This window comes from Glycine max, chromosome 19, assembly GCF_000004515.6.
Source record: "Glycine max cultivar Williams 82 chromosome 19, Glycine_max_v4.0, whole genome shotgun sequence".
Classification (NCBI taxonomy): domain Eukaryota; kingdom Viridiplantae; phylum Streptophyta; class Magnoliopsida; order Fabales; family Fabaceae; genus Glycine; species Glycine max.
The window spans coordinates 51,092,484-51,236,662 of record NC_038255.2 but is presented as its reverse complement, the minus strand read 5'-3'; the positions used below and the strand labels follow the sequence as shown (position 1 = coordinate 51,236,662).

The window sequence follows — 144,179 nt, the reverse complement described above, 5'->3', positions numbered from 1 at the left end:
GAAGTTTACGGATTAAAAATCCGTAAATATCATACGAATTGTCAATCCATACGAGCTTATGCAATCCATACGAGCTTATGGAAAATCTGTAAGTCTCGTATTAATTGCCAATTTATATGAATTATACGTAAATGTATTTTTGGTTTTTCCCTCTCAGCCGGGTGTATTGGAAAAATGGTAGGTGCAAAAACAAAATCGCAAGAATCATTCAACTCCCCCATTGCAGGTTAGGACTTCTGTCACGTTATAATTATTTTTATTATTACTGGGAGAAGAGAGGCACCATGTGTCTTTTTATATTTTGCAAATTAAAAAGAAAAAGAAAAAGATAATGAAGATCAAAAAGTAGTAGCTAGTGGGTAGTTTGCATAGTACAATTGAAAGTTGTGAGTGGTTTGGACTTTGGAGAGTGTAATGTGATTCATGGAGAAGTAGAGCAAAATTAAATAAAAATTAAATAATGAAAGAGAAATAGTTCTTTACGAAAAATATTTTAAATAATAAATTGTATAATTTATTGATTAATTTTTTATATTTATTTAATAAAACTATTATTTTTAATAAAATATTAATTTTTATCATACTTTTTCTAAACTCATGTATAAGTAAAAAAATTGTTTTTATATCTTAGACTTAAATATAAATAAATCTAACTAATTTTACCTTTATTTATTTAATGATATCATTCTTAAAACATCTTTCATTTAATTATAAGTCTATTTTTAATAACTCTATTTAAATTTTAATGATATACATTTTTAGAATAAATTTATTTATTTTACTTGAAACTAGTAAAATTATTCAACTAACGTTCATAATCAATGTTTTTTGTTTATATATGTGTCCACAAAAAATATATAATATGGTATTTATATTATGATTCACCTAAGTTCAACCAGTTAGTTAGTGATCTATGTAGTGAACGAAAAGGTGAAAAATATATGTTGAAATCTTTCCTTGATTACTTTTACAATTTTATAAATTATAAATTTTCTTCAAAGACTAAAATCATGTAATTAAAAACAAAGGACTCAAATCCTTAATTAAGTATTATCTGGATAAAAAAATAATAATTTAATCTAAATATTAATTGCTACATAATTTATTTAATATCATATCATTGCTTACGTTATAATTTTAGTGGTAACCAACAATAATTAATGGCCGGACTAAAATGATGTATTTTACATTATTGAAAGACTAAGTATGTAGAATTATTTCATTAGTATTTTTATCTGATTCGAACATGATTATTTCTTGTAGGGAGGATATATGAGGTTTAGACAAAAAAAAAATTGTAAAATTAAAAATTAACATAAAAATTATAAATTAAGAATTATAAAGATATTAAAGTGCAATTTAGTTAAATAAATATAGAAACCAAAATAGATTATTCATTTATTATTGTTATAAATTATTAGGCGACTTCTTTGCACCTTCACGATTCCTTCTTTAGGTCTTATAACTACAAATATAAAGTGAAAAGTGAAAGGGAATCACTGATCAGGGGATGTTCCTATATCAAACAGATTTGGGGGGGTTGCGAGAGAAGGGGATAGTAAATCTTTCTGGTCTTTCATTCTCATAACTTTCTCGGGACACTAAGCTGAGTGGCATATAAAGTTATAATTATATGGTTGATTTTGTATATCATTTTTGAATTATAACTAATTAGTCAATGGTGTCTTAACATTCTAGAAGTAACTATCCTTTTCTTCCCACGAGAAAAAGACGGAGCTAATTACTAATCTAGAACTTGCATAAGTCAATAAAAGACAGTTTTAAGAACCGACACAAGACCCTTCAAAGAAATCAATATATATAGTAATAACAACATAATTACATTGCATTGTTATCGTGGGCTATTCCCTTTGATTGTAAGTTGTAACAATGATTTGCGACAAACATGTAACTAGTATGGGCGCATTACCCGTTTATTAACGCTTTTAGAATAACTGCTAGTAGATAGATTAAGAAAATTAGTTAGGTGTGTATAAAAAAATATTCACGAAAGTGAGAGATTTTACCTCTTAGATAAGTTTGGATTGAAATCCGGATTTCTTTTTTAAAATTTTATAGAGATGAGTGTAAAATATGGATTCTTTATTATTCAATTTGCATCATACCTACATGTTATTTAATAGTATAAAATTTATATAAAAATAAACATTACACTTATAATCTTACAGTTTTATGATCAGAACTCACAAATCGTATCTTAATGAAAATGAGAAATTATTATTACTCTTTATTGTCAACTTTGTTGACATTTTCGAGACAGTGGCTCATTATTGTTATGAATTCGTACTTTAAGTTTATTGGTCGAGAAATATTGTTAGTCTATTGTATAATTAAGAGCTTCATTTTTTTTATAATCAGACCATGAAACCAAAGGGAATTAGATATAGGGAAAGGAATTAATCTTATATGAGAAATCAAGGTTTAAATCTCTTAATTATGAGAAAATATTTAGTGTGTGATAATATCCCTAATAAAATTTCTTTTAGAGGAAGATACCTGTAGAGATTTAAAAAAAATAGAATATGAAATACTAATTTTGTTTAATCAAAATGTGAATAATGAGTCTAATTAAGTATGGATATTACATACCTAAAACTAAAATTGTTACTTATCTAAGTATAATTTCGAGAAAAGATATTTTTTTAAAAATATATAGAAACGGGTAGTTATTAAAAAATTTAATCAAATTCTGTAAAAAAAACAAAATCAAATAAAGCACGTAGTATTATTTTTGTTATTTTCATTCACAAGTTTCAACACCTTGACCCCTTTCAGATCATATAGTGAGTTTCAAGTACCCAAAATTCAATGCGTCAATTATCAAAGATATCATCTAAGCTGCTGGCATGGGTTGACCCTTCAAATGTTGCTTTCGTCCCCAACTTCACCTCAATTATCGCATGAAGTTTTGCTACTCAACAATTGCAACAATTAATGTTCCCTATTCAGCATAAAATATAGTACGAAGATATTTTGTTCTTCGTTTTCTCTTCTCAGCACTAGCACCAACATCATTATCATTATACAAAGAAGTCCAAAATCTAGAGACAGGATCTGGTCTAAGTTTAAGACGTTTACTTTTATTATCAGAATGTTACAATAAAGTCCAAATTTTGGAAGAAGCCAAAGCTAAATATATAGCTCATATCATTGATCATTAGAAAGTTTTGTGTGTGGCTTTCCTAATTGTAGTGGAATAATATTTTAATTTAAAACTAAATCAGATTACTAAGTACAGAAAAGCGGCACTTCTAATCTATTAATCGTTTTCTTGCTCTCCAAAAAGAAAATATTTTCTAATATTTTGAGACATGTTTTAAACATACCTATCATGTTTAATATGTTTACTTTCGAATCATTATGTTACTGAGAAATTTAGCGTGTTTTCTGAGACACACAAAGCAACTGGCAGAGTGATGAGAAACGCGAATATCTTTGAAGCAAAACTCTACTAAAATTATAGGACAACTGATTTAAGTTTTCGTTTGTTTATTCTTTGTTATGAAAAGTTATATTGTATTTGAGCTTTACTATATATTCACTCATTGAGTGTTATTGAATACTTGTATTCATTCAAACAAGTGTTTGTGAAAGACATGAATGATTTAGTGTTAAACAATACTTGTATAACCATAAATAATAGGTCAGAATACTTATTTTATAATCAAGTTTTAATTAGTAGAACTCTTTAAAGGAGAACTGCACGTATCTCGGGTTTAGTGAATTAGTAAAAATCGAGTTATTTTAATTCCTATAAAAAAAACCATAAATTAGAGGTAACGTGTTATTTCCTTGCAAATATTCAATATAAAATCATTCATGAATAGCAACTAACAACGATCAAGCTTGGCCTTATTAAAACTTGTTTTCTTTTCCGTAAACGACTTACCATACATATACATATCAATCTATATATGTGTTAAAAGTTTTAAAATTTTATTATCTTTGATTAACACACTATTCAACTCCATTTTTAGTGTGATTGTTGTTATTTCAATTTCTATTGTGCATATATAAAAAAAATGCATAACATGTACACTCCTATTACATGATGCATTATGTTGTAATGTCGTTTTGTCTCTAAGATAGAAAGAAAATGATAGCTTGTACCAGGGCTTAGGAATGTAAACGGGCAGAGTTGAGCATTGGAAATTTGGGTTTGACAGGTGAAAAAAGAATGGTTCAAACTTGATTCATTTATTGAAATGAGCCTAACTAGAAGTTTGGGCTTGAATTATTTTAAAAGAGACTAGAAGTTTAGCTTGTCTTGGTTAACCCAATTATAACTTAATTATTCTTTTTTTTGAAAATTTTTCTTAATTTTTTTAACTTTATCAATTTAGTATTTAACAAAATATTTTAATATTGTACTAACAAGTTATTAATATGAGTGGAATTGAATTCGATTTCTTTAAATAAGGTCTCAGATTTTAGTCTTGTAGATAAAAAAATATGATTTGGAATAAAGATCCTACTAAAGGTGGTTAACTAGATTCTTTAATAAAAATTAGTGGATACTCTGCATCAATTTTAGGATGACCCAAAAACTATAATAATTTACAAATAGATGGAATTTTGTGCTAAAACATATGATATGATATTGTTAAATCTATTAATTATACAAAATTAAAATGGAAAACTTAAATTTAAATGCTTAAGAATATATATATAGAGAGAGAGGGGGGGGGGGGGGTTGTATGCGTGCCAACATGTGTAATTGATTAATTTTTACATAACTCGTAATTATGTTAGTTTATAAAAAAATTAATAATGTATCATATAAAAATTGGTTTATGCCACATGATTTCATATTATTTTAAATCATGTAATAATGGGTCCATTTGTTAAATTTATTTGTTGAAAAAAGTGTTTATTTTAATAAAATAAGTAATTATATATTTTTTAATGTATTTGTCTAAAATATTTTTACTTAAAAAAAATAATTTTCTACTTATTTTAAGAAATAAATTATATCTGGTTATTAAAAGAATGATCGAGTTTTTAAAAAAATGCTAATTTTTTTTTATAATTTTAAACAAGGTGACACAATTTCTCTCTGGAAAGAGAGGAATAAAAAGAAAGAATAGCTTTAAAAAATATGTATAATTAATGCATGTGATGATTTTTTTTATGAAGGTCGGGGCTTAAAAGCCCAGACTTATGCATGTGATGAATGATATAATAACAAAATAAAAAAAATTAAATTTATAATAACCCTTCCATAAAATAAAATAGCATTTTCACACTTGATATTTAATTATTGTTGAGAATTTTTTTTTTATCATAACTTAGAACTTAATCAAACACCCAACAACAACCTGGACACAAGAAACTCAAACACAGATTTCATTGGGTAAAAGCAATGCCGGTAAATGGCACCCAAATAATGCACTTCATCAACAATAACTTTCTTTTTTGTTTACCTTATAAAGTTAATTTGCGAAGTCCAAAATTTGTTGGCACATTTTGGCAAAGCATACAGCACCTCACAACAAGGACACCACCCCAAAACGTAAAAACCTTTACATTCTGGTTAAGTCTACAACTTTTGACAGTTGAAATGAAAAACGAAACCCTAGCTATTACTCTATTTGCTGCTGCGTAGTGCACTTCCTGAAAAAGTCAATGCGGCGTTCTCCAAGCTTCATAGAATAGGTGACTTTCTTGTATTCAGCCCAAGTGAATGGCTTGAAGAGGAGGGAGGGCCTCTTGGATGTAACCATAACTGGGGGAGCAACAATGCATGCATCAAGTGGTGGACCACCAAAATATGCCACCGACATTCTAGACTTGTGTGAGTTGGTCATGGCCCTGTGTCTCACGCTCAAAAATCTCCCATTTGTCATAACCTTAATTTGGAGGACAACAACAATAATTAATAAATCAATATCACTTCCATTTTTGTACCATCTCTTACACACATCATTGAAAGCCAATTCGTCACCAAGCCTTAATTGTCCAACCTAGCTTATATCCCAAATGCTCCGCTATTCATTTTCATTCCCATCCAATTCTTAAGATGTTTGTTCATAACATGTTGGTTTGTCCTGTGTAACATGTCATATGTCTGTCTATGTTTTTCTTAATTTTTTTAAATAAATAAAATTTATCTCAAGAAAAAGTGAGATATTCACATCCATTACAACTTAGCACCAACTATTTTTTTTTTCACTTGTATCTTTTCTTAAAGACAATTATATATAAGAGAGGGTCAGAGATTAAATATAAATACTTATATTTGATGAACTTTGGTTTGCCACCTTGCAAGCAAGAAAGGATCTAGCTTATGAGTAATGGGAACAGTTGCCCTCACTAAATTTTAATTTTTCTTAATATAATATATATAGTTATAATTTGAAACATAATTAAAATATAATAATATATAACATAAATACTGCTCCCACTAATTTATATATAAGTATTGTTCCCATAATTTAATATATTTTTGAATCCGTCACTCTTGCCTGAACTAATTTTTTCCACTAGACTCAAATCCAAGTTGGTGGCGTGTACTATTATATGTTTTTTTTTTTGTGTGTGTGTGTATGTGTATACATCTATGCAAAACCTACCACAACCCCAGTTCAATATTTATCTGGTGGCTCTGGATGGATCTTGAGATAAATAAATCTTCAAGATATTGAATACAAAAATTGCTGTCACTTTGTAGCGATTGTTATTCCCATGTCATTTCACTTTTTCTTATCAACTTGAACATTAAGCTTTTTCTTTCAAGATATGTATGTGGGAGGTATTATTAGACCCAACCCAAACCCAAGCAAACACAGACCCAGCCCCCCCTTCCCTACCCTGACTGCACTGTTGTGTTGTGCTCAGGAAAATGAAAGGCAAATTTACCAAGGGGGTCTTATTTTACAAACTATTTACGTATAAGGGTTTGTTTTAAAACTAATGACGGAGGGGGTTGGTTTTTAGGCGGAAAACGCCATTGCCACTGGCGGCAAGGCTCAACCCGCCATTGCCAGTGGCGGCAAAGCAGGAGAGAGGGGTGTATCGCCCCTGCTAGTGGCGACATAGGCCACGTAGGAGTGAGAAGTGGGACTCGCCCATCGCAATGGCGAGATAGGGCTACAGGCTTGCCGCCAGAAGGGCTGGCGGGATTGGCAGTGCAGTGGGTCTCGCCCAGGGTGCTGGCGAGACAGCCATGTCAGTGCAGGACTCGCCCAAGGTGCTGGCGAGACAGCCATGTCACGTGAACTTTTCAGGCTTGCAGGGCTTGTTTCTGCTCTCCATTGTATAGGGATGCAGCATAGGGTTTAGGGATACAGAGAGCTTTTGACCATTGTATACGCTTTTTTCCTATAAAATAAGTTGAACGTAAACTTTGGATTCACATTTCTTTTCTTCTACTACCTTTCTTTTCTCCATTCTTGAGTGTTCTGCGTGCTTGCTGTTGGTGCTTGCTCTTGCTGAGTTTTTTTCTTCCATAGTTCATAATTTCTAATTGGCTGGTAAGTGATTTTCTTAAATAACAGGTTAGCTAGATAAGTGATTTATATATTCTGTTTGTTAATATTTTTAAAATAATAGGTTAGCTAGATAAGTATTGTAAGTTTAGGTTAATTAAGATTAATAGGTATTGTAAGGTTAGGTTAGTTAGTATTATTAATAAATTAATAAGTATGCTGTTATTTGTTATTAATTTTTATGTAGTAACAGATATTTGAAGAGTAGGTTAGGTTAGTTAGTATAAAAATATTATTTAGTTTGTAGTATATATTTTTAGATTTGTAATATATATTTGAAGATTAGTTTGTATAAAAATAAGTATGCTGTTATTAGTTTGTAGTATATATTTGAAGGTTAGTTTGTAGTATATATATGATATTTTAGTAAGCCACAGCCAAACGTTCCGACACACTTAATATTAGCCTTAGAAATATTAGGCACACACTTAATATTAGATAAGGTAGAAATATTATGTATAAATTAATATTAGCATACATATTTATAAATTTTAGGTAGACATAAATTTTTAGTTTTTATAATATTAAGCATGTTACACGTAAATAAATAATTCTAATATTAGAGATGCGTAAATTTGTTTTATTAGTGTTATATTTTTGTGTCTTATATATTTTTGTATGTTATATATAGATAGTATAGTTTTAAATAAATGAATTAATAAGTTAATATTGTTTGAGTTAATAATTTTTAGTTTTTAGATTTTAGTTATATATATATATATATGATCACTGTTAGTTTTAGTTTGTAGGTTAATATTAATTGTTTTAGAAAATTTATGTTATTAAATATATGATAGATTGTACATTATTATAATTTTTGTATATATATTTTTAAATAATTTTTTGCATTTCAATATTTGTTTGTATTATAAATAATTTGTTAGTCCATATTTTATTAAATTATTTTTTTTAATTGTAGAAAAAAAATTATTTATTTAAAGTTTTGTTCACATGTATTTTAATTTATGTATAGAATATATTAAAAATTGGCGAGTTTGATTTTTTTCAAATTTATTGTTAGATATTTAATAATGTTTTTATAAATGTGTGTAGTTTAATTTAATTTATATTATCTACAAATAATGTATTATATTTTTTTTTTGTAGTAGCAATGGCATCTTCATCATCATCTTCATCACATGTTAACATTAAGTCTGGTCCCATCGATGCTGATGTATTATGGATGCAACCTAAACATGTTTCAGAACATGTTTGGAATGGGGAAGAAGATAGGAAATTACATATCAGACGAGCTGTCCCCACGTATCAAGGGGAAGAACAAATTCCTGAGCAAATTTTTCCTTTTCTTCTACAATCTGGTTTCGCCTGGATTATCAAGATGGGGTACTTAAAAATAAATGCCTCATTAATTAGTGCTCTGATTGAAAGATGGAGGCCAGAAACACATACCTTTCACATGAGATGCGGAGAATGTACTATTACTCTCCAAGACGTCTCTGTATTGTTAGGTATAAGTGTGGATGGTTTACCATTAATCGGTCCAACAAATCTTGATTGGGCTGATTTATGTGAGGAATTATTGGGAGTCAGACCACAAGAAGATGAAATTAGAGGTAGTGTGGTTAAATTAAGTTGGCTGGCTCACCATTTTGCCCAAATAAATAATGACGACGACGAAGAACAAGTACGAAGGTTTGCCCGTGCATGGATATTGAGATTCATTGGAGGTGTCTTGTTCGTTGATAAAAGCAGTAACAAAGTTTCGCTAAGATACCTTCAATTTTTACGTGACTTTGAAGAATGTGGCAGATATGCATGGGGAGCTGCCGTACTTGGTTTTCTATACAGAGAGATGTGCAATGCCACCGATTATAAAACTAAATCAATCGGAGGTATGTGCATCTTACTACAAATGTGGGCATGGGAACGATGTCCAACCTTGGCTCCAAAGAGGACTCCTTCCCAAGTAGAAAATACACCACTGGGGCATAGGTTAGTAATTTTTAGCAGCGTCTTTCATTTCAATAGAATAAATGGTTTTAGCATATATTAAATTTTAATCTTTGTAGGTGGCTGCGACGTGGAAACCAACATATCGGCAATGATGATGTGAGAGTTTTTCGTCGCAAGTTAGATATTATGAAACGTCATGAGGTAAGAAGATGTTATTCTATTTGTAAAATAAAAAATTATATGTGTTATTTTACTAAAATGTTCATAACTATGTTGTTATATGCAGTTTGTGTGGGAGCCGTACCCATCAACCGTAATATCACTGTTGCCTCCCGTTTGTTTAGTCGGAAGTCTCGCGTGGTACGCGGTGGTGCCACTAATTTGTTTCCAAGTTATTGAGTGGCACCAACCGGACAGAGTATTGAGACAATTTGGGATGCAACAGCCAATTCCAGAGTCTCCTTCACAACCCTTAAACATTCATGGCATAACATTGAAAGGGAAACATGACGAAAATTGGGGGCAATTGTTCGCCCCAATGATTGATCAGTGGAATAATCGCCATGCATTTAGGGTCGACGCTTATCCCCGACAAGAAGGCCTATTGAGTTTTAACTCGGACTACATGGTCTGGTATAGGCGAAAGACAAAGATGTTTGTTGACCCAGCAAATGCAAAGACGGCTACATTGGTATTTTTAAATTTTTTTCAAATTTTAACTTGAACTTTTATTTAATGATGGCCATTAATTTTCTTACCCTTATAAATGCAGGGTGAAGTTGCGGAGGCATTACAATACATGGTGTCTCCTCAAGGGAGGAATACATGCACATTTGATGATCTCGTGCCTTATGTGGAAAAAATTACAATTTTATCCGAAGAGCAAGAGAGAGTCACTGAGCCAGTGTCACATGGTCCCGCATCAGAGCGTCAATTTCCTGCACAACAGTTTCACATGCTTCAGTCAAGTATTGAAACTCAGGGGATAGACAGAAGAAGGGACATTGTTGAAGCGGAAGAATATTCCCAACAAATGGCGGAGCGTGGCCATGGAATGTATTACACGCCACAAACATTTGTTGAGTATCCGACCCAGATGTATCAATATCCTTTTCAGGGTCATCACACTGATACTTCTGCAAGCCAGCAATCGTTCGGTGGTGTTGCGGAAACACAAGCTCATTTTTCATGGCCCACAATGACCCCTTCACAGCAATATCATGGCCCAATTCCAACACCTAATGCCCCGTTAGGAACACAATGGAATGTACCGGGACCAATACCTAATACGGGTGACTTATTCGGTGTTGATTTGCGGCACGCATTTTCTGCGGAGGCTGACGAAGAAGAAGCGGGGAGGCATCGGGGCAGAAGAAATCCTGATCGCCAAGCACGAAGATGGGATCGACCATGTGGCACATCCTCACGACATCACGGACACCAAAATGAATGATTTGCATGTCTTCGTTTATTAAGCCTTTGTTGTATATTTGTAATTTGACATTCATGGCGTAATGTATGATATTCAGTTTATTAAGGCTTACTTATGGATAATATTTATGTCGCGTATCAAACTATAATAATCAATGAACCGTAAACCAAATAAAACTCAAAAACTAACCCCTAAAATAAAAAAACCTAACCCTAACCCTAAAAAATAAGAACTAACCCTAACCCCTAAAGTAAAAAACTAACCCTAACCCCTAACATGTTCAGAACTAAACCCTAACCCTAAAATAACAAACCTAACCCTAACAGTAAAAAATAAGATCTAACCCTAACCCCTAAAATAAAAATATAACCCTAACCCCTAACATGTTCAAAACTAAACCCTAACCCTAAAATAAAAAACCTAACCCTAACCCTAAACCCTAAAATAAAAAACCTAACCCTAACCCTAAAAAATAAGATCTAACCCTAACCCCTAAAATAAAAATATAACCCTAACCCCTAACATGTTCAGAACTAAACCCTAACCCTAAAATAAAAAACATAGCCATATATCCCTAACAAATAAGAACTAACCCTAACCCGTGTATAATGGAAATTAATTACTCTATTAATGTATCATTTATAAATATTAACCGATTATTAATGGTTGAAAAACTTAAGATGTGATACTTAATTAAAAGATTAAAATATATTTTTCTTATATATATCCAAAGTTTGTTGTTTGTTCTTGTAAAAAATTTCATTTGTTTTGTTTTTGTATAAAATTATAACATTGCTCCTTTTTTTATCTGAAGTTAGATTTGTTGGACATTTAACCTGAAAATATATTTAAAGGGAAAAACAATTTATAATTCTTAATAAATACCTTAATTTTATGTTTTCTATAATTTATTTATTTTTATTTTTTTCTACAATAAAACAAAAATTTTATTGTGGTCCTATACACTTTTTTTTAGTTCCTTATAAACTAACAAATTTTATTTTTACTTTCTAGTAAAAGAAATTCATTTGTTATTATTTTTTTTTAAAAAAAAATTAATAATAAATGAAAAAATTATCAAAAAATAAACACAAAATTTAATAATTTATTACGAGTTAAAAAATGTCAAAGAAAAAAATATATTATTTGATTAAAGACACAACAAAAAAAATTATTATAAAACAAATAAAAAATTAAATATTCATTGAGATCGAAAATATATTTTAGTAATTTTTCTTTAATGCCAATACATTGTAATGGCGGAAGTATAATAGTATGAACGTTTCGAATTCTCTTCCTCGTACTTCGCGAATCCAGTTTTACCTCCTGTTTTCACATTTCAGTACTCCACTTTATCCTTCTCCTTTTCTCCAGACACTTCCTTTTGCATTTTCATGCACAGATTCCTCATTCAACCCTCTATCCTTCCCTTCCTTCAGCAACTACTCTACAATGGAGTCATCAGAGGACCCCATCATCCAAGTCAAAGATGAACAACTCATGGTTTCACCATTATCCGGTGAAAACCCAGTTCACAGAACTGCTTATTTCATCAAACCTTGCGTGGAAGACTCGGCAACTCTTCCTCATTCCATGTTCTCTTCTGGAAGAACAGCCACTGTCAATTCGGACCACGCGAAGTTGCTTGAAGTAAGATACAAAGGGTGGCATTACCCAAGTGCAGAATGGAATACATGGGTCCAACAAATGCAACACAAGTATGAATGTGTGTGGATGAAAGCTGGGATAGACCAGGCAATCAAAGCTTCAACTTTTCAAATCCGTAGGAATGATGAGTTGATCATTGAGCTTGCACAAAGATGGTGTTCTAAGACCAACACGTTTGTGTTTCCTTGGGGAGAAGCAACGATAACATTGAAGCAACGACTCTTCCCAATCGCCATATTCAATTGCAATCGCCTTTTGTTTGGCCATCCATGCTTTTCTGTATGAAACCTTATAGGAAAATTCACTATTTATCCTTTCTTGAATCAAAGAAATTTTTATTGATGGATCTTCTCTGATCATGCCTGTAATTCAAATAAGTAAATAAAATTACAAATTAAAATAACAAATAACACAAAAGTAGGATACTATGAACATAAAAAACGTACCTACTACGCAAGTCGCAATTAAATTTGAATCAAGCTTCTCATGGTCTTGTGTCATAGTCATATTTAGACATGTGTGCGGTCCACCCCATTGTGTCACTTTCCATGCATCAGTTTTTTTGGATAAAATTGCCCTCATATAAAAAGGGCAAGGAGACTCTTCGGTGTTGTTGGGGCAACAAACGATATATTTGTGTGATTTCGTTTCAACAACCTTAAAACTTTGATGCACCTTCATCACATATTGTTTGAGTGCATTTTTGACTGCATCTTTACTGTCAAAATCCATGCCAACATATAATTCTTGTCCAACATTAAAAGTCGTTGGCATGTCTAGACCACAAATGTCCTCCTCGTCCGGATGACTCCAGTTGATATTATTATAATGGCTAGCATCATTCCAAAATGGATTTTGAATTTCTGGTACACCTAATAATTTATAAAATAAAATCACGTCAACAAACTACTCCTATTTAATTACCATTAAATACAATTCTCATAAAAAGATAGATGTATTCAACTAATTTTGTATTTCACAAACATTTACCTTCGCTTGGGTGAACAATTGAAACTGGTTCAACGATGTCAGTGACTTCATCGTCTGTATGAGATATTCCATCATCACTATCATCTTCATCGAAAGACTCTTCAACGTATGAGTTAGATGCAAGATAATCATCATCATCATCATCATCATCTTCATCAACATGTAAATTGCTTATATTTTTTGGCAGTTCCGACTCATAATGAGATACATTACGTCCACATGACGTAACAGAATTTGCAGCATGAAACATAGAACCACCAGCAACATCCTTTTCTACGTACAACTCTAGAACTGACATTTGTTGTTGTTGTTGAAAACTTTCGATCATAGTTTCAACATCTTCGTCATCACAAATTTGCAACGCAACATATTTTCCTGAAACTAAAAATCTACAACTTATAGTAGAAATAATTTCATTATTTTCTAACTTTACCTTATCTCCAATTTTTTTTTTCAAAGCATTGAAACTAATTCCGCGTTTAATCTGAATGGCCTTTTTACTGCCTTCAAATATTACACCATCATTGTCTTCAAATACTCTTCCGTTGAAATACAACACTGTAATAATTGAATTCATGATATACCTACATCAACAAAATTCAAAATAAATAATCATAACAACAGTCTTTTTAAAATAAATAAGTGTATCTGCTTGCTGCATCTACTAAACTTAAACTTGGGATACAAATTAAAATAAGTAAACATTATTAAAAAATTACTTCAACGTAAAAAACCTAATTACAAATTGGCTTAAACTTCACGTGTTAAAATTTGTTTCTAAATAAAACAATTATTACTTCAATTAACTATTTTGTGAATCATAAAAATAAAAAAATTTATTTGCTTCTTCTAGTAAACTTAAATAAACATTGAGACGTCATTCTAACAAAAAAAAAAACAAAATTACTCATACGTCAAATTAAATAATTCAAAAAAAATTCCTTCAAAAACTTAAAGACTCACATATAATATTTATAACCGGAAGGGTCACAAGTCAAATTTCTTCTAAGCCACAAAAACCATGAACAAAGAGGATTACAAATAATTAGTCATACTAATTTTTAAAAAAAAATTCTAATTAAAAAAAATTCACTTAAACTTTACCTTCAAATTTTAGTCTAACAAATCAAATTATTATTTCAATTAAATATTTGTCAATGATACAAATATAAACTATTTATTTGCTTGCTCTATTAAACTTAAACTACACATTCATACTTTATTCTAAAAAAAATTAATCTAATTAAATAATTTATGAAAAATTCTTCAACTTTACCAAAAATTTCAGACACAAAATAAAAGGATTATAAATGAAAGGATTACACTTAAAAAAATTTTAGACGGAACATAATTAAAATTACAATTTTTTACACGGAACATAATTAAAATTACAAATTTTTTATTAACTTATACTATATTTTATAATTAAAATTACAATTTTTTTGTTGTTAACTTATACTATATTTTATCACAAGTAAAATGAAACTTCGTTTTTAACTCTAAACAAACCAGAAAATAGTTAAGAAATAGCATCTAATTAGTTTTTGTCTTAAATTAAATTATATTTCAAATAATACCAAAACAATTCTATATGTCAAATACGGAAATTAAATTCATTCACAAAAACAGTTAAAAAAAGGCTTACAAATAATTACTGCTAATAATTTCTAAATTAAAAATCTAATTTACAAAATTAATGCAATTTGACCTCCAAATTTTATTACTTCAAAATAAAAAATTTATACATGACAAATAAACAAAACTAAATAAGACTTATTTAAATAAATATAAAATACTTACTATACAATCAGCAAATTTCAAACTTCAAACGAACCTCTTTCTTCCTCTCTTCAGTTTCTTACTCTCTTTCAGTATGAAATTTTGCAAGTATTCAATGTCATTGCAAGTGTTCTATTTAAACAAAATTTACAAGAAGAAAGCTGAAGCTATCTCTTAATTTACACGCCATTAAACTGTATGCATGTGAATATGGTGTAGCATCTCTGAACCCCTAACCTGTGAACATTTACAGCTAGTTATAAGCCCTATTTCAGACCTTATGTTTAGTCTCATCATGAACAAGGAGAGCATGCGCAACCTACAGCTAGCTTTGAACCCTATTTCAGACCTTATGTTTAGTCTCATCATGAACAAGAAGAGCATCTGCAACTTCATACGTTGAGTATCATGCAACTGCTTTATTTAAACAAAATTTACAACAACAAAGCAATGCATGTGCCTCTTAATGAACAGCGCCAATCCCGCCAGAAGGGCTAGCGGCACCAGTCAACAGGGAGCATCTCGCCAATGCTAACGGCGAGATTGCCCTTGCCCTATCTCGCCATCACGGTCAGCGAGCCTCTCTCCACCTATATCGCCACTACCAGTAACGATACCAGCCTCTCTCCACCTTTGCCGCCATTGGCAATGGCGGGTTACACCCAAGAACAGACCCCCTCCGTCATTAGTTTTAAAACAAACCCCAATCCGTAAATAGTTTTTAAAATAAGCCCCCTTACGTAAATTTGCCTGTTCTTGCTATACGGTATAACACGGTTGGAGAGAATTCAACTCCAACAAGACTTAGATTAAAATATTTTTTAAATTTAAACTATTTTAGATCAAGAATGTATGTATCTATATTTTCTCATTTTATACTTATGAGTTAAATATGTTTTATTTTATAGTGTGAGTGTTGTTGTAAATATCTTTTATTTATGTTTAATTAAATTGGAAAAAAGTTCTCTCTTCTCCTCTTTCTCACAGCGGGTGTTGAATAATAATTTCATTTTCCTATATCTCAATATCCTGCATATATTATTTTCATTCGCAAGCATAGACGTTTGTTTATGACTTATGAGAGGCAATTGACATTTGCTCACCTAAATGGTAGGCTAAAACCAAAGATTGAATTGTACTGAATTAAAAAGTGAAGTAGCCTGAATTGGAATGGAATATAAGGGCGAAGAGTTAGGCCTTTCAACACTTTGAAATGAGTATGACCCTATATAATATATCGAAATATTAGGTTAATTAGATTTGTATCATTAAATTTTGGATAATGTAGGCTCATATTTATGTAAATGATTCAATTTTTGTTTTCGAGTTGAATACAGGTCATCTGGAGAACACACGCTTTATTATATGTTGGTTTAGGAAGTTTTTAAAAGGTTGAAGTTTTTCTATGATTCTTTAACTTTTTCGAGAGGCCTACAAAATTAACAAGTATATAGCATAGGGGACTTTTTTAATAAAAAAAATCAAATTCATAATTTAAATGAATGTTGCACATTTGAACCCTCTTGTATGGTTTACAACTTTTACCTTAGACAATTACTTTACTTCAAGACATACAATAATACAATCTTGTAGCATTTTAGATGAAACTAGGTATTATTAGTAACACCAGCTGTGGTGCACTGGTCACTCCTATTTTTACTCAAATTCAAAACACACTTATTTATAAAAGTAAAATTTTACATTGAAACAATTTTAATTAGTTATCTAGGTTTTCAAAAATAAAGAGAAAATCATTTAACAATTTATTTACATAATTTAATATATGAAAATATATATTACTATTTCTGTAACGTCTTATTTAACTATAGCGAAAATGTTAAATTGTTGGTCTTTTACTATTTTAAGCTTAAATATTAATTATTTACATGAGCAAAAGATATTTATGCATAAAAGAGATATTACTACCCAAGACAAAAAACAGGTACAAAATCGAAAAGACCATACATTCTATAGATAAAAAAAAAATACTCTGTATATAAATTGGTTACGAAACTACCACATATTTTATGTATACATATTAATACTTTTACTTCGATTAAATATTAATTATTTTAAACTTAAATATTAATTATTTATATGAGCAAAATATATTTATACATAAAAGAGAAATTACTACCCAAGAAGACAAAAAACAAGTACAAAACCGAAAAAGGACTATATATATTCTATAGATAAAAAGAAAATAAATACTGTGTATATAAATTGATTACAAAACTACCACATATTTTATGTACACACATTAATACTTTTACTTTGATTAAATTTTTCAAAATTTTCAATGTATTACTGTTTTTATACATTTTATAATTTTAAATTTATTTTGAAAATATTAAAAATAAGATAATTCATTGAATAAAATCTTATTGACTCAAATATAAAATATTAATGTCCAAATATAATGAATATTATTTAATACTAAATGCGTTTAAAATGTATATTTTTACTATGATATAAATTCATTTTTATTTTGTATTATATTATTTTTTTCTACGTTTTAAAATAAATACAAAAAAAAAACCAACATGGCTCGGTTAGGAAGCTAGTAAATAAGAAAAAAAATCTGAATGATGTGTTTACCAACCTGCTATACTCAAGTAGGATTGTAGCAACCAAACTTGTCAAATATCCAAAATCCCAAGTTCCTAGCCTAAAACATATTTACTAGGATTGCCTAAGTTACACACTTACACTTCTTCCAAATATAACTTAAAGGCCAGTATCCAAAATTGCCTATAAATATGTTTTTATATAACAAGTACTAATGTCTAATGTCAATGCCACAGATTCCCTACAACAAGGAAGTACTCATGGGATTGGCGAAGAAATGCTCTCGGCATATCAACTTCGGTTGACTGGATTTGCTTCCGATAAGTTCCGGAAGTAAGGAGGGTCCCCCATCTAACATATTTTGAAGCATCTTCTTCACAATTAGGTGTTTATCCAGAACCATCAATTCCAAGAGAGTTCTACAGTTCTGTCAGAAACTTGAATCAGCATATAAGTTCAAAACCACCATACAAACAGAGTAATAAAGGCAGTGACAGCATTAAGAAAATCATATCAACGTTTAGGCTCACAATCACCAGATGAAAAAAAATAATAGTATAAAGCCTTGCATAAAACCAATGACCTTTCCTATTATACTTATATAGTTTTATCTGATAAATGATATTGAAATAAATTGGAGTTAGACATTGAGAAACTTATAGGCTTGCAAAATTCTAGGCTTGAATCTTCTCTAGTTTCATAATATACATAGATCATCCCTTATCAGCTTCTTTTCACCTTGTATGGAAGAATAAAATCTGTGATTGCAAACAACACAAGCATGGGCACACACAGAGAGTAAGTGTAGGAATAGATTTTGCCAACCATTGGAGGTTTATTGCATAATTTTAAACTAGAGGGTGGAGGCATATTTCAATAATACCTCAGGAAAAGGATCATTGACTCAATTTTATCTTTAAAAGATTCTTTAAGAAAAAAACAAATGGAGATAATAGTCCAGAAATTTCAGAATAGAAGTCAGCACATGACTAAACTAGTAACTAGCAATTTCATAACAAAAGTGCAGAATTTTGAAAATTTGATAAAATACCTGTGGATTCAACACGTGCATATGATGTAGAATATCATCCTAACACATACAAAATGAAATCGTAAGTGGATTTTTCCATTTCCTAATGAAGGATTAAAAATTGTAAAACTTGATTTACACTAAACCTCAAGTTATAATGCTGCAAAAGGAGATTTTGCCAGATTTTACTTGAAATTCACACACATAAAGAAAGGTGAGGCAAACTACAACTCTTAAAGGTTAGTGGTTATAACTAACTATTCTAGCCTATATATACCAAACTGTAACACAATGTTCAGTGGCTTAATATCATTTTTCACTTCTTGCTTCCCAAGTTCCCTCTCTCTCTCAAAATATCCTTCTTATCTTCTTTTATTATTCTGTTAGAAATCTGTTAAGTAAGGTTGTAAACAAGGATAGGATAAAAGCAAATCCTTTTTCATTATTCCTTTAGGCCCTCTTGATATTAATATGCAGCATCACTCAGAGGTAATCCCATTTAAAAGTTCTATGAAATTTCAAATATATTAAATAAAGAAGTATTATAGAGTTTGCATACCTCCAATATCCCAGGGTTTTGCATCACTATTCCAAGAACACGACGTCTGAGTCCCCTGTAAACAATGCTGTTGATGGTCCCATCTCCATTGACCCATGGCAATATTGGCACACATGATTCACCAGAAGAAAATTCGAGAGTTTCTTTCTTATGATTGACTCTGGATAACCCAAGTCTGTTTTGCTTACAGCCTTCATTCCTATCACAAGCTTGATTTTCAGGATCCACATCCCCATGTGGAAGATTGAGAATTGTCAATTTGTGCACGCTATCAATAGCGGTGTTTCTTTCCCTCGAAGTATCAACAGAAGTAGTATCCCTTTCCTCCGATTCATAAAGCTCACATGTATGATCACTTTTCTCGATGTTTTTTGTTGAGGAAGGTTGTACAACACGAAGATGAAAATCAGACATAGGTGTCAAAAAGTACTTGTGACGGTATAAGACATCAACAACACGGACAGTATCATAAGCATTGACCTGATCCAAAAATAACAAGTTATGTAAAATCATGGTTTGGTACTTGGGTTGTGTTTGAACATGATTTTGGGTCTCAAGCCATGGTATGTGTAGAAGAAGGGAAAAAACTTGCTTTCTGTTGGGTCAAACCATTAGTTGCAAACAAACACATGCTATAAACTATTGAAACAAGGAAAAGGGGGGAGGAACCTTTAAGGCTTGCCCAAATGCTTGAAGAGCATCAACAATCAAGACATCTACCTCTGCTCCTGGAAGACAAAGCCAAAGAAAAATAAACATTTTCAAAGTATAAATAATTGAAAACCTTTATAAATATTAATCGATTTCAAGTCAATTTTATACTTGGTTAAATCTCAGAATCTATACCTGGCAAGTTTATAACCTGGGAAATTTCTCCCATGCTTAATCCTTGGTCACCAGCCTTTTGGATGGCAGCATAAACAACCCTGAAGACCTCAGCACAAATGGCATATGCATGTTTTTTATTGGAATATTCAGACAACAAATGTCGTGCATAGCCTGCCATAGCTTCCCAGGGTGATTCACTATGATTTTCTTCTAGAGGTACAGGGTCAGAAGATTTAGTGATTTCCAAGATATGGTCAGGAAGTGAATAATTACTGCTTTGGCCAATGTTTAATTGGAAATCTCCCTCAAAAGGTTGGCCATAGTTATCATTATCCTTGAACAAATTTAAAATATCAGCTCTTGAAATTGTTGTTCGGTGTGCAGAAATGATGATACCAGGAAAACCTTTTTCCCGACGAGAAATAATTTCACCTTCTACTCCAAAGAAGGATTTTGACTTTTTGGCTTTATCACTATATGAAGACTCGGTAGTATCAGATTTACGCTTTGCACTTCTCAAGTCCTCAGCCTCTCCAACACCATTATCTGGTAGGAATGGAGAAATTGAAAGTTCACCTGAAGAGACTAAAGCAAACAAATGAAAAATGTCCCCACATTGTAGATCTTCAGCAAGATTAGTGCCCACTTCTGTGAGGTCTTTGCCTCTTTCCTCCAACCATGCAGAAAATTTAACAGCTTGCTTTCCAGTATTAAATGGAAATGGTGACTTGGAAACACTCTGCAAGAACTGTTGTGATAGTTCGAAACGTTCATTGCCAGTGCCCCCAACCTGTCAAATGTCGATGCAATTAGAATTTGTATAAAAGCATGCATGGGCACACACACACATGCACATATTCAGGTTGTCTATATAAAACAGTAACTAATGAGAAAAAGGAGAAAGGAAGAGAAAAATAAATCAGGTAGTAAAATAAATCTTAAAGTGGAGAGTCAAATTAAAATAAATGGAAACAGTACCAGAAACTATCTTAAGGTGGGCACACACACACGTTCAGGTTGCTCGTCATAGTTTTAACCTCTTCAGAAATCTAAGGCAACATCCATGAAGTCTTTTAAGGTCAAAGGAAAATGTCCATTATAGTTAGTAACGAGTTATCAGTTAAATTGAGTCTTAGTAAACCTGAGAATTAAGAACAACACTATAGTGACCCTGATTACTTTTATCTTATTTGGAATTTAATAGTGTGTGTATTGGGAAAACTCAAAGTCTCACATCGGCTAAAGATAGTGCCAAGATAGAATATATAAGTGGAAGACAATCCTCGCCCCATGAGCTAGTTTTTGGGATTGAGTTAGGCTCAAACTCACGTTCCAAGAGTGTGTGGCTACCAATGACTTTGAAGTGAATTTCATAGCTTAAATAGGTATTAGGTATTTTTCCAAATACACAAGGATGTACAACCTATATTGGGGGGACATGTAGGAACTTTTATGTATATTTTAATCCATACTCTATATTCTTGTAAACCCTTGTACATGTAACATGCGGATAGAATTTGGCGAATTAAGCGACTAATCAGTCTACACATGTATATTTATAATCTGTACAGCATTCAATAAAATGGAATCTGATGCTAATTCTAAGGGCTAACATACCGGAATTAATTACTCAATCGGCTAAAAATCAGTAACAGCTAATCTGAGTTATGCACATGCTTATCTCTTGTTTACATGTGCTTAATTCTAATACTGACAACATGAATATAGACATTTTATCACCAAATTAAGTCAATTTTGACATAATATTCTCTTAGCAACTGCCTTCAAATATATAACCATGTTGCATATCGTTTTCCTCATGTTAAGCTACAACTCTCCTATAAGATAAATATTACTTCATTTAAAACAGGCTTTACGGTTTAGAAATGAGTCTACACACCCACACACAAGTGAAAACGTAATCTGGCTCATACATAGTAAATAATATGCTTTATAAAATTATGAGGCATGTTACTATTTCACATGATGATCAATATAAAGATGACCACAGCAATCAACAGCACAGGGTCAATTTAAGCACATAACCAATCAACATCACATCTGATGCAATCAATGCAAACAATGAGAGATTGATAACGACTTACCATAACTTTTTTCTCTTTAAGATAGTTAAAAGCAGCAAATAGATCATGCTGTGAGTATCGCCGAAGAATGTCATCTAGTAATTTGGGTGCCTGAGGATCTGTTGAGGTGCTTAAAAAAACAAGTTTAAATAGCTCTACAACATTTGAAATAGCCAATGATTCATTTACTTGTCCATAAACATTAACCATATTATTCAGAAACCTAGTAAAATTTTTATCAAGCCGCCGCCGCCGTGATCTTTGGGCGGAAAATGTATGGGGCTTCCCATGACTCTGAATATTATCACAAGGAATAGCTGATGTAATTTCTTCATTTTCTTGAGATTCCTGCCAGAAAAAAGATTCCTTTTGTCAGAGTATCAGACAGATTCCAGATATTAGAGTATAATATACTCTAATACCTGAAGACTATAAAACAAATTATAAAAATTAAAAATGATTCATCCAACAAGGAAAATGAGAGGAGTACAAAGTAAAATTATGAAATTAAAACTTAAATAATAGATCCAGCCAGGAATACGTTAAGTCTCATTTAGATACTTGGAAGCAATGACTTGACATTATTGTTGTTTAAGTCTTAGAGAATTACAAATCCATCAGCATTCGCATTTGCATCTGACCACCCATCATATTGCAATTGACCTTTTTGGGAGGAGGCACCCAGCTTAGCCATCATCTTGCAGCGAAGAATCTCATCAAGGGCCATCTTGATATTTTTGTTCTCAAAGTCATCCCAAGCTTCTTTGTTTAGACTTGTAATTTGAATTTCAGCATCAGGACTAGAATTATTGAGGATACCTTCACAGGACTGGGATCGCACAAACTGTTTGCAATCATTGTTTAATGACGAGTGCTGGGACTTTTCCAGTTGCTTTGCATATCGTTCACTGAGCATGTTACAGAGTTTATTCACGGCTTTCCTAAATCTCATGTTACTATTCAACAAATTCATTCTTCTCGTACAAGCGATTGGAGTAGCTGGAAGATCAGAAATGGATGTCCAATCTATGCGATGATATTTGGCACCAAGAACAGCACGGTGTTTAACATATTGGATCACCAACTGCCTGAAATGATATAAAATCATAGATACTCAGACCACATAGATAATACCACATTCATAGCCTTACAGGAGATTTTGACAATTTGTAATCTGAATTACAGCAAATATGCCTTCAAATTACAGACCAATAGAACGGATACAAACAGCGGGGAAAAGTACTCTTTTATCAATACTCTTAAGCTATTTATGAATTATAATTCAAGCCATTTTTTTTAAAAAAAAACTTGTTAATATTAAAATCGTGTCATAAAATCAGTAATCATGATCAATTATAAACAATTTCTTTAGTTTTTATCCTTTCTTTGTGAGTTAATCAAAATTTTCAAAATAATTATTTAATATCAAATAGAGCCACAATAATTTTTGTAAAAGTTTATCACAAAAATATCCCCTGATAAGTTGCTTGTGTAGCATTAAGCCCAATGCTACTTTATGAAAAATAAAGCCTTAAAATAACTCTCTTTTGATTTAAGCTTGCATTAAAGGTTCCACTAATAATGGTAACATAATAAGACTATACATTCATTATATTTATCAATTCAGAACAAACTAAAAATACAAGCAAGAATAAGCTGAATTACTTCATTCAATTTTGGCTTTAATATATAAATGGTCCAACTTTAGAGAGCCGTTATTTCCACACATATAATCTAAAGTAAAATAATTATTTCGCTCAAGATTTAACAGGTTCCTAAAATTTCTCTTACCTATCAGTTTTGTCTGACCAAATGAATCTCCTTTGGCGTGTTGGCTTCATTTTGGTTAAGACACGCTGGCTAATAAGGGGGATACAGTCTTGAGGCATACTCTCCTCAAATTCTTGCATATGTGTGGCACACTCTCCCGAATGAACATCCAAATTTTGTGATCCTTCTACGTGCATGTCCACAACATCAGTTACTGCATCATCAATTCTGGCATGCTTTGCAGGCCTGAGCTCAGTGGATTTTTTTCTCTTACGACGAGATGAATTACCCTTGCATTCAGGTGAATTATCCTCTATCTCTTCATCTTTGAACTGATAAACAAAACGGCGATGACTCTTATACATGCTATGTACCTACAAGTGGCATTGAAGTTTGAAAAAAATACATATAGGAAAGAATTGCAAGAGTCACTCATCTTGAAACAGCAGCGATAATACTGAGTTAAATTTTTATTTTACTCAAATAAAATAGAATATACTTTTCCTCATTTAAAGTTTTAAATTCTGGGAGTTCACTTCCATTGACAGTTCTCAGTATAATCTACCAGACTGTGTCTCTAAAACTATAAGCAGCAACTGGTTCAAGAAACAAAGTGTGTGACAAGTTAATCCTAGAATAAAGCCATTAATTTCCTCATCATAATTGATCAAAGGTTTCTTGTCAACTACAACTACACCAATCATGCTTTCTGATATAAATGTGAAATAATATTTTGGAGAAACATATTAAAGAGACAAACATATTAAGCAAGATAATCTACAAAATTGTCTATTTGACTGAGACAAGACAGGAGCCCATGATGTTATGTTCCCTCAAGGATATACTTACCTACTGATACTGATTTTTTTGGGGAGGTGGGTGTACAGTACTGATAATGTATTTTCTTTTCCAAAAGGGATAAACAAAAAAATCAAGTCAACAGCTTGAAACAAACTAACCTGCTCTGTGGTAAGATTCAGATCTTTTGCAATCTTCTCACAGTCCCTATATGAAATATTTTCACTAAGATTATCCTTGGTTACATGCTTTAAAAGTTCAGCACGTTGTTCAGCTGTCATAAGACGAGTAGATGCCCATGAACGGAAACGGAAAAGCTAACAATATAAACAAAAAATTACTATATTTAGAGTTTGTACTGATACCATGTCATCAAAATATAATATTAGGCTGAATATAAGGCATGAAAACTGAGAAATTTTCAAATTGTGAACTGGAGACAAACTTCCAGAATACCTCATGGACCACAGATCCAGGAAATGCATATGAAGCAGCTTTTCGATCAGCAGTAGCATAGCAATTCTCCAATGTTCGCCAATATTCATCAACTGCATCTCTATTAGATAGAATAAAATCATGCCTGACTCTTGGTCGAAGATCAAGAGATATAAAATTTAAAGATGCTGCATCATTTGAAATGGGTTCCTCGATGTAAGGCCTAAGCTCCATCATGTGAGTTTGAGGGGTTTTGACTCCATCTCTAGATTGCAAATCAGTTACAATTCGTATCAACTACACAAATAAATCCACGTCAAGCAGGTATCATTTAAATTTTACAGTGTAATGGTAATCTTATTTCTTTTAACTTTTTTCCTTAACAGTTTCTTACTTTCCATTTTGGCTGACCTTTTTGCCCTCTATTTAGCAGCTTTTTGTCTTTCAGAAACTTAATTTTACAGTGGGAGAAAAAAGAATAATATTATCCTACATACAGTAAGTTTATTATGGCATAAAAACAAGATGGACAAAACTAAGTGAAAATTTACCATCTGCAGTCAACTGCTCAAATAAAAAGTAACATACAAATTCCTTAGCAGGGATGAGAAAAGAGGTAAAATAGCCATGCTAAGAATAACTTAAATACTTGCAAGTTTTACAAGCCATGAGAAGGAATACGGAATAAGTTCCAGGTATATCAGTTTGCGACAAACTTAAAATGCCTTAACAGCTTCTTAAGTAAAAATGTTTTTCTTTTACTCCTGTTTTCTTAAGCATTTCATTACCATTTTTAACAATAGTAGTGCGGCCAATCAAGTGAATATCAATCTAGTTCGCTTATTAATGTTATACCTAAGTATTTTAAATCAGACCCTAACTAACTAACCATTGGTTACCTATCAATCTATCTAGTTTCTTTCACTTCCTTTGACTCTTAATAAAAACCAAAATCTTAGGACATAACATAAATAAATGAGTAAGATTTCTTTAGATTGTTGTAAAAAAACTCAAGTCGGTGTGCCAAAGGCTTTAAATTATGCATTGCCATCATTAGTTGGGTTGCTCTCCCAACTCACTATCACAGTCACATTGGGTAAGGATGAACGGAACTAATTGAGTACGGAAACAAGAACAGAAAACAGAAATGAGAAAGAAAATCCTTAAAAGAGATCAAAAAAGTAGTTTTGTCCACCAATGATTTTTTTTTTTGCTCAGCAAAAATAGATATGTATTAGATAGATGAAATAGTACCAGAGGTACTGAGATTACAGATAAATTTTGAACATAGCTGGTACACAAGATGAATTAAGTACCAGCTACAACCCCTGACTTAAGTACATGTGTGCTGCACCTCTTGGAAGAGGGCTCAGCCAGTACATTCCCTATCTAATTACATAAAGGCATCTGCCAAATTAGAGGACCACTGATTGAAATGTGTATCAAAATCTTTTTCCATTGCTTTAAGCCAAGACCATAAAAGAAGAAGTGCTTCATCCATCAGCTTGGTTGCATTAAAAATTTGATTATCAAATACCAACTTGTTTCTGTGTTGCCATATGGTCCTTGTGAGGGCTACCCACCAGCAGCTCCATCTAATATCCTTTGATCGTGTAGCGCTCGGTACGGTATGCTGCATAAAATGGTCTTTGGGTTCTTTGGGGAAAGCACCCACTGACTTAACCCATGAAAGTGACTCCCACCACAAGGGGAGGACCTTGCTGCAGTTGAAGAAGAGGTGTGCTGCGTCCTCCTCGGAGTTATTGCAAAGCGGGCACATTGGGTCAGTTATCTCCACTTGTCTCCCTCTTAGGTTCAGCTTCGTTGGTAAGCGGTCTTTGATGAGTCTCCAGGTAAAGATCTTTGCCTTAGGTGGTATCTTAAGCTTCCACAGAAAAACGAAACTCCCATCCACTGGATCCCCCCTTATTTCCTCCATCAGAAATTTGTATGCAGTATTGGTCAAATAGATGCCACTCGAATGTTGCTTCCAAATCCAAGAATCTGCTCCTTCTTGTTGAACTGATATCGGTCCTGTTGCCTCTATGAATTCTGCAGCCATTGAAGCTTCACTATCGAATAGGTTTCTCCTCCAATTAAAATTCCATTCCCAACCTTCCTCCTTGTGGCTTCCCATGTGTCTGATAGTTTGCTGTTGTTGGTTAGAAACTTGATAGAGCGTAGGAAATTTTTCCATTAAAGTTCTGTCCCCCCCTAACCATTTGTCCTCCCAAAATCTGGTCATGTCTCCACAGCGCACCTTCCACTGAATTTGCTCTTTTATTTTGATTGACTCCTCTACTTGATTGAGCTGCCTTAGGTCCTTCCACCAATGGGAATGTAAGCTGTTGTTTCTTCCCTCATCTAAATTTCTCCACCCCCCATATTTTGAGTTTAATATTCTAGTCCACAACTGTCCATTATGGTGGAACAGCTCCCATCTCCACTTACCAAGCAATGCTATATTGAATTTCCGCAAGTCTTTTACACCTAAACCTCCTCTCTCCCTAGGAAGACAGATCGTATCCCACCTTACCCAAGCGATCCTCCTTTGCTCCAGGCCTCCACCCCAAAGAAAATTGCGCTGAATCTTGACTAGCTTGTCTGCTACAAAGTTGGGAACCCTGAAAAAAGAAAAAAAGTATATATGAAGCGCTGTTAGGATTGCATTAATCAGTGTGACTCTCCCTCCCAAGGAAATGTGTTTGTGTTTCCATTTCGCAAGTTTTGCCTCACACTTCCTAATGATAGGGTCCCAGGTTTCTCTACGCCTTGGGTTTGCCCCGATAGGGATACCAAGGTAGGAAAAAGGCAAAGACAGCAAGCTACAGTTCATGAACTCTGCAGCTTCCCTACACCACTGGTCTGGTACCGAGATTGTCCCAAAACGGCTTTTTGCGAAATTAATTTTAAGACCAGAAGCTAGCTCAAAACCTCTGAGAATTGACTTAATAACTCTCACGTTCTCCATTGTTGCCTCCCCAAAGAAAATAGTGTCATCGGCATATTGTAGGATGCTGACGGGTTCCTTGTATTTCCCCACAAGGAAGCTTTTAAAGTGATTTCTAGCCACAGCCTCTCTCATTAGGCCAGTAAGACCTTCAGCAGCAATGTTGAACAGCAGGGGTGCAAGAGGATCTCCTTGACGTAGTCCTCTATGAGGAGAAAATTCTCTAGTAGGACTTCCATTAACCAAAACAGATATGGAAGCCGAATGGAGGCAGCCTGTAATCCATTGTATCCATTTGTGGCAGAATCCTAGTCTTGACATCATATAAATTAAGAACTTCCATGAGAGAGAATCATAGGCTTTTTCATAGTCTACCTTAAACACCAAACAAGGTTTTTTACACCTTTTTGCCTCCTCCATAACTTCATTGGCAATCAGCACACCATGTAGCATATGCCTACCCTTTAGGAATGCCGCTTGTCTCTCATCAATTACATCCGGCAGCACTTTTTTCAATCTATTTGCCAAAATCTTTGCCACAATCTTGTAGACGCAGCCTATCAGTGAAATAGGCCTGAAGTCATTGAGGGCCTGGGGATGTTTAACCTTGGGGATAAGAGCAATAAATGAAGCATTGCCTCCCTTCGGAAAAATGCCATTGACATGGAATTCGTCTAGGAATCTGATGATGTCAGGTTTTAACAGCTCCCAAAAGTGCTTAATGAATTTGAAATTCAAACCATCGGGTCCTGGACTTTTGTCGCTCCCACACTGCCAAACAGCTGACTTAATTTCCTCCTCCTGAAAGCTTGCAACCAGCATTGTGTTTTGCTGCTGTCCAATACTTCGAAAATTTGCACCATTAATTTCTAGTCTGTCACAATCGGGCTCACTGAATCTGCTCTCAAAGAAATTGCGGACTGCTTCTTTTACTGTAGTTGGTTCCTCAACCCATGACCCTCCAATCATCACTCCATTTACTACATTGGTCCTGCGGTTATAATTGATGAGCTTGTGGAAATAACTTGAATTACAGTCCCCCTCCCTGATCCATTTTGTCCTTGCTTTTTGTCTCAGCAAGGACTCATGGGCTTGGGCCGCTGTCCATAAGTCCTCCTGAAGCCTTTTACGGAATGCCGCTGTCTTAGGAGATAAGTAGCTATCACTGCTGCTAGCTTCCAGGTTATTAAGCTCATTCTGGATTTGTTTAACTTTCACGAAGGTGTCTCCAAAATGCTGTTTATTCCAGAGCTTCATCTGTTGCTTGAGTATCTTGATCTTTTCTTTCAAGGAAAATCCCCCCCAACCCCTTATGTGAGTGTTTGACCAGGCTTCCCTGACCAGGTTTTGAAACTGCTTGTTCTTCAGCCAGCAGTCAAGCACCCTAAAGGGTTTAGGGCCCCAATCTGTGATTTTGGATTTAAGTAGAATGGGGCAATGGTCTGAAAAATCTCTGTCCAGGTTAAATTGTGTGCTGTCCGGCCATTTGGACATCCATTCGTCAGAGACAAAAAACCTATCCAGCTTGCTCTTTGCGACCCCATTTGGTCTGATCCATGTGTATTTTCTTCCCACACATGACACTTCGTCTACTGCTAGGTCAGATACCCATTCATTAAACTCCGAAATGCTATTAAGATCCCCTTCCCTTTGAGACGAGCTAACTCTCTCGGATGGATGCCTGATGTTGTTAAAGTCTCCCAAAATACACCACATACCAGCAACCTGAAGGTTTTTCAACTGCCTAATAGCATCCCACAATTCTCGCTTGCCTATAGCATCACACGGTGCATAGACGTTCAGGATGAACGTTTTCTGCATGTCTTGATGCCAAACACCCTCCAGCAAAATAAAGCCCCTACCCGTGACCCTCCTTTCCACTTTAAATGACTTTTCATTCCAAATACAGAGCAGTCCACCCACTGTATTTGTCGCTGGCTGTGACTCCCAACCCATATCAATGTCCCCCCACAGAGCTTGACAAACGTCCTTGTCTACCTGCTCTCGCTTTGTCTCCTGAATACACAAAATATCAGCCTGGTGTTTTGATACCAATCTTCTAATTGAGGACCACTTCACTCCTCTCCCCAGCCCTCTGATGTTGTAGGAAATAATGTTCATGGTGAACTTGTTCTGTTTCCCAATTCTTGTGCCTCCTTTCTGTCTCTGACCTCCATGGCTGTAATTTTGTCTATGATTTTAGATTGGTCTGTCTCAGATGTTAGCCCCAACTCTTTTGCCACATCCCATAGAGCTATGGCCTCGTCTTGGATGGCAGTATTGCTTTGGAGCGAAAGATCTTGTGACGTTGTTGTTGCAGGGTGGGTTTCGGGCTCCCTTGGGCCAGGGTCCTTTAGGATGTTTTGTCTTACTGTGCTCTCCTTGAAGGATTGTAACTTGAGAAGCTCTTCGGTCCTTGATTCCGCCATATTACTTAGTTCTGCATGTGGGGGGTCTATGCTGTGGTTTTGGGCCTTCTTCTTTCTACACCCCTTACCCCTAATATACACCTTCCAAGGGCTTTCATTTCCTAGTAAATTCTGTTGGTATATATCAGGTAGGCCTTTTGAAACTTCTCCCTCAGGGTTACTTCCGAGGCCCATATGGGTGCTGGTATGTTGAGAGACAGTCACGGGGGTGTTACCAGCAGGGCCCAAGTTGGTATTAGGCCCACTAAGTAGCCCATCTAGGTGGCGCAGGGGGTCTTCACTATTTAAAAGATGTTGAGACCCGTTGGGGCATTTAATGCCTGTCTCCTTTTGACCCTGGGCAAAGCTGGGTGACTTTTCCTCCTCCGAACTGCATGCCACTCTCCCCTGTGATATTCTGACAAGAGGTGCCCCCTTAGTAACAAGCATTCCAGGTTGTTGACGGAAGCTTCTTTCCTTTTCTTCACAACCTGCTGCAACGTCACCTGCTGCGTTTTCTGGTAGGTGGCACCTAACCTCGTCTGTGGCGCGGCTTTCGGGTCTCGAGGAAAGTGGCAGACCACACTGGTCAATAACCGGTGGGTCGTTGACGAACTGGCCTCCCGTTGGATCCATCTCGGTCCGCCGGACCGTAGCAACTCCGGGATCATCACCGTCAGGTATCCCCAGCGAGAAGGAGCTCCATCTCGACATAAGAGTGTCGGAGTCGCCGTCGTCAGACGAAATCAGTTCTGATGACTCCAGGTCACTCCGGTGGTGGCGTGCAAACCCTCCTTCGCTGCTAACGATCTCTTCCACCAACTGTACTGAGTGGGTCACCTCTCCAATTGTTACTGCCACTGAGTGATGGATGATCGGCTTCCACGGGGTTCTGACGAGCACACGAGCCCTATCGAGCCTACGTTTTTCTTCTACATCGTCATCTATCTCCACGAAATCGCCCACAGCTGCCACAATCTGCTGTATGTGCCTCACGTCCCATGCAGTTATCGGTATACCCCAACACTAGATCCACACCAGCCTAGCTTCCGGTTTCATGTCCGGCTTCCATTTCTGGAGGGAATAGAACAGAGACACACCCTTGTCGGTTTCTTCTTTGATGATCTCTTCTGCTTTCGAGTCCGATAGGCCAAGTAGGATGAACATGTCGTCTCCTAAATACTTAGGCGTGACGTCAGAACCTAACATCCAGGTGATTTCATCTTCAAGTCTCTCGAGCGAGTTGAGTTTTTTCAACCTTCCCACCCAAGCGTCTGTGTACCATCTTTTCTCCCCCTCCGGGATGTCGAGGATAGCCGATGAGTGTGAGCCCCCATGTCCTTCGAGCTTAGTGTTTAAGTGCCTCATTTGCCCTGTCTTGTGCGTGTTTGTGGCTAGTGCCTCCGCGTATGTCCTCATGGATGCATTGTTGGGAAGTGTTGATCTTCGAACTGCTACTGTTCCACCTTTTTCTTTATGGCTTTGCCCTTGACTGCCGATATCAGCTGTGAGCTTGTTGTGTTTCTCATTTGCTCTCCCATACCTTGGTAGATTCACGTACATCTTCAATCCACCAAGGATAATTCTATCTAATTGCTTTTCCAGTCTGTTCTTGTCGAACACTCCCTTAAATCTCACAAACCCGTACCTCCGACCTCTCCTGTTTCTCTGCTTAGGGATGAAGACCTCCCTAACCTCTCCCCATCGTCTGAAATGAGTCCAGAGGTCTTTCTCCGAAACGTCGTCAGGGAATCTCGTAAAATAGTATAAGGTAATGTCATTTCTGTTCCTCCAGTTTAGTTTTTGGTCTCTAGCATGCTGTCCAAACCCATTTCCTCTGTAGTCTTGCCTGGGAACCTCGCTACCATTAGGTTGTCCTACTCTCGGTTTGCCTCTCCGCCTGTTTCTCACGGTGGTCTACTCGTTCGCTCCCTCTCTGTCTCTCTGGCTCACATTCGCTCTCTCTCTATCTCTATCTCTATCTCTCACATTCGCTCCCTCTCTGTCCACCAATGATGACTGCAACATGTCAAGGAATTGCTATATTTTTTTGGGTAAAGATGACTCTAACTCTAGCCTTTTAAGCGGTTGAATATTCCACCACTCCCAGACCTTAATAAGATGGAACCAGCAAAACAAAAGTAATTGCAAAAGAAAAACTTTAAATCATTCCAATTTAAAACAAAGACTCAAATTTAACTCAACAGTAAACAAGAATACCTTTAATCGCCGTAAAATGTCAATAACTAACGACAATCTTCCTGTTGCTTGAGCATCCATTAAACACTTGTACTCCTCCGGAGGAAGATCAGAGAGACGTAAATCCATCTTGCACTTTTCAATCATTTCTTCATAATTTTTAGTGGAACCAACAACTTTTAAGAATAGTTCAATTGGCATTTCTTTAATAGTTGCTTCTAGAAAAAATAGTTTGCTGCTACTATGAGGAGTACCAGTTCCCTCGAAGGCACATTTTTTAGATGATAAAACATCAATATGGCTTGTTGACCTATGCAGACAATCCCAAATAAAACTGTGCAGCAGCTTTGCACGAATCATTTTTGCTAATACAAATCCATTAGCACGCATGGCTTCTGCTTTACTAGCCTGCCCATCTGGAACTATAACGCTTTGATTTTTCTGAATACCCTCCATTACAGGTAGCAATAAATCATTTTTCTGATGTGAAGCACTTTTGCTGCGAATATAACAATTAAATGATCGTATTCTATCTTGAATTTCATCAAATAACTCAGGAGTTAGACTCATGGATGGATGCACAACTACCACACAATCTTTTGTCCTGGAATATTCAGAAATAACAGGTGAATGTACTGTTATACATTTGACCTTCTCTTGTTCTTGAAGTTTAGTTAATATTCGGTCAATAGTCTTGCGGTCCACTTTTGTAGACTTATCCTTCTCAAAGCCAATAAGACACCTATTTATCTCAGATTTCAAAATGAACCTTTCATCCTACATGGGGAAAAATGTAAAAAGAAATGTCTTAGAATGCTTCAATTGCAATAGGATTAGGAAAGGAAAAAAGAAAAAAGGACAGACCTTTAGTCTTTCTAGTATCCTATTTGCCCTTCTAGTGTTATCCACACTTAAAGATAAACTTGTATATCTTTGATTTGATCCAGTAGAGAATGGTTTCAACATGTCAGATGGAAATGCTCCTGATGGTGCATTGTCTGCCTCCACTGATGAACTGACCAATTTGCAGTGAGAAACTGTACTTCTTCGGTCAAGGACCAAATCTTGCAAGTCTGCTGACGTTCCTACAAAGTTTGACTCAGTATTTCTTGGAGATACACACGATAGTTCTGCACCAACACCTCTATCTTCCAATTTTGCAGGGTCATCAAGTTTTCCACTGGTAGTTGAAGTCTCAAATTCAGATATTATTTTTGAACTGTCAGACACATCGTTAAAAGTTTTGTTTTCATCAAGCTTGCAAATAAGTCCAACTTCTGGTTCAGGGTTGAAATTTTTAGAAGTCCAAACTCGAATTGCCTTAGATTTTAGGCATTGTTCTTCCTGCACTTTCATTCCAAATCTATAGCACAAATTTACAAGTCGAATGTGACTCTTTTTCAGTTCAATCCCAAGCCTCTCACATATCTGTTTACAAAAAAATCCCAATAAATTCAAAGTGCAAAGGCAATGACATTCACATTTAAGGATGCATCATTGAGAACCAGCCCTAAAAACATAACTTCATTTGAAGAGAGAGAAGGATAAAAAAGAATGGAGCTGATTTCAATTAAAAAGTTCAAAAGTTTATACAAGAGACAAACATTCCAAAAAAAGAGAAAAGGTTGTCGAGCTGTAAATATTAGGTATTAACTGTAAAATATTCTTAGTTTAACAGGTTTAAATAGCTTAGATTGAGGGATATTAATTAGGAGAAAATTGAGGGGCATTGATGAGGAGAAAGTGTATGAGATGGTTTGATTAGGAGTGATTTGTTTCCTTGTTGGATACTTATATCATTCTTTAAATACCTATTTAATTCCTATATGGAGAATAAAAATGGAATCATTTTATTGTCACATATTTCAAGATTTTTCTACAAAGGTACGTCTAAATAAATCTTTTTTTTAAAAAAAGATTCATTACATAAAAAGGATGGAAAATACATTGCGGTACAGGATAAGATATCCTCCAAGGTCTAGAGCAGAATAGAAACAACTAGGAGTGAAACAACTATAAATTGGAGCCAAGCCTACATCCTCAGTCTCTCTGTATATCAGTAATCAGACAATAGCAAGTAGCAACTCCCTAGAAGCAATATCAAGCAGAACACCAATAGAAGCCATACACACAAACTTAGTCCCCTCAAAGCATTTAAATGAACAGGAACCCATCGCCTCCCATTATCGGGAAGCAATCATTCCATCTAATTGTTATTTAGGAAACATTTCCCCTTTTCATTTGTTACAAATTGACCTTGCCATTGAAATACTGAATAAAGACATCACATGCTTTTAAGGCTATCAGCCACAGTATAGGAAGCTGACCAAGCTCCCTAATCATTTAACATTTATATCTGACAACAGGAACTATATTGTAAAGACAGAATTAAGAACACAGTGAAACTGCATCACAAGGTTTGGGTGAGCTTGTGCCTTGTCCATGCTTCAAGCTAAAAGAGCATCTGCATGACACAACCAATTCACTCAAACAGTATAACTTCACCCTTACTATCATCTCTACAACTACATCTCACTTTATAGAAATTCACTGCAACCATTTTCTTGTCAGTAATACATTAAAAAACGCAAATTATATTGCAAAATATTCCCTCTAAATCTTCTCTAAACAACAACATAAATTTAAATATAATATTCATCAACAAGTTTATTCAAGTACTTTTAGAAAGAAATAGCCAACCTCTGATCCATATCAATTCATCAATGCCCTAAACAATGTAAATCAATGAATCTAATTGTTTGTTAATTCTTTCTCTTTTCCTGGAATTGACATCTTTTCATGTCTTCCAACAAAGAGAATATAAGAATAAAAAATGCACCTCCTTCAAAGTAATACCACAAGATCCGGCAGCATCAATAATATCATAAATTTGATGCTCCATGGGAAGCTCCACAAGCTGATCAATAACTTGACATGTTTTCCCGGAGTTCAACTTTTTATCTTCATTTCCAGATTCTGTAGTTATTGGGTCAAGAAGGCGCAGGCAAGCCTCAATCTGCAAACACATAAAGAGTTACATCTATATGATCACCACAACAAAGTTATACTACCTTATGGCTAAGAGGGGGGAGGGGAGGAATTGGCTGATTGTAAAGGACAAAGTATTCAATTGATGTAAAGACGTGTAAACATGAGGTATAAAAAAGAGATATAATAATCTAAAAGGGAAAACAATGGGAGCTAAAAGAAGAGGTTTGGTTACTCAGACAGTCAAATGAGTCAATATTAATCTCATGGCATGAATAGTGGAGAATTTGTCATCACTGCCATGTTATTTGAAAGGACTGTGTTAAAATACAGATCCACCAAGTAACCACATCTTATATTTTCAGGCAATTACAAGATCAATCAGATTCATTCTTGTCTTGCAACAGTAAAAGATGCCATACTTAGAAATTCAAGGGTGAAAATGATACATTGCAAGCCCAAACAATATGTTTTTACCCTTAATGTGACTACTTGTTTATTTATTTATTTTGACAGAATAATGTAACTGATAAGTTGGATTTTCTTCCCATATGGAGAAGAAGATTTATAATGCTTGCCAAGAAAGGCATTGCCGAGAAAATTACAATCTCCAGCAAAGACTAAAATTCATCAAACAGGAATGAGTTACAAAAAACATAGATACAGTGTAAACTAACCAACCTTGCCATTCACCTTAGCGTCAAACTGCTCCACAATACCATGTGCCTTCAACCTTTGAGAAATCTGGTTACATGAGCAATAAGGCAATCTGGACATATAGGAAAAGACATAATTATAATTTTGGAAAGTTCAAACTCAGAAAACGTACTTGTCGCCAAGCCCTTTGTTTTGGACGCGATCCACAGTAACCAAGATCCTTCTTAATATCTGACACAAGAAGAACCTTGAAGAAAAAAGATGACAATTAAAACATGAGCATAAAATGATGAGAATAGTCGGTCGGTAAATTTAAAGAGAATTGAATGAAAATGAACCTTGTCATTGGCTTCTGCAAGCTTTTCACAAATAGCTTTCATCTGAGGTTTATAATCCTTAAGATGAACATCTGTTTGAAGGGTGGTTCCATCTGCATCTTCATCGTCATCATCAGGGGAGTTGAATTTGGTAATTTCAAACTCAAACCTTTGATGAGAGTCAAGTTGCTTCGCATAGCGATGCAAGTATACTAAATGGGTAGCTACACACGGATAATTCTTGGATTCACCATGACCGGAGATTTGTTTCTTTTTCTCAATTGCCGAGCGCTTGACAATCAAGCCTTGACACTCAAGACTCCTCAACACATAATGGAAGTTATTGGGATCAATGTGCAACTGTTTGGCAAGCTGAGTTTGCGTAACACCATTCGCTCTAGCATTAGCAAGAAGGCGAAGGACACGCATTTGGGCATCTTGGAGAGATTGCGAGTCGTAGAGACCGACAAAGTTGTCTGTGAGGCTCTGCTGAGCAAAGATCTTTGTATTGAGCTTCTCGGCATCCTCCAGTTCCGAAGAAGAGGGTTGTGGTTCAAACCGGAGAGTGGGAATGCGAAGCAGGTTTGTCCATATGGCTCTTTTGATAGTGGAATTGAGACAGAGATTGGAGGATGAAAGAGAGGGTGAGTCTTCAAGCTTGGCCCACAGGGATGCGAGAGTTAGTCCATCTTCAATCCCACCACATATCTCTTCCACCGCAGCATTCACAACCAAGTTCATTCTTTCTTCAAAAATTTATCAACATATGTAAGCACAATAACAAAGAAAGCAGAGGAGGCAAGAGCGTTGTGAAGTTGTGAAGATGTGAAGTTGTATGTACCTGAGATCAGTGGAGGCAAGAGCGTGCGGCGAGAGCAGAGAAGAAGATAGGGATTAGGGATAGAGTCTGTTTCAGATGTTGACACGGCGCCGCGCTGTGTCCTCTTTTCTGTTCGCTCCAATATTTATAATACTATAATAAAACCTAAATTAAGATTGTTGCCCAATTAATTTAACGTTTTTTCATTTTTCGACCCCACTAAAATAAATTCTTAACATAGTTCCTACAAATTTCAAAATGTTTCATGTATAGTTTATGTCGATAAAACTCATCAACTCACCCTTATTGCAATCGAATTCCACATCATATTTGTACCATTATATTTAAATGATCCAATCCAAAATGATCCAATCCAAATACCACCTCATTACAATCGAATTCCACATTCCCTGATCTCTCTAGAACAAAGAATAAGAATACTTTACTATCACTTGGCCCAGTCCACATCATATTTGTACCATTATATTTAAATGAAAGGAATTAAAGGAACTAAAGGAACAAAATTCATCCTTTAATTTTCATTCCATTTTCCTGCAGGGGATTTGGGGTGTACTTTAATTTGATTCAAGATATTTAAGAAGGAAAGTTTTCCCTTTTATAGTAAACAATTGTATTTTTGTATTTGTTGTTGGCAAAGGTTCTTATATTTTAGTTTCTATTACCTACCAAAGGTTCTTCTCTGTCAAGCTTACTCTGCTATTACAATCCTTTTTATGTGGGTGTTATCTGTTGTTTTTCTTTAACCCAGTGTTTGGTTTACAAAGTTTCAGAATGTTAGTATTTATGTTAATTCTTTCAATGCATTTGAGACCCACCCGTGGTTGACTTGATGGCAATCTTGTGTGGATCTACACAGTCATTACTCATATCTTGCAATCCTAATTGGCTTATTGAAAGTTTGGATTCAGCCAAATACATGTCCTTAGATGTAGAAGTTAAGCGCATCTTACTTAAGTTAGTGATATATTGATACTATCAGGTTGTACGTTACAAACTATTGTAAGTTACTATATCTGCAGGGGTTGGGAAGAATATACAGAAATGTGAAGTCCAATGCTGTATTTTAATATATATATATATATATATATATATATATATATATATATATATATATATATATATAATATTTTAAGATAGTTTATTTGAAAGGAAATGATAATTATTTTCATTTATTTAACCTTTTTTTTTTGCTCAGCAAAAATAGATATGATTTATTAATAGTGAGTACCAGTGGTACTAAAATTACAGAATTTTAGGGGCCAGCTGGTTCCTATGATTATTAGTAGGACCCAAGCCAGCACCACAGCACCCTGCTACCTAATACCGTGCTACAAAAATCCATCCCCCATACTCCCAGGCTAAGTACAGAAACCTAGTGTTAGATTGGTAGTTCATTTATTTAACCTTAGTCACTAATTAGAACTATGTAATTATATTGGCTCTACAGTCCACTATTTTGCTCTGTTATTAGCTACGATAGGATTAACAAATGTCGGTAGAATAGAGTTCTCCAAATTTTGAAGCTTCATTTTTAGAATTTACAAATGAATGGGACAATTGGTGGGTAAAACTGACAGTAGTTTCATCATAACGTACTTCCATTTCCTTTTGGGACACTCCTATGTAATCCCCTATGTTCATTGTCATGGAAGTTTTAAATTACATGCTAATAAAGGAGGCAACAATTGGGATTAGGAAGGTGCATCATATGACCAAGACACAGCAACGATGGAAAATCATATCCCTATGTATAACTACTTCACACTAGCACATACACATACACATTTTTTTTTTTTGGTTAGCAAAGATAATATATTATATATATAAAGAGTACCAGAGGTACTGAACTACATAAGGGGGGTAACCATGGTAATGGTTCCATAATCAGACAAAAAGTCTGAAAAGGAACCACTCTATAGAACCCAAAGAAAACATAAGTGATAGCTAAAGTAGACCTCTAGTAGTACAAAAAAATTGTTGTCTAATATTGCTGGACCAGTAATTAAAATGTTCTGAGAAGCCTTTCTCATAATTCCTAAGCCAGGACCAAAGAAAGAAAATTGCGTCTTCAAACACTTTGTTTGCATCGAATGAGGCATTAGAGAACACTATGCTATTCCTTGTCTTCCAAATGGACCAGGTTAGGGTCAGCCACCAGCACTGCCACCTATTGCTCCTAACACCATCAACTTGAAGTCCCATATGTTGATTGAAATTCATTTTTGGGGTGAGGGGAGCAGCTCCTTTTATATTTATCCATGACATAGATTCCACCATAAAGGCTGAATTTTTTAGCAATGGAAAAATAGATGTCCTGCGTTCTCCTCTTCAACTCTGCATAAAGGGCATGAGGTGTCAGCAACCTGCACTTGCCTTCGCTGTAACTTATGTCTTGTAGGGAGCCTATCCCTGATAAGTCTCCAAGCAAAAATTGCTATTTTGCTTGGAACCTTTATGCTCCATAATTTGGCAAAACAATCCTCTTGAGTTACTGCTGCTGCTCCTTCCATCAGTACCTTGTAGGCACTGTTTGCTGTGTATTGACCTGTAGAATTTGCTGTCCATTCCCACACATCAGGTCCTTGGTGTGGTAAGATCATATCCTGAATCTTGTTGAGGAAGACAGCTGCTGAATCAATTTCATTATCAAAACACGGCCTTCTCCAAGTAAAATTCCATTCCCACCCGTTGTCTGTGTAGCTTCCCATCTGTTGGATAAAACTCTGCTGCTGTAAGGAAATTGAATACCGCCTGGGGAATTTTTCTGCCAGAGACATTTCCCCACATACCCACTTATCCTCCCAAAATTTAGTTTGATCCCCACAGCCCACCTTCCACCGCATACCACTATTAATAATCTGACCCTGAGGGGAGTGAATGAGGGTCTTCTTCAAATCTCTCCACCAAACTGATTCTAAACCTGGTCTATCTGCTGCCAACATGCCCTGCCATCCACCATACTTAGACTGCACTACTCTAGCCCAAAGTTCTCCTTTGTTTTGCATCAGACCCCACCTCCATTTACCAAGCAATGCTACGTTGAAATTGGTGATATCCTTGATGTCCAGACCTCCATTTTCTTTAGATGATGTCACCGTGTCCCACCTAATCCATGCGATCTTATTTTGGTCAATCCCTCCTCCCCAAAGAAACCTTCGCTGCAATCTTACCAATTTATCCACCACTAATTTAGGAGCCCTGAAAAAGGAGAAGAAATATAAAGGAATGGATGTTAGCACAGATTTGATTAAAGTCACTCTCCCCCCCCCATGGAAATGTGTTTTTGTTGCCACTTTGCTAGCTTTCTCTCACATGTGCGTATAATGGGATCCCACATCCGACCTCTCCTTGGATTTGCCCCTAATGGTATACCCAGGTAAACTAATGGGAACGTCATCAATCCGCAATGTAAAAAGGTGGCTGCATGTTGCTTCCATTGCTGTGATTGACCGAAAGCACCAACACTACTCTTTGCAAAATTTATTTTTAAACTTGAAGCAAGTTCAAAAGATCTAAGGATTGTTTTAACTGCCATGAGATTCTCCATACCCGCCTCCCCAAAAAATATTGTATCGTCAGCATACTGTAGGATACTAATATTCACATTGTTTGTACCAACTTGGAAGCCCTTGCAGATATTTTCTTCCTCAGCCCTCCTGATCAGCCCATTGAGACCTTCAGCCACGACATTGAACAAGAAAGGTGCCAATGGATCACCTTGTCTAAGACCCCTTTTGGGGAGAAATTCCTCCGTAGGGCTTCCGTTCACCAGAATTGAGATGGATGCTGACTTCAAACAGCCCTCAATCCATTGAACCCACTTAGAGCAAAAACCTGTTTTTTCCAGCATATATAATACAAAATCCCAAGAGACCGAGTCGTATGCCTTCTCGAAATCTACTTTGAATACAAGACAAGGCATGACTTGTTGCTTCTTTTTGCATCTTCAATCACCTCATTTGCAATAAGAGCATTGTGTAGTAGATGCCTTCCTTCAATGAAGGCAGATTGAGTCTCATGTATGATGAGATGCATCACCCTCTTCATTCTGTAGGCCAGCACTTTTGATACTATCTTATAAATGCATCCTATTAAGGATATTGGCCTGTAGTCATTCAAAATCTGTGGATCTGCCACCTTGGGAATCAAAGTTATGAAGGACGCGTTACACCCCTTAGGAATGACTCCATTAACATAAAATTCATCAAGAAAACGGAGGATTTCAGGCTTCATAAGCTGCCAAAATTGTTTTATAAACTTGAAATTCAGACCATCCGGGCCTGGACACTTGTCACTCCCACATTCCCAGACAGCGGTTTTTACTTCTTCCTCTTCAAAGCGGGCCGTCAACATATCATTATGCTGCTGGCTGAGAGACTGAAAACGGACCCCATCTAGCCTAATATTGTGGTTACTTGCTTCCTGGAATTTCTGTGAAAAAAAGGATCTAATTTCCTCCTTCACCGTGGCTGGGTCAGCCACCCAAGAGTCACCTATTATAACTCCATTTACAAAGTTATTTCTTCTGTTTGCATTCATCATCAAGTGGAAGTACCGGGAGTTACAATCTCCAAGCTTGATCCACCTTATGCGCGCCTTTTGCCTCAAAAGCGATTCATGTGCATGAGCAGCCACCCAAAGAGCCTCCTGCAATTGTTTCCGTTTCGACACTTCTTCAACTGATAGCTGTCTATTTGTGGTCTCCTCCTCCAATTTATTTAGCTCCTCTTCAATCTTGATTACCTTTTTCAGAGTATCTCCATAGCTTTCCTTATTCCAGATTTTCAACTTCTGCTTAAGTATCTTTATCTTTTCTTTGAGAACAAAGCCACCCCAACCTGGCAGCTGACTAGATAGCCAGCAGTTCTTCACTGTTTCTTTGAAGGATGGGTCTGATAACCAGCAGTCTAGGACCCTAAATGGTTTAGGGCCCCAATCTATAGTTGTAGACCTGAGGATGATAGGACAGTGGTCTGAAAAATTCCTTGAAAGAGTTGATTGAAAACTTGCAGGCCATGTGTCCAACCACTCAGGAGACAGCAGAAATCTATCGAGTTTGCTCCTTGATGACCCATTTGGTCTAAACCAAGTAAAACTTCTTCCAGTCCATGGTGCCTCCACAACTTCCAAATCTTCTATCCATTCATTAAATTCTTGGATACTATTAATTTTTGGTTCCCTTTGGCAGATTCCAAATCTTTCTGATGAATCCCTTATGCTGTTAAAATCACCCATAACACACCATAAATCCCCTGATTGAGTGTTTTTCAACTGCTTGATCTGGTCCCACAATATCCTTTTATTTTGAATGTCACAAGGAGAGTATACAGCAACTATATTAACTGTCTGTGCTTCCTTAAGGTACTCCCCTGTTAGGAGAATGTAACCATTGCCAACTACTCTCGAGTGAAGCTTAAAGGTCCTTTCACTCCACAAACATAAGATGCCACCTGCAGTATGGGTGGCAGGCTGCATTTCCCAGCATACCTCAGCCTCTCCCCACAGTGATTGACACACAACTTTATCAATGACCTCCTTCTTTGTTTCCTGCAAACATATCATATCAACATTCTGCTTCCTGATTAATCTTCTAGTGGCTGCCCATTTAACCCCCCTCCCCAGACCCCTTATGTTGTATGAGATGATATTCATGGGCACCTGCCATTGATACCCAACCTCTCTGCTTCTTTTACGTCTCTTTCCTCCATTTCTTTTATTTTGTCAATAACCAATTGCTGATCATCCCCTCCTGTGACCCCTATTTGTTGAGCAAGATTCCAGATGTTTGTTGCTTGTTGCAGGTGTTGTGACTCCTTACTTCGTTCAGATTCGTCGTATTGTGGTGTTGGCCTTGTCTGGGATTCGTGTCCAGTTTCCTTCTGAGAAGCATCCTGCAGATGCTGGAGTTGTGCATTGCTCTATTCATTTCCCATGTGGTCTTCACTAGGATTCTGGGCCGTAAGGTTTTTCTTTTTGGACCACCTGTGTCTTAGATATACCTTACATGTGTTTTGCAAACTTCCCTTATTACTTGTTGGAGAGAGGCCTAGCTGTTGAGGGGGCTGAGTGGGGGTGCCAATAGTTGGCCCAATTTCTTTATGAGGCCCAAAACCATTCTCAATATGTACTTCTCGTTCCTGCCTTGTTGGTATTGCTAGTGGGGTGTCGTGGAGTCTATTTTGCCGTAGAGAGTAGTCTCGTTGCCTGGCACGTGGAGATAGTGAGATATGGTTTTCCGCCACATCATCACTTGCTTCCCCCTCACATGGCTCTATATCTGCTGGCCTTTGGGTCTCAGTCATAGTACAGATCCCTCCCTTCCCACTTTTTCCATTTACGTGATTAAACTTCAAAATTTCCGCAGGGGTGGCGTTCCCAATAGCCTGCTTCACGCCTTCTTTGGTCGACAAAGCTGTGTGGCAGATATCCATTGGATATGGGGCAATGGATGTCGTCGGACCACGGGGTGCATTCAAGGACCGCGAGATGTTTCTTTTACCTGCTGTGGAAAAGTGATGGCGTTGCCCATCGGGTAAAGGATGAGTCTGTTGGGTCGCGTCGCCGGCACCGGAAGATGTCGCCGCCAGTGATGGAAATGCATTCGCCGGCACCGTCGCAAGGTATTCTTCTGCCTCGACTCCATCGCCGTCCACAGACCTCGGGGTAGAGCTCCCGAGGAGACTTTCGTCGGAGCTAATCTCCTCCGACGACCCGTCGAGGTTGCACCGACCACCGCGGTGATCATTGCTGCCACCACCGCACTCCTCCACTATAACGACGTTAAAATGTTCATCACCTATATGAGCCTCGACAGTATGTTTGATTGGCGGATTCCACGGGGTCTTCACGAGCACCCTGGCTCTGTCCAGCCTGCGCTTCTCTTCAGTATCATCGTCCATGTCTACCATGTCCCCCGTGGCTGCTACGATTTGCCGTACGTGCTTCTCAGTCCAAGCCTGGAGCGGAATACCCCAGACCTGTACCCATGTTAATCTGAAGCCCGCTCGTATGGTTGGATTCCATTTCTCCAAGGAAATAAACAGCGCTGCACCTCGTTGATTTCCGCCATTGATGAGTTTATCTGCACCCGCGTCAGTGAGTCCCAGGAGTAGAACTAGGTCATCCCCTATATACTTGGGGGAGATGTCCATGCCTATCTCCCATAGAAGTTCCTCCTCTACTCTGTCGAACATGGCCAGGTTTTTTAATCTCCCCACCCAGGCACCCTTCACCCACTCATAGTCTTCGGGGCTAACGTCTAGAACAACCGAGGACTTGGATGACTCTTGTCCTTGGTTATGGTTAAGGGAGATCAGTCTTCGTCCCTGAGGTCTGATATTCGATTTCAGTGCCGCAGCATATGACACCGGCTTTGTATGGGATTGTTGTGGAGCTCGATCAACTATGCTTTGTTTCGTGGCAACATGGACACGTGGTTGGATTTCTGAAAACCCACTTCTCATCTTCTCCCTACCATACTTTGGAATATTGACATGGAGTTTCAGACCTCCTATGACAATTCTATCTAGCTGTTTTGCCAGAGAATGGGTATCATTAACCCCTTTGAACCTTACAAAACCATACCGCCTTCCATTATAGTTCCTCCTGTTGGGAATAAAAAATTCCCTCACATCCCCCCACTTCTTGAAGCAATGCCATAACTCCTTTTCTGAGATGTCATCAGAAAAACGAGTAAAGTAAAAGGTTGCAACATCCCGACGGTCCCGTCAGTTTGAAAAGGCAGATTTTTTGTTCCCATCCGTGTTCCCTGGGTAAGCCCAACGGGGATCCTCCCTGAAGGTCACTCGCTGACTCTCTCTCGTTGGGTCGCTAATCCTAGCCCACTCTCTCTCCCACCCAGTGTTTCTCTCTCTCACTCTCGCTGTCGCTCTCTCTCTCTCTCTCATTTCTCACGTTTTGAGTTGATGTTTTCATACACATACACATAACAAATCTATTTTAATTAATAACTTATAGTATTAATATAAAAGGGTAAAACAGATGCTTAAAACTTAAAAGTACCTCAGTTTCCTTTTGCAGTCTGACTTCTCCAACTAAGAAACAATCAATACCAACTGAACTAGCAGTCTTCAATCCCTAAAAGTTTTAAGTCAAAAACAAAATATGAGTTTTTGCAGCTCCAATAGATGAGGAGGATTCCCAATTGTTCGTTTGGTATAACCTCGAAACTTTCTGATATATTTTTTCTACTATTTTATTATTTAGTTTTTTAGAGAAATTTCTTGAAAGGCAAGTGACAACCTGAAATCCTTCTGCACATTCAGTCGCAACAATTACATGCAGATACTTTAAATAAGTTTTGCATTCTTCAGAAATGAATATTGTTACAAATCAATCAAAGAGTAAAGACATGGTCTTGTGTTTCAACTGCCTCTCATGCTCAACGGGGTGCTTGTTTAAAGATATTAAAACTCACGATGAACTAGTGACAGGAGAAGTTTAGGAAGATTGAAACTGCAGTGTAACTCAGTCTCTCATGTAGCATGAAACAAATAAATTTTCCAGCCACTAAGAAGACACTATTAGAGAAAATCAAATTAATCATAACCGCTCAACACACATGCTGTCCTATCAGCAACAAAATTAATAAATAAATAAAAAATAAGAGATAAAATATTTATCATTCTCTTTGGCAAACGCCATAAAATATAAAGAAAGATTTCTATGGGGAGGAAGATCAGAGCATAGGAAGATTGCATGGGTCAATTGGAAGACGGTATGTCAACCAAAAGACATAGGTGGCCTTGGAATCAAAGACCTCAAGACATTTAATTCAGCTTTGATGGGGAAATGGCGCGGGGATCTCTTTCGCAAGCAGGAGGAGCCATGGGCAAAAGTAATCAGCTCAAAATATGGCGGATGGAGGGCACTGGAGGAAGGCACAAGAGGAAATCATGATTCCACATGGTAGAAGGACCTGGTCTTAACTCAGCAGCAGCAGAACATAGTTCTCAAAAGGGAAACCGCTTGGAAGGTGGGTGGAGGTGAAAAGTTAAGATTCTGGGAGGATCCTTGGACAAACACCAGTATGCCACTAATGGAAAAATACCCAAGGCTGTATCACATCTCATGCCAACAAAAGACAACCATTATGCGAATGGGGAGCAACAACAATACTGGATGGGAATGGAAACTCACCTGGAGGAGGGATCTCTTTGACTCTGAAGTAGAAATGACGGATACTTTTATTGGGAAAATATCACAGCATCATGTACAGCCTTACAGGGAAGATAACTGGATATGGAAGCATGATCAAAGCGGGAATTACTCAACGAAAAGCGGGTATGACCTGATATGGAGAGAGCTAATGGGGGCAAACCAGAATTCAGACTTTGCGGACCTATGGAAGCTAAAAATCCCAGCCAAAGCAGCTATGTTTGCATGGAGGTTAATCAGGGATAGACTACCAAAAAAGATGAATCTTAGAAGACGACAGGTGATGGTAAATGACTTTATGTGCCCACTATGCGGACTTAAGGAAGAGGAGACTGCTCACTTATTTTTCAGCTGCAGTAATACCCTACCCCTATGGTGGGAGTCTCTGTCTTGGGTTATAGCAACAGCACTGCCACAAAACCCTAGGGACCACTACCTGCAGCATGCAACCAGGACAGCTGAGGGAAAGAAGCTTACAAGATGGAAATGTTGGTGGATTGCTCTTACATGGACAATTTGGAATCATAGAAATAAAATAGTATTCCAAAATCACACGTTTGATGGAAGAAAACTGTTGGATGATGCAATTCTCTTACTTTGGACGTGGGTCAAATCCATGGAGAAGGACTTTGACATACACTTTAACCAATGGTCCTCTAACATAAAGGAAGCATTCAGTAACTAGGAGGGGATGGGTGATTCTGTAATTCTGTATTTATATGTGCATTAGCTTGGTTCTGTGTACACACTCGAATAGCTTGGTTCTGTGTACACACTCGAACTAGCTACATACTTGCCTCTGTATATGTAACTCTAGTACCACTGGTACTATTCCCTATTAATAATATATCTATTTTTGCTGAGCAAAAAAAAGAAAGAATCAAATTCGACTTCTATGCAGGTCTATGCTAACTGCCCATATATACACGAGATTCGCACCTTCCTCCAAGTTCTTGGGCTTTTCAAATCACTTTCAGTATCTTATCACACCCTCTTTCTCTCTGACCCCAAAGTTGTCATCTTTCATTTCCGCTAACATGTCCACTTTTTCCACTAAGAACGACACCGTCATCCACAAAACGCAGCAACCTTTGCAGGTTCAACCTCTTCTCCCTTTTCAGATCATCACACTCTCCGGATTCTTTTATTATTAGGGCTCAAGATTTTTCATGTTCCTAGTTAAATAAGATGTCTGAATGTTAATTGGGCTCATAGTATCTTTATATTTTAGCTTTTATTTGTGCTGGCTACCTATTTCTTAGTATTTTCATCATGATGCAGTGTACTTTCGTATATGGGATGGGGCAATCACACACTATAGATCACCCATGTTTTTCAATTTCCTCCATTTTATAATTTATATATTCTTATTCCCTTCTGAATTACTTAGTTGCTTGGTGAAGGTTGTATTATTTGCTACAACAAAAATGATATTTGGACACCCAAAATGCTAATTGACACCCTGTGTAAATGAGAAAAATATAGGTATGATAAGAATAGAGAGATGGGGAGAAAAGATGAGGGTTAATTTGGTGCTTGGAAAAATTGGGGTGTTAAAAATTCATTGCTCTTGCTACAATTTAGTTTCAATTCATTTGAGGATGTTAGCCTATTTATTTTGTAAAACTAAAACCTTCTGCAAGGACCTAAGATCATATCTTGGAATGGTTTTGGCAGTGAAGAGAGTTTGGTTCTGTTTTGTACCTGGCAATGGCATTTTCAGACCTAACTAATTCCAAAAAACATGGATTTTGTTTTGGTTCTGTTCTGTACCTGGCACTGGGTTGTTCTCTGTTTGATTCTTGTTGATTGTCATTATGTTGTCAGATTGCAAAGCGCTTAGAAAAATTTCAGACAACAATCTTCACTCAAATGAGGTTGCTTGCCATCAAACATGGAGCCATAAACCTTGGTCAAGGCTTTCCCAACTTTGATGGTCCCAAATTTGTAAAGGAAGCAGCGATTCAGGCAATCAGGGATGGCAAAAATCAGTATGCCCAGGGTTATGGAGTTGCAGACCTGAACATTGCCATTGCTAACAGATTTAAGAAAGATACTGGACTTGTGGTAGACCCTGAAAAGGACAGTGACAATGAACTCCTAGGGGAAGACATTCTCCTTAACAGGATGGAAGATTGGTTGGGCCATAGCACCCCCACACTTATCACGGGGACTGCGACAGGCACACGCCTTCCTCACTTTCACAATTGCCCATCCTTTTCAGTGTGCTGCTGCAGCAGCTCTGAGAGCACCAGACTCTTACTATGTAGAGCTGAAGAGGAATTATATGGCAAAGAGAGCTATTTTGGTTGAAGGCCGTTGGCTTCAAGGTATTCCCATCCAGTGGAACCTACTTTGTGGTTGTCGATCACACCCCTTTTGGACTGGAAAATGATGTTGCATTTTGTGAATATCTAGTTAAGGAAGTGGGAGTGGTGGCACACAGGTCACCCCTTTTACTTTAATCCAGAAGAGGGAAAGAATCTAATCAGATTTACTTTCTGCAAGGATGACGAAACTATTAGGTCTGCTATTGAGAGGATGAAAACGAAGCTTCGATCAACCATAACGATTAATGTGGTCTATGAAATTATATTACTTGCAGGGGAACACCACCTTCTACAAGTCATAGACAACCCCTGAGCCCTAACTATTAAGTGGAACCAAGTCACCGGCCAATCCAAGTTAATTTGTAGATTCAATGCAAAAACACTTAGCATTTCATCACGGCATGTTACAGGAGATTCGTAAAGTTACCTGTACGACGACCTAAGGCGCGAAGACGGATCACGGCAGCTACACTTCTTCGAGATGGCACACAGGTCACGGCACGGGCGACCTCACTATGCGTACTCACGGCGCGCGCTCGACTGCACACAAAGGACGTTGGCGAGACAGCGAGGTTTCGAGGCAGCGTCAGGGCGCGGTGTTTAAGATAGGGAGAGGGGTTTGAGGGAGAGCTCCACTGCACAACAATGGACGTTGGAGAGAGAGCTCGAGGTTTGAGGCAACAGAGCTTCAGGGAGAGAGGGGTTTAAGCTAGGGCACAACAGTGGACGTTGGAGCTGCGGCTATAGCTAGAGTGTTTGGTTCAGGAGGTTCAATTCGGAAGGTCGAAGCCTACGGGCAAGCTGAGAAACAAAGACGGGCTTATGGTGGTATGAGCGACCTTGTCTAACATTAGTTAATTACAATATTATCCCCAGCCAAGGTGCGACTTAAAATATAAAATTTATTCCTCAAATTACAAAATTGTCACCACCTATTATTTTTCTGTAAATGTCATTCATTAAAACTAAAAATGAAAAATCTAAGCATCAAATTTCTTTTATCAGGATTAAACATAAAAATAAAACTATAAAAACAAAAAATGATTTTTTCTATTGTACCTTAGAGTAAAAGAAAAAAGTGTAAGATTTATAATATTTTAAATTATATTACTCACAAGTTATAATTGATTATAACAAAAGATCGTTTACATAAAAAATTATAAATAAATATTGAAACCTATTTTGATAATCAAGCACTCAAAATCAATTTTAATTGTAAGTTTCTAAACAACATTCTCTGTGAAAATCAAATTCTAATACTTGTTATTCAAACAAAAAGTAGGATATTCTTTATATATATATATATATATAGGAAGATAAATAATCAACGAAGCTCCAGAGAAGGAGACTCCTATTGCATCACCAAAAACAAGAGCCAACAAAGACCGAAAAGGCTTCCTAAGTGAGAAACACATTTGTTGAAGAGTCATGACGGGCCAAAGAGTGAGTGTACAAGTTTCCTTATTTAGAGACATGCTAGAAGGAGAGATGTCATTGTATATTTTTGAAAGATTGAATAAGATTAATGATAATTGTCATCGGATGAAAGCCAACATTATATCGATTAATTAGATTTAAATCAACGAGAGTCTAATTCACACTCTATCATTCGATAATCCATGTTTCACGCCAACTCTATGCCTTTACGAATAACATTAAGTACAACACTGACATTTCATTTGACATTTGAGAGTCAAATGATTCAGTCGATAATCTAGAGATGTTGCTCATTTGCAATACTTGTTGAACCACATTGTAATGTTTGTGTTATCTGTGATCGAGGTTCAGAATCTCTAAAAGTCTCCTAGCACTTATCTCTATCATCATCAATTATCAGTGTGAGAATAAAAATTCATCTCTTGATGAAACACTATGTAAAGAATCAACAAAAATATGATAGAACCCATCAAACTTATGAATTGAAATTGTATAGCCTAGATCAAATGCTTGAACACCAAGGAGGATACCATTTAATACCATTTACCTGTAGTTCACAATTAACAAGCTAAATCCAAGGTAAGAAAGATAAGCCAATGGCTTTGAAAAGCTTGACAATGAGACAGAGTGTGGTCCCCCATGAAGAACTACAATTAGAGGATCAAGTGCATCACTTTTCTTAGTTTTTGATGACAGAAATATAGCTCCATGTGGTTGACTAGCACCTGAAATTGAAGTCAAGATAACAAAATATAAAAAGAAAAATCAATTCCTCAAGAAAAATCTAAGAATAACCATATATTGTGCAACCAAAGGGCAAGAAAATAATATCATCCATGGTTAGTCACACGCATATTATATTATAAAGAAAAAAATATATATACATTCCAAATACTAACCACCAATAATTATATATAATTCATTCATTGGCACAATAATCTATGAAACGATTTTAGTTTGAAAATCTCTGATGAATTTTCATAAGATGCATTTCACTATTGTGATGATACTTCTAGATATTTTTTCTTATTTTCTTTTAATCATCATTCCTCATTTATTCTAAATTATTTTTGTCCTTGAAATGAAGAAAAAGGGGGGAAAAAGCAGTTCATGTAGTTCCAAAGAGGTTTCAACAATCCAATTCCCATCACTGACCATCAAGAATACACGTAAAAGACAAAACGTCCCAGTATCCTGCAAAACATCATAAGAGTAGTGGTCAAGATTAGGTAAACTCATGGCTCTTTGAAATATTGTAATTATTCTGTCAGAGAAAAAGATCTTTAAGAATTGAAGACCAACAACATTCAGTAACTGTGAACAATATATACGACTAATATAAATTTATCATATGTTCATATTTTAGATATCCCCATATATTTTGCTTCATTTTACGGACAACTATTCAAACTACCAAACCATATTACAAGATTATTATAGAAATTACCAGTAGTAATTCTAAATACTGTGATTGAAATGCTCCAATCATAGCCTCAACCATGTAGCCAATAAAAAGGCAAACAACCAGCTCCAGAGGAAAGCCAGAGTAGGTAAGCCTCCAATCATGCTTTTCGACCTTATGTATGCTCCAACCATAATTAACCACAGCTACTCATTTGTATAATGGACTCCTTCAGATGCACATGAGAGTGCCAAAATCCATGCTTGCAAACCACGAGGAGCATCCCTTTCCACCATTACTTCCAGCCAGATTTTATCATTTCCTTGAAAGTCTCTGTAGCTTCCCTTAGCCTCCTATCCATAGAATACAAGCCAAGAACATTATTATAACTCAATATATCAGTCAAGAATCCTAGTCCTTCTCATCTGCGTTGCAATTTGAATGTTTTATCCAATCTTCCAATTTTCTTATACATAGCATCATTGCATATGAAAACTCATTTACAACTTCATTCTTCATCAAGCTCTCAAATATCTCTTTTGCTTGCTCAACCATAAGTCTCTCAGTATACAGATCAATCATACAATTAGGGGAAAATAAAGAAAGAACTTCATCCGATAATTGAAGAAACTTGTATGTTTCTTGTGCTTCTTTCAGGTAGCCTACTTTAGTATACAACTTTATCAAAGAGTTATATATAGCCAGATTCCCTGACAATCCTGCCTTTCTCATTTCGTTAACATAATTGATGGCTTCTTTACAATTCCTGCATCAGCAAAAGCATTGATAAAAACACCATAAATAATGACATCAGGCTGCACGGCATATCCAAGCATCTCCCTGTATAATTCTTCTCCCATTTCCAATTGGTCTAACTTTGCGAAGCTTGATATCACAACACAATATGGGACGCAGTCACTCGCAAGTCCTGCCTCATGCATTTTTTTAAGATAAGATTTGGCAATGCGCCGCTTCTAGAACCATTTTCCTTGCCGGAGTATGCATACAAGAGGGTACGGTAACTCACAACATCTGGCTCAAGGAAGGCCTCTTTCATCCTTGCAAGATGTTTAGCTGCCAAGTAGACCTTATTATTCTTAATATAAAGAGAAATGAGGATGTTATATGTCCTAGTGTCGGGTAGGCATCGAAACTCTCCCATTTTCGGAAACAGAAAACAACATTGTATTGAGTGTAACTGTATTCAGGGCCTTGCCTTGTTTGATCATCCTAGCAAAAGTTTCACATGCTGCGCGAAATTGACCACCCCTCCCATATGTGTCAATCAAGGTAGCATATGTATATGAGCTTAAACAAAAATTGGTATCTGATACTACTTTATCATCCACACCTAATCTAAAAGGTGCACCTCTTATCCATCTCCTGAAAAACTCTAGAAAGAGCTTTTCGAAACTCGCCGGCCTCTTGTACTACAAGAGAACAGCAATCCCCATGGTGACCTCATCGGGCTCCAATACTCCATTCCTTGACTCTGCATCCTCTGAAGCCGCGCGAGTGCTTCCTCTTTGAGTCCACCTTTGCTTTACCTCTTGAGAGGACTCATTGTGATCAGAATTTGTGTCATCCTCCTGATAAAATAAAGAATCTGCTACTGCCAAAGTTTGCTGCAGAGCTTGCCTTTTGTGTTCTCAAAAACCAGAATATTTCTTTTTTGCCAAATAGCCCACAGATGACAAAAGATGTAGCTCAAAGCTTCTATTTCTTTGGATGTGAACTATGCGTTAAGCCAATCAGAGAAATCACAGATGAAACTTAAAATCAGTTTTCAAGTTGATGTTACTATTCTCTCTCTATCTCTCTCTCTCTCTTTAGTTTTACATATAGTGAAAGAAAGAGGAGAAGCGCATTATATTTATTATTGTACCTTCTTCCTGTATCTTTTAATATTTTGCCTCAAGATATATTTGATGTTTCAAGAATTTTAAAACCTAACTAATACATTTTTTTAATTTATCATTATTTAATACCTGTTTAGTGGCATAAATATTAAAGATCAAAATATTAAATAAGGTTATTTAAGTAATTAAAAGAATTAAATTAGAATTTATAATCATAAATTATCATGTATGAAATCATAACTGATTTTTATAATAATTAATTTAAAAAATCATATAATTTATAAATAGTTGATTTTTTTAAAACATGTTAAATTAAAGAGGTTCTAATTTCTCATCATACCTATGAAAATATTTTATTAAAAAAAATAAAATTTACTTTAGTAATGTTCAAATTTTGAAATTAATTTAAGGACTTTTGAGTGTGAGATATCTTGTTTTCAAAATAAATATATTTATTAATAAAAAAAATTAGATAACAATAAAAGAAATGTATTTGAAAGATTTATTACATGTTTCTCCCAAAATAACATTGAAAAAATAACTAAAGTGATATTTATTAGGAGTATTAATGAAAAAATGTTTAATATTTTATTAAAAAATTAAATACGATGCTTATTTTGAAAGAGAGGAATTATTAGTTTAAACAATTTTGTGAGTTTAGATAACAATAAATAGTTTATTTGTAGACAAACATTATGTTTATTTTTAGCGGTTTACTAAATAAACGCGGTATTATGTTTAAAATTTCATTCTATCTGCCTGATACTTCTTGACAATGGAAACAAAGTTACACGAAAATCAGTTATAATTTTAGCAAAAAATATTCTGAATAGCCAAATGCTTACTATAGTTCAGCAACAAGATAAACCATAAAAAAATAAAATTTAAAAAGTTTAATATACCCAAAGTCTTCCGTTAAAGTATGCAGTTGGCAATTCAATCTTACTTTTCCACGTAATGAAATAATTCTAAGTTGATAAAATAATTGAATCAACTGTAAGCTCTAAAATGTAAATGTCTTGTTGTGTGGACTGTGTTATAATACGAGAAAAAGGATAACAGCATAAGATAGGTAGAGAAGCAAGCAAACTACGCATGGCGCTATGTTCCTCACTCTCACTGGTCCCTCCCATCAAACTCACTTCCAAGCCCTTCTTATCTTCAACACCTCCCAATTGGCATGGCATCTTGACGAAGACTAACACCTCAACAAGAATCTTGCTGAATGCTGGTTTTAATGAGATTGAGCCTGACCTCAATGAAGATCCTAGAGATCAATATGCCACTAATGGCGATGACGCTGTATCTTAATTAATTGCAATAATGCTCTTTCACTTGCTTCTCTCTTTTTCTGTCCTTTGCTTGTGATGATGGGTTTCACTTCTTTTCCTTCATGTAAATTTCAGGATGATTTTGTGTATATATGGAATATATGATGACCACCACACTTACCATGAAGGAGAACAGAAAGGTGTTTGTTTATTATTATCCACTTTTGCTTACTTTCTTACTTTCGAGTTTCTCTTCATTTTTTTTTATGAAAGTTGGAGGAAGTCATGAGCTTGTTGGTTTATAGCGATCATTTTAAATGCTGTAGATGCTTATTTTAATTGTAAACTTTGATGTTAATTTTGTCAAATTCACAAAGTACTTAATTTTCCAGTGACTGGTTAAAACTATGATGAAAATGAAAACGATCCTTCCTAAGTGTGACATGATTTCCTTACAAACTTCACGATGAATATTCATTTCAGGAACATTTTGGGGCTCAATCGCAGAAGAGATGGCAGCAGCAGAACCCCCCACTGGATTCCAGGGTGTGCTTTCCATACACCATTCACCATTTATATAACCTTAATTTCTCATTACAATGGCCATTTTTTTTATTATCATTTATTTATTTCTTATGCAGGGATTATTTCATGGCTCTTCCCACCAGCCATTGCTCTTGGGGTGTACTTCAATGTTCCGGTAATTCTAAAAGTTAATTGGAATTAATGAAGAAGAACTCAATCTTCAAATCACTTGGCTACTTTGTTTACATATAAAGTTCTTAGTTTACTTGTTGGAAGAAGTAGCCATAAATTCTAACAACTTTCTGGTTTTCAGGGGGAGTACTTATACATAGGAGCAGGCATATTTACAATCATATTTTGCATTATTGAGATGGATAAACCTGATAAGGCCCACCACTTTGAACCTCACATATACAATATGGAAATGGGAGCTCGAGACAAGTTAATAAATGACTATAATACTATGAGCATATGGGAATTCAATGAAAAATATGGGGACCTATGGGATACTACTAGTAAACTTTATATTTATGTCCAGTAAAATACTCAATAAGTTATTGTAACTAGAGTCTGGTGCACAGTTAGAAAATGGTTGCAATAGCTAGCTAACTCTAAAGAAGTTATTACAACTAATTAATTTTGAAGAACAACTACAAAGGGTTTCAATATAAGCTAATAGCTTCTCTAGCTAAACTGATAAGAGCTTACTCTGCTATACGAGTATGTTTAACATTCCCCTTGCAGACTTGGTGGATAAAATTGGCTAAACAGCATAAGCTCATCTTGACGATTATAGAACCTAGTTTGTACAACTCCTAGTGAGGACATGACGTGATTAGCCTTTAATGGTTTACTTTTGTTGGTTTAGACGCACCTTAGAGGGGAATATATGTATGTGTCTATGTGACAACTAGGACTGATGGATTGAATCAACTTATATTACATTGACACCGATGCATTTAATGAGTTAATGATGATTGCTTAAAGATTTTATATGAAAATGAGATACTTTATCTATGGAAATATGGTCTCAGTTTATGTAACTTGAGGGAAGATGTATGTTAAATTATTATGGATAATTATGATGTCAAAATTTAGTGAAACTTGCATGACTTATTTTTGGAAAATAGTAGTAGATAACTACACGATATATTGATGTATATTTGAGAATATTTTGGTTGGAAAGCATGATGTGCAGTTTATTTCCTGGATTATATTCAACTTATTTTAGTTCTTATTTTGTTAAGTTTTCTAATTCTTATAATATAAACATTACCTAATCATGCTTCCTTTAACTTATTTTGCTAATGCAAAAGGAAGGCTCTATATAATGGTCATAGTTTTGCTTGTTTCGAACAATACAGTATATTAATTGAATTGTGTTTCTTGTAAATTCCTTTTTACTTTTATGTTCCTCATAATGATTGGATGTGTGTGTTAACCTAGATGTGTTCTTATCTTATTATTTGTTGTGTATTTTTGTATAAATAAAGATCTTAGTTATAAGTTGGAAGATGACCTCTACAACCAGTCTGAGTCTGATCCAACTACCATTGGGAGCTGGAACCTAAAAACTTGAGATCACACTGCTAGTGCTTCACTTCTTAACGTTGAGTGTTGTATTACCCCCTCCCCAATTTTCCTTGTGAAATGGAGATTTTAATTTTTTTTGTTGCAAGTTATGCATTTCAAAATTGCTGGTTAGTGAACTTGACAAAACACACATGGGTATATTTACTACAACTTCCAAACAATGTGGATGCATCGATGAGAAACATTGAAAGCTCTCCCACCATAGATAGATGAAAAAATGGTGAAATACAAAAAATAACAATGAGATACACAATTGTTTTTTTATTGAATTCTTTTAATTTTTTTTCCTCTAAAAATCTTCACTTTTTTTCATATATGTTGTGAAAGGGATATTCCTACACATGAAAGACCCTAAATCCTAGACCTTGAACCTTAGACATCGAACCATAAACCCTTAACCCTCAACCCTATACCTTAATCCCTAGACCCTCAACCTTGATGTTGAACCGTATGTCACGACGGGACAACGATAAAAAAAAGATAAAAAGAGGTGTTCCCAAAAAGGAAACTAGGAGAGTCACCCCTAACGTTTATTTAAGGAAAACATAAAAAAAAAAACAAAAAAAAAGATAAGAAATGGTTTACGGTTTGAGGACCCTTAATCCTAAACCCTAGATCATAAACCTTAGGCCATAGAGCCTATAGCCTAGACCTTGGCCCTAGACACTAAATCATCAACCATGACCATCAACCATAAATCATAACCAGCAACCCTAATGTCACAATGTGGGTCACGATGGGATGACGATAAAAAAAGATAAGAAAGTTGTTCCCAAAAAGGAAAACCATGAGAATAATCACCAATATTTATTTAAGGAAAACATCTAGAAATAAAAAAGGATAACAAATGGTCTATTGTTTGAGAAAAAAGGATTCAGGAGTCATTTATGCGTGGGGAAGGTGTTAGCACTCATGCGCCCGTCATGAAGATAACAACCTTTAATCAAGTGTGCTAAAAATAAAGTGATTTTTAAATTATTTATTTTCCCTTAAGAGCATAAGTTATGTTTGCTATATTTCTAGTTTATTTAGAAAAAAAGATTTTTATATTTTAAGAAAAAAATGGAATTTTATGTTTTTTTAGTTTTTTAGGTACATAATGGGTTTGCCCACGTTCCTATATATTCTCAATATGAAATCAGACTTGCGTAATTCTTTGGGTAGAAAATAATTTGTGTGTTGGGTTGAATTTATATATTTTTTGAAATATTTGTTTTAATTGCGTGACAAAGAATCGTTAACACGTTGGACGTTGAAACAACATTGAATTTTAAGAAAACAACGGAGATCTTAAGGCATTGGACCTTGAAGCAATCTTGAGTAATGTGCAATTTTTGTGGATAAAAAATGAGAATTGAATGATTATTTGTTTGTGGGGAAAAGGGAGTTACTTTGTAAAGTCAAGCAAGTTGGAGACTTAACATGGCTTCCATGAAATTTTATACACACATTATTGAAACACCACCAAGCAAGTCGGAGACCCACCATGGACTGCACAATATGTAAAAAAGGATTTCAAGTTTGCGCCAAACTTTGGGAAGCCAATAAGGTCGGAGACCCAACATGAAGTGCACAAAATGCGAAAAAGATTTCAGGTTTTCGGTAAACTTTGCAAGGTCAAGCAAGTCGAAGACCCAACATAAAATGTACATAATGTAAGCGTGTACTAAAGAGTACTAACATAGAGTTTCAAAGTGATTAAGGTAGCATTAAGTAATCAATGAAACACGCATAATATTCAGTAATAATATTGCCTCCTAATCTGCCCTTGTTAGCTTTCTAATGTTCAGTAATAATATTAATCTACTGAGTGCCCGAGCAAAGGATTTGAAGGAAACTTATTGATGCCTAAAACCAATCTGTTTGTGAACTAAATAGTCAAGCTTATAGAAATAATCAAATACGCGTATGGGCATACATGTAGTTATTTATTTGCTTTTATTAGTACCCATTCAACTTTTTATCACAAGGATAAAACTGTAAAAAAAAAAGAACTCATAACTCTCATAGTTATTAGTACTGGCTTGTAGTGGTGCTATCATGATGGAGCAGTTGAGAGCATGTCTCAACTGCTTTCAAGAGCTAGTTGTATTTCATGTAAGTTTGTGGATGGCTAAATTGACATCTAAATTGCAGCATCACATCCTGGATGGCTGCAATGACTGCTATGCTCTAACTAACTGATCTTTAAGAGGCAGCCAAGACTAATATTTCCATGATGGACATATATTAGACAAACCTATTTGCTTCAAAATAAAGTTAATTTCACACAAAATCATGGAATACATGATGGCATTGCCAACAGACAATGAAAAGTAACACAGAACCACATCATCCTATTCAAAAGAGACAGCAAAGCATTCATTCAAAATATAGTTGATCTTAACTGATAAATAAACAATTCAGGAGATAATACTTTTGCAATAACATGCCTATGCCAAAGGTGATACTTGGGGACTGATCCCTCCTTCACGCTCCATTTGTGCCAACGTACAAGCTATTCTGAGCTCCCTGGTAACAGCACAAATATCATTAATTAGAATGCTCCATCCATTTGTGTTCCAAAGAAATTTCAAGAAATAAAAATAAACATTGTCACTTTAATGTTTCTCCACCAAGAATAGCTGCTAAAAATAAGCCATCTGGCTTCAATGCCAATCTAGACTGCAAAACATAAAAATAAAAAATCAAATAATAATAAGTAGACTTAAATATGTTTTAGGTCCATGTTTGGGTCCCTGATAAATTTCATCATTGCATGATATATTAAAACTTTTATTTTAAATTTTTACCATCAATTAAGTGATGGTGTAATACTATCTCAATCCCTTATTATATTGGAAAAGATGTTGATAAGGTATCAGACTCCACAAAAGTTTGATATATTCGGAATCCAATAGATCATTTTTTTTATTAGGGACCTTGTCGCAACGGCGAAATAAAATATTCAGATAAATAAATTGATTGCTTTCCAAAAATATGAAAAACTTAAATGAAAAAAATTATCAAAAAATAAACACAAAATTCACTAATTTATGAGAAACTAAAAAAATATTAACGACAAAAAACATAATTATTGTTTTATTAGATCTTAACGCAAAAAAAAATTATTAAAAACAAATATAAAATTTGAGTATTTATTAGAGAGTATAAACATATTTTATTCAATTAAAAAATAGCATGCCTTGTAACATAGACAATCATAATTCAACACAAAATCACCATTTAAAAATCAAAGGACTATTATAATTACTACTTATTATAAGATTAAAATAATAATAAAAATAATTATTATAAAAAAACTAACAATTTTAGCACACTGTGCATTATTAATATTAACATAAAAATAAATATGATTTAAATATTATAGAAATAATATAGATTATCAATATTAACATGAAAATAATATTTATAAAATATTTATTTAACATAATCTCACAATAATTTGTAAATTATGAAAATTTTAAAAATATATTAAAAAAAAAAAACCCGTTAGCCAAGTCTAGTTTATAATAGAACAGAAGAGTAAATACAAATGGATATATCATCTCAAGTCTTCATTCTTTAACACCATAATCATTTCACTGACGTCATGCTAAATTTGACAACATCCTTTATACTTACGAGTGGATGTGACGAGAATTCCCCACCCATTTTCTTCCTTTCCCTCTTTTCTCACGGTATCTGTAGTCTAATTTCGTAATCTGATGCCGATAGTGTAAACTACCTATTATCACTTCAAGAATATGCTAGAAATACAAGCCATTCCATTCAGATATATCAACTACACTACAGACTACAGTGCGTACATTCTCTTGTATTCACTGTTCAAAATCTCTTGGTCTGATGCATGAGACATGGAGAACGATCGACTCTCGGCTCTCAATTTTGTCTCCTCCATCCTGTGCAAAATTACACAATAGCACATGGAGCCAATTGTAGAGAGCATTATCAAGCTTCCAATCACTGTAGCATATATTGCAAGCCATCTGGACTGTGATCCCACCACCACGTATGTAAGAGAAATGAAGGCAATGGAAATGAAAAGGCAAGCCATCCACATGAGCTTGTTAATGACAAAAACAAGCTGCTTCTTTGCCTTTTGCTCAATCACAACGACAGAAGTTTGAACCACCACTACTGCCAGAGAGATGAACAATGCCAGGCTGTCAAACACAAAAAATATTAGGAAAGCTGCATTGTTTGCTATATTTGCTTGTCCAAGTGTAAATCCATGTGTTTTGCCTTCAACGTATTGACCAGGGACTGTGAAGATGGCTGCAAAAGCAACTGTAGCAATAAGAACGGCAACAACAGTAGCAGAGGTTATCGCATTGTTCAGGCCACTAATGTGGAGCTTTTTCAGCTTCTTTGCAATTTTCTGGACCCTCATGCCAGTCTGACGTGTCTGCTGGAGTTGGGATTGTACATCATGCTTTATGTCACTGACAGTCTGCTTGAGTTGCTTTGATGCATTTGGAGGTTTCCTTTGATCAGTAGAATTGGCAGCCCCAGCATCCCTCAATATGGAGACAAGTTCTGGACTTCCAAATTTTTCTGCAACATCAAGAGGAGTCTCTCCAGCCTTGTTTGTAGCATTGATGTTGATACCCTCCATTGATAACAAGCAGTGTACATTCTGCAATTAATAATGACTAGTTTAGATAGACACTGAAAAAATCACAAAGAGATCAGATGCTTGAAACTTAGTCTTGGAATCATGCTGCCTGTTCGTAAGTCGTAAATTTATATTACATATGTTTCCTTTGAGTTTACATTCATCCTTTAAGTTTCAATTGAGTGTGCACGCACAAAACTGCCTCCATCCAATTCAATGCTGGTAGATCACGAAGGCAAAACCAGAAAAACAACAATCAGGAGTAATAAAAGCAAGGGGAGTTTGTGTAAATGGAATCTTAACAAAATGACAAAGTTGTCTTATCTTGTGGCTAGGGTGATGCAAGACAAACGGGGTCAATTATTCACTGGGCTGTTGTTCAGACTTCAGATCACTATAAATGGGATACTTCATGCAACGGTATTTTAATGTTTAAGTGACCGCCAATAGTCATATCCCTTCCTATATATAAACATGTAAAATTATCTGCTTCTTTAGGCATCCAATCTCCTCACTTTCCCTTACATTCACTTTCATTTGAATACTCTTATTACATGAGGTGGTGAACTTCACTCTCCTAACATGTATCTGGTATATCCTTTTATATTTTTAACATCAACTGACAAGTTTAAAAGGTTGTAACTGATATAAAAAATCCATTTAAATGTTTTTTTTTCAAAATAAAATACTCTCCTAATATACATATGATACATCCTCTTATGCTGCTTTTAATAATAATTGAACGGTTTAACAAGCTGTAACTGAATATCATAAACCAATTTTGAATATATATATATATATATATATATATATATATATATATATATATATATATATATATGTGTGTGTGTGTGTGTGTGTGTATTCAAATTTAAAATACTATCTTCTTCTTAAAATATTTTAGTACCATGTTGATTTATCTTCTTCAAAGAGTCATTATTTCTTTATCTCTTTTCAAATTCTCATTATGTCTTCTCAAAATTCAAATGACAGATAACAATTTTACATTTCTCTCAATTGACTATAAAAAACAGGGTACTGGTAATGCTTTTTTTAGGTCGGGTAGTGATAATGTTAACTTTAGAGATCATAACATTGTAAATATCTATCAATGTACATAAAACTTTTAGAGACAAATCATATAATTTATATATTGATATCCTTACGCGTGAAGTTTTCATCTTTTAATATAAAGATCTATTCTGTGATTTAAATATACAAGAGTATAGTTTTAATTATAATTTGAATTTCTTTATGATATAAATATTTGTCCTTATAATCTATATATTGATTATTATTCATTTTAATTATATGATGTTAATAATTTTTTTAAAAAATTTAAAATAATTAATTACAATCATAAAATTAAGATATTAAAATTGGTCCGTGCAATGCACGAGCTAAAATACTAGTTGTTGAAATATGTGTACCATCAAAACTTGTAGAAAAAGAATGTTGTTAACAATAAATCATGAATGAATAAATAAATAAAAGGAGAAAAACTCTAGTGATTCTACTGTCTATCATATATAGGAATATGAAGAAAACAAGGCTTACAGTTGTGGGATAAGTCAAATTTGTAATTGTCATGCCACGGGTGGTTATTTATTTGATTTTGGATAGGATGGAACTAATTTTTCCTATACATTGTCATAACTCATAACACGACTACTAGGACTTGAAGGAACTAATCAATATTACTTGGAATAAGAGGCCAGCATGGTACTTAATATACAGGTGTTAATCAGTAGATGAGTTACAATATCTTCTAGTCAATGTTATTTTCTTATTTCTTATCTTGATGGATCATTACTTGTTAGTTGAGCTTGTGTATAACTTAGTTATTGATCCTGGGGTAGGTTTGTGGTCCTTCAAGGTATGAATAAAATTGAGTGATGATTGTCATAAACCAATTAGAGTCGCAACTTTCACACTTGTTTAGAAAATTTTACTTGTCTGCATGCCAGTAGGTGCATGCATCTGAAAACAAACTAATGCTCTACACTACACAAATGTAAATACAGCGCTTTTGGGTTATCTTAGTTTGCTTTCAGAATATCTTATAATTAAAATGTTCAAGAAACAATTTCCGACCAAAAAGCTTTGGAGTTCAAAATAAGTTAATCCAAAGTTCAACCCCAAATAGCAAACTATCGTTATTCTGAATAATACTCAAACTTGAGTTCTTATTTTTTATACATATCACAACATATCACAAGTTGTATCATTTAGTATCAGTTCCAAATGGCCACTCAGAAATTGAAGATGTTGGAGACATAGGTACAGAGGCTTGACGAGAAGTTATCTCAAAAAGTAAACAAATATTGGAGTAAACTGTCCTAGCAACTAGGGAAATGAAGCAAACCACCATGTCAGAAGTAGAAATCAACAAAAAGCAAAGTAAAAACTTTCATGGAAGAAGGCCAGAAGCTAGTAAACTCCAATAAAAGGGTGGTGGTGCTAGGATCCAATTCCAACTTCCAAGGTTTGGGACTTGAGTCCCACATTGGAAGTATGGGAATCTAATGTGAGGTTTATAGGCCTAGGGCTCTCCAAGACACCAACTACAAAAGCTAGCTTTTGTGGTGTGGCTCTCCCAAGGTTCTTATTAGTTGTTGATGGCGCATCTTCAGAATTGAACTCATCTTGGTGGCATTCATGTTCACACATGAAAGAATTTCCCAAGAAGAGAGGGTTGAACCCACTGAATGGCTCCACACATGAAGCAATTCCTTCAATGCATGGAATACCAATAGATCAAGAAGTGCCTCTAACCACTTTCTTTCACATGGAAGGGGAGGCTGATAAAGGGCCATAGAGGATTGTGTTTAATATGGAGCAACATGAGAAGTATTTGAGAGTGATCTGCTGACAATATTTGGTCCTGGTGGAAAGGATTAAGACAATTCCATCAAATAATTTTACTAATGGGGACACTGCATGGCTACTGGGTACCAAGAGGAGTTCTAAAGGTCGGATAATAGGGTGGTAGCCTGGTAGGATAGTAAAAAAAAAAGCTTTAACTAAAGCCTTGTTGAGGATTCATAAGACAGAGACCATGTAAATTTGGATGTTTAAGCATATACCATGCAAAAAACTATAAAAGTAACAAATATTAGGGTTAGGGTTTTATATTTTTTACCAATGGAAGTTTTCCATTAATTTAATGAATGGCCCCTCAAAATGTAAAATTAGTCCATGGAACCCTCAAGTCAAAACCCATAGCTCTGACCTTGAAACTGAGGTCCCCTAATGGGTCCTAGTACATCATTGAGCAAACAAGAAAAAATAAAAGTAACAAGTAAGCTACTGCTCATTTTTGTTTCAAGGTACTAAAAAGAATTCCGCAACTGTGATTTTGGCTAAAATGTCAAGGTTTTTGGGGTCTCAACAACCACATTGCACCCACATCAGCCACATTTGTCTGCAATATCAAGGATCACAATGAAACTGCAGCTGCAATTTAAAACCTTGTTTTGTTTTGGGGCCAATATGGCCGCTAACAGCCGTGCAGTAGCCAAAATGTGGCTTACTTCTCTATTTTATGTTAATTTCTAATCCACAAAAACAAGTATCAGATGACAGACAAGGAAGGATGCACATTCATCGCTGAACAGAAATAAAGACTGTCTACATAATTAGTTTATCATGGCTAATAAGCTTTATACAGAACAAATAAGAAAAGAATAAAGAATCACCTGAGTACGGCCCTTCTTTGTGGCAATGTGCAATGCTGTATTTCCTTTATTATCTTCCAGACTCAAAACTGCTGGGTCAGGTTTTACCAATTCCAGCAAAATTTCTTCATTTTGCCCTTTCACAGCCATGTGTAGTGCAGTTTGACCTTTCTTATCAGTCCTAAATCCAGTGCTTCGATCCTTGTTCAGTAAAGCTTTCACAACTTCCAAATGCCCCATTCTAGCCGCAGAGTGAAGGACAGTTTTACCATTATTCCTGGCTATTTTAGCAAGGTTAGAATCTGATTCCAGAAGAAGATTAACCACATCAATATGACCTTGAGTCGCAGCTGTGTGTAAAGCAGTTGAGTTGGACAAATCTGTGGTCATGGCCAAGTTGGGAAAGGAGTGCAGTAGTTCTCTCAGCACCTCTGCAAGATTATTTGTTTCTTAGTCGGAGATATAAACAGAGAATGGAGTAACAGGCATACTATTAGTGAAAAATATCTTTGGTTCTCCATACCCTGGCTTCTCACCCATGGTAGTTTATCTGAAACTTAACACTATCAGAAAGGCAACACAGTAAAACCATTGAAGCCAAATATATGGTGGTAAATAATAAACTATAATCTTAACCAGATCTTCATGTCAATTAACTGAGAAGCCACAATGATACAACTATCTTTCTGCCTTCTCTAACTTCATTTTTTTCCTTCATTTTCAATATGGATAAAGAGAGACAATTGCACAGGCTGGGGTGAGGATGGAGGGAAGGATAGAATAATTCCTGGACATTGATTGTTTCTTTAACTAGGAAACACAAATGAAAAACAACTTTCTTAAACAAGTCAAATGTTGACAAATCCAACTTGCTGCTTACTCATACAAATTTATGGAAAAAGACTGAAAGGACAGTATGGATTTTGGGTCTTGGTTTACATCTTAATTAACTAAGAACCAATAAGTAAGATATCACACCCAGGCACAATCTTTTTAGGGTACTAAGCTCCATTCATTTACATAGTAAAATTGTTCACAAAATCAAAAACAAAGGAAAGAAAATAAAAAATTATAGGGACCTTAGGCCCAAACATAATGCCATGTTGTATCTTACCAAGATGGCCCTGCTTTGCAGCAATATGGAATGGATCATAGCCATTTTTGGCTGCAATAGAAGCAGTTTGCAGGTCCAAGTACTTCAGTATCTCACTAACAACCAAAGCATGTCCATTCTCTGAAGCAACATAAAGAGGGGTCTCCCCCTCTAGGTTCTGCTTTGCCAACAAATCTTTTGTCTCATAATTAGAATAGTTTTGAATTATCTCTTTCACTCTACTCAAGTTCCCTGCCCGGGCTGCTAAATGAATTGGTAAGTCACCACGTTTCCCAGGTGATTCCTTGTTCTTCTTCCTTTCACTTCCTATGAAGCTGAGCTGCTTCTCCATCACAATGCGAAAACTTTTCTGTTTTTCCATAAACCCACGAAAACTCTTCTGCTTTTCCATTGTAGATGCTCGAAAACTGCTCTGTTTCTCCATAGTCACTTGAAAAATCTTTCTACAATACGAGTGGAAATTTTATCTCTCTCTACGAGACAAAAGAAGAAAAAAATTGATAAGACCATCAATTTCCACCGCTAATCAAACTTATCCAAACGTATAATCTGGTTTGTATATATCAAACACGCTAAATTGGATAAATATAGTCATCAAGAATCCAAAGATACAAACAAGTAAAGCAGACGGCAAAAACGATTTTATCTAATCATATTCTCCATCGTCAATTTGGTAATCGCGTAGACTAGAAGGGCAAACACAATCATACAATATCATGATATTAGAAATTAATTCATAATACCTAGATGCTAAGGTCGATGAAGTTGGATGGATAAACAGATCGAAACACAGCAAATCTGGAAGCCAGGAGACCGATTTCCACAAACTCAAGATTTAAAACTGTTCAGAAGCTGAAGGCAAAGGATCACTTAAGTCTCATGCATCTAAAATTTCTTCCGAAATAGAAAAAATCAAAATTTTGGGAGCAAAATCACAGCTGACAGTGACACTAGAACAGCCATCAACAAGCAGAGAGTAATTTACTTTCTGTGTGTGTGTGTGAGAAATGAGAGTAATTTACTTTATCCTATGCTAAAAACGAAGTGGATAATCTGTTCATCACCAGACAAGACGATTAAATTTGCTTTTAAATATGACAAATTATATGGTGGATGTTTTATATAAGACTAAATTTTTATTTTTTTAATTCTTAAAAGTTATTTTTTCCTCTACTTTAAATAATAAATTTTAAATATGGTTATTTTTTTGTTTTTATCTCTAAAATATTATCTAAATTACTTTATTTTTTTTAAGTGTTATTTATACAAATTTAAGGAAAAACATAATAAATTTTTTATCAGAAATCAAAAAGTTAAGAAAAAATATTAGAGACTAAATAAATTTATTTAAAATTTAAAATATATTGAAGGGAGTGTTTATTTCGCAATTTTTTTATTTTCCAGAATGTTATTATCAGGATATTAGATAATAATGACATTTCTTGATATTATAAAAAATTTGTTTAACTATTAAAATTAAAATTAATTAGGAATCTTTTTTATATTCTAAGGAATATTTAAAAAATATGTTTTGTTCACCTTATTTTTTTCTAGAAATATATGTTATATTATTAAAATATTTTTTATATTAAAACTTATTATATACATTTATACAAAACTAGAAGAGTAAAAAATCTTACAAATTTTTGTAATAAATTCATATTTATTAATATGATTTTCAGCCAATAAAAATTCATATTTTCACTATCTTTTCAAGGAAATCATCTTAATAAAAAAATCAACATAGTCATGATGATCTCACTAAAAAAAAAAAATTAAGAATATTTTTTTATTACCTTCAAACAAGAAAATATATTATTGTTTCCACACAAATACCCTCGGTGTATTTCTTTAAATATAATTTATTTCCTTGTTAAATTTACTTTTATTCTTTTATATCAATATTAATATTTGGGTGTTGCATTAATTTTTTTTATATAAGTATTAATTATCAATCAATATCAATATAATCAATCAATATACTGAACATCTGAGAGTTAGTCTTAAAAAGTTATTATTTGTTTCATTCTCTTTGACATTTAGGTTGCTTCTGTTTTTTTTTTGGTAAGTAATTTTTTTGATAGTCACTTACATTCTATTATAAAATGTTGTAGAGTTTACTTTCCATGTCTTTTTTTTTATCCTTCTCTTTTTTGTTTGGTTTTTCTTTTCTAATGTTCTCACTCTTATCTTTGGCTACAAGTGGTGGGAGTAAAAGGTTATGTGGCTATTATATATCTAAATTTTTTGGATTAAATTAAATGTGTTTAATTCATTGTTATATTAGTACAATATAATTTAAAGTTTTTTTTAACCTGGATAAATTAAAATTTTCCATTTATGCTGATATTATATATGTAAATTTAGTATTATATATAAATAAATTTAATGAAGAATACTATTTTTTCGCAAAATCAAGTAGGAAAATTTATTCTTAACTCACAATAATGAAAAATTTACCTGAAACTGTAGCAACATTTTAATTTCTTGGATTAAATTAAATTTATTTAATTTATTATTATATCAGTACAATATAAATTATAACAAAAATCTTAAACCTGGATAAATTAAAATTTTATTTTATGTTGATATTATATATGTAATTTGAATAATATATAAATTATATTATATATATCATGTATAAAATCAAACTCTTGGGATGATTTTTTTATTAAATCAAGAATTAGAATTCACAATTAACTCACATGAATATATAATTACTTAAAATTACATTAACATTTAAATTATTAGAGTTAAATTAAATGTTTTTTAATTTATCAATATTACACTTTTAATATAAATAAAAATTATATTGCTTACTAGCATGTGACTTAATTAACTTATTAAATATGTTATTTTATCTAAACATGGAATGGATATTTTCTTATGAAATGAAGCAAAAAATTTATGGAATCATATGCTTGATGCATGATTTATTGTAAAATTTTATAAAACTTAGGCAAGAAGATTTTACATTAATTATTTTGGTACTTAATTTTTTTTATTAAAATTACAACTTTATTTTGTTTAACCTAATTAAAATTAAAATTTTAAATCAAGCTTACATTTTTTATTAAATCAATTAGGATAATTTATACTTAACTTACAGGAAAAAATAATTTATATAAAACTACATTAATCATTAAATTGTTAGAGTGAAATTATTATTTTTTAATTTATTGTTATCGTACTTTTAATATAGATGTGATTTTTCTTGCTTAATGACACGAGACTTAAGTAATCTATTGAATATGTCATTTTATATATCTGTTAGATGATTATTTTCTTATGAGATGAAGCAATTTTTTTTTATAAAAGCATAGGCTTAATACATGATTTATTGTAAAAATTTACATTATCTTTCAATTTTGGACAATAAGCTTTTCGATTAAAATATTAAATTGTTTCGATTTTTAAAAAGTGTTTTTTATTACAACTGTATTTTTATATTTTTTTAATCTACTGAAAAACTAAATTTTTAAGTCAAACTCTTGGGATGAACATTATTTTTTTATTAAAGCATGTAAGGTTATACTTAACTCGAGGGAAGAAACAATTTACTTAAAATTACATTAACAATTAAGTTATTAGGATGAAATTATTTTTTAATTTGTTTTTATTGTACTTTCAATATAAATAGAAAGTTTTTTCTTACTAACATGACACTTAATTAATTTATTGTATATGTTATTTTATCTAACATGAGAGGAATGTTTTCTGAAACAAGAAAAAATTATAAAAACATAAGTTTGATGTATGATTTATGGTAAAATTTTATATCATCATACAAATTTGAGAAAAACGCCTTTCATTAAATATTTTGACATTTTAAGAAAATTATTAATACAACGATAATTTTATAAATTCATAAAATATAAACTTGATGCATGATTTATTACAATTTTAATATAAAATAATTACTACACAATATTATTTAAGTATATATTGTTAAATTTTTTTACAAATATTATAATTGTGTGTATATATATTCAAAAACTAAAATTTATTTATATTCTACTGAATTGTATACATAACAATCATCAAAACAATCATATTATTAATATTTGGGTCCGACTCCGACCGGCCGAATTGGTTCGCCTGAAAACCAGTATCATGCCCAGTTCGATTATCGTTTGCGTATTTTATTCAATGAAAAATGGGTTAAGTGGGTGAAATCGATGAAAATTCATCCACCCGACTCAGACGGTTTTCAAAATCTACAGCTTACAAATCCGATGTGATTCTTTCCTCCATTTGTCTTCGTGTAATTTTACAAAACTTCAGGTATTCATGTAATTTACTCTAATTTTTAATATAAATTTAATTTTAACATTTTACTTATTACTATAATGCATTTTCCTTTCACTTTTTTTCAACTTTAAAATTCAGAAGCTCTTTTTTTAATCAAATAAAACTTTGTAATATATTTAGAATGAAAATAATTCGAATAGTTTAGAATTTTAATTTATATAGTAACGGAATTGGTAAAAGAAAAATAGCTGTAGGAAGAAAATACGATATCATCTAAGTTTGAATTAAATTCAATTCTTTATTATGTGAACTTGCAAAAACTAAACCTATTTAATTCAGTATGTTGAGATTTTAACTATATTTATATTTAACGCCAAATCCAGAACTTTTTTGTGCTAAACAAGGTCCTTTTAGCTTTATATAATACCTGTAACTCTGTAACATAAGAATTTTTTTGTTTGGTCCATAAAAAAATAAAATAGTTCAAAAATTTTACATGGATATATATTAGCCGATAATGCTATGATGAAAAATTCAAAAAACAATAGCAATTGAGTAAGCTTATCTCACTATGACGAAAAAATAAACTACCTTTTGGGTTTTTTTTTATAAAAACAAGCTAATCATTATCATGTTTTTAAGATATTTTATTTTTTCTAGACACAATCAAACGTGAATAGCAATTGAATAAGCTCATCTCAATATGACGAAAAGATAAAACTACCTTTTGGATTTTTTTATTAAAAAAAAGCTAATAATTATCATGTTTTTAAGATATTTTATTTTTTCTAGACACAATCAAACGTGCTTTAAATCGTCATATCTACTTTTCTCAGACATTTTTCACCTAAGGTGCCGACTCCCCACTTTGGCCAATCCTTAAATTTCTTTTTTCTACTTTCTCCGCTGTTAGCCACAGGCAACAGCATCTCCAAAAGACAAAAACACGTTAAAAAAGAAGACTGTTTTAGAATTGCCCCAGCCAAACTAGTACTGCGACAATCACACTGTTACAGCACCAACATATACTCGCTACAAGCACAACCACAAACTTGTATCGGGCATTGATCAAACAAATTACGCTATATTAACAGCTACGGGCTTCCCCCTACCCATTGAAAATCCTCTTGTACCATCCGGCATTCGGGGTCCAGGGGGTTGCTTGGCAACGACTTGATCAGTGAAAATTGTATTATTTGAAGAGGGTGTTCCCACACGATTATTTTGATGACAATGTACTCGGCCACGTCCCTTACCCCGGCCCCGGCTACGACCTTTTCTTTGCCCACTCTCTTTGTCATGACCATGCTCTTCTCCCTGCTAATTTAAAGGAATTATGGCCTAAAGCATAGAATATGCAAATGCCAGTGCTACTTTGTCCTCAAACTACGAGTTAAAAATTTTCGCATGACAATCGAAGAGGACACGGACATATGCAGTTAAAAACCATTGTTCTCAGCATATCAAAGGCATATTACCAAAATGACCCAAATCAAATTTTTCTTTTTAAGGGCTCAAACATGTTTGGAAGGGTTCTTAAACTCGTGCGGGAATGATTTCCAAGCACACACGCACTCACAAAGACATATGCTAGAAACTGTATAATTTGGTTATGGAGTTAACAAGGGATAACAAAGAGCCTAAGTGCCGTGCAAAAAAAAAAACAAAGAGCCTAAGATGCTAAAACTTGCATACTCTTTTGGACAAAACTCAGGTACAACACCATAAATACTTTAGATGTTTTCCAATCAAATTGGAGTTTTATCTTAATGCATGCTGACATTTAATGCCAACCTTTACTGCATGCATTACAAATAAAATTCTATTTTAATTGAAGAATAGTACGAAAAGCATCAGTGATACTGTACCCAAGTTTTGACATACTCTTAAAAAGACCATGTTATAGAAGAAGGATAAAAGACCGGGTTTTGTTAAGCCTGATATTGTTGGAATTCAAGAATTCCAATTAACTTGAAATGGATACATGATTCTTCTAATTATTTGCTGTTATGCAACAAAACTTTATATATCATGAACAATCTGTCAATGGAAATAAGCAAAAGCACTTACCACATATTCATGCAGCTGAGTATCAGGAAAGGAAGCATCTTCTAATTGTTTCTCACTTGCCTGTGGCTCAGGCACATAAGGAGAATCCTCTTCACAGCCAACTTCAACATCAAGTCCCTTCTTTCCCCGTCCTTGAGCAGGTTTAGACTGAAGATAAAATATTGATAACATAATACATCTAAATCACTACCTATCTAACCTTTATGTTCTTCAAAAAAAAAAAACACAAGTCTAACAGCTTCCAGAATGCCCCTCAACATATATGACTTATGAGACCACCCAGCCAGATTAGAGAGTGTTTTTTTTCTTGTTTCATTCAAGTTTTGAAAAAACAGAATATGTATTTGTCGACAAAGCCAAACCAGCAATAATTGAAAATGCCCAAAAAATACCCTTGAAATCTTCATTTGATTGGACAAACAAAACATTATTCGGGACACTTGCATACATGTAATGGAGGAAAGAAAGTTTTAATGTATACCATGCGTCTAAGCATCAGGCGAACCCGGAGGCCACTCCGCCAGTTTCCCTCTTCATTCAGCTCAGCAACCTGTCAATGGTTCTCAATCTCATCACTACACAGCCGCATATGTCATCTAGTTAAAAAGCAACCTTAAATAATACCATGCCAACTCAGCAAAGTATTGGTACTTACAGCTCTCTCAGCCAGCTCAACAGATTCATATTCAACAAATGCATGCAACTGGAACAAAAAGTTGTATTAGATTCATTAAAAGCAATCTTCCAGCTGGTTTTCAGTAAACTAGGATGACACCAGCTGTGGTTCTGTAATCGTTGTAGCTTTATAGTAGGCTAGTAATCTCCTATCAGTCTGTACTCAGCCTGATATGAGGATTTACTAGCTTTACTTACATACTCTTGTATCTATAGTACCTCTGGTACTTTTTCATATATCAATATATATTATTTTTGCTGACCAAAAAAAAAAAAAAAAAACTAGCAAAAGTTCATGGCCAACATTAAATTTGCCTACAACCCAAAATGGTAGCACGCAACACAGGTGGGCATGATTATAACTTGTATCATAACTCACAAGAGTACCAGTTGAAATAAGTTATAAAACATTGAAATTTTGAAGAACGTTTTATGAATAAAAACAAGTATCTACATTGCAAAGGTCAAAATAGCAAAACAGGCCTGAATTTAATTATTGATGTGCAGCCAAGCTCATGTGACCAAAACTGAACACACAAGTAACATCCCCCAGATGAATATTGAGTCACAGTACATAACCACCTATCTTATATGGGGAGCAATTAAATTTCCTCTAGAAACAAAAACTAATAAGCATATTTAGATAGATTTCTTCTGCGAAAGGCCTCAAACAATTTAATAAAAACTTGGAAACCATCCTATGGAGTAAAACTAAAAGGTCAATTTCATCAGTAGAACTGAAATTCAAGTGCATGTTGGATAAAGTATAACCCACGTGTTAAAAAAACTTAAGTAAAACAAAAACAGAGGATAATAACTCTGATGGAACCTATAGTACATGAATTCAAGAATGCATGAATGAATACCTTGTTAGATAAAGGCATCCCATCAACTTTTCCCAATCTTGAAGCAGAAGAAGCCCCACTATTGGAAGTTTGAGGTGGACAGGTACGGATGGTCTTCACACTGCCACATGCCCACATAAAATGTATGATAACTAGAATTCAAAGCTTTACCGCATGTGACTAACTTAAAAAGATTTGAGAAAAAAAAATCCATAACAAGCGTCATCCAATGGAAGCCACAATAGTACCTCCCAACTGCTGAGAAAACCTTCATAAGATTCTGATGGCAATGATCCTCAGGTAGGTTTTCAGCTACAACAATGCGAGACTACCCCAGAAAAATAAAAATTGCTAGATGTGAGACAAAGAAAGAGAAGAAATAAGACCAAACATCATTAACAACAACAACATATTTGAATAAAATATTTTGAAAAGAATACATGATATGCATGGGTCATGATAGAACCCATCAAATGGTATTGCTTGTTTTAAGGAAAAGCAAATGCAACATTAGTAAACTGTCTTGCACAACTTAAAGTCGGTCACACATTTTAGTAAAAATTACTTGTATCTCTTCTATATCAGACTCAGTCAGGGGATACTGGCGTTTGATTTTCTTTCCATCTTCACTAACCACCTGAAGAATTCAGCAATGATGTATATTTCAAAGCAAAAAGAGTAAAATTATTGAAAGATATCCAGAAAAAGAACAGAATAGAAGTTGAAGAGAAACATTAGTTCATGAAGCAAGAAAGTCAACAAACTTACAAGCTTTGACGAGTTCCTTAAAACAGTTGCAAGTTGGGAATGACTCGCTATGAGGGCCTTAATCTTCTTGAAAGATGCAACAACAGATATAGGCACTAAATAATTTTAGAAAAGCATTAGAAATAATACAAAATAATAGATCATAACAACAATCAAAATATCACATTGTTCAATTTTCAATATGATAATGTTTGAACACCCATCGTCCTGTTCCTTAAAGAGGATGAAAGGAGTAACATCAAGCAGGAAGTGGAATGAACGGTTTGGGCCCATAGTAATTCAGTTACACAGTAAAAAAGAAGGAAACCAAAAAATATTATCTTACCAAAACCTTCTGGATCTTTGTTGACGAACCTCATCAAATGATCGGTAGTAGCTAAGTTTAAATCACTGAAATAATACTCCACCTACAAATTATTATATAAAAATCCCAACCAAAATCCTAATAAGTTGTGATGCATGACAGGCAAAAAAGGTAAAAGTGCAATTTAGAGAAATATATTATGATGAAAATAAATAGATTTATCATATATGTCACAAAAATACAAACTTTGCTTTATTATTTTTCATCCTCAAATTCCATTTTCCAACATTAAATAGCATTAACTTTTCAAATTCCTCCTGAAATTCATCTTAAATATGCATAATATTTTGCTACACCTGAAAAAACAGCAAACTTTCAGAGTTGTTCATTTTATAGATTATTATAATGCAACTAAGGGTGCATTCACAAATTTTACCTTTTACTTTACCATCCCCAGGATTTTGCTCCTATAAAATGAGGAAAGTACACAATGGAGGATAAAATGCACCAATAACGGTTGATTAAAAAATTAATGGTTGAGATTGTAACTAACTTTATACATGTACTTCATTTCTATTACAATCGCTACTGTTGATTTTTTTAATCAACAGATAAAGTGAATTCTATCCTCTAAAGACTAAAGGGCACTCTTTCACTTTATACTAGGAGCCGGATATTACAAACAGGGGAAGCCACACTGTGGAGGGTGGAACAAGACATGAACGCTGAAAGTCAAAAGTCAAAACTATGAAATAAAAGCAGTAAATTATGGACACTGTATTAGAAGAGAATTTTGAAGGGAAATACCCCTCTCCTCCCTCTTGCTTTCCTGGAAACTTAAAGAAATGCCAATCCAAAGAAATAGTTCAGATACCAAATACTTAAATTGTTAGTAGTCCTAAAGATGTACATACAACATGTGAAAACTCTAAAATGTGCCGCACCATATTGAAGAAAAAGGGGTAGCTGTTTTTTTTTTTATTTTTTGTAGAGGGATACCACCTTTCTTTTTATTCAAAACGACCATGGTCCCCCACCCCTACCCTTTCCATTTCTCCTCCTCTATCCAGCTCCCTCCAATTTTCCTCCAATTCATACTAATTCTTAGCACCCACTGCTACTAACTACTAAGGGCTTAAGGTGAGGGGACACCAGACACGACACAGGCACAGCTATATACTAAATCAACATGACAACAATTTAAATTGAGAATTAAGATTTATATATCTTAACAAGTTGTTAAGCTTTATAATTTTTATATGATAATAAGCCTCACAAAAAAGGTACTAAGAGTCATCATATTTCACAATTTGCAAGAACTTTATCTCTTTACAAAAAAAAATCTAAGAAAACAACTTGCTAAGTTCTTTAATAAAGAGTCTCACAAAAAAAATACCATGAGAAACCATCATTGAAAATAAAAATCCAAAAAAACAACTTGTTAATATTAATTTAATCTTTAGGATTATTTTTTAAAAAAAAGAGAGTTCGACGTGGATCTGAGCCATGTCAAAACCAAAAACATGTCCGTTGTGTGTCGGTATCGGAAACATGTTGGACACCCGACTCATCCTTCAGTCGGTGTGTTTGTGCTTCATAAGTTACTACTTCTTGATTCTTTATTCCTTTGCACCAAATCCTCCAATAAAAGCTTTGCAATTCCAAAAATGGTGGATAGGGGTAATTTTGGAGCTTCATGTGCAATAATGGGGATTCAAATTTATAGGTATTGTTAAATGATGATAGAAAGGTTAGATGCTATATTTTCTCATGGGTTCCTTGAAAACATGAAACCTTAGCAACTTGGGGATTTTCTTACTTCTTCATTTTGCCTTGGTGATTGCTCCTACTAAGGTCCTTGGAAGTTATCAGATTGGATTTCCGTAGTGGTGAGTGAATGATTTACTTAGGACAATAGCAAAATTTTCTAAAAATATGATTTTTTTTTCTTCAACAAAATTTTATTTCCATGAAAAGAATAATTATAATTATTTGATGGTTATTACTTGACTTAGAGTTGTTTAAAAATCATGGTCATGATGGTTTACACTACAAATATGTGATTTTAAGAACTGTGTTGGTTATGTGAGTATATATTCAAGAATAACAATTTGAGTGTTTTGAAAAAAATTAAGAATGGAAATATTCTTGAAGTTGATGGATTGGATTCAATTGTTGTTTTCACTCAAAAAGTGTTCATGATTGTCTACCTTGGTCCACCAATGACATGGTGGGTTGAGCTCATCCCCCCTTCTAGCTTGAATTTATATACAGTTCTTCATGTGTAACTTAAAATGGATTATTTTTGTATTTTGTAAATAAGTTATGATTTTAGAATATTTTACAATTATGAGCAAGTCTTGGAAAGGAAAAACTCTTTATTTGATTATCTGATTCGCTATATATTTGATTTCTTGTAAACTTATTCTTGAATTGTGAGTTTTCTACACAATTATAGCATTATTCTGTGCCCCGCCATCATAACACAAGCAATAAATTATCACAGCATTACCGGAGCTACAATCCTGTCAACACTGACCCAGGGAAAAAAAAAAAGGACAAAGTGTAATCCACTACTTGAAGCCTGCACTACACAGATAACTGTGGCCCAATAAACCTGGGGTACTAGTGCAACTGCAGATCAACTTAATCAATTCTGAGTTAGTCATCTTTCAGTGACATCACCGAGGGTGAGTTTAGGACAGAAGGTTGTGTGGATGAAAAGGGAAGGGAGGGTAAATTACGGTGAAACCTTCCAATTTTAGTTATTTTATAATCAATATATAACTCTCTTAGTTCAAAATAAAAACCTTCCTCTCTCATCCCTTTTCCCTCTAAAACCCTCATTATTGATATGAAATGATATAGTTCTCCCAATCAGGAAAGAAAAACTACGCCCTCCCCCTCCAAACATTACCTAATTTGATCAGTGGAGCAAGTGGAATGGAATTGGGAATAGAACAAAGTCTATAATCCGAAACTCATGTATATATGGTAGGCTAACTAAAATATATGACTGATATTGATTACAAATTGTCAATCAGCAATCAGAAGCAAGAACACTTTCGTTCACCAAGATAATCCGTAGAAGTTAGTAAAGAAAAACTGAGACTATGAATCAACCATTGAGTCTGGAATCACAAGATAAGCAGTGAAATTGGCATATTCAGTAGGCAACTGAAGTTTACCTGATTCAAAATTTTCTGACTGGCTTCGTCAGACATCTTGCTTTTGGAAGAAAGAGCATGATCTGGGTCAACTTGAGAATGCTGCACGGCAGAATCGGAGCTAACATAATACTGATGAGGGTGATGATGAGAGCGGTAGTGAGCCGGAACATGATGCTGATGAGCAAGATGATGGTGGTGATTCTGGACCGGGACGACATGGCCTTGAATCGGTACATGGAACTGTGAAGTTGGGGGTGGTGAGTAAACGTGTAGTATACCTGAAGCTGGAGGAGGAGGTGGAGGTGGTACAACGAGCCTAGGTTGCTGAAAATCGGCCCGTGGGGAGGCGCGAGTGGGCACAAATTCTGGTGCCTGTGCGTTGAGCCGGCTAAAAGAAACGTTCCTTGAAAGAGATGGATCTGGCTGCGATTGTGCAGTAGACGAAGGGGGCGAGATATCGGGGGTTTCTGAGAGTGACTCCTGAGCCATTTTCAAAGCTTTTCTTTTTCGTTTTCTTCGACGATCTAGCTGCCGATGTTGTTTAGCTCACTATTACAGTCACACTCTTTTGAAAGGATAGGAAGTAGCGGGTTCGGAGATTTTCCGATTCTCACTGCAGACTGCAGCTAAGAGAAATATCAGAGGTTAATCGATATTTTTTAACCCCTAAATCGGTGTCTTTGACGACGGAGAACAATTCTCAAATTTTACGGATTTCCTAACAGTGGATTATTTATAGGCAGATAGATTGATGACTTTTGATTGACAACGGTGAACGCGGTCCCCAAAAGCACTCGGGCCCATCAGCCCCGGCCTGGACACCGCGATTTAGGGTGTTGCTAGCTGCAGCAGCCATATTGCTTATGCACCCAACAATAAATATGTATTCCGAAAATACCCCTTTCCTGGTTTCTTCTTCCTTTTACCTTTTTGTTTAACGTTTTTAACACATTCATTCATTCATTGTCTTGGGTTCTTCTCATTTTTTCATTTTCATGAGATATGAGAGGTGCATTGTGGTTGCTTCTATCGAGACGATAGTGTTATAAAGGCACGTCATCAAGTAGTGATTATGGTGGTGGTTACTGTGGTTGTTACCGAAGGTACACCATATTTTTTTTATTTGTTTTTTGCATATAAGTCTTACATATTGAAGAATGTAATATTTATGGATTAATCAATTTGTAAGTATTATATGCCAATTTGTATGAATTATATGGATTATTCAAGAGACTAGACACAAAATTTATTATTTTATTAGAGAGTAAAAAAAATATCAAGGATAAAAAAATTGTTGCTTTATTAGGAAGCAAAAATATAAATAAAATTATTAGAAAACTAATATGAAATTTGAGTATTTATTAGAAATTATTGACATATTTTAGCCTTTTTAATTTAAGAAATAATTTAAATTGTTTTTAAAATTATTAATTATTTTTTATAAATTATTGGACAAAATAAGTATTTATTTAACAACATGGTATTCTTAATTTTTAATTATTAATAATAGATTGTGAGTGTTTTCTATTTTATTTTTTAAGAGTTTTTGTAAAGTACAAGATAACTTTTTTCTATAACATGATTAGTATTATTTAATATTAAAGTGATATTTTTTAATTTCAATATGAGTATTATCTGAATAGTTAAAATTGAAATATTAATGCATTTTTATTTTTTATTGAAGTACTCTTATAAATGACTTATATAAGATATATAAAATATATGATAAGTGTAAATTTCTGTAAAATAAATTATAAATGTACATTTATGTAAAATATTTGCACGATTTTTAATTGTTTTTATAATTTATTTTTATGTTATTAATGATAATTTATAGTATAAATAAGTATAATTTATTTTGATAATACATAATATCATAATTTTATAATAACTAACTATATTAATTATGAACTGTGAAAATAGAGATAGTTTATATAAATTATTTTTATCATTTAGTCAAACAATCACACAACTATCATATGTTAAAATATAATAATTCGTGTTATAATATAATATTAAAATAAGATACGCATTGAAATAAAATATATAATATGTGGTATGACAAACATGTTTATTATAATGTTGTAATATGTTATAATATATTTTAAACTGATATATCAAAAGGAGTGTGTTCACATTAAATCATGCACTATGTTCAGTTATTTAATTTAGACCTATTAACATTTTTAATTGATAATAATTACACAGCTACCATATAATATATATAATTTGTGTAAAAATGTTACATATAATAACTAATATTATTATTTATTTATTTATTATTCATTTCTCTATGAAATAAAGAAAATGGTTGAGGACAGAAAATTTTAAAATTGGAATTGAAAAGAAAACAATAGAAAAGAAAATTTTAATTTTTTATTCTTATCGGTCAATATTTGTATATCTTTTATTCTCTATTTCTTTTCAATCAAACAATAAAAAATACATTGTTATGTGTATTTTTTTTCTTTTTTTTTTCTTCCATTCAAACATACCATAAGTATGATGGAGACAGTTTATATTTATAAAAATTAATAATAAAGAATGAATTTGGGAATAAACATAGGAATGCTTTTTTGTTTACATTTCAAAAGAAAACGTTTTTTCTTTTTAGTTTAAAAATTCAACCCTTTCTCTCTACCCTTAAATTCCCTGCATGCTTTTAAACTTTAATATCAATTATATGGCTTAACAATATATAAAAAACTCTGAAAACAAAAATAATAATATGTAACTAAATATAAAAAATAAATTTTGTGTCTATATATATATATATATATATATGTATATAATTCAAATATTTCAACCGTCTAACTTAATTTCTTATATATTTCAATATTATCATTTTCAACATCTTTTAGTTCTAACTTCAACTTAAATATATTTTATTTTAAAAAAAATCAATAATTAAAGTAATAATGTATCACAATATAAATTATTTAGGATGAATTATATTTTAGGTTCGAACTTGGTCTCTTTATTTTTTGTAGTATTTTTGTCTCTCTAACTTAAAATGTATTTTTTCCTTCTTCTAAATTTGAGATGCATCACTTCTAGTCTTTAAAGTTCTTTAGATAATATTTATATAGGATAAAAATGATTTAGATAGTGTTCAAAATAAAAAATACTTTTAAAAAATAAAGACACCAAAATAATAAGAAAAAATTAGAGGGGCCAAATTTGAATATTATTAATTTTATAACATAATCTATTCAATTATTATATAAATATAAAATATAATTTATATGTTAAATAATTATTTATTACAAATTTTATTTATATGTTGAGAAATATTGATTTGTTATAAATGATAAATTTAAATTGTATAGAATAAATAATTTACCTAACTCACACACTTAGCATTTATTCCAATAGACTCAATGCTTGAAGAGTTGTGAATTGTCTAGTTGATCTTTCTTGAAGAGACCCACTTACTCACTTAAGCATTTAAGTCAGTTAACTCTCTCCTATAGAGCTTTACTCGCACACTTAAGTATTTAAGTCAAAAGGTTTAATGCTTAGAAAGTTATAGACTAACCAATTGATTCTCACACTTAAGCATATAACCAAAAAGTTTAATGTTTGGAGGGTTATGAACCTTTCGATAAATCTCTCTCCAAAAAGCTTAACTTACACATAATCATGATAATAGATTTGAGCCACTCGTCAATAGAAGGTGAAATCGGTTAGATTCTAAATTGACTTAAATATTTCAAGAGACTTGTATTAATATATGTGGACTAAAATTGTTTGAGATGTGGTGACAATATCATAGAGGAATGAGTTCCACTCCACACAACTATATAACCCAAATCATGTATGGAGGTGACAAGACTATGCCTATACAATGGCATGATGTTGAAAAACCATAAAATTAGAGAGAAATTGTATGACTCGTCTAATGCTCATGGTTAAACAAAATTAAGAATAGTCACTCACAAAAACTTAAATCAAAACTTTTCGTTCTCTTATCACATACTAAAATATCAGCTAAATAAAAACACTTAAATATATTATTATGCATGTTTCCTTCTAAATAAACCTACCATTAGAATAGATATCTAGATAGATTTAGTTTATAGAGAGGGTATAGTTCCGAATATGTCCCTGGATTCGGAGACGTCGGGTTCCGCCAGAGATTGGTTCTTCCCGTCGCCATCCTTCTTGCGGTCCTCTTCTTCGCAATATGGCCGTCGATTCTATTCAAACTCAAAGCCGCACTCTCCTCCGAGCAGCTCCACTCGCATTCGTCATCGCCGCAGAGTTAAATTCCCCCGGACTCCTACTAACGACAAATCTCAGCTTTCCGACACTGAAAATGTTAAGTCATCAGCGACTGCGAGGAATAATCTTATCTGCCTTTCGCAATTTCGTTTCCAGTTTGCCCTCGTGGTAGGTACTAGGTTGCTCTTCTATCGTGCTCTCTCTCTCTCTCTCTCTCTCTCTCTCTCTCATCGTTTCTTGTTTTATGTCGGTGCAGACGTTGACTATTGTTTTTTTGTTGCTGCTGCTCCGAAACACGCATCTAGAAAGCCAAGTCACTAAGTTGCAGGCAAGACAACTCCTATAATAATAATACACGCTCTCTCTTTCATCTTTTATCCAAACTCTGTTTAGTTCTGCTCTTCAATATCTCCACCTTTATTGCAACCTTCATCCTCACACAACTGAACCAAACTAAACTTTTCTTTGTAGGGTGAGATTCTCGGCCTTAATCACAGATTACATGCGTGCCACAAGTTGGACACCTTGTACGTAACAAGTTCCATATCTCAGGACGTGGATCCTTGGTCACGTGAAAACTTTAAAAGAAATCTAGCTCTTTTTTTCTCGTTCACACTTCTTTTTATCCCTCTCCTCATTTTCAAGTACATAGGCTTTGTATCAAAATCAAGATTTTCCGACAATATATCAGAACAAGTTTCTCTAAACAAGCAAATAGCATATCGGGTTGATGTATTTTTATCGGTTTACCCATATGCTAAACCACTCGTATTGTTAGTGGCAACGCTCTTGCTAATTTTTCTTGGAGGATTGGCCCTTTTTGGGGTAACTACCGAGGATTTAGCACATTGCCTCTGGTTATCTTGGACCTACGTTGCTGATTCTGGCAATCATGCCAGCTCCCAAGGTATTGGTCCAAGGTTAGTTGCGGTTTCCATTAGCTTTGGTGGGATGCTTATATTTGCAATGATGCTTGGACTTGTGTCCGATGCAATATCTGAGAAATTTGACTCACTGAGGAAAGGAAAAAGCGAGGTGGTTGAGCAAAATCATACTTTAATTCTTGGTTGGAGTGATAAATTGGTAAGATTCTAGTGTTACCAACTCTTGGCTGTCTTCTAACCATTCTTATAATTTTTTTGATGAGCTAATGAATAATTCATTGTAAACAATTCAAATATGTCAATATATTGCTATTTATATGCCCAAGTGATCTACCTGACTGATTGCCTTTTTAAAATACTCATGTATGTATCTTGACCCCAAATGCAGGGTTCATTACTAAATCAGCTTGCCATAGCCAATGAGAGTCTGGGTGGAGGAACTGTTGCAGTGATGGCTGAGCGAGACAAGGAAGAAATGGAGCTTGACATTGCAAAAATGGAGTTTGATTTCAAAGGAACATCTGTCATATGCAGAAGTGGCAGCCCTCTGATTCTGGCTGATCTGAAAAAGGTGTACAGTCTACTTTAACCTTTTGGAATTGTGATTTGCTGTATGTCTGGTATAATAACGAACTCTAATGTTAACCTATATTTTTAAGGATTTCAATAGCATTAACTGTGCATATTGATCTGTATTTCTCCCATGTCTTTTGAGGTCAGTTTGGTTAGTTGGCTTTTATGGACTAGAACAACTGAACTGATTAAGCTGATCCCTTTATTTTCAAGTAATTAGTTCAATTACAATTGCCGGAACTGAATCAAATTAGACTTGCTATCAGTCAGTTTAGCCAAAACTGTTTCTGCTGCTGTAAAAACTCACGGATTGCAATCTTGGAAGATGTTAGCTATTAGCAGTGTGTCCTATTAGGAAAGTACTGTATATGTTAGAAGAAATAAGAATGACCCAAAGGGCTAAGTGGGCCAACCTCAGTTAGGCCTTGTTAGTTAAAGTTGTTAGAGAAGTTGTTACAGTTAGTTAGTTAGCTCCCTAACTATAGTAGTGGAGGTAGAAGTCAGGAGGACGCCGGAGGGAGTGCCCTAAGGCTCAGTGGCTCCGCTTTGCTCCCCCTAGCTTGCCCTAACCATGAACTTGAGGTGTAGCATGGAGCTCACCTCTATTTATATGGAGTGTCTCCCAACAACACTTTACACATGTCCTTATAACATTGGCCCTTGAGGGGCACGCATCTATGTATGTATGGTCATGTCGGCTCCGTACGTGGTACAAGTGTGTTGATATGCATCTCTGACATCAGACATGTCAAAGACACGATGTACCACCTGGTTTGTTGCCAAGCTTGGTCATGACTCGGTCAACCATTAGAAACCAGTCGGTATTTGGAGATGAGTCGGACTTGGAGATGGGTCAGACATGTCTCTGGCGTAAATGCTTAAGCGTGAGTCGGCCTCCAAGGGAGAGTTGGCTAGGACGATGTACAACCCTCCAAGGATGAAGCTGTGTGGCGTAAATGCTTATGGATGAGTTGGTTTTCTGAGGAGAGTCGGCCAAGATGATGTATAACCCTCCATGCATTAAGCCTTGTGGTGTAAATGCTTATGAGTGAGTCGGTTCTTTGGGAAGAGTCGGTCAGGATGGTGTACAAGCCTCCAAGCCCTTCTGGCGTAAATGCTTATGGGTGAGTCGGTTCTCTAGGGAGAGTTGGCTAGGATGGTGTACAACCCTCCAAGCAATAATCCTTGTGGTGTAAATTCTCATGGGTAAGTTGGTTTTCTGGGGAGAGTTGGCCAAGACAGTGTACAAATATAAATAGAGGAAGCAAATATAAGTAAATTCTAAGTTTTGGATGGACCAGAGTAGGAGGAGCATATTTAATAAAATTCCCTCCCTTTCTTTCCATTAATCTCTGCATTTTGAACCACTATCTATCAGAAGAATACCGACTGAGAGTTTAATTACTATGCTGCACAACCTGTTCACAAATTCTTCTCACGCAAAATGCCATTTTGGAAACTGGATATTGCTTTGTCCAAGTTTGATGCTTTATCCAATTACTGCTACAAGCATTTTTTTTAAATGTTGTGTTGTTTTTCTTCATTTGTCACAGTGTATTATGGCATAAATGTTCACTTCTGGTGGAAGATGTTGCCCAGTTTTGATTTGTATTTTTGTTTGGTAAAACCATGTGATATACAGGTTTCTGTTTCAAAAGCACGTGCAATAATAGTCCTTGCTGAAGATGGGAATGCTGATCAGGTCTGATTGAGTGATGATCTGATCCAAGTTTAATAAGGGTGGATAACCATTAACTTGCTTTTTGTTGGTACAGAGTGATGCCCGTGCTTTGAGAACAGTCTTAAGTCTGACTGGAGTAAAAGAAGGATTACGAGGGCACATAGTGGTTGAATTGAGTGATTTAGACAATGAGGTCCTTGTTAAACTTGTGGGTGGTGATCTTGTTGAAACTGTTGTAGCTCATGATGTCATTGGTCGCTTGATGATTCAATGTGCTCGACAGCCTGGACTTGCACAGGTCTAAATCTACTACCATTTCATGGTGTTTTTATGTTGCATAATTCATAATGTTAATCCGGTGAAAAAATCCTCAATTATTGTTTTCAAGTTAATTAATTCCTAACAAGAATAAATACATGATTGACAGTTTGCATGTATAGTGTATTACTTATATGTTTTTGGGGGGCTTCTTCCCTATCCTTCCTTTTTTGTGAAATAGGATTGCCTTTATGGCCTCCTTTTGGTGTTCTGTCCATGCTCTCCTAGTTTCTTAAAGATTTGAAGAGTGATTGGGGAGCTTTATTGGGTTGGCCTTGTACCACTTGATTTTCCTTTTGCACTGCAGTTTAGGATGAGATATTGATCTCTGCATCTTCTCTCTAATATAGTTTATCCTTTTATTAATATTTTTTAAAAAAATTGATGAGCTTTCTTTGGCAGATTTGGGAAGATATACTTGGATTTGAAAATTGTGAATTCTACATCAAAAGATGGCCACAGTTGGAAGGCATGCAATTTGAGGATGTACTAATCAGCTTTCCTGCTGCAATTCCTTGTGGAATCAAAGTTGCATCATATGGCGGTAAAATTATTTTGAATCCAGATGACTCCTATGTTCTGCAAGAAGGTGACGAGATTCTGGTTATTGCAGAGGATGATGATACCTATGCCCCAGCATCCTTGCCTACGGTGCTTTGTCTCACATAAATTGTTGTTTTTCTGTTCTCTTTTTCTCTATTAACATTTGTTCCATGGTTTGTTCATGGCAAATACATGGTCAAATGGTAATAAAAAATCAAGTTTATTTGAGCTAATTTGGTATGCAATAAGTGCTAATAAATTTTGTGGAAAATCACAATCTGAAGAGAGAATAGAATGATTTTCGTTGATAATTTCAAAATGATATTACACAGGTATTTATATCATGGTACAAGGTTACATAGAAGGAAACAAATCACCTGGAATAATCAGAAAAAATCTTCTAACAATTAGAAATAACTTCCTAGACAGACTCCTAAACAGAATCCTTTAATTCTATTTATAGGAATTTCAAACCTGATAGGCTGGTACCCTAGAATAATTTACATTTTTACATTTAATTTAAAATATCTACATTTACAGGTTGACACCCCCCTCAAGCTAAAGAAGACATGTCTTTCATTCCTAGCTTGGTAATTAGATCATGGAAATTACTGAATGTTTGATATCCTTGGCTTTGTTTGTTCCTAAACTCCTTCATAACCTTTGCAAACCTCCCAAACCAAACTCCAGGGGACTGGTTTAATTCATGAAGAGCTTTCCGAAGCCTGCACCCTTTGTTATTTATTTTATGTATCCTTCAAAACCTGATGGAATACTTGTAGATTTTTTCAGTTAGGGCACCATGGAGATATGCATTCTTAAAAGTTTATCTCCCTTCAAATATCATCACTTGATCCTTGGATTTGTATATTGTCTGTTTTTCTGTATATTCCTTTTGAACTGAACATCAAGAATCAAAACCCTATGTTGTGTAGTTAGACTCTCTCCTGGGATCACCTTGCAACCCTTACAAACCCTTTTGTCAGCACTTCTCATACAAAAAAAAATCCATCTGCGACCTTGAGTTTCCACTTTTATATGCTATAAGATGTTCTTCCCTTTTCTAGAAACAAGTGTTCATAATCCTAACATCATAAGCCATAGAGAAGTCAATAATAGTCTATCCTTCCTCATTTAGATCTCCAAAACCAAAACCACCATGTGCACCTGTAAAATGCCTTTTCTGACTATGAACATGTCCATTTAGATCCCCACCTAAGAAAATCTTCTGTTGCAGAATGCCTTGAACCAACCCCTCTAAGTCTTGCCAAAGTTTTTCCTTCTCAAGTGCCTTTGATCCTACTTGTGGTGCATAAGCACTAATGATATTGATAGTCTCTTGTGCCATCAATAATTTTAAGGCTAAGATTCTGTCTCGAATTCTTTTTACATCCACCACACTTTCTTTCCAAACCTTCTCCACCATAATACCTACTCCATTCTTTCCTCTAACTTTTCCTGTGTACCAAAGCTTAAAACCTGCAATATCCATCTCCTTGGCTTTTACTCCTACCCATTTAGTCTCTTGTAGGCACATAATGTTAATCCTTCTCTGAATCATGGTGTCCACCTCCTCGATAGACTTAGGTGTCAAAGTAGCAAATCTTATCGAACACTTCTGAACTAGCTTCCTTACCCACATTCGTCTAGAAAAATGTAAGGACCCTTGCTCATTTAACACTACATCCGGGCGCCAATGTAGCGACCCTTGCTCATTTGACACTATATCCAGACGATATCATAGTTTTAAAAACCGAACTGGATATCGAACCAATCAGGGCATTGGGTTAATGGTTGAACCAACGGGTCACTAACTGAACCACATGACCTCGTCTTTATTAAAAAAAATTGAAAATTTCATACACCACCTTAAAAAAAGTTTAAAAGAAAGCGGACCGCTTGTTACTTTCGTATAACGACCTAGCATTAGCAGAAACCTGTTGTGAATAATCCATGTTTGGTATAACGACGAGTTTTATGTTGGCTGCCGAGGGCTTAATACAACCCTCCTCCTTAACCGGGGCTTGGAAACAGCTATGAAGAAACATAGGCGGAGTTGATTTCAAACTTGATACACTAAAATATTTTACATTTAATTTATAGCTCGACAAATCTCTACTAAATTCTTTTCATTGGATAACAATGTCTGTAGTGGGCTTTAAGTGTGGCACAGCTGATAATTGAATTACAATAAATTTACTTATCAATGGCTAACAGTGATAATTTTTACACACTGAGATTAGTAAAGCCAAGGAAGTCAAGACCATTTTATGTTTTTGATGAATGAGAGAGATGGAATGATATGGTTCCTTGCCCCTTTTCCTTGTTGATTTCAGGTTTGGAGAGGAAGCTTACCCAAGGACTTTGTTTATCCAAAATCTCCAGAGAGAATACTTTTTTGTGGTTGGAGGCGTGATATGGAGGATATGATCATGGTAATAATATAAGAAATTTGTTGCTATGGTCCCTATTTTTCTTTACTTCAGTTACCATAGTGTATGAAATGGCAAAGACAAATTATAAAAAGTTTCCTATTATTTTTTTTAACATTGAATTTGACTGTGAGCCTGCTATTAATTCTGCAACTATCAGCATCTTTCTTGATTCTTTGGATTTGAAAGTTACTGGCTTGTCTTACATCTACACTCGGTTTCTAACACTTAAAATTTTTTTTTTTTAAAACCTTTGTTAGAGATGTTAAATAAATTACACATAATATGATATATTAAACAATTTTTTTTTGCAAGTTTCGGGATGTCATGCATCCCTCTGTCCCTGCAACTGTTTATTTGTGGTGGGCATTAATACTTTTTTGGGCCTGTCCAAATTCTCACTGTTGGTTTAGGTTTTGGATGCATCTTTAGCACATGGGTCAGAACTCTGGATGTTCAATGATGTTCCAGAAAAAGAAAGAGAAAAGAAGCTAACTGATGGTGGCCTTGACATAAATCGATTGGAAAATATATCTCTGGTTAATCGTGAGGGGAATGCTGTTATACGTCGCCACTTGGAAAGCCTTCCATTGGAATCATTTGATTCAGTAAGTGACATTTATTAATTTGTCCTCTGTAAGTGTTTTTGCTACATTATCTCCAATTCTTGATTCAAGATGCAGGGATCAAACCACCTATGGGCTCTGCAATATTGATGCTTGTTAGGAAATTACTGGATTTTTCTCTCTACAGCCGTACAATTATATAGAGTAGTTGGAAGCGAGTTGGGGTTAAACTGTACAATATGGCGAATCATTTGAAATTGTGCCTATAACAATAATAGTGTATCCAATTTAATTATGGTGGAAATTCTGGCCTTTGCAGATATTGATTTTGGCTGATGAATCAGTAGAGGATTCAGCAATTCAAGCTGACTCTAGATCTCTTGCCACTCTACTTTTAATTCGTGACATACAAGTGAGTTTCTAGTCTAACAGAATTTAAGCTCCGATTTGATATATCTTGATAAAAGTCTATCTATATACCATCCCATTCATTCTTCTGCTACTAAACAAACATTATCATCCTGTACATCATGTAATGCACAACTGTTTTGGTTAAGAAATAACATGTAAGCATCTGATATCGTTAGAAAATTATATGATGAGGATATTTTGACAGTTTGACTGAAATGTGGTATCATTTGGTTTCTGTCATTTTCATAACTGTTTGTATGCTAATGCTGGCTGCAACATTAGATAATGAACTCTCATGGTGCTGCATCCAATTCACAATTTCACATTGCACTATTTTATAAATTTTTGTTCACTAACAATTGGATGATCTTGTATGACTTCCACCCATTACCAATGAATATTACGAGCAATTATTGGATGAACTTCAAAATTATTTTTTTGTTTATTGTAAGCCTTATTTAATTGATCCCAGTTCCCACTGAAGCTTCTTGAGTTATATAATTGATTTCTTTTGTGGGATATTGCAATAATCTTGTCTTTACTTTCTGAAGCTTTCATGTTTTACTGCAGGCTAGGCGTCTTCCTTATGTATCTATGGCCAGTCAAGCTCACGGAGGAAGCTTCTCTAAAGGCTCATGGATTGGGGAAATGAAGCAGGCTTCGGATAAAACTGTTATAATTAGTGAAATTTTGGATCCTAGGACAAAAAATCTTATATCTATGTCAAAGATTAGTGATTATGTTTTATCAAATGAACTTGTCAGCATGGCTTTGGCCATGGTTGCAGAAGATCGGCAGATAAATGATGTATTGGAGGAGCTCTTTGCGGAGGAGGTACACTCTCTTTGATAAAATTAAGGGACTAACTAAATTACATGTTTTGCATACATTACTTATATTTTACTGAAAAGCCTGCCATGTTTGCTTTTTGCTACGTTATGTAGTTCCTATATTATAGCAAACTGATAAATTCAGATCCATTGCAGTTAAATTGAATATCCTGTGGGTGGGAGAAATAAAAAATGAACTTTAACTAAAATATTTATTTTCATTTCATGCTTCATAATTTAATGAATTTTCTTTTGTGGAATTTTATTAGGGAAATGAGATGCATATAAGGAAAGCAGATCTATACCTTTGTGAAGGTGAGGAATTGAATTTTTATGAAATAATGTTACGAGCTCGGCAGAGAAGAGAGATTGTGATAGGCTACCGTTTAGCGAATGCTGAAAGGGCAGTCATTAACCCCCCAGTGAAAACTGACAGACGGAAGTGGTCATTGAAGGATGTTTTTGTGGTGATTACTGAAAAGGAATGAGGCATTTGTGGGCAAGGAAAAGGATATCCATGCAGGTGGTTTTGGAGTTATGAAGTCTAATCTAATCCTTAAAATTGTAAGCATTGGTTAGTCTAGTCCCGACCTTAAAAATCTCCACTTTAATTTCTGACTTTGTAAAACATCGTTCACAATGGTCCTTTTCGATGTAAAATTATAGAGTTAAATGAAGTGGAAAAAAAATTACATTTTGGGAAATCAGAGACAAAATGAAGATTTTGACAAGTTAGACTAAAGTGACTTTTTTTTTTGGGTAGATAGTGACTTTTTTATTTGACTCTGCATTTCTCTTTTTAAAAAATGATAAAGCAATACAAAGCTGGATTTTGCACAGAAACACGTTATTTATGAATTTTTTTTGGTAACGTGAAAGCTAACAAAAGCAAAAAAAAGAAAGAAAGAAAGAAACTGATACAAAAAGACCTAGTGTCTTACGAAAGACACATGCATGGCAATATGGCATCGGTAACCGAAGGCGAGCCATATCCGTTGTTGGAGGCTGATCCAGGATCGCGAGAAAAGCAGTAGCAATCAAACCTTTCTTAGTTACGGCATTCACACATTGGTTGCCTTCTCTCAAGGATTGTTTGAACTCCACCTTCCAATCCTCTTTCAAGAAGTCTCTAATATGTTCAACACGTTAGGGTTCTGAATGAGCTGCAACACATGTAGAGAATCCGAAACACATAAAACATCACTGAAATGCATTTTCCAAGCAATCTTCACCTGATAGCTCTACCTTTAAGATGTCTGCAAATCCAATATTACCATAGAATCCCCTAACCCAATTGCCATTGGAATCGCGAAGCAAGCCTCGATACATAGCTTGGCCTAAGTTTCCAATACAAACTTAAATTTACATGTATATTAATTTGATTCCCTTTCGGAATGAATACATCATATCTATCTTTGTTGATGTAAAGTATCCAAATGAGCGTAAACTATATGCTTATCTAACACCAATTTCACATTGGCCAAGAGAGAAGGAACTCCAGCAACTTCTTGATGATATTGAATTCTCTTTCCCTAAATTCATGCATAACCTTCCAAATCTCCCAAAGAAAGATAGGAATTAGTCTCCCAGACTGTTGCATCTGGGGAAAAATCCAACATCTCCAATTCATATGTTTTATTCAGGATTTGAATATTGACATGAAGCATCCTCCACACATGAGTAATATCCTACATTCCTAGAATGTGGTGAGGATCTTCATCGATTGTTCCACAACGAGGACAAATCAAAGAAACAAGAATATGCATTCGAGCCATAAAAACTGATAGCAATACTACACAAGCATATAGTAGGCCCAAGAGGACAAATACCAGACCAACCTACCAGAATCTGTTATAACAAAATTTCATTCCATTACCCCACCCATTTGGTTATTCTGTTTTAGCTATCGTGCAGCAGCACTTAGGACCTAGTCTCATATTATAAATAATAAATAATGTACTCCACCAAGAGTAATGGAAGAAGAGAAATTTACACTTAATTTTCAATAGTTTAGAATAAGAGTTTTAACTTGTTCTCGAATACAAGGCCTTCCCTTTGTCCTTTGTCCCTAACAAAAACTCTAGTAGGCAAAGCAAATTACCTTAATTAATCTTGATCAAAATGCATACTTATCATGATCAATTGGAAATAATATATTTCAAGAATTCAATAATAAGATAAAAGATTTCGAATGGAAAATAATGCATGTGGTGTCACGTGGCAAAATAAGTTTTTATTGATATAATATTGATATTTAATAATTGATTTAGTTTTCTTTTTTGTTTCTCATATCTATCCTTCTTTTGGGTGATAACATTTAATGTACAATTGGATACTAGTAATTATGAGCACCTCTTTAAAGAAGGATTTGAAATTTAGTTCATTATATTGTAGCTTCTAGTATGTTGGCTAGATACTTTTGAAAGAACTTCATATTTTTTATACCAAACACCCACAATGTGTTTTTATGTACAAAATATATTTTTATATGATGTAAATATTTACTTCTAAACCTTAATGATTTTATGTAAGTTTTGAATCTTTACATAATACTTGTTACATAATAGATATTTAACACTTTGTCATCTATAATTTTGTTGGATAGTTTTCATGTCTTTAAAATATGAAATATTCATTTATTTTTTTAAAATACCCTCCTTGAAAAACATAAAATATTCACTAACTATACTTTCATTCAAATATTTATTTATTTTAATTAAGACATTAATGTAAAGTATTTATTAATTGTATTAAATACTCATTTTTGTTAAAAATTTTGTCTTATCACTTTTACTATATCTCTTTTGTTAATTACTTTTTTTTCATCAACACATCTTGGACCAAAAAATGGGTCTGAATTTAATTTTATTCGAACTAATAACATGTTGATATATAAATATTTACTTACATAACATATTTGTGTAAAGCTTTATTCTCTTATACTATCAAGAAAAAAATATTAATTAATTTTTTAAAAATATCAATAAAATCTTATTTATCTTGAAAATATAAACTTGAAAGAATTTTGTTGAATATTAGTAATTATTAATATTGTTTAATAAAAATAAAGACTAAGTCAGAGATTAACTTTAGGTTTTATTAAGATAAAAGTTAAAGTGAAGAAATTTACAAGGTTTATGATTAAAATGATAATTGCTGCCAAAATCTTTTGCTAAAGTGGTGAAACTCTTATCTTAACCATTAATCAAATTTCAAATCCAGACTTGAAGTTTTACATATAAAAAGTTTTTTTTTATGTTTTTTTTAATTTTTATTTCTAAAAATGTATTCTTTAAATAATTTATTATTTTAAGAAATTATTTAATTAAAATAAAACCTTTAAAATTAATTTTAAATAAAGAACAATATGTTTTTAATTCTTATATATTTAATGTCAAAATTTCTATACTTTTGTACCAATGAATTTGGTCATCAAATATTAAAAAAATCCATAGATTTTATCCCTCTTCTAATAATATTATTAATAATAATTTCTCTTAAAAATAAAAACACAAATAAAGGATCTATTTTTTAAAAATATTTTCAATAAAATAAACAATTTTTTGCTTTTACCAAATGTTTGTCTAAAGTTTTTTTACTTGAAATAAATAATTTTTGTTTTTTAAGAAGTAAATTTTACAATCTTGTTGAAAAAAATACTTTTAAACATTTTTTAAAATTTAAATAAACTGATGAGAAATTCCCTCTATTTTTTTTTACACAATAAAATTCTCTATAATTAAAAAACCTATTATTTTGTTTTTATTTAAAATCAAACCATAAAAAACCCCTGCAACAGGCAGGCAGCAAACACAGAGAGAAAGTGATAGAAGCTAACAAAAACCCTACCCATATTTATGTTATTAGGTTCTTACTCCATTGATCCGAGAAGCTAAGCCTCTTCAGTTGCCTAGCCCTATAAAGTAAAAACTTTTCCTTACAAATCCCATCCATCCACACCGCACAACTCTGTTCTTCAGAATATTATGGATGATCTGGAGAGAGCGATTCTTGTTATATTTGATGAATCCGGAACCCTTGACGATGACTTGAAGAAACAGGCAGAACTTTACTGTAATGATGTTAAGGAGAAGCCTTTAATTTGTAGATTGTGCATTGAAAAATTATGCTTTTCAAATCTTGTTCAAGTCCAGTTTTGGTGCCTACAGACCTTGCATGAAGTCATTCGAACACGATACTTGACAATGACCCCAGATGAGAGGCACATGATCAGGGGCTCCGTCTTTTCAATTGTGTGCCTCGAAGACAAGAACCTCACAAGGGTTTTGGAAGGCCCTGCATTTATAAAGAACAAGCTTGCACAGGTTTTGATAACTTTGATTTACTTCGAGTACCCTTTGGTTTGGTCCTCCGTCTTTGTTGATTTTTTTCCACATTTGAGCAAAGGCAACGTGGTCATAGACATGTTCTGTAGAGTTTTGAATGCCCTGGATGATGAACTCATTAATTTGGACTACCCTAGAACCCCTGAGGAGTTGACAGTTGCGGGCCGGGTTAAGGACGCAATGAGACAGCAGTGTGTGTGTCAGATAGTTAGAGTTTGGTATGACATTGTTTCTATGTACCGGAATTCTGATCAGGAGCTATGCACTAGTGTGTTAGATTCCATGAGGAGATATATTTCTTGGATAGACATTGGGTTGATAGTCAATGATGCTTTCATCCCTTTGTTGTTTGATTTGATTTTGGTTGGTCCTCTGTCTGTTCAGCTTCGTGGTGCTGCAGTCAGATGCTTGTTAGCAGTTGTTTCTAAGCGAATGGAGCCCCAATCAAAACTGTCATTGTTGCGAAGCCTTCAAATTAGTCGGGTACTTAGGTTAGTGACCGAGGATGGTGATGCCGAGCTGGTCTCTGATATAGCTGCATTGCTTTCTGGGTATGCTGTGGAGGCTTTGGATTGCTTTAAACACTTAAATTCTGAGGATGCTAAAGGAATTTCTATGGAGCTTTTGAGTGAAGTTTTTCCCTCCATTTTCTATGTAATGAAGAATTTTGAGGTAGATGTCAATATCATTCAGTTTCTTTCAGGTTATGTTGCCATTTTGAAGAGCTTTGCTCCTTTGCCGGAGAAGCAACTACTTCACCTGGGACAAATATTGGAAGTTATCCTTGTGCTAATCCGTTATGACCCAGCATACCGCACTAATCTTGATTTCATGGACAAAATTGGTAAAGAGGAGGAAGATAGGATGGTAGAGTTCAGAAAGGATTTATTTGTTCTGCTTCGCACTGTGGGTCGTGTAGCGCCTGATGTAACTCAGTTGTTTATCAGAAATTCGTTGGCAAGTGCTGTTTCAAGATCTTCAGATAGCAATGTGGAGGAGGTGGAAGGTGCACTTTCTCTTTTATATGCACTTGGAGAATCCATAAGCGAGGAAACTATAAGAACTGGGAGTGGGTTGTTGAGTGAGCTGTTGCTTATGCTTCTATCGACAAAGTTTCCTTGTCACTCTAATAGGCTTGTCGCCCTTGTTTATTTGGAGACAGTGACAAGATATGTTAAGTTTATTCAGGATAATACTCAATATATTCCCATGGTTCTGGCTGCCTTTCTTGATGAAAGAGGCATACATCATTCAAACATCAATGTAAGTCGTAGAGCCAGTTATTTGTTTATGAGGGTTGTAAAATTGCTGAAGATGAAGTTGGTGCCTTTTATAGAGACTATTTTGCAGGTAGCAATTATATTATCCATCCCTCTTACATGTTTTTCTGTATTTTAAATGTTCTCAAAACAGTATGTTTTATGAAACAAAATTATATGTAAACTCTTCCTGACTTCTTGCATTTTTTGTTTGGCCTTGATGTGCATGGATGAATCGTGTGATTGGTTACTTCCACCTTCTCTCTTCTCTATTCTTTAAAATGTTCTGATAAATTCAGAGCCTGCAAGATACAGTTGCTCAATTCACTATTACGAATTATACGACAGAAGAGCTATCAGGATCAGAAGATGGTAGCCACATTTTTGAGGTATTCACATTTCCCTAAGTTTCAGGATGTAGAATATTTCTGTGAAATTTTTTGTTGTTATTTTTCTTCTCTTATGTTTATTGACACACTTTGTCAGGCAATTGGTTTATTGATTGGAACAGAAGATGTCCTGCCTGAAAAGCAATCTGATTATCTATCTTCTTTGCTCAGTCCTCTTTGTCAGCAGGTTAATTTTTACTTAAAAATGCAAGATACTTTCTAATCCAAAAAAATAATAAACAAAAAACTGCAAGATACTTAATAAAAATTCTTTGTCCCCATTTCCTGTTTCGAGAATCATTTCTTCTTTTGAGATTATTACGGTTGGTATTTGGTGCATATAATTTCCTATCCTCATTTAATACAGGTTGAGGCACTGCTAAAAAATGCCAAGTTATTGAATGCTGAGGAGACTAATGCTAAAATTGCTGTAACCCAGCAAATTATTATGGCAATTAATTCTCTCAGTAAGGTGCTTTTTCTAATTTAGACTTTTGCTTTCCCCACCTCTGATATTATAAAAGCCTCAAAACTCACATACCATTAGTGATGAAAAAGGTTTATATTTTGTTTGATTGTATCTTAATTTGAAGTTTAAAGGGTACTATTGTGGGTTCAATGAAAATACATTTACAGTTTTGTTTTTCCTCCATTCTTACTATATTGTACATGATCTAGGGCTTTAGCGAGCGTCTTGTAACTGCTAGTCGCCCTGCAATTGGTCTCATGTTTAAGCAGGTTAGTATTTTCAAAATTGTTTGGTTCATGTTCCCTGGAGGTGTATATGGTTTATCAGATGTATAGTTTGTCTTTTTTGTGTTAAGAAGCTTTAGAAAATAATCTTATAGTCTTATAGATGAAAATTATTGAGTTTTGCTATAAAATGTATATTTGCAACATGCTTTGTGTGATTGATAATATTTCATGGTAAGCCTATGTCTATTTTTATTGAACTTGTGTATTGTTTCTTAATATTTTATTTTGCTAAACCTTGCAATTCCGTCTTCTATGTAGACATTGGATGTACTTCTTCAAGTTCTTGTTATATTTCCAAAAGTAGAACCTCTGCGAAACAAGGTATGAGTATGAATTGGATTTAGTGATTGAAAATGTTTGTTTAAAAAAGATCTGTAATTTTTATCCAACATCCATGTATGGTATGTAGGTCACATCTTTTATACACCGGATGGTGGATACACTAGGAGCATCTGTTTTTCCTTACCTTCCAAAGGCATTGGAGCAGTTGCTTGAAGAAATAGAAGTACATATTATCTCTAATTTCTTTACTTAATCCTTTTAAATTTCTAGATCTAAATGCATTTCTTTGCATTGCTATTGGTATTGAAGATTGATTTTGCAGATGTTTATGTTTTGGGGTTGCAAGGGGCATTTGAATGTGATGGCATTGAGAATACTATTCCTCTAATATGTTATCCTCTTTTCTTTTCTTTTTTATCAGCAAAAATAAGGTTATAATATATATAGTGATATAATATCAGTACAAGGGGTACTGTTGTATATACAACCTAGCACCATATTATGCAGAACTATGGTGTCCTAATACAAGCTATACAACAAGAATTAAGTAACCATAGATCTGACTGTAAGCTTGGCGCCCAACTACACAATATCTATATGCTAATCCCCCCTGATTACAAAACCCATCCCTGATTTGGCTGGACCAGTAGTGGAATGGGATGTCATCCTTTTTCCAAGTTTTTTAGCCAGATCCAACACAAGAATAGAGCATTCTCCATCAGATTGTTACCGTTGAAGCTGTCGTTTGAGAAAACAATCCTATTTCTATGGTGCCAAATACACCATGTAAGGGAGATCCACCAAGTCTGCCATTGCTGTAACCTAATACGAGAAGTATTGCAGTAGGAGTGTTGGAGGAAATGATGTCTCGGAATTTGCGGGAATGGTCCCACTATGTTTATCCAAGACATTGATTCCCACCAAAGCAACATGATTTTAACACAATTGAAAAATAGATGAGCTGCATCCTCTTTATTATTTCTGTGGAATGGACATGTGACATCATTAGTTTACACGTTCCTCCTTTTTAAATTGGTCTTTGTTGGCAAACTGTCACGGGTTAATCTCCAAGCAAAAAAAGAGGCTTTACTTGGGATTTTTAGCTTCCATATTGCAGTAAAGACTCCATCTTGGTTCTCGTCTACGAATCCCTATCAAGCAACATGTACGCATTCCCTACTGTATATGTCCCACTTGAATCTCCCTGCCAAACCCAATTGTCTTGTCGCTGAGTTTGTACAATCAGACCTTCTATATCCTCCATAAGTTTTGTAGCCATGTCTATTTCAGCTTCCAAAAGGAATCTCCTCCGTTGCAATTTCCATTCCCAACCTCCATTAGATGTCATCCCCAGCTGCTGGATATATTGGTACTTCTGTTGAGAAGTGTGGTAGAGTCTTGGGTACTTCATCAGCGAAACACCATCATCCTTCCACCCGTCCTCCCAAAACATCACCTTTGATCCACACCCAACATTCCATTTTGTCTCACTTTTAAACCAGCTCCCCTCCTAAGTCGAGTTACAAATGAAACTAAGGTCCCACCACCGTAGGGATTCTGTGTTGTTCCTTCTTGTCTCATCCAAGTTCCTCCATCCTCCATATTTTGAGTCCAAAACTTGAGCCCACAAATCTCCTTGGTGGTGAAACAAATTCCAACGCCATTTTCCGAGAAAGACATAATTGAATTTCACTGAATCCTTGATTCCCAAACCCCCTTTCTCCTTCGGTAAACAGACTAATCCCCAATTTACCCATGCAATCTTCTTCTGATCCCTGTCTCCTCCCCACAAAAATCACCGCTGCAGCCTCACCAACTTATCCACCACCTTCTTCGGAACCCTGGAAAAAGAAATGAAAAAAATAGGGATCAAGTTCAGGACTGACTTTATCAAAGTCACCCTGCCCCCAAAAGAAAGGTACTTTTGTTTTCACTTTGACAATTTTCTCTCACATTTATTGACAATTGGATCCCAAGTCCCACTACGGCTTGGGTTTGCCCCAATAGGGATATCCATATAAGGAAATGGTACAAAAAACAATCTGCAATTTAAATAACTGACAACACTATTCATCCATTGCTCAGGCATTCCAATCGCCCCAAAACTGCTCTTGGCAAAGTTTATCTTTAACCCTGATACCAATTCAAAATTCCTCAACATCACCTTGCTTGCTCTTACATTTGCCATCGTTGCTGTCCCAAAGAAAACAATATCATTTGCATACTGTAATATGCTGATTTCCACATTATTTCTTCCTACTGTGAAACCTTCAAACAGATTATTCTCTTGTGCTTTTCTCATCAGGCCTGTTAACCCCTCTGCAACAATGTTGAATAGGAGTGGGGCTAGTGGGTCCCCTTGCTTGAGTTCTCTTTGAGGAGTGAACTCAGCTGTGGGGCTCCCATTAACCAATATGTAAATAGAGGCAGATTTCAGGCAGCCATCAATCCATACAGTATTAGAACAGTACCATCCTCTGGATCTGTCCTGTTATCACTCCTCTGTTGAGTTCTGTCAATGCTCGGACTATACTCATGGTTGTTCCTTCGAATTAGTTGTCTTTGTTGCTACAATCATTTTTCAGAATCGCCACTGTAATGCCTTCCATTGAGCCGTCCTCGACCTTGTTCTTCATTCTAACAATTTTCTTAACTGGTTTTGTCCACTGCTGTGGCATCTTCAACATCATTTTACTGTCATGTTTAAACGTATCCTGGTTCTGAGTTTCTCTTTGAGTTCCAATCTCATCTGCGATGCATTTTACTGGCATGATTTAGACAATTTTAGGCTCGGAGTTTTGCTCCGGGTTTTGATCTCTGTCATACATCTTTCTGATAGGTTCAGATCTCCGTTTTCATCCACTACAGTGCTGCTTTTCTACTGTGGCTGTTAGCACTAAAGCTAACGATTCGGTTTTTAGGGCATCAAGATCTGTTTGGGTTGGATATTTTATCCTTTGTAGTGGATTATTGGAGGGTTTGTTTTGGTTGGGAGGCGACACTCTAAGTGTCATGTAATTATGTGTAATTCATCAGTACTTCTGGTACTGATCTGATATTATTAATAATATATATATCTATGTTTGCCTTCCAAAAAAAAAAAGATCATAAATCCATTAAAACAAAAATGTAAGAAAAGGAAATGATAAATATCTGAATATCTTTTCTATGTTTCCATTTCTGAAAAAAGGTCAACAAATACAGAATCACACCCTAATTCTCAGACAAAGGACAGCTGTATCCCGCTGTGTGGAAACTTCTAGGAATAATAAAAAGATTAAATAGCCTCCAATGGCTGGAACAACGAAAGTAAACAAAGACTACATAGTCTTTGGACTTCAGTGGCATGTGAGGAGTGTGTTTGGGCCTAATGACCAAAGGAAGGGCCAATGGGCTATCAATACTTGCCCCATCAGCAATGACTTTGTCCTTAAAGTCATGGGAAGGCAAAGGGTCTGTTGCAACTGAAAAAGTGGGTGAATAGTGGATGCCAGCTGTTTCCACTGTATTGGAATACAAAATCACTACTTGAACTGATTGGACAACAGGGGTGGTGGAAAATTGTACTTTCCAAGTGTTGTTAAGGCCCAAGTCATTAGCAACGGAGGCGTCAAGAGACTTTTTAGAGGGAGAAGTAACTATCTATGTAGTTGCTGCCTGAAGAAGAAGATCGTTGGGGAGCTTTGGAGGAGAAGGAGGAGGGTCACGAACGAAATGCTTGGGCAGAGAAGCGTGGAACACAAGATGAATCCGGGCATAGCTGGGGAGGTCCAGGTGATAGGCTACTTCTTCGATACAATGAATGATTTTGTAAGGGCCATGATATCGACGCAGAAACTTCTAAGATCGAGCAAGAGCCACAGAGGTCTGGCAATAGGGTCGGAGCCCAATCTTTGACGTTGAAGGTAATGTCTTGGCGATGTTTGTTAGCCTGATCCCGCATGCATTGTCGTGTTTTACGAAGATTCTCTTGTAATTGACTAAGGATTTTTGATCTATTTTGCAGGGTATGGCTGACCAAGGTTTGATCGGTGGAACCAATAAGATAGTCAGGTATTCCTAGTGGTGAACGGCCATAGAGGGCTTTGAAAGGTGACATGCCGATAGCTCTATGAAGAGAAGAATTGTACCAATACTCAACGAGGTGCAAGTATACTAGCTACAAGGGCATTCACTAGTGAAGCAACGTATGTAAGCACCGATAGATCTGTTCATAGCTTTCATTTGGCCGTCAGTCTTCGGATGATGAGCTGTGGAATATTTCAATTGAGTGCCCTCGAGACGGAACAGTTCGTGCCAAAACTTACTAAGGAGGATCCTATCTTGATCTGTGACAATAGAACGGGGCAACCCATGAAGTCTATAAATCTCAACAGAGAAGTGTGAAGCTAAGTCTTGGGCCGGAAACTTGGCTGGGATGGCAATAAAATGTGCATACTTGGTTAAACGGTCAACGACGACCCAGATGACAGAATGACCCAAATAAACTCTTGTTGAATGTTTTGCACATCTGGGATGAACAACCTGTTCTAGAAAAAATGAGGCCTCTAGAAATCTGGTAGGCTTCTTTCAATTCATTGTCATTTTTGCACTTGGAAAAAAATTCTTTGGAAGTTGGGTCTGATTCATATAACTTGCGCAAGTTGTTGAAGATAGCCAGGACAGGTAAAGTGAGGGAAAATAAGACACTACAGATCCATCTTGACTTCGGGAAAGGGCATCTGCAACTCGATTCTCTTTTCCTGGTTTATAGAGAATCTCATATGAGTAGCCGCTGCTGGGTGGCCCAATGATGTTGCTCAAGGGTTTGGAAAGATTGAGTGAGCATATGTCGCAAACTCTGGTGATCTGTAAATACCCGAAAGTGATGGCATATAAGGTATTTTCTCCATTTTTTTACTATTTCTGTAATAGCATACATCTCTCTTGCATATGCTGAAGCCTTTTGCTGAAAAATGCTACTGGATGCCCTTGTTGAGACAACACAGCCTCCACTGCTAAAGCAGAAGCATTAATCTCATTATCCAAGGGAAGAGTAAAGTCCAAAAGTTTCAAGACTGGAGCAGTTGTGAGAGCCAATTTGAGTTTTGTAAATGCTTGAGCTATGTTTGTTGTGAATGTATGTATACATGATTTTGATGATGTCAAAAGAAGAATCAAACAAGGCTCATTTTGCTTCAAGATTAATACAAGATTGTTTCAACAAACAAAGCCTTGATTCAAGATTTCTTCAAGATCAAGCCTTGCCTCACAATGAAAGGTTTCAAGTCATTCAAGGCACATGTAATTGATTACCAATACATGTAATCGATTACCAATGGTTTGAAAGTGTGTAATCGATTACCAGAAACTCTGAACGTTGGGAATTCAAATTTTAAATGAAGGGTCACAACTGTTCAAGAAAAACAACTGTGTAATCGATTACACTAATTCTGTAATCGATTACTAGAGAGGATTTTCAAGGAATATCGCCAACAGTCACATCTTTTCATTAGATTTGTGAATGACCATCAAAGGCCTATAAATAGGTGACTTGGACACGAATTTTATGCAGAGAGTTTTGCTTGGCAAAAATGTCTTATCCTCTCAAAAGACAATGAGAGAGATTTCAAAAGAACTTCATTGTCAAATGCTCTCTCAAAAGAAATCCTTGGCCAAACATTTGCAAAATCTATAAGGATTCTTACATGATCTTCATTGTAATATTCTTCTCTTGAAGAGAGAATTCTTCTTCCATTCTTCTTATTCAATGAGATTGGTTAAGAGACTGTGAGTCTCTTGTTGTAAAGGATTCCTGAACACAAGGGATGGGTTGTCCCTGTGTGGTTCAGACTTTGTAATGGATTTTACAAAGATAGTGGAAATCTCAAGTGGGTTGCTTGAGTACTGGACGTAGGCACGGGAAGTGGCCGAACCAGTATAAAATTGTGTTTGCGTTCTCTCTTCCCTTATCTCATTTATGTTATTGCAATCAATTTTGCCTTGCATGTTTATAGAACATTATTAAATTGATTGTTGTTGCTTCTTCTACATTCTAAGCCTATCCCTCTTAAGATTATTGAGGCCACAAGGTCCAACATTTGTATCCCAGATAAACTCATTAGTGGACTTAAGCAAATTAGTATGGGGAGCTGCGATCTTAGCGTAGTGTTGAATGAATCTGGAATAAAAGCTAGATAAACCCAAGAATCCATGTAATGCTGAGATGTTTCTGGGTGGTGGCCAAGCTGAAATTGCTTTTAACTTTGATGTCTCAGGTTGGATGTCACGTGCTGATATAATATGGCCCAAATAGTCAATTGCAAACGTGCATTTAGTTAGCTTAGTGTAAAAAGAATTAGACGAGTAGGTCTAAAACGAAGCTAAGGTGTAGCAAATGATCAACATAAGTGGAACTATAAATCTAAGATATCATAAAAAAGAACCAAAACAAAATGACGTAAATGAGGCCTAAGCAAGTCATTCATGCCAGCTTGAAAAGTTGAGGGAGCATTAGTAAGCCCAAAAGGCATCCCTAAGAACTTGTAGTGGCCATCAAAAGTGCGGAATGCAGTTTTATGCGTATCCTTTGAGTGCACCCGAATTTGATGATATCTGGATCATAAATCAATCTTGGAAAAAATAGTAGCATTCCCTAACTCATCAAGTAATTCATCAATTGTAGGGATAGGAACATGGTCTTTAATGGTTACTACGTTTAAAGCCCAATAATCCACACAAACTCTCCAAGTGCCATCCTTTTTCTTAACAAGCAAAACTGGAGAAGAAAATGGGCTATGGCTGGGGGCAATTAAGCCATCATTAAGAAACTCATTAATCATTTTAGACATGGTTTCTTTATAGGCATGCGGGTGCCTATAAGGTTTAGCCTTAACAGAGGGGTATTAGGAATTAAGGGAATGTGATGGTCATGTGCCCTAATGGGTGGTAAGTTGTAGGGATTTGCAAATACTCTAGAGTAATTTTGCAAAAGGGCCTGAAGATCTGGTAGGTATTGATGAAAGGGAGGAAAATCAGTTAACACAACCTCACTAGTGGGACTAGAAAGGTTAGGAGGGTCGTCCGCAATGGTCAATAGGTGAAAAGTGGTCACTGAATCAGTATGCATGAGGTGGCAGAGTTACTGAAAAGTGGTAAATTGAGGATTTAATAGTTCCCCTTTTAAAGTAATGGAGCAATCATTGTAAGTAAAAGTCGTGCAAGGGACTACAAAGTCAGAAATAATGGGGCCCAAAGTTCTCAACCGTTCCATACCCAATACCAAATCAGCTCCCTGGATAGGTAACAAATAAAATGGTAAAGTAAACAAATGGTTTTGGACTAAAAGAGGCACGTTAGTCCATTGACCATTACAAATTAAATGATTTCCATCACCAATCATAACAGGGAAAGTTTTAATCGGTGAAATGGGAAGTTGCAAATGTTTGGCCAATCTTGGTTGCATGATGTTGTGGAAGCTACCAGTGTCCATTAATACCATCATCAGGTTTCTCCATATGGTTCCATGGAAGCGAAGACTTTGAAGGGATGATGTGCCATCCAAAGCTTGTAGTGATAACTGAAGATGAACCGAGGTATCATGAGTTTCCTGAACTAGGTCCTCGTGAGATGAAGAGGAGGCTAGAATATCAGGAGTAGACTCAGAGGTGTCCTTATCCATGAGTAGGAGCAAGTATTGTTTGGCCTGGCAACGATGGCCATATGAAAGCGTTCATAACAGTAGAAACAAAGTCCTTCAGTACGCCGTTCCTGCTGTTGAGAGGGCATCAAATGCTTGATGGGCAACACACCAGGATTGGTTGGCACCTTTGGAGTGGTAGTGGGAACACTTGTAGGAGTGGAACACAGATTGGTGCGAGAACAAGTACCTTTAACCTTATCTTCAATCAACTTGGCAAGCCCAATTGCATTAGAAAAGGAAGTGGGCCTTAATATAGCTAGCTCTTGGCGGATGTCTGGGTTTAACCCTGAAATGAAACAATTGAGAATGGCATCAGGTGTGAGACCATAAACTTGGTTACACAGTTTCTCAAATTGAAGTTGATAATCAGAATCAGAGGTATGTTGGCACCACTTAAAAGGCTGCCTTCTGATTCTCAAAGGTGGATGGACCAAACCTGAGTTCTAAAGCGTGAGTGAAGGACCCCCAATCAGAGAGCTGATGATTAGTGTGCATCCACTGGTACCATTCAAGAGCGTCACGTTTCATGTAGAAAGCAACCATGGCAACACGCTGGTCGGCTGGAATTTGGTACAACATGAAATATTGTTTTGCCCAAAACAACTAGTCTAACGGTTTGGTGCTGTCAAAAGGTAAGAGGTGAAGCTTGGGTTAGCTGACCTGGGAATGAAGGTAGGGTATGGAAGCGACTTGGTGATCGAAGAGGTTGGAGATGGGCGAAGTAGGGGTAGGGAAGGATTTGGTTTTAGGGCGTAAAGATCATTAATCCATTAAAACAAAAAGGCAAGAAAAGGAAATAAAAAATATCTGAATAACCTCTCTAAGTTTCCATTTCTCAAAAAAAGTCAATAAATACAGAATCACTCCCTAATTCTCAGACAAAGGACAGCCGTATCCAGTTGTGTGGAAACTTCTAGGAATGATAAAAAACTCAAATAACCTCCAATGGCTAGAACAACAAAAGTAAGCAAAGACTACACATAGTCTTTGAACTTCAGTGGCATGTGAGGAGTGCATTTGGGCCTAATGACCAAAGGAGGGCCCAATGGGCTATCAGTTGCCACTGTTGTCCATGGTTTTTTCAGTGGCACTATCTGATGGCTGTTTCCTACCAGAGCCTCCTCATAGATGATTTTATGCATGTTCACACTGTTGTTGTGTAGACATGGTTCTTCCATGTGCTACCGTCCTCCTCCACACATGGTGGCATGTCCCAGCCAGTTTTTTGATTCTTCAATATTATCTGATTCATGTCGCCATCATTGTCCTGAATCTGCTGCCCTAAGTTAATTGTTTTTTGGCCTTGCGGCTCTCTATTCAGGTTTTTCGCCACTGTTTGGTTTGTTTTCTCTCTCCTCCAATTGAGCCATAATCTTCTTTGCTCAGATCTGCTCTCTTTGGTTCAAATCGTGCACTGTGAGATCAGCTTGGCCTTGTAGTCTTCCTAGGGAAGCTTGGCCGCACGACTTTCCTTTAAAAATAATCCTGGCTCATGCAGCTTTACTAGAAATATTGGCTGGTCCCTGAGAAATAAGAATAATCTTAGATTCTTAGTCCTGCCATTCTATAATCTCAAATTATATTATTTAGTAGTTTCTTTTTCTAAAGGGTTTATTTGTATCAAGCTTAAAGCTGTGCAAGCTTTTGCTTAAGGGTGGTCCCTGAGAAATATCCAAAATATCTATTCATATGAATATCTGAGTATTGTAAATATTCTATTTCCGTCCCTCTTTATCTGAAACCCCATAATTTCAACACGAAGTGATATATTTGTTTTGCACCTGAATTTGGTTGTTTCCTTTGGTGTTGGTTGAAGATAACACTGTTTAATGTCTTTTTTATGTTTTATTGCAGCCAAAGCAGATGGTTGGTTTTCTTTTGTTACTCAATCAACTTATCTGCAAGTTCAATACTTTGGTGCATGACATTTTGGAAGAAATATTTCCATCTGTCGCCGAGCGGATATTCAGTGTTATTCCTAGAAATGGATTACCTTCTGGTCCTGATGCAATCACTGAGGTCTGAAAATGCTGATGCAGTTACCTAATAAGTAGCTGGGTTATGTTGTGCCTTTTCTTTTAGTTTACTTGCTTTAAGTTACCTTTGTATTTATTTGTTATATGATTGCTCTTTATGATTTGATTATTGTTCATCAAATTTTTAAGAAGTTAGTGAGACAGTTCTTGTTAGTTTTATTGCCAAATGTCCACTTTTCTATATGCTTTTTGTGCTTTCTACAAGTTATGGAGCCATAAAACGACAAATCTGATGGACCTTAGATTAAGGGAACTCTAAGAATTTGGACTTAGGGCCTAACTCAACTCCACAAAACTGATGTGTAAGATAAGGATCGACCAAGCTTTATAAGCTCTATTTAAGCCATATCTCTAGTCGATGTGGAACTAAACACCACCCTTTGAGGTTGCAATTAAGACTTCTCCCAAAGAGGCTGCGTTAGCTTTTCAACAGAAACAATAGCGCTGCATTTGCTTTTAACACTGCTAATTTATTCTGGTACTTAATAGCTGTGTCGTGGCATATAAATTGAATGTTTTTCTTAGTTCATAACTATGTTATTTCGAATGTGAAATTTATCGAAGAAATGCATCTTTTTGCATTACCATTTAACTTATTCTTTGCATCTAAACCCTCTCAAATGTATATGCATGATAATGATAATGAGATTATTATTTTTCCCTTTCAGGAAATTCGTGAATTGCAAGAACTTCAGCGAACACTGTATACATTTCTTCATGTGATTACTACACATGACCTGTCTCCTGTATTTCTTTCCCCAAAATGTAAAGCATACCTGGATCCAGTGATGCAGTTGCTTTTGTACTCTTCTTGTAATCATAAGGATATTCTTGTAAGAAAGGTATGTGTAGTGTTTTCTATTTCTTCAGCTATGGGTCATTATTTTTCCTGGATTAATACTTTTGACAAAATGTACATTCTGAATCATACTTGTTATTTTCACAATTTAGGCATGTGTACAGATTTTTATTAGATTAATTAAAGATTGGTGTGCCCAGCCTTATGAAGAAAAGGTAGATTCTACTCACTTCTGCTTATCCTTTTTTTTTTTTGAGATTTTTTCCCTAAATAGTCAATGGTTTTCAGGTTCCTGGTTTTCGAAGTTTTGTGATTGAAGCATTTGCTACAAACTGCTGTTTGTACAGTGTGCTGGACAGATCTTTTGAGCTCCATGATGCAAATACTGTAAGATACATGTATTATTGTTTTAATCATTCTTTTAGTCACTCTTTGTCTCTTTCAAGTGATATGATACTGTTATCCAAAACCATTGTGTATATGGTAAGATTTCTCTCTCACTTCGGCTCCTTGTAATAAGACAGATTATAATTCATAACAGAAGGTAGAGTTTGCATTCTCATTCTTTGGCCTGTGAAGAAACCTATTTGCTTGTTTGTTTTTAATAAAAATGGATGTCATTAAAGGAGACCTCAAGAAAAAGATTTGAAGCAGAATTTAAAAATTTATTTTACATACTTGTACAACAGAAAGAATGATGCCAATAAAAGTGAACATTCATAAATATGGTTTATTTGAAGTAATAACAAGAGGATCATGATTGTAAGATGGTGCAAATAACATAGAATATAAATATTTTCAACAAGAGTATAACATTGGTTTTAGAATTTGGAATTGTCTAACATGTGATCATCTAAAGAATTCTTTGCAAGAACTATAGTTTGAATTGTAAATGGGGTTTATTATATAGGTCTAGGGTTATCTTGCTAATCCTTTTGGAAAATTATTGTTCCCCTTCTTCCTTAGTTGAATGCAATGAAAGTTGTATGGGGATTCCAGCTAGATCGAGCATTTGGTAATTTGGTCCCATATGACGGTAGTTCATCTTCACCATATGATTGTAGGATAGTATGGACAAGCATTAAGTACTTGAGCATACTTATGCATAGCGAGAAGGAAAACATCAGTAAATGAATATGTCTTTTTTTTTTTTTTGTCTGTGTGTAATTCTTTTAAAGGTCTAAATGATTGTATTTCATATTAGTTAGTTTCTGAGATAATCAGCTTAACTTTCATCTTTAAGTTCTATGCCAACTTACTGAGTACTTTTTTTCTTCGGTGCATTATTCTTCTCAATTTATTTGGACTTTTGGAGAAGTCTTGTTGGCTGAAAAGTTCAAGGCGTTATAATTGACAACTAGGACAATGATATTTTTCTTTCAATTTGTATGATATGGATTCTGAAATTTTTGTATTATCTAAAAAAACGTTTTGCAAGAACCTGAAGGAGGCTTTTTCCTAAAGGGGTTGGGTTGGCTTTGTATTTCGTCCTATCTATCGATTCTCCCTCGTGTGGTTTAGGCTTTTTATGCCTTGTATTCATATCTATATTTTCAGTACACCTAGTACTGAAGTTCATATATAATATTTAATTTTTGCTGTGCAAAAAAAAAAAGAACCATACTAAGAAGTGTACTTGAGGGTTATTATTGAGATGTGTAGTTAGATTTTCACTTTCTAACTAGAAGTTAAGCTACCATTCTGACTTGCTTATCCTTTTGGAAAATTATTTATCTTAAAAGTGACAGTGAATAGCTCAATTTACCGTGGAATGCAAAGACAAATCATACAGTGGTTCAAGCTAGATTAAGTATTTGATGATTTAGTCTATTACTCTAGTATAAGGTAGTTTATCATATAATTGCAGGATAGTATCAACCCCTTACCATCACTTTTTCATGCATGATTCGCTGACTACTAGTATTATGCTGTTCAGGTTCCTAATATTTCTTGAAATTGGAGTAATATAGAAACTAACGAATTAGAGTTCCTTCTGCTCTTGTTAAATCTCTCCACCCATCCAGATAGGAGATTTTGGACTTTGAATTTTCACAGGTTTTTAACTCTATTTCAGTCATGAAAGGCATATCTTTCCTTGACAAATCCATTTGAAAAGCTAAAAATCTCAAAGCATCTAAAAGTCAAGCCCTTTGTTTTAACAATGGTACATGATAGGATGAGTACTTGTTGCAGATATGTAAAGCTTGCAATGTCCCTTGATGTGTGTTATGTGTTGGTGTAATTTAGACATAGTTGATCTCTTATATTTTTATTAAAGGTTTTGGGTGGAATAAGGAGGCTTAGGCTTGTTGACAATGTGCAGTTTTGTCAGTCTTGTGGTTTGTTTATTTGGGTAACAATGCTTGTATATTCAAGGGTGTCTCTTTGATCTTAGACTTGCTATGGAATAAGTGCATGTTTGGAACTATTTTTTGAGAAAATGCTTACTTGTTTTACAAAAGCTCTCTTAGAAAGTTGGAAAAAATAAGCAAGTATTTTTGCAAAATAAGTTGAACCAAACACACAAAGATTGGTTTTGGCTTCTAATTGGCTTTCTGCGTTTGGTTGTTTGAAGGAAATTTCTTTGACTGATAAAGGAAAAATAGGGAAAAAATTGTATTATGGTATGAACAACTATCATGGGGAACTTGGAGCATACTAGGTATTATGAACAACTATCATGGGGTACTTGGAGCATACTAGGTGCATTGAGGGAACATGTCAAATTAATGATTAGTTATCTGGTTTTTGGTGTTTGTTACTTCGGAAGGAACTTAAATATTTGCTCAATTTATTTAACTGAGAAAGCTGAATTTCTTATCTTAGTGCTTTGATGGTTTATGCCAAATTTTAGTACTCATTTTCTATTTTTCTATACAGTTTGTTTTGTTTGGAGAAATTGTGCTGGCACAGAAGGTAATGTATGAAAAATTTGGGGATGATTTTCTAGTTCATTTTGTATCGAAAGGATTTTCTTCTGCACATTGCCCACCAGATCTGGCAGAGCAATATCGTCAAAAATTGCAGGTATTCAAAGTTTATGGAGCTGAAATGCTTATAGTATACTTCTATAGTCCTGGTGAAATAATAAAAAATCATTGATTCATTTTGTCCCATATTGTTTCCTGCAACTTATTCTCTGTCAATCTGGAATGTCTTGCTAAGTAAAGTGAATCTTAGTGTGTTGTTTTCTAGGTGAATCACCCATTGAATATCTGTTGTAGTGGGCTTAGTATTCCCTATATTTTTCTGCAGGGTGGTGATTTCAAGGCACTAAAATCTTTCTATCAGTCACTAGTGGAAAATTTGAGACTGCAGCAGAATGGAAGCCTTATATTCAGATAGCATACTTGTAATGGAAAATTAAGAGTCCTCTTCCTATATATGGCTATGTTTTTTGGCCGTCTCCTAGTTTGGTGCTTCATTTCTGTCTACTGAAGGTAATTATGATTGTGTTTGATGAAATCAAGTTTGAGGTGTTTTCTATTTTTATTTTATTTTTCCCAATCACTAGTAAACTTTCCCCCTCAATAGTGCGGTCATGAAACGGTGGTGAACACTGCAGGGTGGTGTATATAGCTTTTGCGGATGAGAGATGGATATTCTCCTTGCCCTGATTTTGATGAGTTCCTCATGCAACCTGACCAATCAGCTAATTGTCTCGGGTCTTTCTGTATTCTTTTTGTCCCTCAGTTGTAAATTTTTTGTATTCTCTTAACAGTGGAGTTACATCCATCGGAAGCTTGTCAATATGAGATCAAAATTTTGGTGTTTATTTCTCAACTCTCTTTCTCCGTGTAATATATTATTAATTTTTTAGAACAACTATTTATTTGAGAATAAAATTGGAATAGATGTTTAAATATTTAATTTAAAAGTGAAAATATAAGTCAATTTAGAATATTTTTTAAAGATTAAAATTGTAGTCATTTTGGTACAGAGAGAGTAGTATTTATTTAGGTCTCATTCAAGGTGGTTATAATTTTTTGGTAAATACAATTTTTAAAATAAAATGTATTTGATAAAAATGAATTTGAAATGATTTTTAATTTAATTTTGAAATTGTTTTATATTCATTTTAATTTTTTTTGTTAATTTGGTTTTTAGTTCTAGAAAACATACTCTTATCGTAATCATTGTTCCACTATTATCATTGTTATCATCACAATCATTATTTGCATCGATGTCTCTCCCCATCATTTTGTCATCACTATTACAGACTTATTACTATTATTTTATTATTTTGTACTGAATTAAGATAAATAAAATAATTGACTTATTTTATATATTTTTAATTTGTAATAGTCTTTTAAAAATATGAAACTAAAAACAAAATGAAAATTGGATTGGGTGGTTAAAATTTTCAAAATTAAAAACAAAAGTTCATCGCCAACGGAATTTTAATTAATTAAAGGTACTTTAAGAAAAAAATAATTAATATAATAAAAAATAAAAAATAGTCTTATAAACTTTTACCCGTTCATCGACTTCATCAATGTATTTGGTAACTAGATAAATAAATACGTGCTTTGTAACGTTTAAATTTAGAAAAATAATTACTTATTACAATATCATTATTCTTATGTTTAAATAATTGTTAAAAGAATATTCTTAAAAGGATTTAAAATATATTTTTTAATTAAATTAAACTATTTTTTATTTATTAAGTTACTACTTTTCACTCATTTGATATTTCATGTTTACTCATCAATGTGGCATTTTGACCGTACTGATGTTTTTTTTTTAAAAAAAAAAGTATTTACAGAAATGATGTAGAAAAAAATATTTATAGGTCTGAGGTCGTTTTAGACATCAGATCAGGAAGCAGCGTCCTAAATACCATAGTTTAGTGTTGGCACCTAATGAGAGGTGCTAACTTGGTTTGCTTTTCGCATCTATGCAAGTTTTAGGAACTTTTTGGTGGTGCAAAGATTGTTGGCTTGACTGAGGGACTGATAACTAATTTAGCTCCTTGGGAGGCATCATCTAAAACCTTGCCTCCTTGATTATCAAATGTTGTTTTTTTTGGAAAATCAATTGTTTATAATAATATCTACATTAAATGTGATTTTTGGACCTTTTATATGAAATTAAATGTATTAATATGAAAATTTAAAAACTTAAATGATGGAAATAAAATCATTTAAAAACTTAATTGACTGAATTAAAAAAAATTTAAAATCTTAAAGAATTAAATAGTATAATTTTAAATGACATTATTTCAATTAACATATTTAATGTTTTTATTAAAAAAATGACTAAAACAAAATCCTTTAAAAGAATAAAAAATCAAAATAATTTTTTTAAAATTTAAATGACCAAAGTTTAAATTGACTTTTTTTTTACAATCAATTAAAATTATCTAGTGCTTCCCAAGCACCAATAGGTTCTGCTCCCTAAGATTCTGATAAACTATTTTACCTTGCATGTCTTCTAGTTAAGACCTAAGAGAGAATAAATGAAATAGGAATCAATAGATTATCACATCCAAGTTCAGAATTATTGATACAAAAACATTCACAGTGCAATTTGTTTGTTTTGTTTTTTTTTTTTTTTCTCTTCTGTGAATTAAGGTCTAATGCCTTGATTACACAAGTGTTCTAACCTAAAATCTTACGCACCTTTTGGTTATGGGCATATTTATTTGCAACTATTGAGGTTGAGCATTACTTTACGTGGACACACTATTAGGAATCCCTCTACATGTAACGCCGGGTCGAGAGGTAGGTGCAAGTAACTCGTAAGGTAAAACCCCTGCGCCACAACGGTTCCTGAGTGATGGATCGAGGTTCCTTCTCTCAATCTCCTTCTCTATCCGTCTGATCTCTGCGGAGAAGCTACAGAATGCCTCAGTGATGTCTGCGTCACCTGACCAAATGGATGAGTGTCGGCGCTCTCCCAAATACTCCTCGTCAGATGAGTGGGTAGAGAGTATGTCAACTATAGACATATATTTTGTAGCCTGTAACACGCTGGGCAACGCATTTAGGAAATACTTTTGGGGATCTGCTAAGAAATTGGCATATTCTGCCTCATCCTCTGGAAATGGGATTAATCTTCTCATTAAGGGAGGACGATTTGGCACATAACCTCCGTAAGGGTACTGCCCAAAATTAATAGCTGCATGTTGTGCGGATACCGTCCAAATCAAGGTGGTAAGGATAGACACAAGATCCTCGCTGTTATTCAATGTGGGCCAGCACCTTTGATGCCTAAGATCAGCATGACCCACATTGATTGACTCAGAGTACCAAGCTTGTAGCTCTTTGTCATTGCAAATCAGGCTTGCATGGCGGTAGTAGTGGTTCACATAGGTGCGGACCCAGTTCTCAATTGCAGACCAGATCAGAAGTCCATCCGTTGCATAAGGGTAGTCTTCAATTAGGAGCTTTACACCATTTGGTTGTGTTGGGTCTGGTACCGCCATTCCCCTGCGCATGAGATCTGCAGGGAGGCCCTCCATGTCAAAGCTCCACCCGTTTTTGTATGCTCCACAACTGATCTCCATGCAGTAGCGCCCAGGAGTAAAACAAGACTCAATGATTCCATCAGCATTGATCAGTTTCTGGCGAGCTAAAGCATTGATGTCTAACGTGTACCTCATGTGTGGATCCAACAGCTTAAAAACAGGATGCATTGCACTTAATTGCCTATGAGCAGACAATATAAATGGTTCCATGCAGGCATGTGTGCGTAACCTGTATACAATTAATTTACCAAAATTTATCCCACAACATGCATGTAATTTGCAGTTAAATACTTTATATGGTTCGCTTACCAATGGTTAACAAGTTGGTGCACCCCAGCATCATTGGCACACACATGAGCTTTGGCAAGCTGCCACTTCCAATTTGTAGTTGCATCCACAGGAGGGGTAACTACACGTTTCCATCCGGAACTTGGTCCGAGGCTAAGTTCTATAGCAATAGGCTTGAGAGTGCCAAGTGGTGTCAAGAAAAATATGGTGCGGGTAGCATAGGATTTTCTCCCATCAAGGGCATTGATCCCGTCAAGAAATGGAACATAGACATCGTGGTAATTTACCATAAACAGCTTATTTTCCACTATTGCCTGACAAATTCAAAGGAATAAAGTTAGTACTAGGGGCCCGATTGTTTAAGAGAACTCATGGGATTCGGAAACAACACGCTTTTAGTCATTTAATTATGGATTTTGAGGGTACGTACCTGTTGCACGGTCATGCCATTAAGTTGTCCCAGAATATGCTCTTCTTTGAGTGCAGAATCTTGGTGGCCATATATTTCCGGGTCGAGTTTGCTCACCGGTGGGAAAACTTTAAGCCCCTCAATGTTAACGGGGTTGACTCCTGCTATTGCTTGCCGGGCAAATTCATCATCTCGCAGCCAGGCAAACTTGTCCTCTGCATGATAAACACAAGAGATCATTTGTTTAATCAACCAGAAAAGCAAATACAACACCTTGGTTGCAAAAATAATTATATATTAGTCCCACGTATGCTAATAAACACTAATTATAATCATCGATGAATTCTCATGAAGCTTATATCTAATCTGGCTAGGAACCGTTGACAGTGATGTGGAAGTCCTCCTTTTACGGACCTAGTTATATATATGCTTCAATTCATACTTTCAAAGTCAAAACAGTAACATTAAAGAATACATTCTCCTTAAGCCCAGTTGCACCAAATAATAGGTAGACAGGCAAAAAGTTTCTTAAATTACACAATATATAGCAGTTTTGGCCATATGTATCTTTTATCTCTATACTCCATAAATAAAGGCACGCCAATAGTTAATATAACAAAGAGATCAAAAATTAAAATCTAACAACTAAGAGGTAAATAAGTGAGGTTTAGTTATGAAGGTGAAATTAGTTCAGGCCAAAATTCTAATAATTAGAAAAACAAGACAAGGGGACACTCACTGGAAATAATCTTGGGAGTGTCATACTTAAGAAGTCCCTGGCTGCATTCTTGTATCTTTGTGAGCACTTGTAGCAATGGAATTTTCTTCAAAATTTCATCTTGCAAGGGCAGGCCATCACTGTAAAGGTCGTCAATGTCTGAAAATCTGTTGAAGTCATGGTTATTAGCAGAAAGACTAGCCTTAAGACCAGGGATCAAGTTATGGACCACTGCCTTGAGCCTCTTGATTACGAATGTGTTCAGCTTAGACTCATCAAATTGTTCGTCTCTTGGTACGTACATAGGCAGTGGCATCTCCACACGACTCTCAGCATGCATATCTGTAACACTCATCAATTTACTGTGTTATATATGCCAAGTAACTTGTATAACGTAAAACTCAACAATTCTCTCCTCACCCATTAATTTTTTTTATTAAAAAAAAGAGAGTATTTTAGGCGTAATTTAGAAAAAAATAATAATCCTGGCACAGTCAATGCCTTAAGAACTGTATTAGTATATACTTATGATAAAGTGAATGGTCAATTTTTTTATACATGCAAGAATCAGTTCTTAGTGATTGAGTTGTTAATGTTACCTGTATCAGTGGGGGCGCGGCCAGTACGACAGCGTCTTGGGTATGGATGATTTTGGGATCCACCGAGAGTTGGTCTGGTAAGCTCAACTCCTTCATCTGGATTTCCCAGATCGTTGTATGTATCGAAATCATATATTCTATCAGATAATGTTCTAACTCCTTTCCCATCACCTCTAAGATTTATCAGCTCCTTCTCCCTCAATACTCTAAGCCCAGCAGGTGTATCACCAGGTAAATATGTCTGACAAATTAAATCAAATAATACAGTACATAATATAATTTCAGATTTTTTTTGTTAAAACCAGAATTAACACACAAAAAAAAGACAAAAATTGTATATAATAAAATATTAGTACCGTCTTTTTCTAAGTGGTTGTATTAAATTGGATGGTGTCTATGTTGTCGGTGATTGAAACGTAAACTTAAATTAACCGCAGCATTAGTCAATAAGAAATTTCAAAACTCATTTCACAGGTATAGCTGCTTGTTTACGACTTTTTCTTTGATTTAAAATAACTAGAATACAAAGCAGCCAAGTACAATTGAAAGTTTGAAATTTGTCAATAAAAAAAGAAAATGGAGTGCCTGTTCAACTAAACTAGTAATTGTTTGACCTTTCCAAGTTGGAAAATGACCGGTTAGTTACCTTGTTAGAAAAGAATATCCTCTCTCCTTGTACCCACGACTTGCAGGGGAAATGAACTGCTCCACTGACAAACCCTTCGATGGTTATACTTTCCAAGAAGAACTCTCTTTGGTGTTTGTTTGTCACAGTAATAGCTCCAGGGACTCCAAAATTCGAGTCCACAATGAATTCAGTTGTATAATTAACTCTCTCTGCTTTGACATTGGATTTCTTCGACCAGTCCATTAGCGCTGCTTTGCTGCTCTTCTTTGGAGATTTCGTTTCTAAGTAGCAGAACCAATTCATTAAAATGATGGAAGAAAGAAATGGTCAATTTGTGACACCTAGCTAGCTAGCTAGGAAAAGAAAATTATTAATTAGAAAGGCTGGCTTACTTGGATCAATCTCGGTGCTGATAAGCTCCAGCACAACATTTCTTGTTCCGATGCTATCATTGATGGCATCCAAATGCTTCAACATAGTCTCTTTGAAATCCTCTTTGATCTTATTCCTCACTGTCACCACAGCTCTGACCTTGAATTGCAATGGTTTCTTTGCATGCACTGTCAGTGTGGTCTTTATCAAATCCTCACTGATAGCTGCCACCGGAAACTTTGCTCCCATCCTCAACCTTGTGTTTTCCAAAGGAAGCAGGATAGGATTGACCCAGAAGATGCCATGCTTGTTGTGCAGAAACACTTTGGAGGAAGCAGAAACAAATGAGGAAAAACCCATAAGTTGCTTTGCAATGGCCATGTTCTATTTCTTTCTTAGCAATGGAACGGGTCGGGATGAGCAGCCTCGTATTTGATTAATACTATGAGCAGTCAGTCAGCATCCACCTGTTTTGTTTTGTTTTTAAAAGAAAAGAAAAGCATACTACTCCGTATTTATTTATCAAGCTAGATTTTCTCCCATCCACCTGAATCTGCTACCAAGTCAAAACCAGCTTTAGGCACACCGCGTCGACGGGAAACAAACATTTTTTGACCAATTGTATTCTCTTGCGAGAAGGTATGTTCCTGAATACGTTTCATATTTAGTTTAATCACATACATTTGGAATCAATCAATTCCCATAAGAAAATCAACATCCAAGCCGTTTGTCCCCCCCCCCCCCCCCCCCCCTCCACCCCCACTTCTATTTATAAATTTTTTTTTGTATGTTTATTTTATTTTTTCAAAAGAGTCTGAAGTTTAAAAAAAAAAAAATTGATTAAAACCAGAAGCAATTTTTAATAACTTATTATGAAATAAAGTGTTTATTTTCTAAAAAATGATTATAATAAAACATAATTTAGTTTATGCTTTTTTTAATCTCTAAAAAATAATTATTAGATTATTCTATGCCAGAATTAATTTTTTAATCCGAAACAAACTGGTCTATTATCTTTCTGTATATCATAAGAGTTTAAATTTTATGTATTGTGATTGTAAAAAAATTACATTATTAATTAATCATTAGTTATTGTCAGAATGACTTTTTTTTTTTTTTTTACATATGTTAGAATGACTTTTAAGATTGCTCTTTTATGGGTGTATTTGATACACATAAAAAATAACAAAAGATAACATATTTTAAATTACTAGACAATTTTTTGTTGTATATTATTTGGTGGATAGATACAAGTAATATATGTAATTTACTATAGTACCCTTTTGAATATTAATAAAGTTTATATTAATTATGTTAATATAATTTTATTATTATTATTATAAAACAGAAATGTAATAATTATAATGACAATATATTATTATTATTATTATAAAAATATATACTATCATTTTATCAAATCAAACGAATTCTATATGTAATTAAAATAGTCATTTTGATTGAGAATGTTTTTAGGTATTATTCTTCAACAAGGACTTTTCTTTAATGAGAATGGTTTTAAGAATTTTTTTAGCATCTTGTATCTTTCAATATATTCTTTTTATCTATTTCTAAATTAAATTTCTATGTTTTAGAGAAAATTATGGATAGTTAAAATAACTTTGTGCGATTGTATCACAATATAGATTATTTATCATAATCTAAAATATAATTTATATGTTTTTTATGTTAAAAATATTTATTTATTATAACTTTTAGTTATATAAAATAAATATTTATCATGTGTATTGTAGAAGCTAAATACTAGTTGATTATAAATGACATAAATCATCATAGAATAACTTGTCTTTATCTTTGCTTCCTATACCCAAAAAAAAAAAAATTGGTCTCGTTTCAGTTCCTCTAAAACTTCAACATGTTACTTTAATATTAATTCACAAATATATTGTCTGACGAAATCTTGTTTCAATTTTACAACGGCCACTATTATTCTCACACCGTATTCTGCTCTCCTACCATATATTTTTGTTCAACTTTGTGATTTCTGAAAAATACGTGACAGACAGGTGATTCCATTGATTAAAAACACATAACGAAAATATCTTTTAAATTGTGCATTTTGATCAACGAAACCACATTTTGTTGTATATTGTGCCAACTCCTCCTGCTAGATCCATTAGAAAACCACTCAAGCGCTCCTCTAAGGGTCTTTCCGCCAGGCCCACGAAATGGGCCCTAAAGCCATACAACAAAAATATTAAAAAAAAGTAAACCAACATTGATAGCGTTACCGAGTTAACTTGTTTAATTAATTTCAATAATCTCAATTTAAGACAGGGGAAGACCAAACTATAGTATACATCTTTGCATATAAAAGTGAATATGTCATTTTCATATCTAATTTCTCCGAATCTGACATCATACGATGAAAATCAACATGGAAGAGTAAGCAAAACCTTACGGAAAGAAGAAATAAGGGAAGAATATTAAAATGCCAGTTATACTAGTTGAGACCAGAGAATTGTTGTGGAATTAAACAGAAGTTAGCCGGAAACCTTGTTCTCCTATTTATAGACATTTTAAAACTACTGATTAAAAAAAAAAAAACATTTTACAACTTTTGATTTTTCATTTCATCTAACCACGGAGATATTGCTCAATTCCTTTGAAATCTAAACGCGTGTGTCATAATATAAACGAGGATGGTTTATTTCACATCGCTGAATAAGAAGAGTTGGCAGGTGGAAAATTCCCACTCCAAATCTCCAATGACCCGAATAAATAAATAAAAGTCAGATATAGAGAAACAAATTAAAGCCCACACAGACTCTTTTTTTAACCGATGTTTTTTTGTCATCTTTTCTTTAATTAATGAATTTTATATTAATCTTTTTTTTCGTATATAGTCTATTGTATTTTTTTTAATGATTATACATTCATTTTAATATTTTGATTTATGTTATTCTCATTTTTTTTCTCATGTTAGTTTAAAATCTAATATTCATTTCCATCTAATATAATTAGACCTATAATTATATAATAAAATTTGCCTTTGAATTTGATAGGTATTTTATGATAAAAAAATAACTGTGGATGTTTTTTTTTATTTGATTAAAATATGATTATGATCTTCTTATTTTTATCAATTTACAATTTTTATTCCTTTATTTTAAAATTAAAACATTTATTTTTTTGTTTTATCAAGTATATAATTTTGGTCTCTCCATCCAAATTAATGTGTGAACTGTTTAAAAACTAACGTTGATTTTTATGATTCTGTTTTTTTAATGAACTAAAATGTATTTTAATTTTAAAAAAGAGGAACAAAGCTCAAATTTTTCTCTCTACAACGAGAACAAAGAGGTTGAAGTTGAACGAAGCTTTGGCGTTGTAGTTGAAGTTGCATGTGCCCGGCATGAATGAACTTTGATTTGCCAAATTTCTTGAACCTGTCTATTGTGGTGGATGCTTTTAAGTTGTTGAGGGTGATGTTCAAGAATCTGATGTTGTTCAGGGGAAGGAAATTAGAGGGGAAACTGCTGCTCAAGGTGTTGTTTTATAGGTTCAAGAAGGAAAATGAGGTGAGGGAGGAAATGGGTTTTACGTTTCCTTTAATATTACAATTGGAAGTGGTTGACATTGGTAAGTTTTTTGGAACCCAGAAGGCAAGGTTGTACGGTTCGAAAGGTTTGAGAAACTGGAGAGGTGAAGCTGGTTGGTGAACTTGCTGTGTGAGAGATTGAGATTTTGCAGTGATGAAAGTGAACAGTTTTGATCTCAACATTTGAACAGCAACCTCTTTGGAATCAAGAAGAGTTGAATCCAGGCAAGCAGCAAGTAACTAGTTAGAATACACTTGATCGAGTTCTTTATAAAAATAAAGGTTCAGTCAACCTTAATTTTTAACGTCCATTACATTGATTTAGATGAAGGGACCAAAATCATTAATTTTATAAAATGGAGAAACAAAATATTTCAATTTTAAAATAAATAAATCAAAATTATATATGGACAAAAATAAAAATATCAAAACTACATTCTCGTTAATTTTTTTTTTTCATCTTAATTATATGATTGATCCCAGTTCTCAAATATTTAAACATACGAACTTATAGTATTTTATGTCGACATAAAATAATATAAAAAACATTGCACACACTGTATAAACTTATTTAATTTTTTGGCTCCTTCTAATCTGGTCCCTGAACCATTGCTTCTCTAGATTAGGCTTATGTTCAACCCTACATGGGTTTGACTACGTTGTAAAAAAATAGATTTGAGTTTAATTCAACTTAATCCAATTGTTTGCTGGTCCAAACAATATTCACCATTGATGGGTTGGATAAGTCTGTTGGTTAGATTTATTTATTTTTAATTGATAAATTTAATATTATATGTTTTGCTAATGTCCATTTCGAGATTAATATTTAATTTATATTGAGTTTTGTTTTAAATTTTTAACACTTAGTTATTGTTATAATTGATACACTCTTATATTAGTATGCAATTTGTTTTGCTATTTTATGATACAAATGATAATTAACCGATGCTTTTTATTTTAGTTTATAGTGATTAAAAATATTTTATCAACTTGTTATATAGAAGATGATTTATATTTTAAAATTTTTATATTTGTGTTTATAAAATATAACATGATATATTATATATAATATAATATTATATATATATATAGGCAAGTCTATTAAATTAAATAGTTTTTTTAAGATCTATGGTATGACCTTTTTATTAAATAGCAAATAAATTTTTTAAAAGCGGTTAAGTTTAATCCTTTTAGTAGACAAGCTAAATCAGATGAGATCTTATCTAAGTAAAACCGTAACTCCTAATAGAGTCTGTCCTATTTTCAATCTTATGTGTAAAACAAGAATATATCTATGGAAATATGGGACAATCCGAATGACATAAATTGACAATTAACTCTAGTTATTCCTTCGATCCTTCCTTAATTCATACTCGTGCAAGCATCTAAATAGGCACGAGTTAATGGATTTCTCCTTATTTTCTCCAAATAGGCACGGGTTCACGACCCATCCGTGTTTTAAAACATTAGTTGATCATCATCATGTTTTGGAAGCATTGTCTTTGCCACTTGCGCACATGCCGGATAAACATTCACGACTCACGTCATGATTTTGAAGTCTTTTAGTGAATGCGTGCATGTACGCTTACCTAGTAATTAGTCCAATGGAACCAATCGCAAGGAAGAAAAATGTATTAGCAGTGTGCCTGTGTTATCTATTCCTTGTTTTTTTATATACTTTTGCAACCAAACTAATGAAAATTAGAGGTAAAATCTTTATGCACTGCCAATCGCAATCCTATTTGGAGGGTTGAGTGAAAATAGACCAGATTAAGTTAGACTTTGTTAGACTTGAATATGATCTTGATTAAAATTACATGGCTCGATGAGTTTGACATATTTACTTGACAAAGATTTTTTTTATAGGTCCAACCTAACTGACATATAATTTTGACTACAACCTTGTTTAATGGCCTATTTTGTGATCATTTAATATCAAGATAGGTGTAAAAATATTTATGTTGGACTTTATAAAAATCAAATTTAACTTGTTTGTATGATATAAATATATTTTTAAGGTTTAATATGATATTTATAATAATTTATTTAAAATATATTTTACAGTAGAACTTCTAAATAAGACATAATTTTATTTTAATTAAACTTAATTATAAGCTTTAGCTTGATTCTATATGTAGATCAACATCAACAACTTAACATTTAAAAAGATAAATGTAAGATTTTAATATATTATAATAAATTTAATATAATAATAATAATAATGATGATGATGACGACGACGATTATTTATTTATATTTTTTTTAAATGACCTAAAGTTTGATATTTTTTTAACTAAATATGTTTTAATCACAACATTGGTTTAATTTATTTTTCGAAAAAATCTAACTTAACTTGAACATGAGGTAGAGTAGCTTATAGGTTCCTATGAAGTGACCGGACCTATTATTGTGTTCTTGGCAAGCATATCAAGTTGCACAAATAATATAAAACGGTAAGATTGAATATCAAATTTCAAAGGGATTATCCTTGTACTCAAAGTTATATATATAATGATTAAGCAATTAATGAATGAAAAAGAGTTTTGCGTATAAGAATCAGTGTTAACAGAAATAAATTGAGAATTAACAACAAAAAATTAACATAAAAGGTGAGAAGATAAACACTTGGAATATATGATTGGTGGTGAGTGTGAAGCGTGTTGGGGGCTCTCTTACCTGAACCTTTCTTGATGTAATCTTTTATTGATCTTTCTCTTTTAACATTAATATGATTATTATCTATATCTTCTATTTTATTCTAACCAATATCCATCGAGTAAAAGAACCTAAATCACCTAATATCGGTCCCAATCTCTTGGCGATTCATTATTAAATGATTTACATTAAGAGCAAAAATACATGAACAGATTAACAAAAGATCACTTCATCCCTAGATATGACTCACTTTAGATGTTCTTCCTAAGTTCTTAGCATACAAATATTTCCTAATATTTACATCTTAAAACAGTATATAAAGATGAATGATCAAACTATAAATATGTGAATAAGTATAGAGATGAACAATAATAACAACATTATATTAAAAGATAGTTCAATATCATTATATTATAGAGTTTTGGATTACAAAACATCCAACATGATGGAATTTTAGTCTTTCGTTGTCAGGAGGAACTTACAGATATGTGGAGTAAATTATAGGGGATTTAATGAAAGAAAAATGAAGTGAAATGGATCGACCGAGGCTTCAGAAAATAGATTTTCATTGCACCGGCTCGGTATATATGATGTTCCTGGGTTGTTTCTCTTCTTTATGCTACCTTGCTTCGTGGTGAAGTCTCTTTAAATATATATATTCAGTTTTTTGCAAATAGAAGAACTTTATCTTCAAAAACTAATTCACAGACAAAATTCGAAATTATTCAAATGTAAACTAATTTTTGAATATAAAACACCTCAAGGATAAAAGTAAATAAATAAAAGTGTTCTTCTCTTTACTTCCCGCGCAAGATAATATTATTGTCACTCCATAGCTTGACAATATTTCATGCGCCTATATGCAAGTGGATATATACAAGTGGAAATGATTTAATAAATGGAACTATAATTATCATAAGTTCACGTTTGGACGATACAAGTGACTACTACGACTTCTTACACCTTTTTTTTTTTCGGTGCCAAGTGCCTACCTTTCCAGAATTAGTAAGTTTGAGGTTACTTACTTTACTAAGTATGATTGCCAAACCCCATGCATCTAGTTGATTCCGTATCCCACATGGCTTGCCTAATAAAAAGTTATATCTCTCAATTGGAAAAATTGATTCTTTAAATTACTCGTCTCTTCCCCTGCATCTCGAGGACTTTTATAGTTTTATATTCTAAACAACTTATTTTTTAAGCCAATGAAAGGCCTGTTAAAAAAAATTAAGCTAATGAAAGACGTGCATAGTTATATGATTTAAATTCTCAATTATATATAACGAAAGTTTTAAGCATTCGTACTAAAACTTGGAGTAGCACTGACTTTTTATATTAATTAGTATTAGGATTATTTTCATAAAATCATATAGATAATTAAAGCATGTTTGAGACAGATAAAATTTGTTGGGAAAAGACGAGTAATTTAAAGAGAAAAAAACATTTTATCTGTTGGGAAAAGACGAGTAATTAAAGCATGTTTAAGCATTCCAAATTTTATCTGATTTGTACGTAGAAAAAAACTGTTTAGGAAATAATCAATGTGTTGGGCAGGTGCTAAAATTTGCTAAAAAAAAACTTTTTTAATAAGTTATTTTTATTTCTCTACAGTTTTTATTCTTCCTTAAAAAGGTTGTCGCTAAATTATCTCCAAATTTCTTAATGACTTTTTTTTCCTTTTATAGCTTCATAATATCCTTTTGATGTGGAGTTAATATTCTCAAACCTCAATATATGTAGTTTTATTATTTTATTTTAGTTTAGTTTTTTTTTATTGGATATTTCTTACTTTAACTATTACAAACTACTGGTGGGTATTATTTAATTTCATTTTTTATAATTACTGCTAATTAATTTTTAAAAAATTATGAGTATTTTATTCTACCCATTAGGAAAACATTGGTACGGGGTAACTGCTTGGTTTGTAATTAGTTGTTGTATTGTAGCTTTGCCTGGAACGTTATGACGTTGACGTGCCTTCCTTAATTTGTTTTTGCGAAAGTGTAGTCGGCTTAGTTGTTTAATGTGACAGAAGAAAATGCCCAGTGCCTCCTAGCTGTGAGCAAATAAATTAGTTGAAAGATTAAGTGGTTGAATCGATCTAGCTAGCTAAAGCCTAAAAGGGAAGGCAAAAAGTCAAATTGGGCGTGAAGCCATCAAGGATATAGATAGAACTAGTTTCACATTTGTGGTTGGTCATATATATGTTTGGAATCCTGAATTTTGTACATTACAGCCAAGCTCTCGCAATTGTGGTTATGGAGTCCATGTACTAAAAAGCACTAGTTTATAATTGGAGCAGGTGAAATCCAGGAATCGGTCCGGTAAGTGAGCGACATTCCCATGCGAGTGTGGGTTTGTTTCAAATGTCGCACATACTCGTACTTATATATGCATGCTAATCACCATTGACCCTCACTTTTCATCCTTATTTTCTGACTTGTTTTTTCTTGCCTCTGCCCATACCTCTTTTTACATCTATTAGATAAGATAATTTGTCTGCCATAAATTATTTAATTCATCAATACACTAGTTAGTAGTCTTTCCATTTTTCTAATTATTACAAATCACAATACTAAATAAATTATCTGACATCCCTCTTCAAAGTATACTCTACTCAGTACTCACCATCCAAGTTCCAAGACCACATGCCTTTTGCATATCCACGTTAGCAAATTAATACTATCATACTATTAGGATTACCCGGCGGCTTCTCCACAAATCTAACCATATTAATGCCATGGGTGCGCGCTAGACTGCCAGTAGTACATTTCTGATATGCAACCAAACCGACAAAAACTAGACTACGCGCGCAACTGCTTCGTTGTACGAATTTGAGTAAAGTTCTAGTCGTGTGGGACTTAAGTTTATATATAATAGAAAAACCATGCATATTTATAGCTTTAAGTTTTTGTGTGTTCGATCGTTTTGCAATTTGACATGGTTCCGTAGCCATTCCTTTTCAATTGACATCCTAATCTGCTTGTTTAATTTTCATTTAAAATTGAATATAAACCTTCAAGTTAGAAAAAAAAAAAAGCTTGCTAAAACATTTATATACTCTCTTTAATGAATTTCCCGCCAAGACTCTCTGATATATAGTATTACGATTGTATAGAGATTAGTTCCCCATTTAGCACTCCAATCTTATCAAGATCGAACTTTTTGTGATCTAATGGTCAAATAGATGACACAATACTCCTGCTTAGAATCATACCCCGTAACAATATTCTCACCCACGTGTTATTGATAAAGGATGAAAGGTCGAATGAATTACGAAGTAACAAGAATGTAGGAGGAGAATGTCTTTTATGTTATACTATAATCAATCTATATACAAGTAGATATGTGTGGGGGCAAGGGTATAAATTATTGTTTAAAATTATAAAAGTATGTGAGTTTATTTGTCCATAAATTTCAACTAACAAAAAAAATTATTAGAAAAGTATATTAGATGATGGATAGCTATATATATATATATATATATATCTAAAGAAATACTACTCTACTCTAAAAGGGGAAAGAGTGGTGAGATACAGAGACAGAGATTGGAAAGGGAGAGAGAGCCGGTAAATTAGTCCGTGATCCAAAAGCGATATCATAGATCATATCAGGCTACGGTCAATTTGGCCATGAAATTCATCAAATTCCCATCTCAGTTTTCTAGTCTCAAAGCTCAGTCCTCATAGTCATTGGTTTCCAAGATCTGACCACAGAGAATTTCACTTCGTTAAAAAGTACCTCCTTTTTTTACACTTCCCTCATCTGGCTCTTCCAACCACCTTTTCTCCTCACGCCTTATATATATTTTTTCCCCTAACTTGCTGATAGTTCCACACTAGGCGTCTCTAAGCCCATTTATTCATTCATTCTTCCCTGCTCTCATAATGAAGGCAAGTCTCCTCTCTCCCAAAGAGAGATCGAAGAAACACACTGTTATCTTACATTAGTTCACGTTATTCACACCACCATAATTTTTTATGCTCTTGTCATTTACAGTTCCTCAGCTGGATGCAAAACAAAATTGGTGGAAAACAAGATAACAGAAAACCAAACACATATACAACTACTCGTAAGTTTTCCACTTCATTTATTTTTCTTTTGTTTCTCCCTGAGTTAATGCATGATTTTTCTAGTAATACGGATGTAAGAATATTCGTTGCCTGAAACACACACGAGCTTCTGTCTTTAATTTGAAGGAAACGATGAAAGAAATATATAGAAACATAGAGAGACTAACATATATATGTTTTCTTGTGTTGCTTATTTTACTTACGTCATAAGTAGATTCTTATGTTATAAAAAGGGGAGTGGGGTGGATTCTTTTACATGTCAATTGCCAGAGAATAAAGTCATATCGTTGTAAAAGTTTAGACTTTTAGATGCATACTTGGGAATGATTTGTGTATTAATTAATTTTCAAAGTACCTCAAGAAGAAAGGTTAATTATATATTTCAGAATTTTAGTTCACACATGTTTTGGCTTGTTTTTGTAAGATGTTAGCTTTTGACCTTTTTTGTGCTTCGGTGTTGGATATGACGAAACTAAATCATCTTTGCTTGCATGAACGTGCGATCAGATCTATTAAGAAAGGCACGAATCCAGCAAGGAGATCTTAATTATTTGTAAATGCACTCTATATGTGTATATCTTTTTCCTCCTAACAATTTTTATCTTTTCATCGCACATCCTAAATCATAACGATCCATAGCTAGATTACATATAACTCCAATACTATAATTTTGAACATAAAATAATTAACATCATATATAATGTAACATATAATTAGTTTGATTTTTTTTATTTTGTTTATAAACATATCTTTAGAAGAATTTTTCAAATTAAAGAGTACAATAAAAATTATCCTATTCTAATTATAAAAAAAGGTGTTATATTTCAGTGGAATGTTTAGGATCTAAGTTGCCACATATATGATATTTTTCCTTATCATTTGACTTTTTCTTCTTAGATTAATGTACTAATTAACTTTCCTATAGTGTAGGAGTTTATCATAACCTCTTCAAAAAAAAAATACTATAATCATAATTAAGTTATATAATATAATCAGTTATTATTTTCATTTAATAATTTTTATATAATATTTTTATAATTTCATTTCTTTATACAATCAAGTATCTTATCTCACATTTTTTTTTTCTATTTTTCTTATACCCTCCTACACATACAAAGATGATTTATTAACGTACTCTAACTAAATAATAAGTAGGAATATGCCAACAAAAACCTACAAGCATTTGTTAAAATTAAAATAAGTTATAACTAAAGATTGATTATCTTAAAATATATTAGCTAACTTATTTTAACTAAAAAATAAGTGAAAGTACGTTAACAAATATCTATATATATATTTCTCTCAAAAAAAATCTATGTATATATAATCTTTGTAGAAGGACAAATGAAGAAGAAGAAAGAGTAAAAAAGAAGAATTATCATCCATATAATCTTACATAAACTCAAATCGAGTAAATACAAATCAAATATTATATTAGGAAAAAAATCCATAAAGATAAAAAAAAAACAAGTATAAAAAATTTATAATTATTCACATTTAACTCATTAATCTAGATCCACTCAATATTATATTAGTATTAAATATTCAAAGTATAGAACAAGATTGGATTTTGAGAACTAATAGAGACTATATCTAATAGAAAGAGTTGATCTCTTCCAATGTTAAGAAGAAGTATTTAGTTTAGGGTCCGAACATTGTCTCACTAAACTTTAATCCTTAAAAAAACTTTTAGGAATAACATTGAATTTATCCCATGGATTCTGTTAATTCATGCTTTTAGGTTTAAATATCTTTTAATTCAAAATAATTTATTATTTTTAACTATCTGAGGAAGATTTTTTTTAACTCAGGATATCACTTGACCTAGAGGAGGATTAATCTACCAAAATATTAAAATTAATTTAAGAGATTGATGTTTCCTAACTAAAGAAAATATCTAGAACCTTATAATTCTTAAAATATGAAAATACTCTTACTTTTGCATTTAATATTTTCTATTTCAATCAAGAATTTTTAATAGTTTTTAACTATTTAAAATACTATCTATTTTCTTTATAATTAATATTTTTAATTTTATTTTTTACTATGGAAACACTGGCTAAATAATGTCTTATCGTATTTAAATGTCTTTATTTTTGTTTTATGTTAATCTTCATGCATTGTATGATCATCCTAATTATTTATATCCCCTAGGAATTAATTTTCATATATATTAAGAAATGCTGATTTGATAAAGCAGCTCCCTTTTTCCAGACAAATTAGCTTGCTGCAAGTTATAATTTATAATTCGGGTGTGCCTCCAAAACATAATGTAGTGATTGATTCGTGATCCCCTGGGCAAAGGGTGTTTTTTTTTCCCCTGAATTTGTTCAACTCTAGGACTAGGATAGCGTCCCTTCTTGTGAGAATTGAAAAATGTTGTCATTTGGAATTGCGCAGATGATGCAAAGCAAGAGCCTCGTGAAGAATTCAGCGATTGGCCTGATGGTTTACTAGCCATTGGTACATTTGGAAATAGCAATGAAGTAAAAGAAAAGACAGAGAAGCACATTCTCAGAGAGGATCCATCCTCGTCAGAGGAAATAGCAGACTTCACTCCTGAAGAAATCGGGAAACTACAAAAAGAGTTAACTAAACTGTTGAGACAAAAACCCAATGTGGAAAAGGAAATTGCTGAGCTTCCTCTGGACAGATTTCTCAATTGTCCATCAAGCTTGGAGGTTGATAGGAGAATCAGTAATGTACTTTGCAGTGATTCAGAAGACAAAGATAAAGATGAAGAAGAAAGAGAAAAAGAAGAAGAAGAAGATATTGAAAAGACACTTAGTGTCATACTTGGTAAATTCAAAGAGATTTGTGCAAATAACAGCAAGAAAGCAATTGGGAAGAAATCAATTTCATTTTTGCTGAAGAAGATGTTTGTTTGTAGAAGTGGATTTGCTCCAGCACCGAGCCTTAAAGACACCCTTCAGCTCCAAGAATCAAGAATGGAGAAGGTACGCGGTCCATTTGATGTGTATATGTGCGTCTGCCTAACTAATTGAGACATTAATGTAATGTAATGTAATATTGTATACAGCTTTTAAGGATAATTCTTCACAAGAAAATAAACTCCCAACATTCTTCTCGGGCATTGTCCCTCAAGAAGCGCCTCGAGGACAGGAAGATGCCAAAGGAGGATGAAGCTGAAAATGATGATGGCTGTAAATGGGTCAAGACTGATTCTGAATGTATGTAACTTCATATCATACTGACCCTTCTTAACTTGCCACACATTAACCAAATCTTTTTTCTTGTTGCAGATATTGTTTTAGAGATTTAAATCCACCTCAATTTTCAACTGCTCTTTCTTTGCCTGTCAGGTAACCTTCAGAAAACACTCCTTGACTTGTGTTGTGTCTTTGGTACATGTTATTGTAAGTCTTGCAAAGATAATAAATTTGCAAACTAACCATTTATTTTGCCCCAGATCCAATCAAGAAGCCAAGGATATACAAACGATTAAGAGGAAGCGTGAAATGGAGCTAATTTTTTTTTAATAGAGTTTATCTGTGATCTTGCACCGAGAAATGAGTGGCTCAGATCAGCAGTATCTCTCTGTTTTGTTACCGGCGCTTCTCTTGTTTTTTTTTTCATGGTTGTTTCTGCGGATGCAGAGCAACTCATGTTATACTTAATGTCTTAATCATAAAAAACATAACTGATATGCACGGCAAAGTTTGACATTGTGAACACTTCTCATCCTACTTTTGAAATCCACTCTTTTATCTGCTAATTTGTTATCTACTCTCCTTGTAATATGGATGTGAATGAATAATATTCGGAAGATTAGTTCGTAAAATACAATTTCTATTTTATTTGTACATTTTAGTTAAAGATGTTACATTATTTTCATTTTTTAAAAATTATATAAGAATTAGTAAAAATAAATTTATATAAACTTTAAAAAAATTTAGTTAGAATCCATGGTGTAATTTATATTATTATTTAATCACAAATTAGTATGTACCACGAATATATGAATTATTTGATATTAAATTATTCTAATTTAACTAATGGTATTAATTTCGAATTTTAAATATGCATTTGTCTATGTGCCATAAACATATGAACTTTTTGAATTTAGATTGTTCTAATTTAACTTCTGGTGTCAAGTTCAAATTTTAAATATGCATTTGCTTTAACATTAGCAACTAACATTTAATCTCAAGTTGGAGTCAAAGTATGCAAATGTCTTTGGTCCCACTTGACTCAAGCAAAATAATCACTAGTGGATGATGTTGTTCTAGGTAAGGTCAAATTATGAACTTTGACTTGTTCTCCAACTTGTAGAGCTTAGTTACACAAATAAAAAATAGTGATGAGCTAATTCATGTGATGAGCAAGTCTCGAGTTGAGTCTCTTGTGATTCAACCGGGATATTCTGAATTCATCTCCAATTAAAAATATGTTTGACCCAGATTTTTTTCCACTGAGATAAAGTTAAAAAATAAAAGCTTATAAAATCAAGTAAAAGTTTGTTAATTTTATTTTTTAAAATTAAAAACTTCTTTTGAATCAGAAGTTTTTTTAGGTAATTGAACCAGAAGTTATCTAGTGAAAAAAAAAATTCAAAAAAATAATCATCTCATCTAATAAAAGAGTATATTTATAGAAAAAATGTTATATAAACTTAATTTAATTAACATAAAAGTATTTTAAAAATTAAATAAAATAGGAAAACTAGATATATTTAAAAATAGCTTAAATATCAATTTAGTCCTGTAAAATAGAAAATTTTTAGTTATAGTCCTTTAAAGTTTTTTTTTAGTTTTAGTCCATATTATTGCAAGATTTCATTTTGTAAAATTTGTTTTTTTTAGTCTTAGTCAATATCATTGCTAGATTTCATTGAGTGTTGGTGTGACCAATGTTTTTAAAATCAGTTTGATGATTGGTGTAAAAACTCCAAAAAATTGGGCATTTCAAGACTGATGAAAACTGGTCTTAAATTGGTGTTGAACCAGTATAAATAACCGGTGTTGAACCGATTCGTTTCAATTTTTTTTGTTTTTTTAGTTTAAAATATTTTTAAAATAAATAAAAATAAATACTAAAAATATTCCACATAAATATCAATTATTTTTTTAAATATTATTAATTTTTCTTATGATCAAAACATATTATTTAGTTATTTATATTAATTTATAATTTTTTGGATTCTAATTTTTTACAACTCTGTATTAGTTTATTACTTAAAATATTATATAATATTAAAAAATAAAATTGATTCAACCACATTTCAATTACAATTAAATCATTAAATCTTAATCAGTATCTTTTCCAATTCAATCATCAATTCAATTTTAAAAATATTAAGCGTGATTAATAGTGATATCATTATGATCATGCTACATTATAAAATGATGATATCATTAATTGTTACATCAATAAAAGATAACATCATCAAAAATGTCACGTCATCATAATAATATTATTGATGACTATAATAAAAAGTGACATAATTTAAAGAACTAAAAATAAAAAGTTTTATGCAAGGAATATCATATTTGTAATGAATAAAAAAGAAAAAAAGTATCCTTAAAAAAGTACAATAAGCTTTTTTTTTTTTTTTTTAAATGTGGTTAATTAAATAAAATAACTAGTTTTAAAAGTAAGTAGTTTAAATCAAAAGTAGTTTATTTAATAAAATAAATATTTTTTAAGAAAAATAGTTTCCTAGTTTTTTTTTAAAAAAAACTCTTATGTGCTTTTAAAAAAACACTTTTAAAAAATGATTTTTATAATTAATTTTTTTAGTTTAAACAAGTTGGCCTGAAATCTAGATCACTTATCATAATCTTTCTCTTATTTAATTACTATTCAATAAATCAATTAATAGTTTTTTAAAGATAAATTAATATTTGAGATCATGAGATTTGACTGAATTTTGGGTACACACAAAATTACCCAAGATGTTGTGATTCATTGATTAGTTTAGGCAAATATTTTTTGGACACCTCATGTGCTAATCTATACCTACGACAAAAAAGAAAAAAAAATCATATTTGATGTGATAAAAAAAAAAGATAAAAATAAAAGAAAAGTATCAATACGTATTTCAAGTGCAATATAGATGTTGCTGCTGTTTTTGGAGTATGGAGTGGGAATTTGTATTCGAGATGACGGGATTTTTTTTTCTTTGCTAAGGCGCCCTGTTTCGAAGATATAATATTCTACCTTTTCATTCAATTGCTTGGACTTCGAAAGGTTATTATTGAGATGGAAAGCAAAACAATGGTTGATGCCATTCTTAGAACATGCAAATACAGGCTAGCTAATTTTGTAACTCATTTAGCTAAGACGTCAAAATTATATGCTAGCTAGCACCCAAGTTTTTTATTATTTTGCCAACTTGTATCCATGATACCATATTTAATGCAATGAAATGAGCTTTGTTTAGTTTAAAAAATAAAAAAAGTATCAATACACATAAATGATTCAAAGTTGGCACTTTCTGTGAAAGTGTCTAGCTCCGACTCCGATGATGTTGGGCATTGGGATTGCTTATATTTTGGAAAGTTTTGAAGGCTTATTGGAGCGAAGGCTTTTTCTTGAACATAACTTATAACTTGCATGATTTGGTGGAAAAGATACAAAATTCAAGCAAAGTACATATTTCTTTATTTTTATGTATGGACAGTGAAACTACTGGAAATCGAGGTCATATTTCATAAGTCATTCCAACCTTGAGAAGTCTGTTGCGTTGGATTGCCATGGAATTCTGGCCTTGTCTAAAGTTCTTTCTGAAGAAGCTATAAACATAGTTGACAACAATCTTATTCAAGATGGAGGAAGATGGGTGAGCAACTACCTCTGCTTCTGCTAGCATATAGACGACGCCCTTCTCCAATGCTTTGTCTATGAATTTGATTTCGTCTTCAGCTCCCTGGATGGGTGGGGAAATGAAAGAGGATGACTTGGTCGCACTGGCCCCCAATGATCGAATGGAGTCGGATGAGGCTGCAGCTTGATCTGGGATTATTCTGTTGGAAGAACCCTTACCTACTGCTGCTATCATCTCAGTCTCAGCTGATGCGTGTTCAGTTCCATCAACCTCGAGCATATAGTTCTCATGTTGAACGAATGCCTTGAGATTTTGTATCAAGTGTGACTCAAACTCTGCAGGATCCTCAAGCACGTCATTGTAACCATGCCTCACAACACAACGAAAAACTCTGTAATCTCTCGGCTCCACCTGCCGAAACAAAAAGCGCTCCTCTGATGCAACTCTACTAACAGGAATTGCCTTGATGGAGACAAACACAATAATTGAATGGATAGATGGTATGTTGTCTATTAAGTGTTGGAATATGGGAGGAATGCCTTGTACTAGCTCTGAGTACAGAAGTCCTATTCCGGGCACTCTCCTTACGTCTGGGTTGTTGGCCAGTTCATTCAAATACGCACTCGAAACCTTGTTTTTCAATTCAAACATGTATCTTTCTTTGTGCACATAATGCCAGATTCCCATCACTGCCGTCAAGAACATAGCTGATACTATTGGAAGATACCCTCCTCCTGTAAACTTGGTTAGTTGAGAAGAGAAATAAACAATCTCAACGAAACCGAATCCCAAAAAGAACAGACCCACTCGCCACAGACTCTTTTTCCACAAAACAAGCATTATTAGCGAAACTAGTGTTGTTGTGATCATCATATCACCAATAACTGCAATCCCTGCACACATCCAATCAAACATACACCACTTGTCATGCTTTGTTAGTTTGAGTTAATTAGCACTAGTACTCCTACTACTAATTTTTTAGCCTCTCATGTAGTACTGTAGTAGATTCTTTAAATTCCTCAAACTGGTAATAAATATATAGAAAGATAGACATTAAGGATTTATTACCATATGCATGGCTAATCTTTTCTGTGGTCTTGAAGGCAGCACAGACCACAATACATGCAATCATGAACATGTAGTTGACCTCAGGAATATACACCTGACCCTGATGTTTAATGGAAGTGTGCACTACCCTAACTCTTGGGAAACAACCTAGACTTAGGGCCTGAGATATAATAGAGAATGCTCCCGAAATCATTGCCTGGCTAGCTATAATGGCAGCAGCAACAGCAACAACAAATGTTGGCCAATATAAGGGATCTGCATTATTCACAATTAATATAGGGGGAAAAATCAATTGATTAATTGAGCTTTACTAATCAAACGAACTTCCACTCGTTAATGATCATCTTGCTCTTTAAAATTAAACAACTTACCCGGTATACTATCATAGAAAGTATTGGCCACTTTCTCAGGGAACTTCCGTAGAAATGCTGCTTGCCCAATATATGCAGCCACTATTGCAGGAAATGTGATGCAAGAAAAGCTAATCTGCAACACATTATAATGTATGATCAATTTAAGAGCAACTAAACAATGCAGGAATTGACCACAATGTCTACAGGGAACGAAATGATGAGGTCGCAGAAGAACCAATTGTGTGCAGCAAATATAAATATATAATGAATGTATAACAATAATGTAAATAAAATTAATTATGTGTACAATGTAACATTAAATTTTTTTCAGCATATATATTCCCAAAACTGAAAGTATATGTTTGCGTTTTACAAGGATATATTTATTACTTACTTGAATGGATCGTACATTAAAGTGACCCAAGTCAGCAAACATGGCCTCGGATCCTAAGATTATATGTATCTTAGTTAGAATTAAAGGTTGATACAATTTAATTAAGAAAATTTAGAATAGATGCTAGTCACCTGTTATGCACAAAAAGACTCCACCAAGTGATATCCATCCTTCCTTGCCGTTCCGTTTGAAGTAATCATATATATATTTTGGATTAAAAGCACGTAATACGCCAATGTCATATTTAAATAAATTGTAAAGGCCAATTCCACCAATGAATAAAAACCACACCAAAATTATTGGAGCGAATGCGAACCCCACTTTATCTGTACCAAATCGTTGCACATAAAATAGGACTGCCAAGATTGCTATAGTGATCCCCACAACAGCATCTGGAGAAAAGAAAAAGAAAAAGAAAGAAACGCGCACACACTAAAAATGACATGTCAACTTATAACAAATTTTATTGCTCTTACTATTAAAAGGGAAAGAAATAAAGACATTTTATTTACGTACCTTGACCTAAAGATGTACTGATCCCACTGACCGCAGAAAGGACTGCACACACATTAAACAATATAATAGTGTGAAGCCAATGGAGAATATTTAATTTTACAAATAATTTTTGTTTTACGTCATTCCTTTAATCGTTTATTTTTTCACACGCGCAGATTAAATTTGTTCTAGTGTGAAATCGTTACCAATGTTTCTTTAGCTGGTGAAAGAAATTATTTAAATTGATGTGAAATTTATGAAGCGAATATAAATAGAAAATGGGACAAATACACATAATTAATTTTGAAACCTGAGATTGACGGTGTAAGAATCCCGTCTCCTATGACCATGGAAGTTCCCACTATAGCTAGAAGAATAAGCACAACCCGCGCAACATGACTGCCCTCAAGCTTCTGCTTTAGTTTCTGGGCTCGTTTAAACTCAGTAGACGGTGTTTCAAGTTTGTAGTTAGAAAGCTCCCTGTCCTCTGGTTCTTGATTTGGAATCAAACTCATCTTTATATGCCTACAGATTAGCGAATAGAGTGCAAACGCTCCACCTATATACACAAAAACTTATTAGTGGTGCTATTATTATTATTATTATTTTGTAAATTCTCTTTCACTCCAACCAAATATTTTTACCTTTCACTCTTTTTCATCTCTTTACACTCCTCACATATTCATTCATTTTCACACTTCTCTGTGATACACAGTATTAAAGTTTTCGATCCTTATTATAAGATTTAAGTAAAAAGTGTGACTCTGGATTTTTATAAGGTTTAATTTAAATTATTTTATGCATTAATTATTTTTTTTTAAAATATTGTTAATTAAAGTCAATGAAATCACAATTGAGAAAAACATAATTCATTAAATTCTTAAGAAATATATATGATAAAGAGAATAGCGCGGCATAAAGAGTGTATGTGTTTGTAAATTTTGTTTACAGGAGTAATTTTGAAAAACAAATATTAGTTTATGAAAAATTTAATCATCTCAATTAAATTGACTAATTTTTTTATTTAGGATAATTAGTTAATTAATTCTTGTAATAAAGATCGAAGAGAGTAATATTTTATACTAGTATTTCATAAAAATTATTATACAATTTCCTAACAGTTTGATTTGCCAAAAATTATTATTCTAGACAATTTAAATATGTGTGTTCCACATTTGATTTAAAAAGAAATTGTGAGACAAAACAAATTAAATAGATGAGAATATGACAAAAACTTAATTATTTATTAATCAAAAAAACCTTGTATCAAATTATCATGTCATATTTTGAATTCCCATAATATATAATAATATAAATTATATTAAAATAATTAATATTCAAAAAATGTTTTAATAAATTATATATTATTTTATTTATGCTATTCATTAAACACATAGTGTAGTATGTAGCAAATACACCCTGATATTCTTTATCTTTTACATTAATTAGATTTTTTGTCTATACTTGTTTTTTATTTTATTTTCTCACTACATACAATAAATAATTTATAAGATGGTAATTTTTTTAATATTTTATTAATATTGTATAATGATAATTAAAATGAGATATTTGCAAAACATCAAATAAAAGAAGACAGAAAAACAAATAACAACCTATATAAACGACAATAAGTTAATGCTTTTGATAAAATCAAGAACGGATCCAGGTTTACCAAAAGGACAAATTTGACACCAATTCCAAAGCAAATCAATCTGATTTGTTATATGGCTACAAAGCTTTACTTTCTTTCATTTTTACAAAGCTTTACTTTCTTTCATTTTTACAAAGCTTTACTTTCTTTCATTTTTTATTTATAATTAATAAACGCAGTTAATATTTTTAATTATATTAAAACTAATTTTAATTTTTGGTATCAGAAGAAAATATTTATAATGAAAATCATAAATGAGCGTAAAATAAGTAATTTACAATACAACTTACAATTCCTAATCAAAATCTTCATTTTTTAGTTTTTTAACTAATATTCTAAGCTACGGGTAAGTATTGCATGATTTTTTAAGTATTCATTCTTTCAAGTGTCACTCAAGGTTACTTTACACGTACCAAAAAAACTAATAAATATATGAAACAGAATAACAATTTTATAAAAGTAACTTTAGTATTATTATTATATTCAAAAGCTAAAGTGAAATTTATTAGACCTATTACAGAAAAAAAATAATTCATATTATTTTGAAAATTTATATATGATATTTTATTTTGAAATGATTTTTTTCTCAAATGTGATACATGTTTTGAGACGGCAGAGTAATTATAATTTTTATGATGGGTATTGAAATTTGAAACTTTGAAAGTATTCAAAAATGAGGTAAAGATAATATTTTCATATAAGCGTCAATTATTTAATTAGAATTTTTATTTATTGTTTTAAAATTTTAAAAAAATATTAATTATTATTTTATCAATAATACTCTTAAAATATAAAGAAATAAAAAAAATACATATCAGAAAATTAATCAATAAAATAAACAGAGGATATAATTAATATGAAATAACATAACAATTTTAATGAAAATATTAATCGTATCTTTAATTACTCTACCATAATATGAAATTGGATCAGTATAAAAAAATATGAAATTGGACTTGAATTTCTTAGTAAATTACTAAAGTGGTGTTTGAATTTTGTACATAAAAAATATAATTAAAAAAACACCAAACAAAAAGTAAAAAAAATTATAAACAAAATTAATAAATGGATGGTATCAATGCATAATGACTAAAAAAAATAGCTCAATGTGAAACGGCATTTAAAAGGGAATAAGGTAGTAGTTGAAAAAGGAATAGTTAATAGTATTAATGTATTATTATAAATTTGGAAACATATCTATGAGTAAAAACAAAACTATACTTTAGAAAAGATTAATCGAGAAAATATAAAGGCCGTCTAGCAAACCAAAGGTAGAAGAAGGAAGGTTGGTTAATTTTTAGAACGTACCGTTGCCGTTGTCGTTGGCCCACAATACGATGAAGACATATTTAAGCAAAGGTATGAGCACGATGGTATAGATGATGAGAGACAAGACGCCAAGAATGTCATCATTGTTGTTAATTTTTTTAGTGAAGGTGCTTGCATACACATAAAGTGGTGATGTACCAATATCACCGTATACCACCCCTATGCTTTGAAATGCTAAGATCAGCGTCGTCCTCCAACCCATCTGTCATAGTAATTAAGATGCCAATTATATGGGCATGATCGAATATATACAAGGGTTAGTTAACGTGTATGGAGTACCTGGTAGGGGTTGTGAGCAACCGTAGAAACTCTTCCAGCTTCTAAATTGAGAGAATCTACGCGGCGTAGCTTTGCCCATGATACCTTTCGGTCTTTGAGCTTCAGGTTCTTCTCTGCAGTCTCCTTTCCTGTGTCCATCTCTTCCTCAATGCTCGTTCGATCTGCTTCTCCAGACATCTTCCTTCAGCTAGCACTTTTATATATATATATACTCTCACTTCTCTTCTTTTGGCTGGAGATGTTCAAGTTGTGTTTTGCACTGGCTTTTATAGGCACACAAGTCAGATCTTGCTACCCTCATTCATTTCTACCTATTATTTTATCATCAATAATTGTACTATTTTATCTTTAAACCTCGCGCGGTCTCACGTTGACTTTTTAACTTTTTGGTTTACCTATCGAAAGTATATATATATATATAGGATTTATTGATTCAATTATTGATTTTGCCGCGTCACTAATGTAGAATGTGTCTTTTTTTTAAGTTAATTTAGAATACGTCTACATCAAAGAATGAGATTAATTTTAATAAATTTTCAGTATAATGATTTTTATTTATACAATCATTTAATTATGTTTTTTAAAATTATTATTAGAAATATAATAATTTTTCATATAATAATTCATAATTAATTAATGTATATCATGTCGTGACAAAAGTGGTATGAATGTCAAAAAAAATATTCAGGAAATAATTTTTTATTTATAATGGAGAAAATATGTTATAAATCTTTATGATGAAGCCCAAATTAGTAAGGTTAACCTTGTACCAAAAATATTACACTTGTCACCTTAATTTATCAATTTAACTATTTTTACACAGAGGACAATGTATAAAAATTATTCTCCTTTGATATGATAGTTGTTAGATATTAGAAAATAAAACATTTAAATAAGCAGGATAAATACTTATTTTATTCTCTAAAAGTATTAAATGATAACATATTAATTATTAAAAAAATAAAAAATTCAAATTTAGTATAAACATGAAAGAATGCAACAAATTACTTCTACATGTAATTTAATTAATGACAAATTAGTCACTTAATTTTGTAATATTTTAGTATCAAATTGATCATCCATAAATATAATTTATTATCAAAATGATTTTTGAATATTATAATTTAATAATAAAACAGTCTCACAAATTTAATGACATAATTAATCTTACATACTTTTTACAATTCGATTACTAAATTAAAAAATTTCATCTTTTAAGCATCAATTTATCACTTTCTCATGCCTTTAATTAAGAATCCAAATGATATCTATCCTCTTAATAATTAGTATATACTGAGGTATACAAAATGGGTAGGGGATAAGTGTATAAAGGAATGTGGCTCTATTTCATTTTAGATCCGAAATTATGTTATTTAGGAACTAGGAAAACGGGGTGGTTCTTCATGGGGAATGGGTTTTAACGTGGAGGCAACCATTTATGGAATGGGAAAATGCATTGTTGGAGGACCTTAAGGAGACAATTAATTTGGTTCAACTAAAGCAGAACATGGCTGATAGTTGGATTTGGAAGCATCTAGCAGTGGAGGGATATTCTGTTTGGAATTCGTACAAACACAGGACGCATACGTGGACTATAATCTGTTTAATCTTTTGAGGAAAATTAAATCATATTAAAATTTTCAATTCTAATAATGAATGTGAATTAATAATTATATTAGTTATTTATTATTAGTTAATTTTATTTTATATAATCAAATTAAGTGAATTTGTTAAATAATAAAATTACATAAATAAAAAATTACATACAAATTAAGATATTTTTCTATCTTTAATAATCATGTTATAAATTCTAAAACCTTCCATAATTATTTTAGATTAGAACTTAACTTAATCTTTTTTAGTTTCCACATAAATAATAAAAGATTACCCGAGGGAAAAATTCAACAAATCACCCGCTAAGGTTCAGGTATTTAGATAGAGAGTCCTGTTCGATAGTATACCCACGCGTGACAATTTGAGGAAAAGGAAAATCATTATGGATGGGCAGGCTGACTTATTGTGTTGCCCAACTCTCCAAAATCTCAACTTAGTCGGCATTTTGGGACCTTGAGTGAGGTGGAACAAGATAAACATGTTATGGCTTGTGGTTTGGTCCTTATGGTTGCATCAGGACGATATCATCTTCAACAATGCCCAACCTTTTATCCATCATGTCTTCGATTTGGTGGTGTTTAATGCGTGGAGCTGGATCAAGGCTAAGGTTATTAAAGCTGATTCTTCTTTAGTTTGACATTGTTTGGGTGAGGGAGACTGTGTTGTTACTGGATACTGTTTGTAAGATTTTTTACATGGTTCGGCTACGGGTGTGGCCTATATGTTTTTCATTGATAGGGCCTAGATTTGGTGGCCTCCCTTTCTTTTTCTGTTTCGGTAGTTTTTGTTGATTCTACTGTTCAGGCTCCTGTCAACACCACTTGTTTAATCTATGATTAGATAGTAAAAGTAAAACTTATCTTTTTTCCTTCTTAAAAAAAAAGTCTATTTTATTCGCATATATTATAAAGGTTAAAATATATTTTTTATTATTATAAATATTGAAATATTTTTTGGAATTCATTCTTATAAAAATTTTGATATGTTTTTTTTCTCATTAAATTAAGATATGTTATTTTTTTGTTTTGAAATTAAGCGTGGATGAAATTGAAATTAGTGATATTTTTTAAATTTAAATTTTAACATGTAATTTCGAGAGTTTAAAATATCACAAATTATAATAAATTTTTTATAAAAAATCAAATCATAATTCTGTGGCGACTAAAAACTGACATGAATTTTAAGATTTTTTTATTTTTTATTTTTGCAAAAAATCCCTTCACACACGTAACAACCATATGCATTACAAGTTCCTTACAAGTTCAGCTCTACCCATCTCAGATCATAAGACTCGAGCCCTTCCCACCTTGCTATAAGACTTCCTGAAGCAGATTTTGATGACCAAATAAATAACCCATTTTTTAATCATATAACAACATACATTATAGTTATTAGTTCGACATCTTTTGTCTACGTCCGTGAAATCATTAAAAAAGTATTTCACTATCACAAAAATGATTGCAAGATTGTAACACACCCCAAATAGTGTATCACTCTACAAACTCGAGTACCCCATTCAATGGTTACAAGAAATGATAACACTCTCGCACAAAGATACATTTCTCTCAACAAAGTGACTTTGTTTCACAATCTCTCTTCGCGCACACACTCTTCATGTGT

General features: G+C 33.9%; 9 protein-coding genes and 3 pseudogenes across 23 annotated transcripts; 6 read left to right on the top strand and 6 right to left on the bottom strand.

Moving 5' to 3' along the window:
- Positions 1–8,609: 8,609 nt before the first annotated feature.
- LOC102661420 (serine/threonine-protein phosphatase 7 long form homolog) lies at positions 8,610–11,115 on the top strand. Its single transcript, XM_006604879.4, has 4 exons — positions 8,610–9,461; positions 9,539–9,623; positions 9,709–10,113; positions 10,195–11,115. The coding sequence occupies exons 1-4, from the start codon at positions 8,620–8,622 to the stop codon at positions 10,873–10,875; spliced, it is 2,013 nt and encodes a 670-aa protein (XP_006604942.2). The 5' UTR covers positions 8,610–8,619; the 3' UTR covers positions 10,876–11,115.
- Positions 11,116–17,912: 6,797 nt separating this feature from the next.
- Positions 17,913–50,090, bottom strand: LOC100816444 (uncharacterized). Of its 8 annotated transcripts, none has more exons than XM_041012796.1 (19): positions 49,658–50,090; positions 45,746–45,820; positions 37,724–37,867; positions 36,904–37,628; positions 36,738–36,812; positions 36,590–36,652; positions 35,760–35,936; positions 33,785–34,348; positions 32,942–33,697; positions 25,385–25,660; positions 25,090–25,245; positions 24,152–24,504; positions 22,971–23,448; positions 22,382–22,708; positions 20,295–21,066; positions 20,118–20,176; positions 19,449–19,928; positions 18,911–18,949; positions 17,913–18,296 (listed from the first exon to the last, which is right to left on the bottom strand). In XM_041012796.1, the coding sequence occupies exons 4-19, from the start codon at positions 37,621–37,623 to the stop codon at positions 18,279–18,281; spliced, it is 5,313 nt and encodes a 1,770-aa protein (XP_040868730.1). In that variant the 5' UTR covers positions 37,624–37,628; positions 37,724–37,867; positions 45,746–45,820; positions 49,658–50,090; the 3' UTR covers positions 17,913–18,278. The 8 variants fall into 8 exon arrangements, with proteins under 8 accessions (XP_040868730.1, XP_006604936.1, XP_040868729.1 ...); XM_006604873.4 differs by having other exon boundaries at positions 17,913–18,286; positions 49,658–50,089; XM_041012795.1 differs by having other exon boundaries at positions 17,913–18,286; positions 24,152–24,462; positions 49,658–50,089.
- LOC100815912 (uncharacterized) lies at positions 46,842–49,642 on the top strand (annotated as a pseudogene).
- A 2,062-nt stretch (positions 50,091–52,152) lies between the features above and the next one.
- LOC102660131 (pentatricopeptide repeat-containing protein At3g23020-like) lies at positions 52,153–54,071 on the bottom strand (annotated as a pseudogene).
- An 896-nt stretch (positions 54,072–54,967) lies between these two features.
- Positions 54,968–58,226, top strand: LOC100815375 (photosynthetic NDH subunit of subcomplex B 5, chloroplastic-like; annotated as a pseudogene).
- A 2,583-nt stretch (positions 58,227–60,809) lies between these two features.
- LOC100814326 (ankyrin repeat-containing protein At5g02620) lies at positions 60,810–67,803 on the bottom strand. 2 transcript variants are annotated; one of them, XM_003554757.5, is made up of 4 exons: positions 67,470–67,803; positions 66,727–67,199; positions 65,634–66,043; positions 60,810–61,956 (listed from the first exon to the last, which is right to left on the bottom strand). In XM_003554757.5, exons 2-4 carry the CDS (start codon positions 67,148–67,150, stop codon positions 61,114–61,116), a joined length of 1,677 nt encoding a protein of 558 aa, XP_003554805.1. In that variant the 5' UTR covers positions 67,151–67,199; positions 67,470–67,803; the 3' UTR covers positions 60,810–61,113. The 2 variants fall into 2 exon arrangements, with proteins under 2 accessions (XP_003554805.1, XP_006604934.1); XM_006604871.4 differs by having other exon boundaries at positions 66,727–67,169.
- A 3,932-nt stretch (positions 67,804–71,735) lies between these two features.
- LOC100813426 (la-related protein 6B) lies at positions 71,736–79,523 on the bottom strand. Of its 2 annotated transcripts, none has more exons than XM_014771834.3 (10): positions 78,828–79,523; positions 75,661–75,742; positions 75,336–75,430; positions 75,133–75,204; positions 74,816–74,895; positions 74,589–74,688; positions 73,703–73,750; positions 73,529–73,597; positions 73,048–73,194; positions 71,736–72,297 (listed from the first exon to the last, which is right to left on the bottom strand). In XM_014771834.3, exons 1-10 carry the CDS (start codon positions 79,296–79,298, stop codon positions 72,055–72,057), a joined length of 1,407 nt encoding a protein of 468 aa, XP_014627320.1. In that variant the 5' UTR covers positions 79,299–79,523; the 3' UTR covers positions 71,736–72,054. The 2 variants fall into 2 exon arrangements, with proteins under 2 accessions (XP_014627320.1, XP_003554803.1); XM_003554755.5 differs by having other exon boundaries at positions 71,736–72,294.
- Positions 79,524–82,644: 3,121 nt separating this feature from the next.
- Positions 82,645–91,975, top strand: LOC732613 (ion channel CASTOR). 5 transcript variants are annotated; one of them, XM_014771934.3, is made up of 13 exons: positions 82,645–83,201; positions 83,290–83,361; positions 83,505–84,116; positions 84,306–84,488; positions 86,133–86,192; positions 86,266–86,469; positions 86,892–87,033; positions 87,103–87,140; positions 89,369–89,467; positions 89,878–90,072; positions 90,350–90,442; positions 91,012–91,275; positions 91,541–91,975. In XM_014771934.3, exons 1-13 carry the CDS (start codon positions 82,911–82,913, stop codon positions 91,757–91,759), a joined length of 2,472 nt encoding a protein of 823 aa, XP_014627420.1. In that variant the 5' UTR covers positions 82,645–82,910; the 3' UTR covers positions 91,760–91,975. The 5 variants fall into 5 exon arrangements, with proteins under 5 accessions (XP_014627420.1, XP_003554802.1, XP_040868726.1 ...); XM_003554754.4 differs by having other exon boundaries at positions 86,892–87,140; XM_041012793.1 differs by having other exon boundaries at positions 83,187–83,205; positions 86,892–87,140.
- Positions 91,976–95,060: 3,085 nt separating this feature from the next.
- LOC100812358 (exportin-T) lies at positions 95,061–112,638 on the top strand. Of its 2 annotated transcripts, none has more exons than XM_003554753.5 (14): positions 95,061–96,967; positions 97,176–97,265; positions 97,363–97,452; positions 97,633–97,737; positions 97,944–98,003; positions 98,280–98,342; positions 98,431–98,526; positions 107,839–108,003; positions 108,689–108,862; positions 108,972–109,034; positions 109,108–109,206; positions 111,700–111,846; positions 112,075–112,259; positions 112,385–112,638. In XM_003554753.5, exons 1-13 carry the CDS (start codon positions 95,258–95,260, stop codon positions 112,162–112,164), a joined length of 2,952 nt encoding a protein of 983 aa, XP_003554801.1. In that variant the 5' UTR covers positions 95,061–95,257; the 3' UTR covers positions 112,165–112,259; positions 112,385–112,638. The 2 variants fall into 2 exon arrangements, with proteins under 2 accessions (XP_003554801.1, XP_006604933.1); XM_006604870.4 differs by having other exon boundaries at positions 112,354–112,638.
- Positions 112,639–114,278: 1,640 nt separating this feature from the next.
- On the bottom strand, positions 114,279–119,038 carry LOC100811820 (linoleate 13S-lipoxygenase 3-1, chloroplastic). The gene is made up of 7 exons (XM_003554752.5): positions 118,323–119,038; positions 117,949–118,211; positions 117,303–117,543; positions 116,725–117,045; positions 116,007–116,200; positions 115,598–115,890; positions 114,279–115,517 (listed from the first exon to the last, which is right to left on the bottom strand). The coding sequence occupies exons 1-7, from the start codon at positions 118,681–118,683 to the stop codon at positions 114,491–114,493; spliced, it is 2,700 nt and encodes an 899-aa protein (XP_003554800.1). The 5' UTR covers positions 118,684–119,038; the 3' UTR covers positions 114,279–114,490.
- An 8,870-nt stretch (positions 119,039–127,908) lies between these two features.
- Positions 127,909–132,337, top strand: LOC100814844 (protein NEGATIVE GRAVITROPIC RESPONSE OF ROOTS). Its single transcript, XM_041012791.1, has 5 exons — positions 127,909–128,588; positions 130,990–131,546; positions 131,630–131,780; positions 131,853–131,912; positions 132,020–132,337. The coding sequence occupies exons 1-4, from the start codon at positions 128,528–128,530 to the stop codon at positions 131,870–131,872; spliced, it is 789 nt and encodes a 262-aa protein (XP_040868725.1). The 5' UTR covers positions 127,909–128,527; the 3' UTR covers positions 131,873–131,912; positions 132,020–132,337.
- A 2,626-nt stretch (positions 132,338–134,963) lies between these two features.
- Positions 134,964–141,196, bottom strand: LOC100814313 (potassium transporter 5). The gene is made up of 9 exons (XM_003553762.5): positions 140,946–141,196; positions 140,646–140,868; positions 137,997–138,245; positions 137,708–137,749; positions 137,323–137,583; positions 137,192–137,244; positions 136,816–136,930; positions 136,445–136,699; positions 134,964–136,269 (listed from the first exon to the last, which is right to left on the bottom strand). The coding sequence occupies exons 1-9, from the start codon at positions 141,120–141,122 to the stop codon at positions 135,254–135,256; spliced, it is 2,391 nt and encodes a 796-aa protein (XP_003553810.1). The 5' UTR covers positions 141,123–141,196; the 3' UTR covers positions 134,964–135,253.
- Positions 141,197–144,179: the final 2,983 nt, after the last annotated feature.

Excerpts from the sequence above, each read along its gene's own strand:
- LOC100814313 (XM_003553762.5), bottom strand. The coding sequence starts at position 141,122 with ATGTCTGGAGAAGCAGATCGAACGAGCATTGAGGAAGAGATGGACACA. Across the intron at positions 136,700-136,815 it reads TTTCTATGATAGTATACCGG|ATCCCTTATATTGGCCAACA; the intron begins GTAAGTTGTTTA and ends TGAATAATGCAG. Across the intron at positions 136,270-136,444 it reads AAAGATTAGCCATGCATATG|GGATTGCAGTTATTGGTGAT; the intron begins GTAATAAATCCT and ends GGATGTGTGCAG.
- LOC100812358 (XM_003554753.5), top strand. The coding sequence starts at position 95,258 with ATGGATGATCTGGAGAGAGCGATTCTTGTTATATTTGATGAATCCGGA. Across the intron at positions 97,266-97,362 it reads ATGGTAGCCACATTTTTGAG|GCAATTGGTTTATTGATTGG; the intron begins GTATTCACATTT and ends ACACTTTGTCAG. Across the intron at positions 98,343-98,430 it reads TAGAACCTCTGCGAAACAAG|GTCACATCTTTTATACACCG; the intron begins GTATGAGTATGA and ends TATGGTATGTAG.
- LOC102661420 (XM_006604879.4), top strand. The coding sequence starts at position 8,620 with ATGGCATCTTCATCATCATCTTCATCACATGTTAACATTAAGTCTGGT. Across the intron at positions 9,462-9,538 it reads AATACACCACTGGGGCATAG|GTGGCTGCGACGTGGAAACC; the intron begins GTTAGTAATTTT and ends TAATCTTTGTAG. Across the intron at positions 10,114-10,194 it reads ATGCAAAGACGGCTACATTG|GGTGAAGTTGCGGAGGCATT; the intron begins GTATTTTTAAAT and ends TTATAAATGCAG.
- LOC100811820 (XM_003554752.5), bottom strand. The coding sequence starts at position 118,683 with ATGGCCATTGCAAAGCAACTTATGGGTTTTTCCTCATTTGTTTCTGCT. Across the intron at positions 116,201-116,724 it reads CACTCCCAAGATTATTTCCA|AGGACAAGTTTGCCTGGCTG; the intron begins GTGAGTGTCCCC and ends TTTATCATGCAG. Across the intron at positions 115,891-116,006 it reads ATGGCATGACCGTGCAACAG|GCAATAGTGGAAAATAAGCT; the intron begins GTACGTACCCTC and ends TGAATTTGTCAG.
- LOC100816444 (XM_006604873.4), bottom strand. The coding sequence starts at position 37,623 with ATGAACTTGGTTGTGAATGCTGCGGTGGAAGAGATATGTGGTGGGATT. Across the intron at positions 20,177-20,294 it reads CCAGGTTATAAACTTGCCAG|GAGCAGAGGTAGATGTCTTG; the intron begins GTATAGATTCTG and ends TTTGTCTTCCAG. Across the intron at positions 18,950-19,448 it reads AAAACCCTGGGATATTGGAG|GATGATATTCTACATCATAT; the intron begins GTATGCAAACTC and ends TGTATGTGTTAG.
- LOC100814844 (XM_041012791.1), top strand. The coding sequence starts at position 128,528 with ATGCAAAACAAAATTGGTGGAAAACAAGATAACAGAAAACCAAACACA. Across the intron at positions 128,589-130,989 it reads AAACACATATACAACTACTC|ATGATGCAAAGCAAGAGCCT; the intron begins GTAAGTTTTCCA and ends GGAATTGCGCAG. Across the intron at positions 131,547-131,629 it reads AAGAATCAAGAATGGAGAAG|CTTTTAAGGATAATTCTTCA; the intron begins GTACGCGGTCCA and ends TATTGTATACAG.
- LOC732613 (XM_003554754.4), top strand. The coding sequence starts at position 82,911 with ATGTCCCTGGATTCGGAGACGTCGGGTTCCGCCAGAGATTGGTTCTTC. Across the intron at positions 84,489-86,132 it reads TTCTGGCTGATCTGAAAAAG|GTTTCTGTTTCAAAAGCACG; the intron begins GTGTACAGTCTA and ends TGTGATATACAG. Across the intron at positions 90,073-90,349 it reads CATTGGAATCATTTGATTCA|ATATTGATTTTGGCTGATGA; the intron begins GTAAGTGACATT and ends TGGCCTTTGCAG.
- LOC100814326 (XM_003554757.5), bottom strand. The coding sequence starts at position 67,150 with ATGGAGAAACAGAGCAGTTTTCGAGCATCTACAATGGAAAAGCAGAAG. Across the intron at positions 66,044-66,726 it reads TGCAAAGCAGGGCCATCTTG|AGGTGCTGAGAGAACTACTG; the intron begins GTAAGATACAAC and ends ATAATCTTGCAG. Across the intron at positions 61,957-65,633 it reads CAAAGAAGGGCCGTACTCAG|AATGTACACTGCTTGTTATC; the intron begins GTGATTCTTTAT and ends TATTAATTGCAG.
- LOC100813426 (XM_014771834.3), bottom strand. The coding sequence starts at position 79,298 with ATGGCTCAGGAGTCACTCTCAGAAACCCCCGATATCTCGCCCCCTTCG. Across the intron at positions 75,431-75,660 it reads CAAAGATCCAGAAGGTTTTG|TGCCTATATCTGTTGTTGCA; the intron begins GTAAGATAATAT and ends AAAATTATTTAG. Across the intron at positions 73,751-74,588 it reads GGATGCCTTTATCTAACAAG|TTGCATGCATTTGTTGAATA; the intron begins GTATTCATTCAT and ends TTTTTGTTCCAG.